At 51.7% G+C, this 116,229-nt stretch overlaps 5 protein-coding genes across 10 annotated transcripts; 2 read left to right on the forward strand and 3 right to left on the reverse strand.

Moving 5' to 3' along the window:
* The first annotated feature begins 3,262 nt into the window (after window positions 1-3,262).
* On the forward strand, window positions 3,263-78,065 carry AXIN1 (axin 1). 3 transcript variants are annotated; one of them, XM_030001918.2, is made up of 10 exons: window positions 3,263-3,486; window positions 5,706-6,677; window positions 44,937-45,077; window positions 51,970-52,066; window positions 59,906-60,043; window positions 65,525-66,078; window positions 68,532-68,708; window positions 69,915-70,160; window positions 75,214-75,384; window positions 76,186-78,065. In XM_030001918.2, exons 2-10 carry the CDS (start codon window positions 5,800-5,802, stop codon window positions 76,310-76,312), a joined length of 2,529 nt encoding a protein of 842 aa, XP_029857778.1. In that variant the 5' UTR covers window positions 3,263-3,486; window positions 5,706-5,799; the 3' UTR covers window positions 76,313-78,065. The 3 variants fall into 3 exon arrangements, with proteins under 3 accessions (XP_029857778.1, XP_029857779.1, XP_040976148.1); XM_030001919.2 differs by having other exon boundaries at window positions 75,217-75,384; XM_041120214.1 differs by lacking the exon at window positions 3,263-3,486 and adding an exon at window positions 4,873-5,110.
* Window positions 78,066-78,848: 783 nt separating this feature from the next.
* Window positions 78,849-82,302, reverse strand: PDIA2 (protein disulfide isomerase family A member 2). Its single transcript, XM_030001917.2, has 11 exons — window positions 82,068-82,302; window positions 81,407-81,613; window positions 80,971-81,104; window positions 80,754-80,891; window positions 80,560-80,676; window positions 80,361-80,486; window positions 80,078-80,272; window positions 79,597-79,717; window positions 79,269-79,450; window positions 79,091-79,177; window positions 78,849-78,929 (listed from the first exon to the last, which is right to left on the reverse strand). The coding sequence occupies exons 1-11, from the start codon at window positions 82,300-82,302 to the stop codon at window positions 78,849-78,851; spliced, it is 1,623 nt and encodes a 540-aa protein (XP_029857777.1).
* A 265-nt stretch (window positions 82,303-82,567) lies between these two features.
* On the reverse strand, window positions 82,568-86,832 carry ARHGDIG (Rho GDP dissociation inhibitor gamma). Its single transcript, XM_030002389.1, has 6 exons — window positions 86,481-86,832; window positions 85,101-85,283; window positions 84,022-84,105; window positions 83,866-83,942; window positions 83,218-83,281; window positions 82,568-83,128 (listed from the first exon to the last, which is right to left on the reverse strand). The coding sequence occupies exons 1-6, from the start codon at window positions 86,551-86,553 to the stop codon at window positions 82,929-82,931; spliced, it is 681 nt and encodes a 226-aa protein (XP_029858249.1). The 5' UTR covers window positions 86,554-86,832; the 3' UTR covers window positions 82,568-82,928.
* A 626-nt stretch (window positions 86,833-87,458) lies between these two features.
* Window positions 87,459-92,809, forward strand: RGS11 (regulator of G protein signaling 11). Of its 2 annotated transcripts, none has more exons than XM_030002442.1 (17): window positions 87,459-87,576; window positions 88,316-88,412; window positions 88,759-88,809; window positions 88,896-89,002; window positions 89,115-89,166; window positions 89,244-89,302; window positions 89,469-89,545; window positions 89,663-89,744; window positions 89,902-89,970; window positions 90,659-90,688; window positions 90,772-90,833; window positions 91,072-91,185; window positions 91,299-91,414; window positions 91,823-91,910; window positions 92,012-92,150; window positions 92,215-92,297; window positions 92,369-92,809. In XM_030002442.1, exons 1-17 carry the CDS (start codon window positions 87,517-87,519, stop codon window positions 92,493-92,495), a joined length of 1,413 nt encoding a protein of 470 aa, XP_029858302.1. In that variant the 5' UTR covers window positions 87,459-87,516; the 3' UTR covers window positions 92,496-92,809. The 2 variants fall into 2 exon arrangements, with proteins under 2 accessions (XP_029858302.1, XP_029858303.1); XM_030002443.1 differs by having other exon boundaries at window positions 90,665-90,688.
* A 1,353-nt stretch (window positions 92,810-94,162) lies between these two features.
* On the reverse strand, window positions 94,163-115,465 carry FAM234A (family with sequence similarity 234 member A). 3 transcript variants are annotated; one of them, XM_041120055.1, is made up of 13 exons: window positions 112,200-113,677; window positions 109,108-109,421; window positions 108,726-109,034; window positions 107,522-107,638; window positions 107,127-107,315; window positions 102,991-103,121; window positions 100,460-100,589; window positions 99,879-100,017; window positions 99,450-99,590; window positions 98,961-99,039; window positions 98,385-98,537; window positions 97,402-97,504; window positions 94,163-97,256 (listed from the first exon to the last, which is right to left on the reverse strand). In XM_041120055.1, exons 3-13 carry the CDS (start codon window positions 108,988-108,990, stop codon window positions 97,045-97,047), a joined length of 1,659 nt encoding a protein of 552 aa, XP_040975989.1. In that variant the 5' UTR covers window positions 108,991-109,034; window positions 109,108-109,421; window positions 112,200-113,677; the 3' UTR covers window positions 94,163-97,044. The 3 variants fall into 3 exon arrangements, with proteins under 3 accessions (XP_040975989.1, XP_029858349.1, XP_029858350.1); XM_030002489.2 differs by lacking the exons at window positions 109,108-109,421; window positions 112,200-113,677 and adding an exon at window positions 115,365-115,465; XM_030002490.2 differs by lacking the exon at window positions 109,108-109,421.
* Window positions 115,466-116,229: the final 764 nt, after the last annotated feature.

Raw genomic sequence — 116,229 nt, forward strand, 5'->3', positions numbered from 1 at the left:
AGCATCCTAGGCTTGCACAGGGACTGGCCTCAGCTGCAGGCTGACAGCAGGTCTGCACCAAAACACCACTGCCATCCCGGCTGTGGCATTTTTGGGGAGGTATAAGGCAGGGCCATGCTACCAACTGATGAAGAAGGGAGAAATGATCTTGTTTGGTTCATTGTTGAACCAAAGGTCTTTGTTGAAAGACCTTGCAGGCTGATTCCTCCCCCGCATAGCCAGGGATGCTCGGTTTGGTTTTTCACCTGTTTGATGTCCCCAGGTAAATCTGGAAGTAGCTGATGTTGGCCCCTACCAAAGCGCAGGGGCTGGGCTCCTCGGCATGGGTGAGCTGAGGTGTAAAAGGCAGGGAGGGGGCTCCAGAGGGAGCTCATGGCTCTCCCAGTCCCACTCAGCCCTGCTAGAGGACCAGAAAATGGCGAGGCACCGGGACGGCTTGGCATCAGCCTGCGGGGAATTCGCCTCTTCCAGCCTACAAAGGGGCAGCTGCCTGGCTGCCTTTGCTGGAGCAGGGCAGCGCTGGCTCCGCTTTCTCAGGGCTCGAGGACAGAGCATGCACCCAGCGATCCTGCACTGCTGGAAGGGACCTGCTGGCTGGGCTGGAGCCCTCCGTGCCTTCCCAGTGTGGCAGGAGCTGTGGGTAGGATGGGTGCTGGCTCCTTACCCCAGGCTGTGTCCCCTGAGCCGGTGGAATGTGGCCAGGAGCTGGTGGGTGCAAGAGAAGCCCCCAGCACTTCTCTCACTGCCCCAGGTCCAGCCCGGTCCCAAGGAGCAGAAAGCAGCCCCGGGGCACGCCAAGCCCCGGCACTTCAGCCATCTGCATCCTGGTGCACCCAAAGTCCTCACACCCACCCCCTCAGTCCTCTCCTTACCACGGCGAAATCTGGCTCCAGTTTCTCATGCAAACTCGGTTCAGGGCATGAAATCTTGCTGGGCCTTTCTCTGGGAGATGAAAAGCTCTCTAATACCTGATCGTCTCTCAGCTATGAAGTTGTTTAAGCACTATAATCAAGGCATCTCTGGGGCTCCTTTGAACTAGCTAAGGAGGCTGCGGTTCTCAGGCATCCCCCTGCAAAGCAGGGGTCAGTTTTAACACTCCTCCACCTTCTGTCTAATTTTTGACATTTTTTTTTTACATGTTTGACCTTTCTGAAACAGATGCTGGAGCCCCTTCTGCTATAGCTCCCAGCCCCGTCCTAGGCAGGACATCCCCCGTGGGGAGCCTGCTGCTCCTGCCCTGTCCCTCCTGCCTCTTAAACTCCCCCCCCCGCCCCGAGTCCATCCTTGTCAGAGCGCAGGTTTCCAGCAGAAGGGCCCTGTGCTCATCGGAGGGATCCTTTCGCAGCTGCTCACATTCAACCACGTTTTATTTGCCCGGGACTCAGCTTATGGAGTTTTTTACAGCTGTCTTGACCTCGTCCGTGTCTCCTGCCCCTCTCATTTTGCTGGCCCCAGCATTTTTCTCAGCAGGGCTTTTTAATCTATTTCTAGACCATTGATGGAAATGCTGAATAGCATTGGGCTTCCCATCCAAGCCCGGACACCCACTGAGAGCGCTCCCATTCTGCAGGGATTCCCCATTGATGGCTGTCGGTTTGCCAGCTCCCAGTCCCTTTAAGGTGTCTCTCTTGATGTTGTATTGTGCTAATTTTTAATCAGAATACTATATGGATTAAGTCACATGCCTGAACAGAGTCCAGCTCTATTATTTCTATGCCATAACCTTTATCAGCCAAACTTGTAATCTCTTCAAAGGATGACATCAGAGTTTGACAAGAGCTATTTTCCAGAAACTAGGCTGATTGCATTAATTATATTCCCATCCTTTAATTCTTTACCAGCTGAATCCCACATCAGCTTTTCCATTATTATGCCCGAGATCAGTATTGCTCTGCTACATGTAAATCAGCCCCCAGCATCGTTCACATGAAAGAGCGTAAGGAGCCACACCGTCCTGCCGGGCTCTGCACCGGGGCAGGAAGGGGAGCACCGCTGCTCAGGGTGGACTTCTGCGCATTTCAGAATGCTGGAGAAAAATGCTGTATGTTTCCAAAAGTGTTCCCTAAATGCATGGAAACAGGCACGCACAATAGAGTAATTGCATCAAAACCCAGGAACCGTTCCGATCAGAAATCTTTCTGAGTAGTTTCTGATTTTTGGAGGACTGCCTTGTGGCTTGTTTGCACGTTCAGCTTTTGGGACGGTACATAGGGGTCTGCCTGGCTCAGTCCCAGGGCTCTGAGTATGTCATCGCTTTCCAGGGAAGAAGCAGGCTTCGCATTTCCCCATCGCGCTACTCTTGTTCGATCTCTGCATCTGGTAATCCCCTTCTTCTTCCCGCAATGTCCGCCGTCACTCTGGGACAGCACTGCAGCCTCGGTGCAGGGGTACCCTGCCTGGCCAGAAGCTCCCCATAACCAACCATCTCGGGGTAACACACGCTGCCAACCGCCTTTCGCGGGAGTCTCCATGTTGTTTGACCCACTTCAGTCCATACAGTGCCACCTCTTGGCGAGTCCCCTTATTTCTCCCTGCCGCAGAATTGCCCTGCTCAGAGAAGCAGGGCACGCAAGCCGCAGTCTCTAAACCAGCTCTAGTTGTTCGTGGAGGCGAGGGCCGCCGGTGGAGCCGCCACCGTGCTCCTCCATCCCCAGGCCCACTGGAGCGTGGTCCCTCCCGGGCAGAGCTTGGCTGAAGACGTCGCCGTTTGACCCCGGACAGAGCAGTAGAGGCCCGTGGCGGCTTTGCGGGCGGCTGCCTTTTCCCTGCCGAGCCGAGCCAGCTCCTCCACCAGGCCTTGGAGGTCTCTGAAGCGGGACCCTCTCCCGGGCCGTCCCCTGCCCTGGATGCTGGGAGAAGCTCTACAGGCTCCTCTTGCCCACAGCGAGACGGAGCCCTGGAGCTGCTCGGCCCTCGAGCGAGGCGCTAGCCCGGCTGGGGCTCCGCTGGGGCCCCCAGCGCCGTGCGCGGGGCCCTCGGCCATGTGCCCGGGGCTCCCCGGGGCTCGAGGCCTCCTCGGGCGGGGACCTCCGTGCGCCTCCCCGCCGGCCTAGCAGCGAGCGCGGCGGGGGGGGGGGGCCGGGGCCGCAGAGCTCCCCTGCCCGCCCGCCCGGCCGCCGCCGGTCCCGGGCCCCCGTGTGCCCCCGGCGCCGCCTCCCCCGGGCCGGGCCGGGCCCGCTCCGCCCCCGCGGCCGGCTGCCGGTTCGCGGGCTGCCGGTCCCGCAGTACCGTCCGGGGGCGCGGGGGGCGCGGCTGAGCCGCTCTCCCCGGCGCTGGGAGGCAGCGGCGCAGGCGGAGCGGAGCGGTGCGGGGCTCGCTGCTGCTCTCTCCCTGTCGCCGCCACAAGCCAGCGGCCGCGGCCATGGGCGTCCCGGGCCGCCCGCTTTGTGCCGCCGCCGCCCCGCCGCCGCCGCCCGCCTCCCCGGGCCGCCGCTGCTGAGCCGCATGGGCCGGGCCCCGCGCCGCCGCCGCTGCTGCTCCGTGCGGGTGAGTGAGCGAGCGAGCGAGCGAGCGAGCGGGGAGGCGGCCCCGAGCCCAGGCCCTGCGCCGAGGCCGCGCCGGAGGCCGCCGCCGGGCGGGAGGCGCGGGGCCGCGCCGGGCGCCGCCGAGCCGGCGCTAGGCCGCCCTGGGCGCGGGGGGGGCGGGGCCTCTTCCGCGGGCACGGCCGGGCCGCGCCGCCGAGGCGAGCGGGGCCGGGCGGCGGCTCGGCGGCGGGCGTAGGGTGGGCGGCCCGCCCCCTGTGGTCGCCTCCTCCCGAAGTTGCCCGCGCGGGCCCCGCTCGCGCCCTTCATCGCCGGGCCGCCCGCTTAGCCTTCCCGGCCCGCTCCTCCCGCGCGACTTGGGCTGCCCCCCCCGGGCGCTTCCTCTGCCCGCCGTGAGGCCGGGGGCGGGGAGGTGGGGGTCCCCCCCCACCCTGCGGGGAGAGAGGCGGCCGGGCGCCGGCGTCCCTCGGTCGGGCGCCTCGGTCGTCCCCGCCGGCTCCGGCCGGTGCTCGCCCGCTCTCGGCGGGCGCCCCGCGGGGCTCCCCCCCGGCCGGGGCGAGGAGCGAGCGCCGCCTCGCCGCAACAATGACCGACATGGCTGTGGGGCCGCTGCCCCGGGGGCCGAGGGGGGCTGCCCCGGGGGGTCTCCAGCGCCCGGGCAGGGTTGACCGGGCACCTTCGCCGGGGAGACGGGTGCGCGTCCAGCCCTCGCGTCCGTACCCGGGGTGAAAACGACCTAAAACCGCAGCACGGTGCGAAGAAACAGCCCCGTTCGGCGGTGCCAGGGCAGCGGCTGCGTGCTCGGGGCGGCTCGGAGCGGGTGTGAGGGCGCGGCACTGGTTCTGCGGTGCGGGGCCCCGCCGTGCTCGCCGGCCGCTCCCGGTCTCGCTGGAGCTATTCCGCGACGAGCGGGTGGGCTGCGAGGGACAGGCACGGCGTAGGCATAGGTATAAGCGGTTCTTGGTTCGGCTGGAGAGAGGGAGCGAATGGGGGGGAAAAAACGGCAAAGCATCCCAAAGGTGCGTTCGTTGCGGTGGGGTGAGCTTTGAGAGGGAGGCCGAGCTAAAACGTGTCTTTCCCGGTGTGTTTTCACATGCAGTTGAGTTAATCCAGTGCATGGAGTAATTCGTCAGGCAGCTGGTGCTCTGCAGTACTCGGGGCTTCGAGGCTGATGCTGTGCTGTGAAACAAGACTTTTGCTACTGTCTTTACATGATGAAGTTATCTTATCAAGCAGCAGAAGTAGCAACCCGGGGATTTGGCCTTCTCTGTCTTCCCCTCCTTCCCCACACCTCTCATCCTCCATATTGACTTGTTGCTCTTTAAAAATGTTGTTCTTGATCAGATTTCCTTCTCAGGGTGGTTTTCTCATCTTCCTTTGATGACCTGAAATTTTCCCAGGCTCGTAGCATGTGATGTTGTTAGCATAAATGAACCTTTTCTCAATGGCCTGTGTACAAAAAACGGTGCCAGAACTGAGCTCCTGTGCTAACATGCCCATCTGAAGCAAGAATGCAGTCCAGATGCCCAAAATATCGGGGTCAACGATACATCTGGATTCCCCTAGAGCTAGACGAGGCGACACAGTGTATTTCTGAAACGCAGAGATTTGTGAGGAATGTGGCGCTGGTATGTCACTTGAGCGTACAAAAGCCACCTGTGTTTGATTAAGGTGCAGTCTTGCTTTCAGGACTAACTGGATATTCTTTCAAAATATTTTTCACAAGCCTTAAATTCCTGTTTGGGGATGAGAATTTCCTAGATCAGTAGCCAGATAAAAACATGCTGCCTTAGTATGACCTGGTACGTGTGCTGTCCAGGTAGGCTGTGCAGAGGAGTTCATGGCAGTGCAGAAGATGGCATGTGTCCTGTGGCACCGTGTGGTACCTAAGTGTAGATCCCTCGGGTGAGGGCACTGCCAGATCCCAGGGTCCTGTGAAACCACCAGGGTTGGGAAATTGGCCGCTTTTTTAGTGTAGCACCAGCCGTATCAGCGATGCCGAATGCTGGATGTCAAGTTTTAGGATATTGTGTAACTGTCATTTTTAGAGGGTACCTGGTTTGAGCCAGTTCTGTGCTCTCTGAAGTTGCCGAGAGGTTTGCCATTGATTCCGCTGAAAAAGATACATTAATACAGTAGTGGTGCAGAGCAAAATTAGTGGTTTGTAATCTTAGAGTGTTTATTTACAGTGATACTCGCTTATTTTTTTCTCATCTGTTTCAGCCAAACAAACTTGTTTACCCAGGAGCTACAAATATTGGTGATTTGAGACTTGAGCTCATTCCCCACTGTTCCTGCGCAAGCAAGGACCAGAAAAATGAATATCCAGGGGAAAGGCTTCCCCTTGGACCTCGGAGGAAGCTTCACCGAAGATGCTCCAAGGCCACCGGTTCCTGGTGAGGAGGGGGAACTCGTGTCCACAGATCCAAGGCCAGTTAGCCACGGTTTCTACTCCAGTAAAAGTGATGTGGTTAGAAATGAGACGTCCACAGCAACGCCGAGGCGTTCCGATTTGGATTTGGGGTACGAGCCTGAGGGGAGTGCTTCGCCAACTCCACCCTACCTGAAGTGGGCAGAGTCGCTGCACTCCTTGCTGGATGATCAAGACGGCATCAACCTCTTCAGGACTTTCCTGAAACAGGAGGACTGCGCAGATCTGCTGGACTTTTGGTTTGCCTGCAGCGGCTTCAGGAAGCTGGAACCATGCACATCTAACGAGGAAAAAAGACTCAAGCTGGCAAAAGCCATTTACAAAAAATACATCCTTGACAACAACGGCATTGTGTCCCGGCAGATCAAACCGGCCACAAAAAGCTTCATCAAAGACTGCGTCATGAAACTGCAGATTGACCCCGACATGTTTGACCAGGCCCAAACGGAGATTCAGTGCATGATAGAAGACAATACCTACCCTTTGTTCCTTAAGTCGGATATTTATTTGGAATACACGAGGACAGGTGGGGAAAGTCCAAAAATTTATAGCGATCCAAGCTCAGGGTCCGGGACAGGTAAAGGGCTACCCGGTTATCTGCCAACTCTGAACGAGGACGAGGAGTGGAAGTGTGACCAAGAGGCCGAGCCCGAGGCCAGCAGGGACTCAGCACCTTCCAGCAGGCTCACGCAGAAGCTGCTTCTGGAGACGGCCACCCAGCGCGCTGCCTCGGCTCGGCGCTACAGCGAGGGGAGGGAGTTCAGGTAGGTGAGCGCCGGGGCAGCATCCCTTCTGCGGCGTGCCTCCGAGGAACGGACTGGGGAGACGCTGAGGGCGCAGGGGTGATGGGAAGCCTTGGAGGACCTTGGGTGGCGGGGAGCTTCCGCATCGGTACGGGATGGCGTTATGCGGGTGCTTTGGAGGAGTGCAAAGCTTTACTTGAAAGTAGTCGCGGGTTATTTTAAGGGTGTCTTTGGTCATTCCTGTCTGGTTGCCCCAAATCATCCCTGCAGCATGTTCCTCACCTGGGGAAACTGCTGCTAGATGTGGTCTGGAGGCAGGTAGGGCTTGGTGGGCAGTGCAGAGCCATGGACAGTCCTTTTGCACGCACAGGCAGTTGAGCAAGCTGCGGTTTCAGGTTGGCTGTAGCTCACACCAGCAGAAGGTCAGCGTTCAGTTACTGTAACGCAGGCAAGTACAGCTCGTCGTAAAAGTCCTCTGTGTAAATGTATGAGGAAATTGTGATGAGCCACAAGTAGAAGCTGCAGGAAGCTTGCAGGAGATACCATCACCTGCTTATATGAGAGGAATGGGGTTCACAGTGCTCCCTGGTAGTGGTACTGCTTTGCACACAAGATTCCCAGCACTGAATTCTAGTAGTGTCAAAGTCAGAATCACTGAATCCAGTTAAAACCATTCCCTGCTGTAGCTTTTCCCTTCAGCAAAGTAATTGCTGGTTTTTTTTAACTGGAGGAGTTGCAGAGTTTTGCAGCCTGTTTTTTTTCTGGGTCCCCCACCCACTTCCAGCCAACATGGATTTTGAAACTTGCTGAGAGCTCAGTTAAAATTCCAGACAATTAACTTAGCAGGGAGCTCTCTGGGATCAATAAGCGTGTGTGTGTCTAACCCTTGCTGAATCAACAGAACCCGGCCAGAACACATTCCTACTTTTTTTTTTTTTTTTAAATAAAATCTCCTTGTTTTAAGACCTGCTTAGGCTAAAATCTGACGCTTTGTGAAGATTACGAAATGAAGTAGCTGAACTGTCCTCTTCAAAGCCGCCTGCCTTATGAAAAGCATTTCTGTATTTAATCTCCCTCGGCCATCCCTTTAGGCTGGCAGCTGGATACGCATCCCGCCCCACACAAGGTCTCGGCGCCTTTCAGCTGGCGAAATGTTTTCGGTTTGATTCTTGTTTCCTTATAGATTTTGAGGAGGGGATGTTGCATGTGAAAGTCTTGGAAAAAAAAGAAGGGGAATTCATGCGGACTCCTGCTGTTTTAATCAGGAGTCAGAAAAAAATATCCCAGGGTCTCAGGACTTTCCCATGGAGTTAATAAAAACCTTGAATGTTTCTTGAAGTGCATTTTCACTGAGCGGTCAGGTACTCGCCATAAGCGAAGGATTAGAAAAGTCTACTATTTAAGTATCTTTTTATTTAAGCAATAACGGCTTTAAGATTGAAAATAACTTATTTGAGGTTCAGCTGTGTTTGGTTTCCTTACTAGAGCAGGTAGCAAAAACCCGCATGCAACACTGCGCTTCTCAGCTCCAGCTTCAGAAAAAAATGCACTTTACCCGTTATCTGAATATATCTGTGCCAGATTTTAAAATGGTTTAAGAAATGTGGTGTGCAATAGAAGCGTTTTGGAGTAGAGTTCCTCGGTCTTGGGCATTTTCATACCAGATTGGAACAACAGGAAATAAATCTTTACCTGGGGGATGGAGGTCAGAAAAAATGCATTGCTATTAATTTGTAGTGTCCAACAGCCTGTCATTGTGGCTACTGACGTTCCATTGACCTGTGGGGTAGGGAGGCATGGAAACATTTACCATTCTTACCAGAGCAGGAGTCATTTCTCAGCCTGGAATAACTGAAGATAAGTGATTTATTTTGTTTTTTAAATGTTGGTATGTCAGCTCTAGTAGCGTCCAGAGCATCGCCACGGAGGATGCTGCCGAAGTGCGTAATCTCTGCGGTTTTTATTCTAAAAAATCTGCTGAGATACTAATTTATGAGGTGATTGTTCCTCTTTGTGCAAGACCTTGTGGTTGAATTAACTTAATTCCTGGATGTTGTATAGCAATAGTTGTCTTGAATAAGCTGGGCTTTAAGCTGTAGCATCTTTATCCTGCAGATTTTTTTGTTCATTGACTTTCTCACCTGAGTAACTATACTGGAAGCTGGTGGGGCTGCTTGCAGCAAGAAGCGATAGCTGCGTGCAGCATTTGAAAGACTGGGTCCCAGTTTATTTTGAAAATTTCCACAAACCTTTTTTTTTTTTGCGTATGTGTGGAAGAATTTCTTTTTTCTGTTGTTGAGGGAATGTTGAAATAAGCTGTTTTGCATTATATCTGAGGGCCTGTTTAATCTTCCCAAGATTGAACATCTATTCCTTGACTTCCATGGAAACCCTAACTAAAGAGGAGTCTGAGCAAATGCAATAGAAGTATTTCTCTGTTAGCAAATGAGCATCTTGAATCAGCTCCAAATTTTTTGCAGCAGAAAGTTCATAAATCTTGATGCCGTAGCTCTGCTCTCGGCCGAGCAAACAAAAAATTCCTCAAACGGCAGAAGACAACCCGTTATTAGTGTTGGATATTTTGAAGGTGTGCAAATGTGCATGTGTATTTGAGAATATCCTGAAGCCAAAAGCATCACCGTTACCCACTGTGTTTTTGTATGCATAGGAAAAGGCCAATAGTCATTATAGTTAGGCTCCTGCAAATTAATTGGACATTGGTTATGGATCAGTGAACTTCAAAGAGGGTAACCCCCGAAGATCTCGGGCATTAACTTGCAGCTTCCGAAAGTGACACTAACGTGGTTGTGAGGGTGGCTAAATCGTTCATTAACCTTCTTCTGACACACTGGGACAGCGTTCCTCGGATCTGAAGAGCAGAAATTAAACCTGTGCCTGAGAACTGCCCTGCAGCCTGGTTTTTGAGCACTCCAGGAAAACACCCACATCTTAAAAAGTTGGAAATTTGGTGTTTGGTGGTGAAAGGTTGCAGTCGTCTCTTCTGTCAGGGTGGGTTTCTTCTGCTGTCTCGTTAGCTCTGTGTTGGAAGGGGCTCCGCTCCCACTCCCAAAGCGTTGGAGAGCAGTGCTCACAGCTGTTGCCTTTACTTTCTTCCTGTGGTGGGAAGTGAGAAGAGCATATGGTGTTACCTGCGAGCAGCTCTGCCTTCGTCTCTTCTGAAAGCCAAGCAAACTGGGAGATTTGGGTTAGTTCTGCCAATTGTTTTGGGTTTTGACCCGTGTCACGAAGCGCACAGTGTGTTGAAAAGGAAACCTGGATGATGGTGATGAGAGGACACATGGTGGTGGGTGAAATCTCCAGTTGTTGGCTATTGAGGAGTGTTGTGGTGGAACTGCTAGGCGCGGATGGAGAAATTTCTCAACGGGGGCTTTGATATACACATAGGTTGGTTTGTTTTAAAGGAAGCTGGCTACACAATCCAAGCTTTAATTTCCACAGTGCTGAGCTGACTAATCTCATGGCGTTTCACGGGTGTTGGTGGCTCAGGTGAAAGGGATGGGTGATGTGGTTCTCCACCAGGGCTGGTAGAAATCAACAGGAGAGTCCTTATGCTTGTGCCCACGTACTGGCAGCCTCTCTGGACACGCGTGAGGGCAGCTCTCCCCAAAATATACAGCCAGCACTTCTTCATAACCGGGTGTGCAGAGAAAGCAAGTGGAGAAAAGCTGAAGGAGCTTTAGAGGGATGTGACAATCTCTGGTCTGAGACAAGGCAATGATGAACTGTAACATGGAGAGGAACGGTGTAGGCTGGTTCAGGGAAGATGAAGGATCTCTCTGTGGCTTAGGCAGCAGAAATGGTCCAGTGATCAGAAGCTGGGCCTGCATCAGGAAGAAGCTGAAATTTAGCTGGCAGACCTAATTTTGAGTTTGCTGCTTTGTTCATAATATTAAATTGCACACTTCTGACTCAAGACTGTGTGGTGAAGGAATTGGTGTTAATTGTACTGAACGGGTGGAAAACTGGGGGTGCAAAATCACAAACACTGATGCAGGAGCAGTCTGTGTTTAGAAAGTTTAAGGCATGTGTTACTGTCTTATTGTTTGACTGCAGAGGCAGCATGTGCATCTTGGAGTTAGGCTATTGGAGCTTCATGAGAGCTTGTTTGCTGGAAAAAAGCAGTTACTGAATGTTATACCCATACGTAAAGGCGGAAAGAAAAGTTTTGGACACTTAGCTTGAATTAAAATTGCTAGGCCCACAACATCACTTGTAATCAGTACAACCCTGTTTGGAGTCTGGGTAGAGCAGTGGCTATTTCCAATTTTAAAGAAAATAAGTTATAGAAGAATAGTTTTGGTTCTGCATTGTTCTTGAGAGAAGTTAGTGAGTCTAACAGGGAGGTGGGGTCTGATGCTAATAGTGCTAAGTGGTAATTTACTGACTGGAGCGCTGTAAGATATACAAGACAAAGACTGATGGTGTTTTTGCACAGAAGTTATGCCAGCTTTTTTAAATACATTGTTAAGCTGATGAAACTTCTACGTGGAAATGCTTACATTAACAGTGTAAAGTATTTATACTGGCAGTTGCCAGGTTTTAAAATGGATTTTATTTGAAAAAGAATACCTTTTGTGCCCATAGCTTTGCCTCTACACAAATCAAGATGAAGAAGTGGTGTATTTGTTGTTTGGTTATGGATCAATGCTTTGGCTTCTTTTTAAAGACAAGTAGTTAAGCTTTTAGCACTCTCTTTTGATAAATGGATAGCTTTTTCTCCCCTCCTCCAGCAAACAGCTACCTTATTTTGTTGTGATTGAGTTTTATTTGGGTTACAGAATCTTTTCTCTTAGAAGCATGAAAGGGGAGTTATATCCCCCTCTTTCTGGTGCTGGGGAGTTTCAGGTTGGACATGACAGAAGAAAAATCTTCATGAGGAGTGGGATGCAGCCCAGGAACAGGTCACCAGATGGGAAGGGATCTCCATCCTTGGAGGGCTTCATGGCTGGGTGAGACAGAGCCATGGCCCATCTGGTCCAGTGTTGGCAATGGTCCTATTTTGATGTGCACTTACACTGATGGTGCAAATCATGAAATACTGTGTTTTGAGAACCAGGTTGGTTTCGGTTCTGAAACCCAGAAAGAATTGGATGCTAAAAGGCTGAATGGGAGCTGAACTGATCCCAGGATGCTGAGAAGTGCACCCAGGAGGTAGCCCATGGGGCGGGTACACCTTGGTTTTGATCTGCCGTTCAATTTGGCTTTATGTTTTAAGAGTTTCTTTGTTGTTGCTATAATGGACTAATCCCTTGAATAATTAGTTACCATTGGACATTTTAAAAATGACTGCCTCTTGGATGTTTTCCTTTAATAGTCTGTTAGGTCCTGGATTTATTAACTATAGAGACAGACTGTGAAATCCTGTTACGCCAAGCTTTCTTGGTGGAAAAGGGACTGAGAAGAGTGTGGGGGTCCTGGGCAAACACACGCTGGCCTCGTGTTAGGGTAGAGCTGTTGACTTCCCCACCTTCCCAAGCCGTGCAAAGAAGTCCTCCCTGTCCGCAGGGCTGGGTCACTGGCTGCCGGAGCACGCTGTGGTCGTGGGTCATCCCTAGGTTTGGGGCTTCAGAAGGTGCTCCAAGAAGTTACAGCGCTGTGGCTGCATGGTGCAAGGCCAGTCATGCAGTCGCTGTGCATTTAAAATAAATCATGGACCTGGTTTTATTAGAATGGTGGAAAAATCTGGTTTCAGAAACGGCTGTATGTGTAGTGCAGAAAATTGCTGTTTGAAAAACCCTCATAACAGAGGTGCTGATATCCTAAATCAGTTCCTGGAAATATCATTGGATTATTAGGCTCATCCTTAAATCCATTAAGCAAATTACAGTTAATCAGTCAAATAAAAGAAGAAAGATCTTTTGCAAGGCCCTGTCTTTTGAGCCACATGCAGAAGCTGTAGTAATATTTTAATTTTCCGTCTGTCAGTGAATGTATTCAATTGCTTCGCTTCCTTATGTGGAGGATTTGAAATTAGAAACTGAGGTTAATTATCTGCATTAAATGAAATATGTGAAGACCACAAAAGCAAAAACCTTCACAATTTGGTATGGTCTGTTAAGCTAGGCAGGCTGTTTCAGAAGGAGAGGGGTTATTTTTCCCTGGTTTTGTTCTGATTGAAGGGTTTTAGTCACAGTAATTGAAATGATTAAAAAGTCAAATTGCTGGTGAATATAATTCTGAGCATCTTTCTGAAAAGATTTGACACTTGGTTGAGAGCAGGGGTTTGCTCCGCCTGTTCTCACCGGGCAGCGTGGAGCAGCTGGTGTTGTGCCGTCCCCGCATGGGTGAGGCCGGTTGTCCGTGGTGCCTTGTTATCAACCTCTTCCATGGCAATGGGATGTAATAGCTCTGCTGCTAGGATAGTGGAGGTGATTTGGAAGTGGAACAATACTGGAGAAGAGCTACGCTTTTGAGCATACCAGATATAAAACGGGTCCAACGCCATCCATCCTAATGTGGGTAATTAGCTAATTACTGCCTGCTTCACTTGGAAGCGCAGCTTTGGACTCTGCAAAGAAGGCGACACTCTTGGAAATACACAATCTCACAGTGGTCAGCTGTTTTGGGATCGATTTGTTTGTTAAAAGGCTCATTTTTTTCCTACTGCTGCAGTACGCACGTGGCTCAGGTGTGAGCTGCTCCGGGGGCTGCAGTGCCCATCTCTGCTTGTCGGGGGCAAAGCTGCCCGTTTGCTGGTGCAGCCCTGAATACCCGGCTCTAGGCACTTCAGGAAAGGTCTGACTCTTTTGGAGACACGCATCTTCTCGCTCCCCTCTGCCATGTGCCAGAACGAGCTGCTTTGCCTGAAGTCACGCTCAGGAATTAAACTGTAGCAGGTCACGCTTGTGTCTAAAAGCAAAACCATCGTGACTCACAGCCCTGGTCCGGGTTCTTCACTGTTGTAAGGCAGTGATGAAGTTAAGTAGAACCGTTGCAGTTTTAAGTCAGATTATCCAAATTCTATAAAACCCACATGGAAATTGGATTTTACCTTTGAAGATTCCAGAGTATACTTTTGTGGTAGGACCTGGAATTTTTTGGTCCTGTGGCCCCCACAATACAACCTGTCCTTGAAGTACCAGCTTTTAGAAGGTCTTTAGCTGATCTAAATAGCTAATAGATTAATAGCTTTCATCTATCCTGATGAAAAACAGCGGAGGGAGGGAAAACTATAGCTAGAGGAAAAAAACTCTTTGATATACCCCAGTGAGACCTACTGGTCTCACCAGCACCTCATGTTAGTCCCTGAACCTACCTCCAGAGCTAATGACAAGAAGCTACTAGATTTTGTTCTTCCTTTGGCCTTCTAACCCCCACGTATTCCTTGTCCTGTTGTAGACTGGAGAGTCTCAGTCCTCTCCCTCTCTCCATTTTCATTTTCCTTTTTTCTGGAGGTTTAGGGTTTTGTTATTTATCTCCAGTGTGTGTTCAGAAAAATGCTGGTGCTGGAAGGAGGAGAGCAGTAGGAGTGGGGAGGTAGGATTGCCTTTTTTCCAGCAGCCCATATTTAGAGTGGGTTAGCTCTGCTGGAAAACCGTGCCTTTAGTGTTCAACAGATTTACCCTTTACAATCATAAATTTTGGTCTTTTTCCTGGCTGGCAGTCAGCATCTTGGACTGGGCAAGATTTATCTGGAAGAGGAGCTTCCTTGTTGTGCCATTGCTGCCAGCCTGCTCCAGGCGGTTGCTTTGGGACCTCCCGCCAGTGCATGTATACATGTGGGGTCGGTCCTTTGGTAGCTGAGGACCAATCCAGGCTTTCACAAGCAAAGTACAAATCAGAGCCAAGTTGCAGGAGAGCGCCTGGGAATTACAGGTGGGATCCAGGGGGAGAGGTACGGGGACTCTATATCCAGCTGTAGCTACTGGGTTTGATTAACTTTGTCCTGGCTCTGCCCCACGGAAGTAAGAGCTGTAAAACCATTTGGCACCAGACATGCAAATGAGAGCTGGGATGAAGCGACTGTTTCCCTCGAGGATCCCAAAAGAGGAATCAACAAATAGAAATTATTCTATTAGCAGGGGCAAAGTTCACAGGTTAACCATCATGTCAAATCAATGAAATACAGCCTTGATCTCCTGCACAAGGGCTTTATTGTGTATAAATAAAAGTGCCTGAGCAAAGACAGCAAGTTCTTGCACTGTAACATTTGCAGCATGCTGAAGAAAGGGAAGCTCTGTACAGAGTGCAGCATGAAATGCCTCCCTCAGACATCGGCTTCATTCCTGCTTCAAAAGATTGTAAAACATGACCTTGGAACCTTCTTGCTCTCCTTATGGCCCTACCCAGATTGGATTTCCACAGGGCATGTATTTTTTTATTTTTTTAATAAAAAGTTGGGGTCTTTGGCTAAGAAGCCTTGTCTTTGTACTTTTAATTCAGTCCATGTGACTGTCATAACATTTATTTCTTAGGAAATGAAAAATGTTCCTTCTTGAGCAAAGCCACAAAAGAAAGCTGTTGGGTGTGCTGGCAACCTCAGGTGTGTGCAGCATGTGTCTTCTGCCGATCTGCTAGCGCTGGATGAAGACCATCACCCCAAGTCCTTTGTTGCTTGGTCCGTGGCTCTGCCAGGAAAAGAAACAGCAGAAGCTGCCATCTTTGTTGTGGAAGTACTTATATTTAATGTGTCTTTGAACATCTGCACGTTCAGGGAAACTTTGTTTTCCTCTCTTGGGAAAACCTACTTTGAAAAGGCTTGCTTGACCCTCTTTTCAAGATGGACCAATGTTGGCAAAAATAGATGAGCTTGAAACGAGATGGAAATGGGCAGCAAGGGATGTGTAGAAGTTGTCACTGCAGCACAGGATTTGTCACGTTGTAAAATGGCACTGTGGTTTTCCCCTCCAGATACATGCAGTAAAGCTTGTGACCCAGGGGTGATTTGAGTGCTGCTGGCTGGGGAAATTAGCCCAACTGTAGGCATTTGAGAAGACAGAGCATCCTGCTGTCCCCAGGCGATGGTTTTGGGTCTTCCCCAGAAGAGGCTGGAGGAGCCTGCTAAAACTGATCCATAAACCTTCCTCCTGAAGAGAGGAGGCTTTCCAAATGGGCATGGGAAAAACTTTCCTTTGGTAATCCTGGAGATAACAGGTCACGCAGCTTCAGCCAGTGATTCTTGCACAATAACTTGTGGTCAGGTTGAAGTGTCTATTTTAGAAAGGCATCCAAGTGATGGGAGGTCATGCAGCATTTTTGTTATCTCTTCCTGTGGTTAGTTACTCTCACTGTTCCCAGTGTGTTCCTTATTGCTTGCTTCAGTTTTTTCCAGCTTCAGTGTCTAGCTGCTGGGTTTTCGTGTGTCTTTGCTCACTTTAGAGGCTCCAAATACCTTTGCATGTTTGAAAAAAAAGAAACCCCACTGAATGGGTGTGAATGTTCTCCTTAAGTGGCAGCAACTTTGTTATAGAAGGCCCTTTAGTTTTATTAGACTTTTCAACCCTCCGGTCGACTGTTTAACAAGCTGTAGCTTGTCGTGGTTGACAAACCTTCACTCTGGTCTCAGACCTAACCTACCAGTTTAAAAGGCAGTATTCTTTTGTGTGCAGGTTTCTGGGTGGGGACCATCGGGCTTCTAAGGGAAATTAACTTGTGGCCTCTCTTTCCCCCTCCCACCTCAAATGAATTATGTTTTGTGTTAACTGTTCTGTCACTTCCAAAGGCCAAAAGGAAATGTCAGCCTATGCTTTAGGTTTTCTGCTACCTGAGGTACTCTGCTACACACTAAGAGTGCAAGTAGGTGGGAATATGTAATTGTATTAAAAACAAAACCGCTGCACAATCACTGTCAGCAACTGAAGATAAAATATAGAAAGTTTTTTTTTAATGATTCATCCATAATTATTTAAAAACATGTTGAATTTATTCTTAAGCTTTGGAGGAGAATTCTTGCAAGGCTGGCGTTTGCTGTTCGTGATGTTTATACACCTGAGTAAATGCCTGTCTCAGCAGTTTGTCGGTGTTGAGTACTCCAGATCTAAATCCCTTCAAAGGTAAACCCAGCACACCTTTGTCTCTGCTGGCCTTTCCGTCTCCAGAGTTTTCACTGGTGAGGTGGAACCAGTTGTAGCAGTGGCTGGCACTAGCATAGGCAGGGTGCTGAGGCTCGCACCATTTTAATAACTGTTTCATGCAGATTTGCTCTCTGTAGGTTTAGTTTAGGTGGCAAAGGCTGTAGCAGCTGGATGACACAAATACCCTGATGGGACTGGTGGAGAGGTGGTTGGGGAGCAGCTTTGTGTGCCCACGGCTTGGCTGTCGTGGCTGTGGGCTCTATCTGCTCTCCTCTTTTTACGTCCCTCCAGCAGTTTCTGGTGCATGTATTGTTGTGGTCCAGGGAAGAAGGGAGGTTCCTTTGGATGGTCCCTCTCAGATGCAGCAGGCTGGCCACGTCTGATTTTAGGGGTGTTGGAGGGTATGGTGCTTTCCCTCGTGGCATGTCATTGCAGGTGCTGGTGCTTCCTGCCCAACTGGGCAAAACTCAGTATTTTTATTTTCAAATCTGCAGTATTCAGGAGAAGGTAACCTGCGCTGAGAGGGGCATTTTTCACATGCTTCTCTCTCTGTGATTGCCAAGAAGTTGGAAATGCACTACACTGAACTGGCTGAAAATTGTTTGGGGTTGTTGTTGTTTTTATGCTAACATAGCACTCTGCCCGACTCACCGGCCCAGATAAGCATCCGCGCAGGGCAGGGCTCTTGCCCACGTGGCCGGGAGGGCAGCTGGCACTGCAGCGGGTGTCACTGCCGTGCAACCAACGCCTTGCAGTTTCATCAGGTTCAGGGTGCGTTTTTCCTCCAGCAAGAGGCACGGCACCGCGCGGACGCCTGCTGCAGCCTGCACTGCCTTTCACATTGCTCCATTGCAGCAGAGCAGGGAGAGGAGGGGAAGGATCTCCAAGACTGATATCTCAAGTTGTGTCTCTGATCCAGACATTAGCAGGGTGCCCTCAGTCCCTGGGACAGTTCACCAGTCAAGCTCCACTGCTCCATCACGCTGCTTGGCTCTAAGAGATGAACAAATTTGAGGAAGGCAGAAACTCCAGTGCTTGTTCTAGCCCCTCTCCTGCTGAGCCCCGCTGCCTGCAGCTGCAGCTTTAGTCAAGAGCTCAGGGAGGCTCTTCTGATCCTGCAGCAGGCTTGGCAGAAAAGTCAGCTGGCCCCATGTTGATCTGTTTTCCTTTCTTGATGCAGTGCTGGAGCTCCTCTCCTTGAGAGCTGACTCTCCCATGCAAATAGCATTGACTTAGGCATGCTCAGCCTGGGAGAGGTGGCTTGTTGGAGCTGTAGTGAGTGAGCTGATATCCCACTGATTTTATAGTGAAGATGCTGGCCTTGCAGTCCTCCAGTGCCTGCCCACAGCTCTTCCACATGCTCAGGAGGGTAGATGCATCCTACAGCTCACTCGATCTGCCTCCCCAGTGGTAGGATACGCTTGAGAGGCAGCAGTTGCTTGGACTCAGCAAGGTCATCTGGGTTTTGGTCCCTGATGGTGACGCCCTGAGTCAGCTCTGCATGGATTGCTCTCTTTCTCACCTCCTGTAGGTTCTTCTGTCTGGAGCCATCAACCACATTGCCAGCAGTCAAGCTACGAGCAACCCTTTTTCTTTGTTAATTGCCGCCTGTGGCTTGGCACCAGCAATGTCAGAAACCCTCCCAGGTAGCCCATCTTGGGCTGTGGACTTGGGTGTAGTGTGTTGCCTCGGGTGGTACGGAGTAGCATAATCCTCTCACTTCCCAGCTTTGGAAATCATCCTGGAAGCCTCAGCTGAAGAAAGAGGGTGGGACTGGAGCCAAACCTCTTGTTCCAGACGGGACAGTAGTGGCAGGAACACCTGTTGTCCACAAAGGTGTTGCCAAGCCACAGAAGGCAATTAGCAGGGAAGAAAAATGCGCTTCCTTTAAAATTTGAATTTTAAAAATAGTTTTTCTTTTTAAATTGAATGTACACACATTGATATGCCAAGTAGGCAAAATCAGGATTATAAGAGCAAGCATCTGAAATTATCTAACTTGTGTAGTTAGCAACTTAATAAAAGGTGGGTTTGTCAAACAGGATTATATTCAGTCCTGAGCAATAGCTGAGCGTGAACAGGATTTATAACATCGGGTTACTCTGCCTTTGGCACGGAGGACAAGTAAAACAGTCCTGGAGTATGGTAGAGAGGTCTCTTTCTAACCATATTGTTACCAATGCAGTTATGGTGGAGGCAGAGTTTGAAAATAAATTTTTCCTCCTTTTTAGGGTCACCTGTTAGTGTTGCAGATCTAAACTTTGTATTAAACAGTCAGCGCTTTCGGGCCTTAAAAAGTTTTTCATGAGCTCTCCTTTTCATGCAGGCGACCCTTCTGCACCAAGTTCCCCTCCCCAGCTGACGCTGCAGCCATGGTTTGTATTTGCACTAGGCTGCTGGATTTCACCTTTACTTTGTGCCCAGTGCATCAGTTCCCTCTGTGTTACCATATTTTGAGCATGAATTTGGAAAGAGGTTTTGAGTGGTGGGGACCTCAGGGACGGGAAATCCTTCTCAGGTGCTGGGGTGAGCGTGGAGGTGGGGAGCATCAGAGCAGCAGTGCGGTAGCAGGGAAGGAGGGGAGAGCAGTGGGGAAGTATTGCCTGCAGTCTGCGACCTGCAGCGATCCAGGCTTAAGGAGGTGGAATAGAGAAGAGGGTAGATGGTGTGGCCCCACCACACACATGGGTTGGCTGGGGACCTGCTGACTGTGCGAGCTGTCAGAAGCTGTTTGAGGTCAGAGTGCCCTCCGAGTCCTGGATGAGTGCCTTATTAGCGCTTTACTATTCGTCCTATCTCCTGCTTCCCATATGCACATAATAGGTGTGCATCACTTCTTGGAGAGAAGTGTGTTAAAGCTTGTCCCAGGCTCTTTCAAGCATGTTGTTGGCTTTCCTTGTGTTAATCCTTCCTCCTTGCTCTTCCTGTGGTCCCTATGATGCAAGATCAGAAAAGGCTGTTTCAGTATCTCACCGCAGCTGATTGTGATTTTACCTCTCTCACCAGATTTCTTAAAATACTCATGCTCTCAGTAAGTACATCAGCCATGGCCACCTTACCTGGTATTGACAGTAGTCCCGCTGCAAGCTGGAGGTTGGACTACTCTGCTCCTCCAGAGGTCCCTTCCAACCAATACCTCTGTGATTTTAGTCCTTAATTAACTGCCAAGCAGATCCTCCTCTGTCACATGCATGTCTAAAGGACTTCATCAGCTTTTATGCAACATTGAGCCCTACAGAAATCATATGCTCATACAGTTGAGGTAATGGCACTAACAGCTGGACTGGTGGCTGGGAGACAGGGAGCCATCACTGCAAAGAATTGTGAAATGCAATATGGGAGCCCTGCTCTGAGGTAAAAGTGCAGTTCCATCAACCCAAGCCACATCAACAAGTAAAAGCAATTTTTTTTTTCCCCCAAAAAAGATGCATCGAAAGTGAGGGATGAAACTGCTATACTATAACAGCCATCACTAGATCGTATCCTTGTCTGTCTCTCCTCCTCTGCTCCTCTAGGGGTGGTGTTTTTAAATCTCCCATCTAAAAGGTTAAGCTTTGAAAATGAGAAAGGTAGTTTCTTTTCCTCTCAATCATTTAATGATTTTTAATTTGCTGTTTGATCCTGGTTCTCATGTGTTGACTGCGTGGGAGCTACAGCATTGGGTTACAAATAAAGCAGGTGACTGTTCCTTTAAAAACTATAAGGCTTAAATCAAATTATGCAGTATTAAAATTGAGCATATTTTTCAAACAACAGAAATAGAAGGAATTGATTTTTTGTTGTTGTTCTTTAGACTTGGTATGCACATTATGATCCTCCCTTTTTTTAAATATCTGATCTAAAATCTGTTCTCCTCAAAGTGAATTTCTCTTTGCAGTGTGGTGACCAGGGGTCCTGCATCTCGCCTCCGAGGCTAGTGAAGGTGGGAATGGGCAATGCACTATTTTTAGAAATCAGCAGTGATACATTCCAGGAACTCCTGCAGTATTTTTCAGAACTGAGTTTGAAAGTTTTAAGCACAGATAGGGAAATATGTCATCTGTGTAAATTGCTCTAAATTACCTGCAATTTGCTGGGAGTTGCCATTTCTAAGTGCTTATTGCAGTTCTAGATATTTGAGGAAGCTTTTGATTATCCTGAGCTTGTAAAATGTAATTGGCTATTTCTTAATTGTTGTCCTCTGTGAAGTATAATTACCTGTAATGTAGACCTTTTTATTTGTCAATGCCGCAAACAGGAAATCAAGAGTGTCTGATTGAGATAAGTTTGGAGACTCCACCATGACTTGCAATTGCATCAGGTACCTTCTTTGTACTGGGACTGGTCTCTCCTGTAAAGTCCTGGAAGCCTTCAAAGGACCTAGAAACCTTAAATACTGTCTTTATGTTTTGTTGTGCAGAAGTCTGGCTTGTACTTTCCTAAAACACTCTTCAGACAGCTACCGTCTTCTTAACAAGGTAGTGGCATCTCTTTATTCTGACGTATTGCATGAAGTTTCAGGAGGAATAGGCTGAATTGGAATTAATTGCTTAAATGCAGTTAATCAGAAGATGTGGTAGAGCTTGCTGACGTTCATGAATACCATAGAGAAGTCAGTTAATTAAAGCTTTATAGCCTGAAGGAAGCCAATAGAGAATCCCAGTTCTCATTGGTGTGCGATGGTACCTGGATGTAGAGCAGACAGAGAGAAGGGCCATACTGAACTTGGATCTACTGCAGACTAAAAGCATGTCTTACCCCCGTCCGACATGTCTGCACAGGGATTTGGTCCTCATGTCCCATTTGCTGCTGCTGCTCAGCTGCCCTTAACCCAACCGTACTAGCATTCCCCTAAGACCAGGGCATGTGTGGGAATGCAGATCTGGGATGCTGGGGTGACTTGGTTGTGGGGTATGTCGCATGGCCAAGGTCTACCTGTAAACTTGTGTTTCCCCAGGTTCGTGTCATGCTCACTCATGCTGAAGCTTTCATTGTCGTCGTCTTCCCAAGCTGCATCTGTCCTTGGTGGGGCATTAAACATTATTACTTAATTGAACTTAGACGTTACTGGGAAATTCTTTGTTGTAGTTCTGGGTGGTTTTCATGTTTTACAGCAGCAATAGAAGTGTCAGGCTGGGTACGTTCACTCCTCCTTCATCTCCACCCAAGTTTGACAGCGTTGAGCCCAAGTGCAGCTCTGGGGAGTGGTGCAGGAAGATGTAACGTAGATCGATGTGGCCCGTCTGGGGTTTTACATTTGGCGTAAGGGGGTGGAGAGATCTACAGGGAAAATGAAAAGCCCTCTCATTGACCTCTGCAGCGCTAGGAGATGCTGTGCCAAGGCAGGCTGGTTTATGAATGGCTCTGCTTCCATACCTGGGGGTTTCCAGAACTTTTGTGTATGTGTGTTTTCCTTAACATGCAGTCTGTAAGTTTCAATATCCTCCTCACTGTGCCTTTGGAGCATGAATTAGAAGCAAGAGCTGCTTGAGTGTCCTCCGGGAGCTCCTGGATGATTCTGCCACCCGAAAGCAGCAGTGCAAGCTTCCTTTGGAGGAACCTCCTAAAAACAAAACCTTAAAATAAAAACCCTCTTCTTGCTAAACTAACTCTCCACAAACATAGAATTATTTAGTTTTATTTTTGCTCTTTTGATGGAGAACCAGTGCCGAACAATTCTCAGGGAAAGCTGTGAGTCAGCTCGCCCAACAGTGACTCTATTGATAGATGGAAGGAGTGGCACTGAAGTCTGTCTAGTCATTGTTGGTGCTTGGCTGGAGTGCCGGGGGCTCCAAGGGCAGGCTCAAACACCTCTCGCCAGCCTTGGGAGATCAAACGCTATGAGTCAGGCCGCAGAAAATCATGATAGGGCCCAAATTAATTAAATCTTTTTTTTTTTTTTTTTTTTTTAAACCCTGTTTTGAGAGCGGGAAGGAAAGGACATGCACGCAGCAGGGTGTGTGGGATCCGCCAGCTCATGTGTCGTTGCAAGTTGACTTTTCTTGTGCCTCCCAAGCTGCTCCAGTGGAAACTCTGCCTAGTGCCTGCTCTGCTCCAGAGCGATGGACCTGCCAACTTTCTCCTCTCTTGATATCCTCTCACTTCTCACCTTTCTGTGTAAGGACATGAGGCAGAGCTGGAAAATAAACACATAGCACTGACACACCACTCTTACATATCCCTTCTTCTGGTTATTTTTCAATTAAAAATGCATAGAAGCCAGAAAACATTTCAAGAGGGGCTTCATTCTAATTTTTATGTAATTTTGATCGAGGTGGGAGAGGCAGGAGATGGCCAGAAACACGGCTGTGCTGCAGACGTACCAACAGCTTTCACCTGGGTTTTCCCGTCTCCTTTTTCCAAGGCATGGCTTGCTGTCAAAGGTGCGGAACCACATCCTTGAAGCCCACACCTTCCAGCAGAGCTTTGTCTATAAACCAAACCTTAAAGGTCATGGGTGTGAAGGACCATATCCTATTAATGCACCAAGCTCTTCATGCCAGCACCGATATCCCGTGCCATACCTTGGGTTGGTGCCGTCCCCTGGGCAAGAGAAGGTTGCAATGGGCACCAAAGGCCTCGAACTTCACTTTGGTCTATTAAATGCAAGTGCCACACACTTTGATACCTCAGGCCATGCCACCCCAAGCTTTCTTCAGGTGCTCTGAACATGCGGTGTTCACCTCCCATCTCACCAGGCACCAGGAGCCAGCCAATTTTCAGCATAACGCACGATCTCAACTATTTTATTGCTTAATTTAGGCCATAAAGTCCCTTTGATGTGTTGTGTAATGCAACGTTCATTCTGAAAAAGTGGGTGGAGTAGCTTTATGGTATTATAAAAATAAATAAAATGCCTGGCAGGATTTTGAAACCACATGGTCATTCCTCCTCTCTCCACAGATAAGTTGATTGTTGAGAGAGAAATCTTGCTTAATATCTAACTTTGGGTGATTTATTTCTCCAGAGTCCTTTCATCTCCAGCATGTATTGGGTTATCTGTGACTTCTAATCTGATTGTTTTAAGTGTGATCAAAGAAACCAAGAGAATGCACTTTATTTTCCCACTGTATGAACAGAATGCTGTTTGTACAGTGCATTACATCACCTGTTCCTGCTGCTCCTGAGTCCTGCACCAAATGGCTGTGGTATAAATAGAAAACAGAATGGACTTGTAGGGGGTGATGAAATTTGTTCCACTTGCCGAGTAAAACAGAGTTAACTCAACGAATGCTTTCTTCACGCCCAACTCTACCTCAGCACACAACAACACGGGCTGAAAATGCTTGAAATAACTTACTCGTGTGGGGTATCGAGCCGGCATTCAGCAGCCTCAAGGAGCCGCGCTGAAAACCCGCGGGAGATGACAGGCAGGGAGATTGCCGTCGTTGAAATTGCTGGGATTCTTTCCAGGCTATGCAGAGAAGGAGTTTGCTTTGCTTCCGCATCGTTGTGTTGTTCTAGCTGTGATGGTCCGCAGGCAGGGTCTGTGGGGAGAGGTGGTCGCTCTCCTTGCCTAGGCTTGGTGCTGCAGGATCCCTGCACGCGTGGAGGGCTTTGCCATCCCAAAGAAACCCCTCTGTCGAAAGCAGCTTGCTTTTGGAAGGTCTGGAGGAGGTGGACCACAGGGACCCACCTGGCTGTTGCTGCAGGATGCAAACTCTGCATTTCTGGGGGACAAGTGCCGAGGAGAGGCTCTGATTCATGGTGGAGGCCTAGGAGGTGCCTCTGAAGATGGGCCTGGGAGCTGCATTTCTCTGCTTGATCCTAAAAATCACGCGTTCAAGAAAAGTTGTTTATTTTCTGACATGCCTTAATGCTTCACCACCACATGACCTCAGCGCTTCGTGGAGGACGGCTGTCCTTCTTTCTGCAGCTTTGCCATGTCTCCCCCCCGCTAACCTCTCCTGGCCTCTTCGGGGGCACTGAGCAGCATTTTCACTCCAATTATCTAATTGATTAACGTATTTAACTTGGAACATTTGTTCTCAGCCTGTATTTGACTTTCAGTTTCTTGCTTCTCTTGCAGGCCAGGAGGGTAATCTGAGGGCCTGAAATCTTGCTTGCTAGCTATTCCAAGCTGTAGCTGTTGGCCTTAAAAAAAAAAAAAAAAAATTCCTCCCTCCTTCCTGACCTTGCCTTGACACACCTACAGGCCCTCATGAAAATCCCACCCTGGGTAAATAGCTCACATTTTTATTCAGAGGAGAACCACCATGCGCCAAAGGGTCAGGGAAAATCATTTGGGAGATAAGTGGTGTTTTTATCTTAAGCAATTAGTCCTTAGTGTTGGGGTTTTTTTTTAAATTTTCTAATTGGCTTGGAAGTTGTTCTTGTGCAGCATGTGGTCGCTGTAGGAATACTAAACTTGCAAAAATGGCTAAAACTTGTCTCCCGCATCCTGTCCCTGCCGCCCCACTCTCTCGCTGGGAAGCAGAAAGCCACCAGCATTTCTGACGTGCCATTCCAGCAGGATGAGCTTAGGGCCGCTATCTCCCCCATCAGCCTCCGGGTAGTGATCATCTGATACGCATAAAGGTTTTGCCCATCCATCATTAAGCTGCTGGTGATTTTCTCTGTCTGTAGTCCCCAGGTTGAAGGAGCAGGAAGGAAGCAGCAAGCGGGAAGAGGACTGAAGCATGGAGATTTCCCTTCCGATGTTGTCACGACGTGGGTTAGGGTTGGGCTGTGCATGGCTTCGGCAGTGCTGACTGCTCAGGCACGGCTGGGTCTCCTCCGTGCTGCAGCCATCACCCTGTGCGATGGGGAATTGTTTTCTCTGAGCAAACTGAGCCGCTCTGCAATTTCCTTCCAGTGAATTATAGGAAAATGAGTTTGTCCTTCTCCCTTGAAAGCTGTGCAGCACCAACATGGGATTGACTAGATCTTTCAGTTTCCCTGTGGGGTGCTGAGCAGCAGGAACAACTGTGCGGTTACCTGGCCTTGTCCTACCCACAGGTCTGCTGCTGCCGGCCAAAGCGGCAATGCCAAGCTCACTCTCTGGAGACTCGCCGGCAGCGGCACATTGCTCGCCTCAAGGTCACATTGCAAAGGTTGCCATAGCCAAAACACTTGTCATTTATTGTTTGCACAGCGGTGGTCTTTGGAGGCACCCGCTCACTCGGCTGTGGGGGGGAAACTTTACAATTTGCATGAGGACAGGGCATTTTCCAGCCCTGGAGGAATGCTATCTTCCTTAGTGACGTTTCAGCTTCCTTTTGGCATGGCTGGATGGTGGGCAGGAGCATCCATCTGCAGTGGCTGGGAAGCTCCTCTGTCTCTGAGCCTTTGTGGGGGAAAGGGACTGAATTCTGGGGTGCGGACTGATGAAGTGATGAGCTGAGCTTGCCTTATGGCTGTTTTATTGCTACTATTGCAGATCCTAGAGGTGTCCAGTTGGACTCTGCGAGTTGATAGACACAGACCAGCACTGAAACAAACTGCATCTGCTTGAATTCACCGGTTGGGATATGAGGATTTAATCTGTGTAGTCCTCCTCTGGCAACAGAAATCTATATTTCAATGTGATACACTACTAGTTTTTTTTTCCCCCAGCTGTCTTATGTCACTTCAAAAGCATTCAGAGGTGTGAATTACAGCTGATGTAATTAATTTGTGTTTGTGGGCCTGGCCCCCTGCAGTCTAGGTGGTGTGTTGGGCTGGCAGTTAAGAAGAACAAAAATCTAATCTTGGAGAAGATTAGGAATTCTTTGACAAAGGTTAAGCCAGGGCGCTGCTGCCTTATCATTTGTACTGGTGTCCTGTGGCAAATCTGTAATTTAAGCCATAAACAGTAGGCAGGCTGTTCCTCATGCTAGCTTTAAAGCAGCAGCATCTCTGCTCACCTACCTGATTGTTTTGCAAAGCAAAGTCTTAAAAATGGTTAGGCATAAAACAAGACCGAGGCAACTCTAGACCCCAAAGTCACTGCAGGGGTGCCCATTGTAACGACATTCAGAGCCAGAGCCTGCTGTGTGACTTTTGAAGTCTCTCCTTCCCAAGCCCATCTCCTCTGTCCCCTGTCTATTCTGCTCATCTATTCTCATCCCTCCCACCCTGGGGTGAGTGAGCAGCATAAATACTGTGCATAGACCGGGTGCTGCAAGGAGAGCTGGAGGTGAAACAGGCAGGGAGGCAGACAGACCAGCAGGCAGCTCCGAAAGGGGAAAGCCAGCCTTGCCTTTCCTGTGAGCTGCCTTGGCGTGCTGAGCCCCAGCCCGGTTGCAGCAGGATTTAGTCCCAGCACACTTCCAGCCAGCATGTCATGGCAAGCTTCCCTAAGCAGCAGTTTCCACTTTTCCTCTTTGGTGTCTATTGTTTTGTTATTTGGGGAACTGGAATCCATGATCAAATTTGAAACATGGTTAGCATTAGTCTCTGACGCAACAGGGGTTTTTTTTCCTTTCGGATTGGTCTGAGCCTGAGCACATCTTCCCCTGGACAACTTCAGGGGTCCACAGCTCTCCTGTGACCCACACGCTTGGGCAGTGAGGCAGCGTTGTGTTCAGTGCTGAAAGACCATCCCATTTAGTCTCAGCAGAGCTGCAGAGTGCTGGCTTGGGCTAAATCGGGCAAATACTCACTTGATTGCAAGTGAGTTTCCAAAAGGGGGAGGCTGGCTGAGTGCTGATGGTTTAGATTTACTCATTTAATGAACAGCATCAGGAATAGGTTACGTTCTCAATTATTTTGATTTTAATCTAATGTGTTAATAACGTGAGGGTCTTCAGATGAAAATGTATTTCCAAGTTGCTTTAAGTATTTGCTAGCGTAGTAAGTTGAAGACATATGTGAAAGAAAGGGCCATCTGATGAACTGCTATTGTTCTCTTAATTCAACCCACCCCATTTGGGCCACTCTGCATGAATGGCTTTGTGTTTGCTAATAAAATCATGCTATGTTCCCTGCAACACATGTTCTGCATGTCCCAGCTAGTCAGCAGCAGTAAAACCTTATTTTATAGGTTTATAATGTTACCTTCTCAACTGTAGCTTCTTTTAGAGGCAGCAGTACTTCCAGGGTTGGCCTTGGCACGCTTGAGCACACAGGGGTGGCTTTGAGAGCTGCCATAACCCTGTGTTTCTGGCACATCTTTCTCCTTTCCCTTGGTACCTTGGGCTCTTGCTCTCTGCATGGCTTGTCAGCGAGCATGTGTACCTCCTCACCTAAAGGATACTGTGTTAGCACTTTGACCGTTGGAAGAGAAATAGAAGTGTGCTCCTTGGACGGCATCCTCTGCCTTCTCCCCAAAATGTTTGGATGAGCCTGAGTTGCTTCTTGGGCTGGCTCGGGGAGGGTCCCAGACTGGCTGCAGGCTCCACAGCCCTTTTATCTGCTGGGCTTTGGAGACCCAAAGAGGTTGTGGGAAGAGCTCTGCTGTTGCATGAGCCCAGGAGAGCTGCAACCAGCATGACAGTTTCTTTGGGTAGTCCCTAAGATAGAGGGATGAAAAGCAACCTTCTGCCTTAGCACAGCATCTCAGAGGGGATTGCTCTTAGCAGTTGGCTGGCAGTGGTCCTCCAGGAGCCATGTCCAAGCTGGGGGAGGGAATTAGTATGCATAGCAGTTGCTCCCTTTCCTTGGCACATTGTTTTTTAAGGGCTGTAGGGTGGAGGGGATTAGACCAAGTTCTTAGGGGAGGAGAATAGCCAGCAGGGGATGGCTGGTCATTTTTGTTCCTTTTGTGGCACAAACAATCTCTCCCTTACTACTCATAGGGGCTCATGAGCCTTTATGATGTTTATTAGGCTGAAAGATTTGGAGACCTCTAGTCTAGATAGCTCTCCAACTGAGAAGGGGAATTTAGGCACTTGTGATAGTGTGGCCAAAGAAATTACAATAAATATTTGGGAGATTTTAGTGTTTGGCATTTGTCAAGAATGGTTTAGCAGAATGAAATCTTTAGTGGAAAGGATGGAAGTCCAGCTGAAATGACAAAGATGTGCCTGGGCTGGTGTTGGCACATCTTCCACACTTCAGGGATTGGAAGGAATTGTGTAATAGCAGCATAATGATCTGCAGAATTGGCTCATTTAAACTTCAGCTGCTTTTGTTTAGGAGATGGACTTAAAATCTGAAACTGGGTCAAAATCTTTTCTTGCTCTAGAACTAAAAGTTCCACACGTTTCAGACTTTTGTTTGAAGAGCCCTCTTTCTTATCACTGTTCAACCAGCCCTTCTGGGCTGAATTTCAGCCAGGCAGGTGACCTTGGCCTGCTAGTTCTTATCACTTGGGAAAGTGGCGTTGATCAGGATCAGAAAAGATTTTATAGGGTCTGATGGTCACCAACACATCCTCTCCTGCTGATCGAATCATGGTCTTTGGTCCTCTTTAGGACTGATGGAAGCATCTCTCTAAGACGAGCAGCTGAGCAGGCACTGTGCTGGGGGTGTATTCACTCTTCTGGATTCTTACCACATTTTCAGTGAAGGTTAGCGTCAGAATTTTATCACTTCGTGAAGTTGCCCTAAACTACCAGGGAGACAGAATTTTTCCTCAGCAATGGAGTTCTTCCAAAAAATTAAGCCCAAGTTTTTGTGAGCAGTATCCTGAGAGCTGTTGCAGCCCCGTATCTCCTCTGCTTGCAGCAGAGAATAAAATCCCCAAAAGGTTTTTTGGGTGCAACTTCATTTCCAACAGTAAATGAAGATTCTTCTTCCTGATTGCAGGTGCAGCTGCTCACAGACATGCATGGCCTCCTGATCTCCTGGGATTGGCCCCAGTCAAGGAAATGTGCAGATGCTTCTTTGTCCCAACCTGTTCCCTACCTTTTCCCAGGGAATACACCCTGGGGGGAGATTTGCAAGGTTAGTGTCGGGAAATAGGTGCTTGGGAAAGCCCTGTTTCTTGCTACTGGAGAAAGCAGCCTGATTAATTATTCTGATTGCTTGTCTGGACTGAGGTAGACTTCCAGTGGTGAGACTGAGAGAAGCTGTGAGGTTGAAGATTTGGAGGTCAGAAATTACGGCCCTTCGGCAGGCAATCCCACCAGGCAGTCAACCTGCTGCCCGCAGGCAAGTAACAAAGTGATCCTGCACGTGGAGGGTCTCCGTAAGTCGCCAACAGTGGAATTCATAAATTCATTTATTATTTGCTTAAAGCTGCACAACAATTGCATGTCTGCAGCATACATAGACATCTGTTACCGTCTTGAGCAGAGAAGATGATGCCATTGAGCAGTTGCTGTGTTAGCAACATGCACGTGCAAAACAGAAGAGTCTCCCTTTGCTCGCTTAACTCACAGAGTGAATTTTACATCATACTGTGGGTATACACATAGTCCAGAAAGATCAGTCCTAGAATAAGAACCGCTGGCAAATATTCTCTCTTCCTGGGATGTGACAAGGTACCAGCAGCAAAAGTTGGCAGCCAAGTCTCTCTGCTGTTGTGTCGTCTCATGCAAGAGTCTCACAACTGCAGATGCAAATGTGCAGGCTCAGACGTCGGTGTCACAAGCTCCTGCATGTTTTGATTAATTCATCTACAGTTTTCACACACAGGTTCGGGGATGGCTGCTTTCATCAACTTTGCGATCAAAATGTATGCCAAGGATATTATGACTCACGTTACAGACTTGCTTGTAGTTTTGCAGGGGGGGGGTTAATAGCGATTTTAAAATATCACTCATTTACTATATAGGCGGAGCTGGCAGCAATGGCTGTAGTCATGGTTGCCTAACATTTCCCATTATATAAAACTTTGTTGTAGTTGCTCATATCTTTATCAGACTGTATTGTTTGGTATTCTTCCACACTGAGATTCTGCCTAAGGCTGAATTATTTTGGCAAATTTTAGCAAAAACAGAGGGGGAGGAAATTACATTGTTTTGCTCATGTCAGAGTCTTACAATTTACTTTTCATTGATAACCTTCCAGCTTTCCTGCTTTGAAGCAGGGGTGTATCGTTTGGCAAGCAGGTTGCTGGAGGTGGGAGGGGCGCTGGCAGCTTGAACATACCTTTTGCTGTCCATGTGAGAATCCATCCAATTTGATTAAATTATAAGCTTGTGACAATTGCACGAGCTCTATAGTAGACGGTTTAAAAATTTGGCAGCCAGTGTATCTGAAAAGTGTGTTTGATGATGCTCATAGCTAAGACTTCACAGACTGGAAAGTGCGACTCCTGTTACTGATGATGATGATGATTCTGGAGTCTCCCACACTCATTGTTAGGTGAACCGGCTCTTTTCTCGCATCCTCCAGGAAAGGTACTCAGCAAAAAAAAAGGCATTTTCAGCAGTGATAGAGATGAGGTGAGGAAGGTGAGATCCTCCAGCGGTGAGCAGGTGATGTTGGGAGCTAGCAAGAGACGAGGCTGTACAGGGTGTTGAAACTGGAAAGGGGTTTTCCAATGCTTCCCGGAGTTTTCGGGTGCTGTAGCTGAAGCTGCCTGTTTAGCCTTAGTTCAAGCCTATTATGCAGAAGGAAGATACTGCTGAACCACTCATCTCAGCCAGTTTTGACAAGGGGGTGAAATTCCCCTTTGTGCAAATGAATGGCAGGTTAGAGGAGAGAAATCCTGTTCACCTCTGAGGGGGAGGGCTGTGAGCTGACCCTAACTGTATGATTGAACCCGTATAGCTGAACAGGGGAGAGAGGGGCTGGGGATGTTTGCCCCATGTAGACATGGGATGGTGTAAGTCTGATGCATGGTGCTATCACATGGCGTTTTGTAACTTTCTCTGCTCTTGTAGCTACTTAGCTACTTGTCGATGTGTGATCATAGACTTTTTCTTTAGGCCTCTTGCTTGTTCAGTGCATGGGATGGCTAGTGCCGGAGGAACTAACAGAGAAGGTAGGAAGGAGAGTGTACAGGGCACCTGCATTACCTCTTCCATCATTGAAAGGCCTTGCAGTGGAAGAGGCAGAAGATGCAAGCAGAAAAACATGGGTGCTTCTGTGCTGGTTTCTGCCAGAGACGTCCTGTAAGACAGCTCTTCTCCCTGGGAGAGAGTCATCGTGCATGCCTTAGCTTTCTGTGTGCAACTTAAGAGCCAGATCAGACTTACCGATGTGCTGAGCATGCATCAAGGCAGAAGTCTTACAAAAATGCTGAGTGTTAGGCCCAGAGCATTTCAAATTGAGCATCCACATTTTGAGAAAATTTTGACAATTTCAACATTGCAGTTGGCTTTTGGTACATAAGAGGATAACAGCTTTTCCTTCCTCCAGAATAGTAGCACAAATAAATACAAATAAATAAATGTGAAAATTGCTGTAGAAGAATCTCCAACAAAGTGAGTAATGCTGCATTCAGCATGAGATTTGGGTGATGTAAAAGTACAAAGAGGGGGAAAATAAGGATATCAATCCATTTATCCTGTGCTCTGAGCAGATGAAGTTCTGCAGAAGTCACGCAGATGGGCTCCAGTGTTTCACAGCTCTTGTGCTCCGTGCCCTCCCAGAAAACAGCCTTTTCCTTCATCCGCAGTATTCCATTTCTAATTATGGCAGCTGGGATGATTGCAGCACGTGGCAGTGGGTCAGACTAGCCGTGGTGCTCTGCTCCGGGCTCCACTTGCTATAGAAGAAGAAAATGGTAGCAGCAACACATTGTGTCAACCGGAGGTGATTTGAGGCCCATCCACTGCCAGTCAACATGCTGAATTAAACCAGGTCTCAGCACTGGGTCTCTTCCCAAGTGTGACTTTTGCAATGGGCCTGTGCTGACTTCAGTGTCTGGGAAGGTGTCAGCTGGAGCTGGAGCATTTAAGTAAGATCTCTTCTCCATGTAGGTTTTCTGCAGAGATCTGGCCACAGCCTCGTTGTTATTCAGAGCACTTAAAAGTCTCTCCACACCTCCCCGTTTTCACTAATTATCGCAGTGTCTTTGGGGCCTCCCTCCCCTGTTGAGTTTGGTTGGGTGTCAGCAAATACCTTGTACTCAACTTCTGGAGTGAGTAAAAAGAGATCAACGGAAACAGAGTTTGATCACCTAGCCGTCTGTCTTTAAGAAACTGAGGTTAAAAAAAAATACAGTTGTCTTTTATCTGAACAGTGGCTAATTTATTTCGAAAAAAAAGCACATTGCTTGCATTGTCACTTATTTTTCCTAAATGGAACCATCAACTGGTTTTAATTGTATAAAGATATGTAGGAATGGAACAAGAGTTCAAACAGCTCTTTTACAGCACTTTAAATGGACATGGTACTTCATATATATCCCCACAATAATGCATACCAGATGAAAAGATACTGCGGAATTTGTGTAATAAAGGTAAAAGCCCATATATCTGCCTGTTCTAATGAATGAGAATCAAAACAGAAGAATTCAATAAGGCAAAAATAACAACAAACCCCAGCACAGTTCTTGAAGTTGAGTTTCACTTGCTGTAAAATGCACCGAGAAAAACAAGCACAGGACTTCCCTGAGCAGTGGCCAAACATGGTAATGGGATGGACTGCATATATAAGCCTCCCGATGGCTGCCCTAACGCTCTCGTGGTACAGTTAAAGGCATTTCATCTCCTCTCTGGTCTGGAGTTTACCTGGACCTTCTGGTATTGCAGTGTCCCAGGAGCTTCCTTGTGAGCTTCTGTGCAATTTGTCTGTAAGCAACTATTTTTTTAATGTTTTTTTTTTTCCTTCCTTGCCTCCTTTAGCTGTTTTTCACTACATTTTAATATCCATTTAAATGAGGTGAACTGGTTCTTGCACCTTGAACTATTTAGTGAATACCTCTGGAGATGTTGTCACCTTCAGGGGCAGAGCATGCCCAGTGGGGTCCTTCTAGTTATGGTCAAGGTATACGCAGTGAATAGACATTGCTAACCAACCTGCGCTGGCTGGCTTCGGATGCTGATCTCCATCTTTCTCACTGCTGAATTCTTTGCTCTTGGTTTGCCAGTCAGCCACCGAATTTAGATCAGTTTGTAAAAGTACAGCCACAAGAAATGAGAAACTGAATCCACTGATTTCATTCATCATTTTTAAATATGACTTTGTGTGACCTCAATGCAGCGATTGATGGTTTGGCTTCCAGGCCTGGCTGGAGATGCAAGGTTCAGTGACTGTCCAAAAACTAGGACTGTGAAAGAAGACTTCATTCTGCACCACCTAAGGAGAAGTTACTTCAGTCCTCATTTAAAAGGAAGTCTGTCTGTAGCATCTTCACCAAACTAACTTCCCTCTGTATTCCTGTTTTCTGGGGACAGCAGCAAGTTATTTGCTGCGAGTCTGCTAAACTCTTAAAAGAAGAAAAAAAAAATTATCTCTAGAAAAGGAAAGATCCTTTTTAACAGCACCTGTCTCCTTTAGAGACACTTTCTGTGTTGTTCATTCCTTGTGGTTGTTGTTATTACAGTTCTTCTGGGGATTTGTCATTGCTGTCAACCTCTAATGGACCTTGTCAGAAGGATAGCATGACTCAGTCTGCCCTCATCTTGCCCAAACCAATGTGTTATATTGGCCAGGTCAGTTTGAGCTGAGAAGGGAATGTCAGATTACAAGCTCCCAATAGAGACTAGGAGACCGAATTAGGATTTATACACTTGTTGTGATGCTGACATCTCTTCAGAGCTGAGCTGTAAATGATAGAGCAAGTTTAAAAGCTTTTTGCGGCTTGCCAGTATTTTGTTGTTGATACAGCCTGACGTTTGTTAACATGATCCAACAAGTATCATTTAATGACCCTATTTGGGGAGCTTGCGAGACTCCAGAGGACTGCTAGAGAAGCTCTGTTTCATGGTGCTGTACTTCTGAGACCTACTTATCTGTCATGGTTCCAGTCAACTGATGCTTATGAACTCCTGCTTATTATAAAGTACTGATTGGAGGCAGAAGTCTTTGGGGGGGATATCTTCTTTTCTGTCCTGATTTAATGGTATCTTGACTTTAAACTTAAATGTGTTCCCTAGATAGAAGTGAAGTTAAATAAGGCTTTGCAGGAATTTTTAATGCGGAGGTATGAAACATCTTTGTGAAGGCCTTATGCTCGACTGCATTGTTTTTTCATGTGCTGCCAATATCTGATCCCACTTCTTGACCTTTAATATACACTGAGAGAGAAGATTAGGATGTTTCTAATCAGCTGAATCTCCCCTCTGGGAGCATTATTAAATCCTGACTCTCAGCTTTATCTCTGCCAGGTCTTGCCAGCCCTCTGTGTTTTTGGTGTTGTTACCAGCTGAGGTCGGAGTTCGGTCACCTCAAAGGTTCTTGTTCAATTGGGGGAGTTTCTTGGATCCTTTCTGTAGTAGTTAAGACACCAATGAGCGACTCTGCTTGGAGGCAGATCTCTTCGTTTCGTGTGCGTTGGTGAGCCAGACCTTATTCAGTGAAATGAAGAAGGGGGGGGGGGGGGGTGCAGGATTATTATCCTGGCTAATCCTACCCACCTCATCATTAGTAGGGCTTTGTCAAAGGCCTTTGGGAACAAACCTGGGTGGTTTTGAGGCGCTAAGTCAGGTGCCTCATAGATGTTCAAAATATTACATCAACTGGTTTCTTCTACCACCCAATTTTGTAATTTCATTAAAATACCAAGTTTGTTGGCAATAAATTGGTAATGAGTATTGAGTTTCATGCCGTTGTTTCAATAAGGATTTAAATGAGGCTAGCAAGTCTGCGGTCATGCGGCTCAGCTTACATTACGTGGCCCAGTGATACAAGCAAATAGTTTAATGTCAAAGCTGCAACTAGCCTTTGTAAAATGGAGCCCCCTTGAGTTGCATATCTTCCCCTTTCATTTCAGCTATCACCAACACCACTGTTGTGATTTAAGGATCCAGAAATTTATCCCTGAAAGCAATCCAGACAACAAATTGCAGTGCTGGGATTTATGCCCTCCTGAAGAGCTTCGGTGATCTAAGGAAGGACTGAGCCCAGGCAGTCTTATTTGCCCTTTGATTCCAGTGGCTCCCATTCCCCAGTATGGTCCATGTCCCTTCCCCGTCCCATGGTGTCAAACACTCCAGAGGTTCCATAGGTATGTAGGAAGGAGGGGGATGGTATGGAGTCATTGGCCAAAGCTAGATGCTTTGTTCCCATCCAAAAACTTACTCATCCTACAGGCCCTGGTCTTAAGTTACTGAGCTTGCAGAGAAATCTGCTCGTAATTTCTTTCTTGCAAGCCCTTTCTTGCTGAGCAGAAATTTTGGCAAAGGAGAGTCGAGGCACTGGAGAATCCCCAGTTCTGCCTGGTTATACCAGGCCTTCTCAGATCTTTCCTTGGAACGAGCAGGCAAGAGGAAATACTTTCCATTTCAGAGAAGCGTGGACAAACAACGTTGCTTCAGATGGAGAAGAAAAGCGGCAGACGAAGTTAGAGCGCTGAATCCTGCTAGCCAAAAGCATGCTCTTGCCTTTATTCAATCATTCCTGGAACACAGTGTTCTTATTGTATTCCTCCTCACCCCGCTCAGCGCCTCTCCTCGGGCTCAGGACTCGAAGATACCCCGACCACAATGCTGGCAGGTTTGGGGAAGTTAAAAAAAGCATCAGATGCATCTCGGAAATGGACCCTCTCCCTCTCCTGACATTAGGTAAACGTGTTTTCTGAAAACCTGGATCCCGTTACAAAGGTTCCCGCTGTCTGGAAAACAAAGTACTCGCTTGCCTGGTTTAGTCATTAAGTAAATTTGTGGTTTGGTTGAGACGAAAAATAATGAAGAAAAGCTGTTGAAATCCCAGGATTAATTTGATAGTTTGCAGGCAGTGGTGTTTTCAAGTGGAGCTGCTGCCTTCTTTAGCTTATGAGCAGACCCAGGTATAAACCTGGGCTGCCATTTCTCCCCGTGCCTCAAAGGCAGGCATTTGGAAGTAATTTGTTTCACGAAGGCCCTCGCCACGGAGGCGAGGGGGATGCTCTGGGCTGGAAGCCGTGTTGCGTGGGTGTCTGCACGGCCGGCCGGTGGCTGGAAGGCTGGGAGATGCTTTCGGCTGCTTACTTCATCTGTGGAGGGAGCAGCATCCTGGGCTGCAGGCAGGGTGGGAGGAAGGCACGGACGGTCACTTGCTTGGCATGACGTGGAAAGCTCTGAACGGTTGGGGGGTTTGCTGATATTTTTATATCTGCGACATGATAGTTGTATTGCCCCTTCTGGGAAGAACCATTTCCCCTGCGACTCCTTTACATCTCCCAGCTGCCTTGCCTGCCTTCCCAGGGAAGGGAGACTGTGGGGCAAAGGCAGAGGAGCCCGTGCAGAGACCCCTGTAGCTCTTTGCAGAGTGTTTCCCCTCTCCACTGGCCCCAATTTTCTTGGGAGAATCACCTGGGAAAGCAGAGAGCTGGGAGCTGGCACTGCTGCATGGTATCTGAAATGGCTACTGTGTGTGTTCATCCACTTAAGCACATATATATATAAAATCACTTGCCGTATTAAACATAGATGTCATTTCAGTCTGAGAAGCCAATTAGCAGAACGGAAAGGTCTTGCCTATCAGCCTGTTGGTGAATTTTCCCCAGCTCTCAGTTTAAGCAGGGGGAAGGAGACTGCATTATCAGCCTCTGTGCCTCTCTCCATGCTAGCAAGACCTGTGGCCAAGGGAGAGCACGTTTGGAGGGTCAGAGAGTGGAGGGGGGGGGTGAGGACTCAGGTCCCACTCATTTCAGGGGGATTTGCTGTGGGCCGTTCTCACCCAAACCCTTGGGCAGCTGGAGCACACCGGGAACGTGCTGGGACCATGGCATCCCCTGTCTGGTGATAGGAACCCGAGCTCCTGGGCATGCTGCAAGGATCATGTAGACAGGCCCTGTGATTTGAAAAGATTTGTATTTATTTTAATGCACATCGTGACCTTAAAGCACATCGGTGCTTCTGTTCTGACATTCCTCCTTGTGCATGTGATCCTGGGCAGGACCTCTCTGTTCTGGGTGTCAGGAGGATTTGGTCCTTGGGGCCAAGGTCCTCTCACTGCGTTTGGGATGCATTTTGATGTCAGTCACAAATTTAGTTATTAAGGCAACTTTTTCTGGCAATGTGTATGGATGTTCAGCACATCCCTGTACGAGCTCAATAAAATATTAAAAATAATTCTCCTATGTTGTATTGTCTGACAGAGGCCATGACATGGAGGGAGGTGTGCCTTATGGGTGGGAGCAATGTACCCTCGATATCCAAAATGCACACAGGAGATTTTGGGTTTGCCCCAGTTTTGTAGCTTCGTAAGTCACTACAGAGGCTTTTGAATGACTGACGGAGCCAGGCTGCTCCAAAGCAGTAAGGCTCTTGTTCAATCACAATTAATGCAGTCAAATATCCTGCATATTTTACAGAAAATGTCCATATTTAATGTCAGTGGCTAAGGATTCATATTAATCATGTCATCATTCAAAAAAACAAACAAAAACCCCCTATGTTATGGTATAATTTCAGACCAATATGTTGAAATGAATCTAAGCAGATACCTGTTATTGTTAGATATGGAACAAAATGTTCTGCGACGTTCACTTTATTTCAGGAAGATGATCCAAGTGTCCTGTTAATTGATGTGCAGGCATTGTGTTGCCCATATTTTCTCTTATTTTAATTCATTTCTTGTGCATTGAGCCATTAAATAAATGAGGGGTTTGGTCTTATTCTAGGAAAGATGTGCACTGTTTTTAGGAGGGACTTGACTTTGTTGTGTGTCAAAATCGGGTTTTTACGGTTTTGATTTTAAATCTGTGACTAGTGGACAAGATACAGTATTACACTGGGGTGGTGAATGAGCACAGCCTTGCCTCTGTTGGGAAGGAGGAGCTGGGAGGGCTGATTTGTAGATGCAGAGTCAGATGAAATCTTGAGGGACTCGTTCTGCAGTTTCCTTGGAACACAGTGGTTGCATCCTGTTGTCTGAAGGCGGTTAGGGTGGCGATAGGGCAATACAGCCACAATATTTAGCCTATCTAGTCTTTATTTGCCTCCTAAAGCAAACCATTTATTTCCTGTATTTCAGCTTCCTTCCTAGATTCTGACAAATTCTAAACCACTTTTCTCAACCACCTTGCTGTATCCTTGATCTAAATTATTGGTTTCAATTAACGCATCTTCTGTACGTTAGTCCTGCCTGAGAAATAGTGTGTCCTTGGTAAATGCAGAGGAGTGAGAAATTGGAAACTCAGACTGGTAGATCTTGGATTTAGCTTTTGTAACTGTACTTTAATACTTCACAATAATTACTGAAGCTCACCATAAAATAATCTCCATGTAGTCCTAAAATGGAATTGAATGCTTTAGAATAAAAGAGAAGAAGAGCCCTTATCTGTACTTTTAGTTACGTTTTTATTTATTTCCCTTCTTCCTCCAGCGTGGGAGGATGAATAAGCACGGAAGAAGATACAGATTTGCAAAGGCAAGGAGTGCTAAAGAGCGTCGTTTTTTTTATCAGCTTTTAAAAGCCAGACTGTAATCATAAATTCCCTGATAGCTGGAGCATGCAGAAGTCGTCTTTAAGCCTACAAGTGACAGGCTGCTGTTGCTTTTCAAACTTCAGATTTCATTTTTTTGTAAGACACAACTTTGATCTGGTTCCTTTGTAATGCTCTGCAGAGCGCCGGGGCTGCTGCGCTCGCCGGCTGCAGGGCTGGAAGTGAACTTTCTTGGCAAGAGCCATCTGGAGACCTCAAAGAACAGATTAACTTGTCCAGAATTGATGTGATCTTTGAAGAAGCTGCCCTTGCCTAGAACACATGTGATTATCTTGACATTGGCAGTGATAAAGTTAAGATGCACAGCAGTATCTGAGTACCTGGAGTAATTGGGAAGTGCAGCAACCCCGAGGATCTGCAATCAAATTATCAGCTAAATCCCCAATTTTAACCTCTTGAGCAGACTTGGCATCTTTAGTGCAGGTTAAATCCAGTCAGGAGTAAAGGTTTCAGCTTTGCATCTTCATGGACGTTTTGTTCTTATCTCCAAGAATTGGTGATGATGTATTGGGGGATGCTGTGAATGCTTTAGGACATTTCTAATAGTATTATACCCAGTATGGTGCAACTTTTGTGATGGGTGTTGGTACCATGGATTGGAAACAGAGACTTTTCTGTTCAGGTGGTAGATTAATGTAATCTTGTAAGTCAGACTTCTTGGTGGATGCTGTTCTAATCCCTTGTTAAAGGTGACCCTGCTGCTGGGACACTCTTGTCAGCACATGCTATTTAAATATGCTGAAGGGATTTGCTTTGGCTCGTACATCATAAGCTAACATGTGCACCTTTTAATTTGATTGACTGGTTGTGATAATGAAATGTGGTATTGCATGAAGGATGTGACAGTCACCCGCTTGTTGGTAGGTGTATGTATGGGAAGTAAGAGAGCTCTGCTTGTGTCTGGCCAGCCAGAGACTCAGCGAGCTGTCATTTTGGAAGCTTTTTTTTTTTTTTCTTGGATGGAAGTACATAACTTTTTAAATGGAAAAATTAATTTTTTCACACTGAATAAATAGGACATGTGAAAATAATGAGCTGCAAGGATGTCTCAGCATTAGACTGCTTCCTCCCAATCACAAAGGCAAAATGACCAGAGACAGCAAATAAGAGTAGTGCTTAGTGCTGGTTTCCTCCTGCAAATGTAGTTCTGGAAATAGTCATCTTCAAAAACACAGTCCTGTAAAAGTTTGAACTGAGTTGTCAGAAGTTGGTGTGAAAAAGCAGGGTGGGAGCACAGAGACTCAGTAACTAGGTCTTGTTGAGTTGCAGCCCTGGTCTGTGGTCTCCGGGCACCATCCCTCAGCTCAAACACCACCCACCGAAAGAGGAAAGGTGGAATCATGTCCTGCCGCGAGGTTCCTCGCTGCTGTGCAGGAGGGAGGGTATCGCAGCTGCTCGACCTGCCATCAGCTGTGGTGAGAGATCTTGAGTTTCTGCAGAGCCCCTTTTGGGGTGTCCTTCTCTGGGACTTGCCAACATCCCCACATCTCCTGCAGCTCAGCTTTCCAAGGCAACTCATGCAGTTTGGGTCATTATTAGCTGCCTCATGGCTCAAGCTGTCTAGAAAATGGGATATCTCCCATGTCATAAAAATTCAGTGCTAGAGCTGGAGGAGATGGTAGCAATGAAAACTGATGAATCTGATGAGCTTCCCTGTTAGACTGGGAGCTGCTCCAGCTACACTGGAACTCCTAGCAGACTTAGGAAGACCATGTCTCTCAGACCTGCAAATAGAGCATTGTGCAACCTATTCCCTCCAGTGAAAATTTAAATTCTACAGAAATCAGTTGCCTAGAGGCCTTTCATCTCCAAGGAAGTTTCCTTCTTGTCTTAGTTTCCCACCCCCCGCCCCGGGCTTGATGAAGCACATCAATGAAGGAGGGACGTAACTGTTGAGAACTGAAGGGAGTGCCATGTGGATTTGGCTTCGTAAGCACGATCTGTGAGATCTTGCTCCCACTGTGGATGCTGAAGGTGATGCAGTTCTTCCCCAGAGCATGCCAGCCCTACGTTTTTCGCATAGAGCAAGGAGTAGCATGTTTGGCAAAAACTGGGGACTTTGCATCTTTGATTTAAAATTGAAATAGCCATCAGGTGAAGCTGTGTGAAGGAGACTGGGGATCCCAGGCTGGAAGGAAAAGGGTGCCCTTAGGGAGTTGTGATGCAGTGGGAACTCCAGCTAGGGCAAGAGGACTGAAGAGGACCTCATCTCTCTTCTCACTTACATTGAAGCTCCAAGATCTGACCATGCTAATGTTCAAAGTGCTGTGTGCTGATCTTGGTTGGAGGAGTGGAAGATTTGGGGATGGGATGCAGCCAAGACAACATGCAAAATAAATTCTGAACAGGTAGAAGGAAGCCCTAAGGAGATGCTTGCTGCTTTTCTGCAACAGTTTTGGCCCTTGTCAGCATTACCAGAATTTACAGTGATCAGTGGAGGGCTTTATGCAAAGAAAAGGCAGCTGGTCAGGTTGACTTACTTGGGTCGCTCTGATCTGTATTATAATTGTTCCCTATGTGATTATTTTGAGGGTTGAGCAACTGAGAGCTGCAGAAGAGACGTGCAGCTTTATTTCTGCGATGTGTGAAATGTTTTGTGTTCATTTCAAAAACGTTCATTGCTCTTTTTGTCTAAAAAAATAAAATAAAATTCCAGAAGTCTGCAGGAATTGTTGTGAAGTCTTAACTTTAAATGCTCACCTTTCTTTTTATCACCCTTATCAGCACGTAGAGCTTGGTATGTGAGGTTTTTAGCTGACATTTCAAATCGCTCCGAGTGTGCCTGTATCCCTTTTAAAGCAGCCTCCCCTCCCAGATCAGAAGTGACCAGGTTTTTTTGTTAGACTCCATGTTCCTTTAATGTTTTCCTCCTAATAGATGTTGAAAGTGTTCTTCAGAGGCACGGCACAGAACATTCAAATAGTGATACGAGCCAGCTGAAGAGAGTTGTCAGGGAGAGGGAACATTAGGAGAAGGATTGAATACAGATGGATTCCTCAAAAGTAATGTAACCTGTTATGATTGCTTTGAAATCCTATACCCTTTCCCTCTACTTACGCTTACTGAAAGTTTACATTTGCATTGATGTATTAGAGGCAGAGCTAAAATGGAAGTAATCCCTGTTGTATACATGCTTAAGTGTGTAATTTTAGCTAAATACAACAGTTGTGACCAAACTCTTTCCTGCATCCTCAGTGGGAAGCCCACAGCCATGGAGTGCTGCAGGAGAGCCTCTCCATCCTGACTCCTCCGCAGGGGCCAGGGACCACCCAGCATCCATCTGCTCGCTCTCGGTTCCTTCAGCCGTCTCAGATCCATACCCAACAAACTCTTCAGATGCTCTCTGCTGCTGTGTCTTTGTATCAGCAGACACAAAGGAGAAATTGATTGATCTGTGCATTTTATTCTATATATCATAGTGCTTGCTTAATATACTGCTAGAATAATCCATGCCTCTTCCAGAGTGTCCTGGCAGAAGGTCCACTAGAAGTTGGTGCTATATTTTAATTGGGTTATCCAAAAAGCATCCTCTCTTTGCCTGCAGGGAAGGCCTGAGCTATCCATCATTCCTGCCTCAATTTAAGAGGTTGTATCAGCCTCCATCACGCAACTGTCATATCGGATTTGACAGGAGCGTTGCACTGCACAGTGCTCCTTTAATGTTCAGAACTGACCATTATGCAAGGGGAGAACTGGTGAAGGGGGGCGGGTAAGGTTTTCACTTATTATACCTTGCTTTTTAGGGTGAACTTGTTCAATTTATTTCCAGCCTTAAATATTTGCCCTAGAAAGCTGTTCTGAAATCCGATAGAATATAGAAATAAGGTTGCTCCAGTGCACGTTTACAGTGACAGAGAGAAAGTTTGTGCGCTAGATGTCCGTGGTGACTCGCCATCCCAAGGGGCCCGTAAGCATTTGTATCCAACTGACTCTACTGCACCTGAGCATGGAGAAACCTCACAAGGCTCCCTTTTCCTCAAACAGTCGTGAAAAACCTCAGCTCACTCAGTTTCGAATGCTCTTTGCACCACTCTGCAACTATACTGAGCTTCGACATCCAAGGAGAAATAGCTTGCAGTTTTTGTTGGTTTGTGGCAAGCAAAATATTAGTTTTCTCTTTGTGATAATAGGAGAGTAATTTGTTTCTAACTGACCCCATAATGGACCTAAACCAATATGATTTTTCTTAGTGACCAGTGAACATCTACAACCCCTTGTATTACAAGGAAAATTGGTTCTGTGTCTAGGAGCAGAACGGCAGGGTGAGTAGGAGCTACATGAGCAGTGTGTTAGCTGAAGGCTATAGCCCTGTTGAATTCAGGTTTTAAAATACTTCGGTAATGCTTCCATCCTTGTACACTGAGTACCATATTATACATAAATCATTCTGAAAACCTCCACCTTAAATGGGTTGTCTGCTAGTCCTGGTTCATATAGTGGCTGTCCTGCACTTACACTCCATACAAATATGCAGAAACTGCCAACTTTTCCCTTTGATGGTGTCTTCTTCGCATCCAGTCCTTCCATCTGTGCATTTCTCATGGGTTTCCTTGTCTTATCTAAATGTAAACTCATCAGGGCAGGGACTGTTTTCTGTTGTCTGTAGGACTTTGACCACTGCAGTACAGCCAGAAAAGCTTTTCACAACGGAACAGGGAAGCACAAATTGCATGATGTGTCCTCCTTGCAGGTGTTTGCTCAAGGTCCATTGCAAGCCACATCAACTAGGCACCAGTTACTGAGTTACTAAATAAAAGATCATGCTGATGAGCTTCGTGATCTGAATTAAAACAGGACTCTGATTTTCGGAGCTGGTTACAGAGCTTGAAAAACCCAGGAATTCTTCAACTTCAAGATATCTTACAAATGCTGCTCTTCATGCAGAGAGGTAGGCAGAGAGAGCGGGGGATTAAATGATGCTGTGCTGGTGCGTTGGTGTGAACCTTTCAGCTTGTTCTTCCTTCTGGCAAATTGCAAAATGACTTGCAGGATGCCTGCATGGCCTGACTGTCCTGCAGTGTAGCAGAGCTGGAGGCACGTTGGCAGCAGTAGCTTTTCTATGCCAGTGGCAGAGTTGGCATGAAGGAGCTCTTGCCTGCTTGTTTCACAGGCTGCTTCACCGTTAATGCAGGTCTCCTCATGAGCAAGGAACTCGCTTCCCAAGTTAGCTCACGCAGGCGGTCTCTCTTCCTGTAATTTTGTTGAAGAGAAGGAGGTTGGCCTACTTGCACGTGTACTTGAATAACCTGTCTGCAGGACAAGGCATGTGGTTGTGTACAAACTAGCCTCCATAGATCCCTGAACAGATTGTCCGTTGGAAAAGCCGGTGTGATTAGATGGTCCTTCCTGGTGGAATTTGCAAGTGTTTGATGTACCCAAGTGTGACATTTGAGGTCGGCTTTAGGTAGTGCGTTGTAAGCAACAGCGATTTCTTGCTTTAACTCCCTCCCTTGGCAAACATGTTGGAGTAAAGAGGGATGTAAAAGCAAGTATAGAATGGGTGAGCCGTGCTACACATCCCTTACCATTGGAAGAGTAGAAGCTTGTTTTGACTAAGAAAAATGCTGTCTTATTATCTACGTATTGGTTTTAGATGTCCTGCCTTGCTCATAGAATGACAATGCTAAGCAGTTAGCCCGTGGACACCATAAATCCTGATGGGAACTGGACTTCTTCCATATAGTCTTGTTCCCTCCCTTCTTCATCTCTAACAGTATCATCTTCATTACTCCATGAATTCCCGTTTCCTTCCAGTTATGAGTCAAATTGTTCATGGTTCTATCAGTGCAGCTTAGTATGAACACAGCTTATTCTGTAGCCCGTCACCGATGCTGGGGCTCCTGGCAGAGTCCTTCTGCCTAGTGATGCAGAGTATGGTCAAGGTTGTGTCCTAATTTGACTCTCTCATTTTTCTTGCAGGCATGGGTCATGGAGAGAGCCTGTTAACCCTTACTATGTCAACACGGGCTACGCTTTGGCACCAGCGACCAGTGCCAACGACAGTGAGCAGCAGAGCATGTCCAGTGATGCCGATACGATGTCACTGACAGACAGCAGCGTGTAAGTAACTCCGATCTCGGGTGGGACAGTAAGTGAGACAACAGCATGTTTGTTTCTTTAGCGGTGGTGCTGCTGTTGTGTTGGTCTGGGGGAGGCTTTGCCACAGCTGGTGTTGGGGGGAATATTTGACTAGACCAAGTTCATGATCACTCTTGCTTTCTTTTCAAGCGGGGTTGTTTTGTCACTGTGCAGGCTACTCAGCCTTACTGGTCTTGGGAACGTTTGCAACATAAAATATTTTGAGTGAACTAAAATAAATCATGCTCGGTCAGAGTTCCTGCAGTGTTTCTTGCCAGATGCAAGAAGCATTGGAAATGTTGGATGGCTTTGTAGTAAGTGATTTGAGATATAGTATCTTCTGAATGTCAGCCAGACCTTTCTACTTACCTGGGTACTTCTCCTCTTGAGTTTTTTTCTGCCAAACTGTGCTCAGTCTGCACTTGCTCTTCAGTAGGATTGGTGACTGACCAGTTCTAGTTTATGTCTGGTGGCCACTGCACTTTAACACAACTTGTACCGATAAGACCCCACCAAATCTTTTCTGCTTTTTTCTAGTTCTGACCCTCATGATAGCACCCTGTATCTCACCCATGAGATACCTTCCTTAAAGATGGTCTAAAAAGGGAGAAAAAAAAAAAAGGGGTTATGAGATTTTGTTGTGACTGCATCTCTGTGATGGTAAAAAAGGATTTGGAGGAAAATATTCAATGTTTGGTCTGTTTTTTAGTAGTGCAAATGCAAAGTGTCTTTCTGTAGAGCAGAAACCCTTTGATTCTTCAAGCGAAAGATGACAGGTTTACAGAATTAGGAGAGGGTTTTATTAACGGCAGTGCTGTAAACACAAAGTCCTCCAAGAGGCTCGTTTAGTGTCACTGTGAATGTCAGGAGCTGTCAGACCTTGTTGGAGAAACTTTCCAGCCTGTGTCACGGGTGTTGTTAATGGGTGGTGCATGAATGCGTGACATGTAGGGGGGCTTCTGTGTCTGCTGTGGTGGCTCTATGCGAGCTGGTAGCATGCTTGTCTCTGGCTCCATGGAGGCTTGGAGCGGTTCAGGGGCAGCTATTGAGTCCCCTCTGCTCCCTGGCACCAGCTCCTTACACCTTATTCATGTCATGTTGCAAAATGGAGGAGGCAGACCTTGGCCAAAGGGGCACGGGGGGCAGAGGATGCCCCTGGGACAGAAAGCTGTAGAGGACCACTAATTAAAGGCTCCGTTTGATAAAATTCTAGCTGCTTTGCCACATCCTTCTGCGATTCTTCATATTCATCAGTTTATATGGAGCAGTACTCTGAAGCTAGCAGGGGTCATGTAACTTCTTGTTATCAGGAGAGACAGATTTAAGAACTCTTCAAAATTAATTAGCTTTTAGCACTTCCTTTTTCACTGGTCCAGCAGGCTCACGGGGTTGCACTGATGGTTATACCTGCAATAAGTTGTGATCATTTATGCCAGAGTTCTTCACCCTCCTAATTTTTATTGCAGTAGCCATAATTTATTTCTTTCACAGGCAGAATAATTTCTGTTTGACCATCCTATGCATTCTTTTTTCTTTGCTCCTTTTTCCTTTAGGCATTTTATCCCTCCTATGCCCACCATAGGCTGCTTCTAGGACTTTAATTACCACTGATATGTGTGCTGCCTTCTGCTAATAACTAACCCAGTCTCAGTGGTTCATTTTAAGTAAGTTTCAAAAATCACAAGGGTGAACCTGTGATCTTTCTTTCTGTACATTTTAAACTGGATGCATGCAGATTGATCCCCAAATTGGGATTCTGGACATGCAGCCTTGACCTTTGGCTTACAAAGAATCTGTCTGTTTTCAGCACTTGCTCTTCATTACATGCTTTAGAACTCCAGTACCAGGTTTTGTTCGTTTTTTACATGGCATTGCTGAACCTATCTGCCTCCTGAGTTTCAAAGGAATTTTTGCAGAATTGCTCAAGGCAGCAAAAATGAAGAACAACCAGACGCAAGTTAAAGAAGGGACTCCTGCTGCTTGACAAGACTTGCATGTCTCGGTGCTTTGAATTTAGGCCTCCTCTGAGGAAAATGGCAATAAAAGCCTCGTTTGCTGATGAGCAAGGTTCTTCCCTGTGTGTGCTGTTTACATACAGCAGTCAAGCTCAATAATGAAGAAACGTGGTTTCTGCTCCAAGGCAGCACATGAACGGGGTATGATCCCAAGGCAGAAACCTCCGTGACCCTCCATCAGAGGAGAATGTCTCCAGACAATCAGGATGCAAACGTCAGCTAATTGAGGAGTGCTAATAAACCGGGAAAGAAGGCGGGTGCACAGAGAGCATGGCTTGATGCAAGGCGTGCTCTTGCAGTGTTGGCCAACTCAAGTTGGTGGAGAAGGCAGACACGCTGAGCGGTTGCTTGTACTCCGATGTATGGCAGTTGTCACCAGCTCCCTTCCAAGCTTTGATATTGTATTGATCATGGCAAAGTGGGTTTTGGATTTGGCTGCGTGCACAGCCCAGCTATGCAAAGCCGTTAGCAAGGACCTGGGCGATGCTCTGGCCGTCTGGCCTCCTGAGCTGGGGTGAAAGGAGGCAGGCACAGGCTTTTCAGGAGTGCCCAGCTCACCGAAGTGTTTTTAAAAGTCATTTATGTGGTACCAGCTACAAGCACCCTTGCCTAAAAGACAAACTTTCAACAGGATGTCTTTGCAAGCAGTGGTAAATACTATTGTAATGGGTTGAATTTATATAACGAATATGTTATCAGTCCCTGTTGTTCGAGGAGTTTGCTTTTTGAGTGGCTTAAAAAACATTGCTCTTAAATGCCTGCGCTCCGCTGATTATTTTTCAGTCTTCCTGTGTCATAGGAATTCCTCTGCCCTTGTAGGCAAAACAGCTCCAGTCCTCTCTGCTGAAACCTGTTTTTATAATCGGCATGGCAGCTGTGTTGTTTTAGCTGGTTTGTGTGGCGGCAAGGTCTGGAGAGGACACGGTGAAAGGCTCCGGCGAGCGCTGGCCCAGCAAGCCTGCCATGGCCACAGGTGGGACTGAGTCGCTCACCGCTGGTGTTCGGTGGTGGGTCAGTGGTAGGTCGGGGCTTTGGGGCTCTGCCTCCCGCCCTGGGCTGCTCGGAGCCTGCTCCAGGCTTGCAGCAGCATTTACAGTGCAGTCCTGAACTGCTCTTGCTGTCTTGAATAACCTCCGCATATGGATAGCATCTTTCCGAAGTGGAGGAGACAGCCTCTGGGTGGGAGGGGTTGTCACAACAGAGATGCTCAAGGGAAATTAAGGCAAATCTGGGTAGGAAGGCAACAGGCAGAAGCTGAAATGCGTTAAATTGCCATGTAATGTTCTAATTCAGATGCAGAAACGCCTTAGGTCCATATCTTTCTTCTCTTTATTTCTGCAAGAGCTTACATGGGTAAACAAGAATAATCTCTCCTCTTTAGCACAGTGTTGTGGTCCAACTAAACAACAATACTCCTTCCTCTGGATCTTATCAAGTGTCTGGTTTATCTTGGTTGGGAGACAGCTTCACCTTACCCCAGGCGCTTGGGAAGCCCTCAGTGCAGGGTGGGCTTGCCCGGAGGGATGCTCATTCTTCCCCAGTTCCAGTCAAACCTGCTCCACAGTAAGGATGGCCATTCCCTGGAGTAAAGGGATTTAGGACAGTGGTTACTCCTTCAAAAAAACGTGAGGCTTAAATATTATTCCTCGGATGACTGGCCTTTGGCCAAAATGCCTGGCGATTTTCCCATCGTGCTTCTTAATGTGAGAAAGGTCTTTTGGTGACAGTGGTGCTTTGATAAGAGTAATTGCTAGAAAATATCAGTTTTGCTGTGGATTTGTTTCCTGTCTTCCCTATGGCCAGTGATCCAGAATGACCTTGAGTTCTGCTATATTTAAACAAGTTTAACAGCTTTTTAATTTAAAAGATCCCAAATGGTGATTTCTGGCTTGTTAGGGTTAATAGTTGGATTTGGAGGTTGTCTACAGAGAAGCAAAGACAGCCCTTGTTAGAAGAGTCCAGCTGCAGAGCCACAGCGAAGCCTCCCCGCTCACCAGAGGCTCTTGCAGGTTGATTCAGAGAGGAGAGGAAGCTGCCGTGTTTCCCCAATAGCAAACCAATTGCATTATCATTAAATAAACAATAGAAATACTCTTGCCCCCCAACCCCCTTGCATTTCAGCACAAAGCTTTCTGGTGCTAAAGAAAATCACGTGATGAAACAGTTTGGGAAAACAGTTTGGGAAAGTTTTATTTGAAAAGTAGATGTGCTCTAAAAAAGTTTTGATTTTTTATATATATATATATATATATATATATATATTATTTCTCTATCTGTTGAAAATATCTCAAAGCAAGCTACCTGACAAAAGGAAAACAAAAGTACGGTATTGGTTTTCCTTGCTTTCCCCCCATCTATTGAATAAGGTTTTGTTGGGATAAAATTAAAGTGCTTATCTTTGAATTTGCTTCCTCTGGTTGAGTTGGCACAGTACATTGAACGAAGGAATGTTCCAAGTTCAGAGGTGGCATTGGGGAATCTAGTTAAAATGACATCAAAGGCAGCACAGCGGGGCTGAACATGTGTTTGAAGCCGGATAGATTAGAGGCCATTATCAGCCTTTCGCTACTGTGCTGGGAACAAAAGTCGCTCTTTCCGCTGGGACTGCTGCTGGGGAGAATTAAAAAAAAAGAGAGAGAAAGAAAGAAAAATTGCACCTTCTAATATAATACTGCTTTTCCCGCGAACGGCCGTGCGGCTTTAGCGTGCGAGTTGTGTTCTGGCGCCTGGGTTTTGTGCAGCTGAAATGTTGTCTATTGATGCCAACCAGCGATGGCTAAAATAATCCCTCAGATTTTTTTTTTTCCCTGTAAAAATTGCCAGTTGTTTTGTTGCCATCCAGTCCCAAAAAAATCACGTCGTGATGCAATGAAACTCCTTAACCGTTGTGACTCTTAAGTTATTTTTCAAATGGAGGTTCGTCATTAAAGAAAATGAAGCCACCTAATGAAAGCTATCATAATCGCCTGTCGGTATAGCAACGCTTGGGGAAATTGCTCTGCTCCCATAACGTGTCACTGCTGGGCGCAGCAGAGGTGATGCTCCCAGACGTGCTCTTCCTCCTCCCGCATTACCTGCAGCCACTAGCCAGAGCTGTAATTAGCCTGGCTAATTTTCTGTTCTCTCATTTGTCTTCCTACTAAAAAGCACTTGTCATTAATCATGGGTTTTATTTTATTTTAATGGTGTTTAATTTTGAATGCCTGGGTTACTGCATGAAACTGCATTCTTCTGATGTAATTTGGTGGCGATTCTGCCTGCACCCAGATTTCCAGGGAGCCAGCAGGGCAGCAGGCATGATGGAAACGGGAGAGCTGATGGTGACCATCCTTGCACAGGCTGGTGCTTGTAACTCGGGAGGTTTGCAGGCAAAACACGGCAGTAAATTGTGTTTGCCTTGCCAAATGGCATCTCGACTTTAAAAATCTGCTGGTTAAACTGTTTGGTCTATGTTCTCGAGAAGCAGCTGTGCTTGGCAATTGGGGAGGGGGGTAGGTGCTAAGTACATTTTGCTTGTGCAAACATCTTGTTGTGAGATGTGTTGGGACTGGCTCGTTTGCACTGCTCAGAGTGGTGTGGGGTTGAAAGGAGACAGTGCGTGTGCATGGAAGTTATTTGGTACTTCGGACAAACCAAATCCCTCCATTCATTTCCACCCGTTTCTGTGGCATTGCACAGCCTTCCCAAGCGGTTACTTTTACTGAATCAGGGAAATGTGTAAAATAAAAAAGGGAAGCTCCAAATTGCCAAGCTCCAGGCTGGCATTTGTTTTTGCATTCATTGATTTTTCTCAAAATAACGCAGTGTCACCAGGAGATGGGCCCGTGTCCTGATCTTGTAACTTGGGCTCCGCTTCACTCGCATTCTCCTCGTCCCTGGGTGTAAGCAGGGTGGTCGCAATGGTGAGAACGAAAATGCGTTTCCTTTCTTCTCCTGAAGTCATACTCGGCCCGTGGTGCTTTGCCGTTAGGGGTGGTTAGCAAAGCCTGGTGCTTCTGACCCCCCTGACACCCGGTCACTGGGACCCACGTGCACCCAGGCCTCCATCTTTGCAGAAGGGCTGCGTGCGGCTTGGCAGAGCAGCTCTGCCCCGTCCCCCAGCTCGCGGCAGAGCCACAGACCCGGCTCCCAGTCTGTCAGGATCAAGGATCGTTGCCACCGCTGTCTCCTCCCTCTGCGGAGACCGCAGTCAACAGCTTTTTTAGGAAGGGCACAAACCTGAGCAGAGCTGGCTCGCTTGGGTGTTGCTGCCCATGGCTTCCCTCCCTAATCTTGTCCGGCCTCCTCTGGCGAGAGGGCTAGGTAACTCCAGTATCAAGCCCATGACTTCTGACCGAGCTAGAGATCGTCTTAAGAGCAGCAGAGCCTACCCTTTGCTTTGATAAGCCATTTGAGAAGTTGTCACGCTCTCTTAAAAATATATACCTTGTTCCCTGACTGAGTTCGCCTTGGTGTAGATGCTCACTGAGCTCCCACTCCTCCCCCTCCTAGCCTGCCCTGTGGTTTACTGTGTACATTACAGGCTCTTTTATAGAAAGCAACCAACTATAAAAGGTACCAGGATGTGGTCCAAGTCCTTCTCCCTGCCCTCTGCCTAGGGCAGCGGTCGCAGGAGCCCTGCCTCGCTCTGCTCCTGGCAGATGCCATGTAAGTCCCTCTGGCACTAGAGCATTGCTGGTGTGGGGACCTGGGCGAGCATCATTCCCCACACGGGTTCTGTGCATGCCACGGGCATGCAAAGCCTTTCTCAAACGTAAAGGGGTTTCCTACCTGCCACTCTGCAGTGGTAAGGCTTAAACGAACGTCGTGTATCAGAGAAAGGCACTAAAGCAGGGCATGTTGTTGTTTTATTCCGGCAGAGATGGGATCCCACCATACAGACTCCGCAAGCAGCATCGCAGAGAGATGCAAGAAAGTGCCAAAGCAAATGGACGTGTGCCACTACCTCACATTCCTGTAAGTAGCACTATCTCCTTCCCCAGAGGTAAATATGCAAAATATGTGAGATCTCTAGCGTACAGTTGCTCTGCTTGCTTAAGTTTAACCCCCCCTTAGCGCTGTATTCATTTGGGGATGTTTTAAGACAGAAATCCATGTGCTAAGAAAGGGCTTGGTAGCCTTCTGCCAAACTCATTATCCAGGGCTGCCCAAAACACGTATTTTTTCTTAACTGTTCAGTCAGTAGCCAGTTGTCTCTCGCGGATGAGAATGGAAGCTCTGGCTAGCATCTACCTGCAAGCAGGTTACGTGCCCTCAGGTGAGCTGGAGGTGTTTGTGGAAGGTGTAGGAGGCCATTGGATAGGAAGGCTGATGTAGCTCTCAGCCAAGGTCAGCTGGGGAGAAATGCAACTGTCCCGAGCGGTATTTCTGCACTGGGCAGCCAAAGGGAGCTGTAACCTGTTCTCAAGGACTCGGCAAAGCCTGCCTGGGGATACGAGGCAGGAGAGCAAAGACGGTGCAGGCATAAGTATTTCATTTGTCTGATACTGTCTCCCTGGTTGCTCCAGGTGAGCAAACAGCTTTTGGAAGATGAGCATAACTGCTAGGGATCTGCAGCACCATCTGCAGCTCTGCTTATTATTATTTTCTTCTTGTGAGAAGTTACAGGTGACATTTAATATCTAGCAGGGAATAAAGGTACTTCTTTCCCCTTTGGACAGCTGGACTCCAGCACAAATCAAACGGGGAGAAAAAAAGCCTCCATCTGCTTTTTCCAGAAGTGCCTTCAAACTTGACGCAGCTGTTCTCATCCTGCCTGCTCAAAGCAGCACAATACCAGCAGAAATACACCCTTGTTTTAATCTGATTTAAAAAAAAACCAAAAAAAACCCCACAACCCCACCACTCTTTGTTTTGCCTTTTAAATTAGATTATTTTCCTTAGATTTAAGAGGGTCTCCTGTGCTTTGATCACTGGGTTGACAATAAAAGCCCTGGCTGCGGACGCTCACTAGCCATCCTTGCTCAGTCACCTCTCTTTTCACACAGTTGCTTTCACAGTGTGGTCGCTGTTGAAAAGGCTGGCTGGGTGCCTTTTTATTTCACTTGATGCCGATTTTACTGTAAGCATGGCTTTGTTAGAGTTGAAGTTTGAAAGCTTGGCCTTTATTTTTTGTTGTTGTTGTTGCTGTTCCCCAACAGTGGGAACTACTGAGTGAATATTCTCTGACTTCAAAGCTTGTCAGTGGCTTTACCTTTTGGATAAAAATAATAGTGGCTTTCTGTTGATCGTGTGCACTGGCAATGCCTCAATGAACTGCAGGTTATAAACTCAGAGTATGGAGCATTAAATATGTATAGTGAGCTCTGCTTTAACGAACTTCCATCTGCCAAACATTTCTTTTGTTGAACTGAATAAGTGTCATTCCAGCAGCAGTTCCTTGCAGGCTAATTAGTTTTACTTAGCATTAAATTTTATCGACCTTTTTGGAACCCAGTTAAAAAGGGGGGGGGGGCAGGGGGCGGGAACAAGGTTTAAATTGGCCACCTGCTGCTTATAAATTTTTATATTATCCTACTTATCTACACAGTCTTTTAGAATTACATATTCCTCTTAAACTACACACAGACGCTTCACAAGGATTTTTCTGTGAAACATCCGCTGTTCCCATTAGGTTCTGCACTGTAATTTAAGTCCCAGGGAAAAAGGCATCTTGACGCATATTTATATGGGAGCAGGGGACTGAGAAGTCGAGTTAGTTCTAGTCTTTCTCCAGGGAATAAAAGTTTAGTTCAGACACTCTGGCACCTCCTGCCAGCCAATTACTGACACAGAATTGGCATCGACTTCAGAGAGGCACTGCTCTGCCCTCACTTATCAATCAGCCAAGAAAGGAGAAGGTAATTAGACAATATGTTTTGACAACACCAGTGTGAAATGTTATAAAGTTAGTCTTTTAAAATCACCTCTAACTGCACGCTTACTGAATTAAACGTCCCCAATTAGCAAGGAGCCATGCAAATGTTTCTTCAAGTGTTGCTTTCCAAAGCCGGTGGTTAGGGCTATCTCGCAGCCGGAGGCTAAAGCAGTCTCCATCAGCCGCCTGGACCTGGTCGTTAGCACGCTTCTCAATGTGTAGCAATGACTAAATGGCAACCTTTGAGTGAAGGTCTTTATGAACTCATATCTAACCAGTGTAGCCAGAGTCCTTACTGATAGTGCTTGCAGAATGCATGGCATGTTTTCCTAGTGATAGTAGAGAACCTCCTACTTCCGAAAAGTCATTTCAGAAGTCCTTTAGAGACCTTACCATTCCCTTACAAATGAGTTATGGGGCTATTATGCAAAATTCTGAAAGAACTTACATTGCTTTTAATAGCAGCACTTTTACTTAGGTCCAGAAGCTATGAACTGTAGTGATTAGAAGTCCATAGGAGTTTCCCCACTAGTTCCAGCAGCCACGCTGCCTGCAAATAATGAAGGCATGTGCTGGTTATGTAGGATGCACTGCTATGCAGCAGGAGATCTTGGTGTGTGGCTGGCTGTGTTCTGCATCGTCCACACTTAGAAACTTACAATGCTTTAAGTTTGGAAAAGTTGTGTTTTGTGAAATGGCGCTCTGCCCAGGAATGCAGTGGGTGAAGGTCTCTAGCAAGCAACAAGACCTTTGTTTTGTGCCTCTGGCAGGAACCCATTACATGGCGAGTGAGTGTTGCTTTTCATGTGGTTTTCCATCTCTCTCTTGGTTTCGAGCAGAGTCTTGAAGCACCAAGGCAGGAAGGAGCAAGCAAGTTCCCAAAGGAAGGGTGAAAGCCCAGTGAATGCAGGGCCGTACCTGTGCTATTGCACTGTATTTACCCCACCTCTGGCATTCATCTGTTCCCAGGAGAAGATAGGAGATGTTCCCTTTTCCCAGCAAATTCAGAAAAATCCAACCTCAAGCATTAAGACTTGATACTCCTTTGTTTGTTTGTTTGTTTAACTGCATAAAGAAGCCATTTTGTGATGTTCTTGCTGTAGCTCAATCATTGGGTGGGAGCTTTCCTGTCCTGCCCCACAGTCAAGCTGCACAGTGGCTTCCGTAGTGTTCTGGAGTGGAACAGAAGATTTTGAGTGACCACTCTGCTATGCTGTACAAGTGAGGAGTGTACAGGAGGAGCCCTAGTCTTGTACTGCCTGGATATCTACAGCTAAATGAGCTTTCTGCTCCTGCGAGTTGGGAACATGTTCAGAATTCCCATCAGCTGTTTTATGCCATTTTCCTCAAACGCCTTACAGCAGTGAGACTCTTTCCTAATCCCTCAATGCTGCTAAAGTGGATGCTGAAATCCAGCTATCCGTGAGCTCTGCCACAAGTGTTTCTGGTATGGAAACACCATTTATCCTTTAAAAATGTGTGTCAGAAGAATGCATTAATCTGGGAAATGTGGAGTTCAGAAGTTCTTTTCTCTTGGCTTCTCTAGTCTGCTGTCTTCCTTTCATTTCCAAGACTGACTTGTGATCTGACATCAGCCATTCAGGCATCATGGAGGCATCAAACCTGTAGAAGAGGGAGATTTACCAGCAAAGAATTCTTTGGTCCAGTCGGATCTGTCAGAAATGGTTCAGCCCAACCCGTGGATCGCTGGGGCTGGTTGGAGACCTCTGCCCAATGATAACATTGGAAAACTTCCTGTTTCATCTCAGAGCAGCTGAGATTTATTCTTCCCAAGGGGAACCTGCAAGCCGCAGTGAGATTCTTCCCTTTCAGCCTTTTCACATATAGATCATAGTAAAACCACACATTTAGAATGCTGGTGCGTTCTGATGTGCAACTTCATCCTCAAACTTCAGGGAAGGTGAAATCCATCAAAACACAAGACCTGCATCTGCCTCATGGAGCAAAATCCATGCAACTCCCACTCCATCAGCTCCAAGAAAAGAAGAAGACGTGCTAAGTGGAAGAACCAGGTGCTAAGTGGAATTACTGGAGAGCTTGTGCATCTCGCATGTTCTTAGCAGGCTGCTTCTTCCCAAAGGTACCAGAGCTTCAGACACTTCACATGTCAAGGACAATGTCCTGGTGATAGGTACCCCAAGAAATCCTTCCTCACAGCTGTCACTAGGAAAGATTACTCCATCCAGACCAGCTCAAGCAATTTCTTTCTTGCCAACCCATCTGGCATTCAGCCTCCCATCTGTTGACCTCTGCAACCTCCCCAGCTCAGCATGGTTTGGTTCTGGACAGACCCATCTGAACTAGTGGCATTAAATAGAAGCAGGTAGATAATTAAATAAAGCAATAAATAAAACAGTTCTTTAAAATGAAGTGCTTCCTTTCTGAATTGTTGACCCAGAAAATGTCCAGAGATCTCATTCTGATCCGTACTGGAGGGCTGGATCCTCCCAAACCAGTCAGCTCTCAGAGAGTGCTGCACCCTTTACTTGGAACAAAAGCATTGGGAGCCCTTCTAATTTCAGAACAATAAACAGCTTATTTAGAACTCCCTTGGCAGGGCTCTGTATGCCCACGGGAAGCCGGGGGGCAGGTTCAAAATCCCAAAGCCCTGAAGGATCCTCCTCCAGGCACAGGCACAGCCTAGCTGGTTTTTGATGGAGCATGTCTCCCTTCCGAAGTCAGGCCCATCATTTGATAAAAGTTTCAAACACTTTTTTGTCTTAAGCCTTTTGAACCAGGTCAATGCAGTCCATGTTTGCTGTCCAGGGAGATAGAGCGAGCCCTCAGCAGTTATCAGTATTGCTTCAGCACAGGGAATTTGCATTCATTATTCTGCAATATTGTTAGTTTTGGGGAAGTCTCTGTAGCTCATCCTTTGGGATAGGAATAAAGTCAGACAATGTTCAGAGCATCATCCTGCTTGCCAACTTTCCGTGAGTCACCATTACAGGTACCCACCAGGACAACGCAGGGCGCATACAACTGGTATCCGTGGGGTGAAGTGAGGTTTATTTTAGTTGCATTGAACTTGGATGATCAGGGAGACCCTTGCAGAGATGGCTTCACAGAGGGGACTGCATCTTCCACCCTTGAACGGGCTGCTCAGGACCTGCAGGCTGTTGTGCTGAATGGAGAGCTCCAAGGATGGGTCAGGGGTTTTGCAGATGCAGTGGTTTATCAGAGAGAGAGGAAAATGAGTTCATCTTAAAGATTCTTGAGTTCGATTACTTTCATTTCTGTAGTCGAGCTTCAGTCACCTCCAGACTTTGAGAGACTGTGGATAAACATGCTGAAGTATTAGTTGTAAAAGACCAATATTATCTTATCTCGAGTTCCCTGGTTACAGCAGTGACCCTGAATGTCTTTAGATCCTCACCAGAGATGGAGCTGTGGTCCTTAAGCATTGCTGGGCCTGGAGGGAACCACCTTATTGTAACAGGACTCAAACATGCAGGTTAGCAAACTTCAGCCTTTGCACCCACTGCTGCTGGGGGCTCGGGAGAGACTTTGGTTTGGGATGATGCATTGCATCAAAGGCTATGAAAATAAAGGTAGATTCTTTCCCAGTTCTGCTTTTCTATGGCAGCCGATGGCGGTAGCTGCAATGGGGAGACCAGAGACTGTAACTGCTGAGTGCTGAGCTGCCTCTCATTAGGCTCATTAAGTTTCTAACGGAGAAGGGCTTGGTGCTGCCATCATATAAACAACCGCAGGGAGAGTTGGCATGTCTGAGGTGGCAGGAGGGAGTGAACACATCATCCAGCGGGTTGTGACTTGTCAGGTGAGAGAGAGATTTCCCTCCTCAGGAATCGCTGGCGTTGCCTCACGGGATGGATGGTGGTGGTCATGGGTTTGGGGTTTCTGATGAAAGCAGACTCCCTTAGCCAGAAGTGCTCCCCCAGGCTATGCGGGGGGAATGTGGAAAAATCACTTGGATCCTAGAAGCTCCCCAGGGAGTAACAGAGCAGGGACTAGCTCTGCCACATCTTCCCCCGTGACGGAGCACGTCTGGGGCCCATTTCTGGACAATACAAGGTCCAGGCGCTGGGACGAAGTATGCCACTTTGGCCCTTTTGCGAATATTTCAAGACTAAATGTAATTTTTGTTGATGAAAATCTTTTTCTGCAGTGTTTCTTTTTAATACAGGCCATTGATTTGCAGGGCTGGAGGTCCTGGTGGCAGCAAAGACTTTGTCATCCCAAAGTGGGAGCCACCTGGTAGCTCACACGTGTTATGCCTTCTCCAGCTGCTGCATCCCTGGATGAAGGGGATGATTGTTTGGGGCTGTTCGCAGCTCGGATGGGTCAGTCCTGCCTGGGACAGCTTCAGGTGAAGCTGTTGGTCTGCTTGTCACAGAAAGCGAATGCTAGAGCAGGCAGTCCTTTTGCCTGCAAAGCCGCATTGTGTCCGCAGATGTCTCCAGGAACACTGCAGCCCAGCACCATCCCGCGCGGAAGAGAAGGCGATGGCAGTGAGCACTGGAATTGAGGTTTGCTGGCAGGGTTGGCTGGGTCTTGCTCTCGGCGAACAAAACACACAATGCTTTAACTGAGACCTCTGCAACCCAACTTGGGTGTCATAAAAGATGTCTTCAGCTTCTCAGTGCCATCAGTAGGATACTTACTGCCTTTATTTTTCTTCCCTTGCCTTCCACTCGGCAGCTGGCAGAGAGAAAAACCAATATGATTTGCATACTTTTGTCAGGTTTTGAGGCAAAGCATTATTTTAGTCTTCCACATTGATCTTTCGGCTGGTCTGGGATAAATTCAGGTGGTCTCTCATCCTCCCTTAAAGATTTCAAGCTTGATGTCTGCTTCTGGTGCTGCATTTGTTCTTTTGCTATGAATTATCTCACGTCTTCACATTTAATTTTATCTCTGGTCCTACAGAGTGTATATTTCTCTCATACTGGTATTGAAATACTTGAATGCAGGTTTTTATACTGTTGAATTTCCCATATATTTTTCCTCCAAATTAAATTTTTATCTCTGCTGTGTCATTTTATTTTTTCTACTATTTAACAAAATAATGCAGAAGGGATAAAAATAAGGGGAAAAATACAGCAGCTGTCAGCTTCATACTTCACTACACAAACTTCTTATCCCAGAGCTCAGGAATTTAGGGACAAGGTAACTCAGCATAAGGAACCAAGAATGCCCTTGAACTCCCATAAATACTCATTTGTTCACCCAGGGCAAACAGAAGAGTGGTATCTCTGCACTTGTAAGGTTGCTGTATTGATAAAGCAGGCCGGGGATAGTTGCACAGCTCTGAAGAGCCAAGATGCAATCCTGCAGGATCCTCTAGTAAGAGAGGATGCTTTGAGGGAACTGTGGCCTTTTGTGGCTGTGCTGGGTTGTAACAAGATGGAGGGAAGTAAGATGTCTTGGAGGTGACAGGATTTCCAATCCTTTCTGTGGCTGTGGGCTAGATTTGCAGAGATTGACCGGCATACGCTGATCCACCCGGGATAAGCTGAATATGTGTGCATAAGAGTCCTCCTTTCTATCAAGGTGAAGAGATCACTACTGTAAGCACGATTTTTGAGAGGTCTGTCTGTACATCCATTTCCCACCCTTTGAGACCAGGATATTCCTGCTGACTGTGTGTGCATTGGTAGGAGAGCAAGCATATCCATCCCAAAGCGGAGTTTGGTGCTGAAAGAGCTTGTTGAATTGTGGCTCCAGAAAACTTTCCCTTATGTGGGGTTGTGTGCGGAGCTGGTGCCAGACAGAGAGCTCGTGGTGGTGGCTCAGCTTCCAGCCCACTGGTCCTAGGCTGCACCTCTGCATCTGCCAGCCTGTCCTCTCTCAACTCCCCACCAGAACAACTGGCATTTCCAATTATCAAAGCCTCCAAAATGAACGTGTGATTTTTCATGCATCTTTTGCTAACCCCTGGTGTGTTTCTCCTCCAGCGTACGTACCGAATGCCAAAGGATATCCACGTTGAACCAGAGAAGTTTGCTGCAGAACTGATCAATCGTTTGGAGGAAGTACAAAAGGAACGTGAAGCGGAGGAGAAATTAGAGGAGCGCCTTAAACGCGTTCGAGCGGTTAGTAACCTCCTTGCCTCCTCTACCAGCCTGGGAGTCTGTCTGCATACTGTATACCACAGGGAGCTTTCAGCTGCTTTGGAAACAACTGGGATGACCACTTTCCTGCTCCAACACCCATGGTCATCACTTGCACAGGGCTCCTGGAGGCTGCCGTTGCCCCAGGAGCTTCCACAGTGCTGTTCCCCGGTCCATGCAGGGCTCTCTGAGCTCCAGCATTCCCTCCCTGCTGTAAGATACCAGCTATGGCACAGCAGTGCCCACTTCTGCCACCGCTTAGGGGCTGTGGATGCTCTCCATCTTCTTCTTTGGCACCCTCACTCTCCTGACTTTGTGAGCAATCCCTTCCATGCGAGGATGAAGACTATGTAACAGGGGTTTGCCTTCCCCTGTGGGGTTTTGTGTGATCCCTATTTCCCCAAAAATGGTAACCAGATGGCAGGTAACGTTATGCTTGGAGGTGTTTGTGTCTGCTATCGGGCCGTTTCTACCACAACAAAAAGGGTTCTGCCCATCAGTGCCTAGCACATCCCTAGAAAATTTGGAACTGATGGGGTGTAGCATCCAAAAACCCTCTCCTGGGCAGAGAAACGCAGACTCCACATGGGTGGCTGGTGAAACCCAGCCCATGGCACTGCCTGCTGTGAGCCCTGGTAGCGGTGGGGCCCTTCAGAGCTTGAGGACTTGGTACATGAACCAAGGGAAGCGTGCAAGGTCTTTAGCTCCACAGCAAGCTCCAAAAGGGAGAGAATGAGATACTGGTCATGTAGTATTACCTGTGTGAGACACCCTGTTCAGGAGTATTCACACCATATCTTTTCTTCTGAGAAACTGCATGTCATGGGTACCTGTACATCTTGTGCTGGGGATACAGGAGAATTTTCAGAGGACACCGCGGTGTTACTGAACATCACCAATGTCAGTATAACTACAGCCCTGTGTGTAGAAATTGTGGGTCTCTGCAGTTAATAGCTGCCGTGACCCTGAGGCAAAGGCTCTGTGCTTAGTAACCCACAGCTCTCCCTTAAAGCAGAAGTGTTGGTGCGTGTCTTGGCTAGCTCTGTGCTTTCAGAGAAGCTGAGCCTCTGGGGCTCCAGGGCAGACTCTCCAGCCCCATTAGAGTATTTTTAGATGTTCATCTAGTAGCTCTTTAAACAGAAAAGAGCTGTAGGTTGTAGTATTCGCTTTAAATCACATCTGCATTTCAAATGCAGAGAAGTGAGGAAGGCAAAAGGGTCTGTAAGGTTCCCTCCAGCTCCAAGTGTTGTCCAGCAAACTCCCTGCACCTCTGCATCCAGCCAGAAAAGGCCAGCGAGGTGCTATTGTGTGATTAAGTTCCTGTTCTTCTGGAATTGCTCTGTTTTCCTGTCTGGTACCTGTTGCTTTCTAGACAAAGCCAATGTAACTGGCAGCATTTTCTGCTAACACAGTCCTAGAGTACTCTTCTTCCTCCTCCTCCTCCTCCTCCTCCCCCTCCCATAGCTCCGTTGCAGCCCCCACCTTTACCAGACTACATTATCCCAACCCTCTGCCTCCTTGAAGAAGCTGCCAGTAGCAATACCATAAAATCAGCAAATACCTATGTGCCAGAGAATAAATTTAAGTCTGTTTAAACACATTTTTGTGTGACTTAATCTATTTTTAAGCCCAGGACTCCCACTAATGCTATATATTAAACCTCGTTGCTGTCTCCAGAATGTATTTCATTGACTGGCTGGCATCTGGCATTAGCCATTCAGGAAAAACTCAGAGTAAGCAATTGCAGCTTTTTTAGGTCAGCACTTAAGGTGCAGGAGCTGCTGGTATCAGCAAGAGGAGAGCTTGAATCCTGATAGATCACAGGGCGTTTTTCTATGACCTGAACACCAGGACTACAGGGTAACCTCTTACCAGGTCTTCATGGTCCACTGAACAGCAGCACAGGGAAAACCACAAGTGTTAGTCACACTAGGCAGTTATCTGCTTAGCAGAGAAGCTGGAAATATTTTGCAAAAGCTAAGAAAAAAGAATTTTTCTCCTCCATGCTGAGCTGCCTGCGGGTTCTCTTTCAAAGTCACATCATGCAGTAACATCGAGAAGAAGCATCTGATTTAAAGCCAAATGCCTTTTACTGAAAAGACTGTAAGATTTCTGTTTTTCAAAAAAACCCAAACTCTGAATTCATTAATTATTCTGAGCAACGTGGGAGAGGACTAGAGAATATGCACGTTTCCTTATTACTTTTTGAGCCAATTCAGCATCATGTCCACGCATGGAAGCTGCAGTATCGTATCATACAGATCTGTATCGTATCATGCAGATCACTCTGTCTTTGTCTGAACTGAGCGAACTGAAAATAAGCCAGGAGAAGCAAAGCCAGTGCTGACATTCTTACTATTTGAATATAAACCATTGCCTAACTAGAGAGGGAAATCATTTGCATGATGATCGAAAAAGCACTCGTGGTTAGATGAGCTATTTTGCCCTACCGACCAGTAGCAGCCTGATGGGTGGGACTGGGAGAAGGCAGAGGAGGAGGTCTGCAGCAAGGTATTCCTTGCCCATAGCTCATCAGTGCAGATCTCAGCCTCCTAATTCAAAGGGAAGGGCACCCCTGACCTTGCTGGAGAGCAAAAATAGCTCAGCAGACAGTCAGCAAAGTTGAAGTCTGCATCTCTCTAACTGCCGCTGCCTTTGGGAGTGGATGGAAGAGGTTTCTGACAATATTATGTCAACAAAGCACCATCTAGTGGTTATGGCACCCGGGGCTTGCCCGCCTGCCGAGAGGCTGTGCATGCCACCAAGCTTTGCCCAGCTCACCGCGTCGAGATGCCGAAAGACGGCTCTGGAGCCCACACCACCCCTGTGTCCAGGAAACCTGAGCTTGTGGAGGAGGCTGCTCCCCAGAGCCGCGGGTTTCTTTGGTGTAAAATGCTGCAGGTATTGCTTCTTGCCTATGCCTCCTTGGCAGCGTTGTTGTCTTGTCTTCCCTTTCTTCTGCCTGTGCCAGCCACGGGCAGGACGAGGGTGCTCGGTGGGCAGAGGGGCTGCAGGTTAGGCAGCAGGCTTGTGCAGCTGGGCGCAGGCAGGTTTGGGTGGGTTGGAACGCTGCTGCTGCATTGCCAGGCATAGACTGCGGTCGGATAACTCAGGCAAGGAGCACCTTGCAATGCACCAGTGCATGCGGCGGAGCCAAGGCTAGACTCTGCTGTATCCAAAGTCCTGCATTACAATCCCAGCTTGGGCTGCCCCTACCTCATGCTGTACGTTGATTTTTTTCCCTGCAGACTAAGCACGGTGAAAAGATTCAGCAGAATTGGTAATCTGCAGCCTTGACTCAAACCTTTGGCCTCTGTCCTGCTCGAAGAGAGAGGACAGCTTGGGATAGGCACCCCAATTCCTTCATTAGCTGCTATTTTCTCACTGTTGGGGCTTTCCTACCCGATGCAAGGCTGAGACCAGTGCTGGGGGGTGGGAAGCCAGCTGCCCCAGGGCTTGCCTGCACACCACCCACCCCAGCAGCACTTGCTCCTGCCTGAGGACCTGCTCAGGGTCCAGATCTCCTGCTCAGTGACACAGATGAGCTGAGCCAAGGCAAACCGAGAGCAAGCCAATGCATCCCTCTCCATCCCTTAGGCCACCCTGATCTCAGTCTCAGAGCAAAGCAAAGTACCAGGTCCCAGTTATTGGCAAAATGGAGTTCCAAGCAGCCAGATGATTTCCCAGATCCCAAGTTCCTGCTTGGCTGGACCACCCTGCGTTGTCAGTCCCATGCCACCCTGCTCTGGTGTGACAGCACAGCTGGAGCTCTGGGCTCTAAGCAGAAGGGATGCACTGCCATTCCTCAGGGATCTGCGCCAGGATCAAATCTTGCCCTGCACATTAATTGGTATTTAAACCTAAGAGTTTTCCAGAAAGTGGGTACCAGCCCTAAAAGCCACCCAAGCGCTGAGCACATCTTTGGGTTTTCATAAACTGCTAATAAATGCTTACCCCAGTGGTAGGGATTTAGTCAGCACATGCTTCATCTTTTCTTTTCCCTGAGCTAGGTGCCCAGGGACAGCAGTTGGCAGGCTGCAGCGTTGTGGCTGTAGATGAAAGGTGCCTCTGATGTTCTTCAAAGCAATTTGTTAGAAAGTGGTGTGTCCCCTCCAGACGTGGGCATCATGTCACACCCCCAGGCTTGCAGCATCCATGCCTTTGGCATTTTCAAAGCCTGGCATTGTCCCCTGTTCAGGTTTGAACCCCCAGGTGTGACACTGGGAGGAAGTCTGTTATTTGCTTTCTTGCTCTGTGGTTGGCAGCTGAGACTTTGAAGTTGGTTAGCAAGTGATGGATGATGACATCTGACAGGCAAAGCTGATGGGAGTCAGTGTTTTCTAGCAGATGCATTTATCTGGCAGGGCAGAGATACCCTGTGCTGCAACTGATCTCTTTACTGTGCCAAAGGAGGAAAACAGAGCGGGATTAAAGGACTCACTGGAATCCTGCTTATGTAATTAAAAAAAATAGGAATCCTGACTTCCAATAAAGAAACTTCATAAGTATCTGAGTTTATGTTGGAGCGTAAAGTAGTTTGTCAGCATCAAAATTGTGGCTGTCAGCATGGGGGAGTTTTATCCTTCCTGGCAAGGACTTAAGAGTCACTAACAGCGTGTCCTAGACCGTTGTGAGCTACTAGAACAAGCAGTTAGTTCCAACCCCTTTCTTTATCTGCATGAAGTGTTTCACACCAGCCTTAGCATGCCCGGGAGAAATCAGTGTTTGGTTTTTCAAAACTATTCATGCTGCTGTTGACCTTCAGTTGCTCCCTCCTGTTACAAGCCTGCTGTTTGCTTTGCCTGGTGAACTAGTCATTCGGGTGAGAAACCCCCCTGGTCTTGCCTGACTCGAGAACTGTTTTGCGGCATATTCTGTGCCTTCAGCCTTTATCTGATGAGCTTTGAAGCAATGCCTTACCAAAGGCTCATAGCAAGTTGCAGGTACGGTGCGGTAAGTTGTGTTTCCGCTGCTGATTGTTACAGAACCACCTCCAAGGGACTTGGGGAACTTTTTAGTAAGGTTCTGCCCGCTCATACGTCCAATTGAGTTGTTACACTTAGCAGAAAAAGCCGCATCTGTAAATCCTGGTTGTGATGTGTGGGCTGTGTGTCAGAGGTTGCCTCAGTCTCTTTGGGAGACCCTTGCTAATGGTGGCTCAAACGACAGGAACAGAGACCTGAGCAGCTCTGCTCGGTGACAGCAAGGTGACAGCCACAAGCTGGGACTGACAGGATCAGGTTGAGCATTAGGAAGTTTTCTGCAGGCAGGTGGTGCAGTCTGGGACAGGTCTCCAGAGCGGCGGTAGATCTCCATCTTGAAGGTTTTCAAGATCTGGCTGGACAAAGCCAGGCCTGACCCCTTCAGGGGTTGGCAGCAGTCCTGCTGCAAGCAGGAGGTGGGTCTAGGGACCCCTTCCACCAGCACCCTGTCATTCTCTGATTGTCCTCTTGTTTCTTGCAGGAAGAAGAAGGTGAGGATGCAGATATCTCTTCTGGTCCCTCGGTCATTAGCCACAAGATGCCTTCTGCCCAAGCCTTTCATCACTTCGCTCCTCGTTACTCTGAGATGGGCTGTGCTGGGATGCAGATGAGAGATGCCCATGAAGAAAACCCTGAAAGCATCCTTGATGAACATGTACAGCGTGTAATGAAAACACCAGGCTGCCAGTCTCCAGGACCTGGCCGCCACTCTCCTAAGCCACGGTCCCCGGAAAGTGGCCACTTAGGAAAGCTGTCAGGGACACTAGGAACAATTCCTCCAGGGCATGGCAAGCACGCAACAAAATCAGGAATGAAACTGGATGCAGCTAACTTATACCACCATAAACACATCTACCACCACATCCATCACCACAGTGTGATGAAACCAAAAGAGCAGATTGAGGCCGAGGCCACGCAGCGAGTGCAGAACAGCTTTGCTTGGAATGTAGATTCACATAACTATGCAACAAAGTCACGAAACTACACTGAAAACTTGGGCATGGCCCCTGTCCCCATGGACTCTTTAGGCTACAGGTGAGTCAAGGCAACACCCAACGGGAGTTCCCAGAGCCATGGCTTCTCTAGAAAGCTCTTTCATAAATGGGCTGTAGCATGCTGGTGAAACAGGGTGGTTGAACCACGTTTTCTCGTGAAAACCTGTGCTGGGACATGGTTTAAGGGCCTCCCACTGCTCTTCCTCTTCAGAAATTGGTATGTCCCCCCATAACCCTTATAGACGCCTTTTCACCTCTGTGGTCTGGTGCTGAAAGACACCCTCTAAGCAGGATTTTTAATGGCCTTGGTTATAAAGTAGTTTTTCTGCTCCTTAAAGCAGTGGAGGTGCTTAGAAATTGCAGATGCTGGTCTACTTCCCTGTGCATCGGGAGTTGCTAAGTATAGGGCTGTGCCTCGGGGTCTGGGTAACAGAAACCAGTCTCCTAAGGTATTTATGAGAGGACGAAAAAGCCCTCCTTATTGCGAAGGCTAGCTCATTCACCAGAAGGGCTCCTTTCTCTTCCTAACAAAGCGATGGATGCTGCGATGCTGGCGTGGCATCCTGTCCCAAGGAGAGGTTCTCTGGGGCAGGGGACCCTCTGCCCAGGAAAGACATGTTGCTGCCCTACGGTCTTTTGTCCATCTTCCTGTGGCCATTTGAATTCCTCTGTCCCCTCTGTGCTGAGGAGAGAGGGTGAAGATCCTTCTCTGCTGTAGGTTTTGCTAGTCCTGTTACTGGATGACTGCAAAGGTAAGAGCAAAGCTTGGGGCTTCCCAGGATAAGGGATGGCCATGGAGCAGCCACAGGGGAGACCTGTGCTCACCTTGAGCTTGGCTGGCTCCCCAAGGCTGTGGTTTTGGGGTGATGCTTTGCAGTGTACCAGGGGTGGGATATTTAGTGAAGGCAGGCAGCTGCGTCTGCAGCGGGCAGGACCAGCTTTCCGAGGTGGCAGGAGGGAGGCAGAGCGCAGAGACAGCTGAAGCTAGCTGCTCTCCAGGGAGGGAGAAGCAGTTAAATCTGCCCTGTTTCTGTGGGGAAGGGATTGTTGCTTCAACAGAGCATCAGGCCACAGCATGCTCAGGCCATGCTGGATCAACCCAAAGCCCCATCTAGACACAGGACTTCTCTCTAGCACCGACTACAGCACATATTCAAGGGGATTGTAAGAGGGCACATTCAAAGCTGTCCTTCCTCTGGCACAAAATCCCAGGTCCTGACAGTCCCCAGGTTAGGAGCTTCACAAGACAAGAGTTTGCATCCAAACAGTCTTGTTTGGCAGCCAGCAGTCTCTAGCAGTGGCTTGTCTGGCTCTTTGTTGAACCCAGCTGGGCTGCTGTCCCCCCAGGCCCCCACGGCAGTGTCTGCAGGGTGATTACAACCTGTGGAAAAAGGCTTCTTTCTCTTTGCACTGAATCTGCTGCTGGAGAACTTCATTTGATATCCGCTAGTCCTCATGTGGGGAGAAGCAAAGAAGTTGTCAGTTTGCCCTCCCTTTGTAGATCCCTCTCCAAGTTTTTTCCCCAGAAAATCAGCAAAGCTGTCTGAGGGCCTGTTACTCCTCTATGGTGTTAAGGTTATTTTTCCTATGTGTGTTAGTGAGCATGCAGAAGCAGAAGTAGGGAGGTCCTGTGGACTAAAGCAGGTGGGTGATTAGGACGGTGGGGTTCCAATGAAATTACAGGCTGTGGCAACGACGGGCCAGCACGGGTGAATTCTGTGTGGCCTTGTGAGCATGGGGCTGCCCGGCTGGGCACACGGGCATGCATGTGGGCAAGGAGCGGTGGGGTTTCTGCAGGAGCCTTCACTGCAGCCACAAGCGCAGCCAGAGTGTCAGTTACTGGCTGGTGTCCATCTGGCTATAGTGTTTGAGGTGGCTGTGCTTCCCAGTGCACGAGAGCCTGAAGAAGGCAGCCCCCCCCAGCCAGGATGTGATCTTCCACCATGATGTGAAGCCTCGGTTCAGGTTGGGGTGAGAAGCGAATGTTGGGTATGGCAAATCAGCAGTCTTGGGGTATCAGTGAATCTGGGGGTGATGGGTAGGGCTCAGGTTTCGAGCAGTGGTCTGACATGGAGAGGCAGCAGAATCCAGTCCATCGGATTGCAGCACCAAGATGAGCCTCCTGCTCTGAGCAAAGAGACAGGGGTCTAACACGACGCTTCGTGTGGCAGATCTGCTGGGCTTTTTGCCACGTTGCTGTGGCTCATTCCCCCAGAGGAGAAGCTCCCTTTCCCTGCAGGTGGCTGGATGGAGGACCCTGCTGTGCCTAGGTCTGGCCGGTCTTGCTCTTAGCCTCAACTGCGGCACGGTTGGTTTGAGCTATGGTAGAGCCAGGGGTCTGTGGAAGGCAGCCAGGGCCGCGTCTGCACTGCAGGCAGCACCAGACCCCGGCAGGGCTGAACATGTCTGGAGGTAGACATGTCCATCCTCTGCCGCGCTCTGCCGTTGTGTGGCTTAGGCAAAGCGCTAATGTCTCAAGCTTTGTTCTTGCAGTGGGAAAGCAAGTCTGCTCTCAAAAAGAAATGTTAAGAAGACCGATTCAGGGAAAAGTGATGGTGCCAACTATGAGATGCCAGGATCTCCTGAAGACGTGGAGAGAAACCAGAAGATCCTTCAGTGGATCATAGAAGGAGAGAAAGAGATCAGCAGGCATAAGAAAACAAACCATGGGTAAGGGCTGGCAGAGTGAGGGGTCTTCACACTGTTGTATTGCAACTCCTGCACAAGGCTGTCCAGCGGTCTGCCTTGTTCCTGGAGACCTTGGGAAGACAAGAATTCACCAGGCACAAGCATTTAGACCCTTTGGAGGCTGAGGATGCTCAGAGGCTCTAAGGGCTGGTTTTTCTGAGAGATGACTTGTGGCCATGAGGGGAGGTTGCAGCCCCAGGGGAATCTCACAAATTGCCACTATGGTTCCAAGGTGGATAACGTGGCATGCAGTAGGTAGTATTTTTCCTTTAAGCATTTGCTGTATGTAAATGCCTGTTACTCCTGCAAGGTGCTGATAGAAACGTAGGACCTACTGCACTTTAGCCATTGGTCCTGAGTAAGCAGTTTAGCACAGCTCAGGGTTGTCAGTCATTTTGGCTTGCTGGGAGCATCCTCTGGGATGGCCTCACCTGCCTAGAGTGGAGCCAGGGACATGGCTGTCTCAGGAATCTCGCTGCAGTCAAACAGATCTCCTGTGGGCACTGATCCTTAACCACAGTGTGGTCAGTCTGGCAAAAAACAGTGCTTGCTGGGTGTTGACAAGAGAGATCTAGGGTCTCATTCCCTCTGACACAGCTGCACTGGTGGCTGAGTGCTGAGACTGCTGGTGGTTTCTTCTCTTGCTTGACGGTAGATGCCAGGGTGGGTTGCACTGCAGGCAGCTGGGGCCAAGTGCCAGGGCCATGGGCAGTGCCAGGCCACCATGAAGTCAGGCAGCAGGTTCTGCCACTGGAGCTGGGGAAGGATGAGCACATCCCGGCAACATCCCTTTCCCTGGAGATGCCAACCAGTGGCTCATGGAGACGCTCCCAAGCTGGGAACATTGGCAACACGTGGGAGACCATCTTCTGAGGCGATGTCATAAATGGTGGAGCTGCCTTTTGCTGGTTTTATTTTTATGTATTGTGCACTTGATGAGAGCCCTTAAATGGAGCAGTGGGCTTTGTGTCAAGGTTGGGTTGCTCGCCCTGATGTCTCAGGGCTTGCTGTCTTGAAATCTTCTCTAGAGGTGGATGGTGCTCCCCTCTCCCTCAGAAGCCACGCTGTAAGGAGCTTCCCAGTGGTGCCCATGGTCAGCTGCAGGAGCAGTAGGTCCATCTAGGAGTGACTGTGTGCCTGTGCAAAGCGGCTCGGTGGTCCATGTAAAACATTTGTGTTTGTGTGTAGCTCTTCAGGTGCCAAGAAGCAGCTGTCCCATGATATGGTCCGACCCCTCTCCATTGAGCGACCTGTTGCGGTGCATCCATGGGTCAGTGCCCAGCTCCGAAACGTCGTCCAGCCTTCTCACCCCTTCATCCAAGATCCTACCATGCCGCCCAATCCAGCCCCCAACCCTCTCACCCAGCTGGAAGAAGCTCGCAGGAGGTTGGAGGAGGAGGAAAAAAGGGCTGGAAAACTCCCCCTTAAACAAAGGTACAGAAATAGGGTCTGATTGTGCGTGGGAGGGAAGGGGGAGACTGTTCTGAAGGTGGGCAGCTGGGGGAGATATCCATGTCCTCTGCTCTGGTCTCCAGCTCCCAGCACCAACTGGGTGGAGGCACGTGCAGGGAGGTCAGAGAAATCTGCCTCAGTCCCTCTGACGTGGTGGTGCAAATGCCAAAACCCACCTTGAGGGCCTGGGCTTGTGGTTTGTGGATGAAGAGGCTGGAAATGCTCCTGGCAGGGTGGGAAGGGACTGCTGAAAGCTTGAGGAGGAGCTGGGCAGGGGAAGCATGTCTAGAAGGCGCATGGTACAGGAGAGCTCTCTTCCCCCGGTACTTGCTGACTCTCCACTCATTCACACTCGCATGATGATTTCAAAGGTTGATGCAGGAGAATTCAGCAGGATGCAGCAGAATTAAGTGCAGAAGAAGAATATGTATTTGCTCTTTATCTACATCTCCCACAGGCTTCTGGCAAAGGCTGCTCGTGGCATCTGGATGAGAGCACTGCACTGTAGTCCTGCTGCAGCAGCATTGACTCGCTGCATGGCCGTATCCAAGTCACTGCATCTTTTTGTGACTCAGCTTAATGCCTGTTGCAGAGCTAATTCTCCTGCTCCTGTGTTATCTTTCAGGGAACATTATTTGCAAGGCACATGGAGCTCTCAGATGAAATGCATTTTGGAAGGGCTAGATAATTACTGTTAACAGCTAAAAGCACTTTGTCCATTAAAAACCTTTCACAACTTTATAGCTGTCTTCTGAAAACTTGAAACTTCGCAGTCTGACTCTTAGAAACACAAATGTAATTTAAAAAAGAAGCTCTTTTAATTGCCACGCTCCAATTATTTTTGCTTGCAGTGACCATGCAGCAGACTTCTGTGTATTTATGTCAGAGCATTGATTGAAAGCCAGGTAATTAGAGGGCTCTCCCAAGTCAGGTTAAGCCAAGTTTATTTGATCTACCTTTCAGTCAGTGTAATTGGATAGGGTTTATTAGTAGAGTCATTTATAGTTGTAATAAATTCATGCACCTTGCCCAGAAATGTCTAGGTGCAGATGCACACTCTGGAAACACTGGCCTGGGCTATACGCATATGCAGTTAATACTGTAATAATAATTTGGCATGTATTGTAAGCGTAGCCTTTGTAGGAACCCCGTGGCATTGTGGTAAATGCCGTGCAGACCAGCGGGAGGACAGCCTGAGCAGTCCCAGTGCTGGGCTGCTCTGCTTACACTGCCTCTCCATGAGGTCTGGCTCTTCTCCCAGTGATGCAGGGATCCCCCTGACCTGCCCCATGTGTGGAAAAACCAGGGAGGCATGTTCACCAGCAGGGAACTGCTCATGAAAAGCAAATGTGCCCGTGTTCAGTAGCAGGCAAGAATGGATGCGGCGCTCCCCAAGGGAGCCAAAGATTTCTGAATGTTGAAATCTGTCTGCTGGATTTTGGCAGGATTGGGTGCTCCAGCTGAAGCACGCCTGAGCTAGCAGCTTTTTACAGAGCTCCTGCTATGGTTAGCACAGGAGCCTGCCTGAAAATAGACCCCACAGCTCTTTTGAGAGCAAAGGAGAAACGGAGAGGGGAGCTCACATGAAAACATCATTTATTTCAGTCAGGCGCTTTGAAGAGCCCTGGGAAACTGGAGCCAGTGTCCCAGGTTTGTCGGCAGCCTTGGGGCAGCACACTGCCGCTGGCAGGAGAGGTGGAGGTGAGCCCGGAGGTGTCCTTGAGGCACTGGCTTGAGCTGGCTGCGGGAGGAGAGTGCACCGTGCCAGCTTTGTACGGCCAAGCTGACCTTGCCGGCACAGTTATCCGGCTCACCAGCCGCTCTCCTCCCGCACAGCCCTCGCCAGCAGTGGCCCTTCCCAACTAACTGCCTGCTGCCCTGGATGGGGGTGCCAGCAGCCCCGCTCCCACCCCAGCACTGCCCTGCTAGAAATAAAGGAGGTGCCTGCAGTGCCTGTACTGGGAATCATAAATGTTCTTCCAGAAATCACACTTCTATTGCAGAAAAAGCCTTTCTCTCCCTATTCTGCAGCATTTGAGGGGACATTGATCTCCGAGATATCTACCTGGCTGCTGCTAGAAAGCAATGCAGGATTAAGTGTCCAGTACTGAATGACCTGCAGATCCAGTATGCCCAGCATTGGTGTCCCAGTGACCATCAGGTTTCTTCCATGTACAGCTAGGCTTTGAGCCATTTTCTGTAGCTCAATGTCACAGTTCACTTACGTTTGCAGCTGGATGAAGTAATTAGTACCAGCTCTTCAGAGAAAAGATTTTTGCAAGCAGTGAGAACGTTAGCATGATCTCAGTTTGGAATTAATTGGGTTGGGCCAAGCCTGGAAGAGGAGCAGAGCTGGCAGCTGGGACATCTCCCAAGGTAACGTCTGCTGGGTGCATTTCAGGCTTTCCAGGGCTGAGTTGGAGCGAGCTGGGCACCTCACCTCTGCATCGCAGTGAGGTTGGATTGGTGCTGTAACCCAGACTTAGTTTCCCTGTCATGGCACTACTGGGTTATACGGCTAAGAAATCAGGACTGAGATGCAGATGCAGTAAGTCAGATGAGTGCTGCTGTTTCCTTACTGAATCACATTCTGTGCTTGCAACAAATGCAGCAAAGGGAGGTGGTCCCAGAAGGGGCAGGGTGGTGGTACCTGGCTGTGTTTCTGGCTCACGCTGCCACCCGGGAGATGGGTGCAGGTGGAAGCTTTAATGAGTCAGGGCTCAGAGACGGTCTGGTGGCCTGTTTGGGTAAGCTGCGGTCTCAGGAGATCTCTTGGCGATGACAAAAGCGGAGACAGTTGTGTTGTTTCATTCTCCTGAGAGGAGCTCTTGGAAAATTACATTTTCAGTGATTCCATATTCATCAGCTCTGCTTCAGCCTGCTAGAGATCGGTGGCTGCGGTTTGGGATGTGTGTGTATTCTGTTCCCGGCCAGCCGGTCCCGCTGCACGGCCTTGTTCAGTCCCAGGAGCTTAGGGGCACCACAGCCATCCACCCTTGCTTTGATTTATGGCAAAAGTAGGGGCATCCAAAGCCATGGGGATTGGTTTCAACTCTAGCTCTGTGAAGCAGTGCAGAGTTTCTGCTTTTGGGCATCATTTCGGGCATCATTTTGGGCATCATTTTACGGCACACCTCTGCTCTGGGAAGAGGTGAGCGCTGGAGCCAGGCTGAGCACGTTCCAAAATGGCCTTTCAGGGGTGAATTACACAGCAGGAGGAGGATGAGGAGGAATGAGGCTCCCAGCCACCCGCATGGTCCCCCTCTTGCTTCTACTATGGCAGAGCTTGGGGGTGTCGTTTCCATCTCCCAAGGTGAAGGAGAGCAGCAGCCCTGGGGGAAGCGGCTTCGCTGCCTGCGCAGGGCGCATGGCTGTGTCCCCAGGTCCCCAGGCACACAGCAGCTCTCTCTTAGTCATGACTTGTTTCCAGTAGGATTAAGAGAAGCTTAGGGACTTTGAGGTTTTCCAAACCCCTTCAATTAACTTCTGGCTCGCAGGGTTCACAGAATTTGTCTGAATTTATGACCCATTTTTCCTTTAAATGCCTCTTTTTTTTTTTTTTTCCAAGGATGACTCAATTCCTTAATGTTTTTCTAGCTAAAGGGCATCCTGTGCTTTGATATGGGAATGGGAGAGGCTCCGAGAGCTCTGCTGGCACCAGGAGTGGACCCTTGCCTCTCAGGAGGCTGCATCTTCTCCAAAGGTCTTCCAGGCAGAGCAGGCACCAGGAAGGTTGTTCAGTTGAACTTTAGACCTCTCATGCCTTTAGAAAGAGGTGAAAAGATCGCGTCTGGTCTTGGTTTGCAGTGCCGATGTTTACGTGGGCATGCCATTAAAAAGGTGCTCTGCCCGCAAGCCAATGTTTAAAGGTTAGGGTCAGAGTCATTTCCAAAACTGCGATTACCTCATGTGCTTGGCAAATTCTGGTTTTTATAGCAACTTTCCAGTCATGTAAATACAAAATCATCTTTTTTATCCAGCGTGCTTTTAAAATAATTTTTTAAAGCTGCCAAATTTGTTTTATGTGACTTTGAAAGAGAAGGGTGCCTCTGGCTTAGACCACGCATGCCAAGTTACCAATTTGTGTAGGCTGCTCCAATGTTTGTGCAGCATTTACGGCACTGGAGATGAAAGGCTCTACAGAAGGGCAGAGTACCCTGCTTTTTATTATTGCTACTTTTGTCTGCTTCTGAAAATGGGGTTAGGACTGGGCTGACGCTTTCAGTCTAGCGATGGCACCACGTAGCAGAACCCCAGTGTGTGGGCTGGAAGCAGAGACCAGACCAACATCCTGAGAGTCAGGAAAACACAGGAGATTTAAAGTCACTGAGGTTTTGGGGATGGCGGCTGCCTTGCCGCTCTGCGCGGATGGGACGGGCAGCAAAGCCTCCAAGGACACGTCGCGCTGGGAGCTCCATCTCCTCCGACCTCCATCTACGCTGGGAGAGGTGCTCAGGGGAGCCGCGGGGAGCAGGAGCAGTCCTGTCTGCACAGCCCGGCAGATGTAGGTCAGCGGAAAGCCGTCCTGAGCTATTTTGTCCACAGCAGCAATAATCCCGAGTAGTCTGAGCGGTGTTTGTGTTACCGTCCCCAGGCGTGCATCCAGCCCTGCGTGCTCGGTGCGCACCAGGAGCGTGCTGATGGTGACCTGGGTCTGCTGCCATGGGCCTGGGATGTTCTGCCTTGCCTGGAGCTTACCAATGACTCCTCAAGTCAGCGGTGCTGTGGGAAGGGCCATCCCCTCTCAAAGCCCGGGGACAGGTTTCTTCAGCACCAAGGGGCTAAGCTAGAACCTGCGCCCTCCTTGTAGCTGCGGGCTGGCCCCATCCAGCCTTTCCAAGTGCCTTTTGCTCTTTCACCGGTCTCAGCATGTGGCTGCGTGCCAAGAGAGCTGGTGGTCAGAGCAAAGGATGCTCCTGAGGGCCCTGGGTGTTAATTCGGGAGGTCCATCCAGGCTCTGCAGATACGGGCTGTCGGGCCTGCCCATGCTGGCAGGTGGGCTGATACTCAGCAGGTCGCTTGTATTTTTGCACAGCAGGTTGAAGCCCCAGAAGAGACCAGGCAGCGGCACGTCCCAGCCGTGTGAGAACATCGTGGTCGCTTACTACTTCTGCGGAGAGCCAATCCCTTACCGCACCCTTGTCAAAGGGCGCGTGGTAACGCTGGGACAGTTCAAGGAGCTGCTGACCAAGAAAGGGAACTACAGGTAAGGGCATCTCCCCGCGTGCGGTATGGTGCCAGCAGACTGTCAGTGACCCCTGGCAGATGCCGCTGCCAGGACGCAGTGGTGTTGCCCCCACCAAGGCAAAGGAGCGTGATGGAGGTAGGTCAGGGGCTCCTGGAGGTCCCAACAGCCTTCCAGGGGGGCTCTTGCGAGGCATGCTGCACTGGCGATGTGGCAGTAGAGCCATAGCTGTTGAAGAGGTTACAGGGATGGGGCAGGTTGGGTTTTGTACCAGAAATGTCCTGCATCACAGTTTGCACCTTCAGCAGAAGCTGCTGAGCTGCCTGCAGGGTACTGTGAGGTCCTGGGCTAGTGAGGAGCAGCAGCAGCCGGTGCTCAGTCATGCTGTGAGGAGCCCTCCAATTTCCAGAGCCATTTCAGCTCCTCACAACCTTTCCACCAGTGAGGACAGGGAGTTCGGGTCCTGTCGGACTCCCAAAGTAGCCAGGCATGGGGTGTGTAGCTCTCCAAGTTCCCCCTTCGAAGTAGCAGCTGCCATGGCAAAGCCTGTACGGGCACCTCCAGCCACTACTTTTGGAAAAGCTCTGAATGGGCTTGGGTTCAGGGCTGGAGCTCCTAAACGTGCCAGCACGGATCCTGACCACTCTTTTTGCTCACTGGGTGAGGGCAGGGGAAAAAGTGTGGCCGCAGTTGCTTCCACATGCACCATGAGCTCAGGGGCTTGGAAGGGCTGTACCTGCGTTTGGGGACTGCGGTGCCCCCATGACCATTCACCTGCTTTTTTTTTTTTTCCTTTCTGCCCCCATGTTTTGGGTTTTTCAGGTATTACTTTAAGAAAGTGAGTGACGAGTTCGACTGTGGTGTGGTCTTCGAGGAGGTGCGGGAGGATGACACCATCCTGCCCATCTTCGAAGAGAAGATCATCGGGAAGGTGGAAAAGATCGACTAAGCTCCAGGGCTGCCGAGGTGTGAGGACAGGACTGTGAAAGACTCTGGGACCGGAGGAGAGGGCCTGGGGCAGATGCTGGCAGTGCTACTGCCGCAGGTGCCGGGCGAGCCCAGGGCAGAGGGTGGCAGCCTGCTCCGGCACGGACCTGGGCAAGCTCCGGGTTGCCGGTGGACATCGTTTCACCTCGCGAACCTGCCAGTGGGAGCCCGGGCTCCCCTCTCCATACCGAATATAAGTGTAATGTAGCATTGTACAGTGCATTAGAAAGTGTAATATGACCTTGTTTACTAAAGCTGCATATTTTTGATATATTGTAATAAAAGGAAAATATTTCCAATGTCACAGTGCTCTTATGTAAATGTAAAACATACAGGTACTGCAGAACTCGCCCAAAGTGTACAGCCATCCGTCAGACTCCGTCTGCTCCTCGCTTTCACAGCACCCTGCCCCGGCCCCCAGTCGTGGATGGCTTCGGAGCGCTGCCGGGGCAGAACCGCTCTCCCCCCGCCGGCGTGGAAGGGGTGACCCCGCTCCGGAGGGGCTGTGGTCCCAGCTCACCTCAGAAGATTATTGAGCCATTTGGAACGAGTCGGGGTCTCGCCTCCCTGGCAGTCTCAGCTGCTGGACATGGTAGGATGGGTTTTTTTCCTCCCGAGCTTTCTTGCGACCGAGTAAATCCCCGAGGGGTAGAAGGGTCAGAGCCAGCTCTCGGGGCTGGGGGCTTCCCACAGTGCAAGGACTGGCTCGGAGCCGGGGCAGCAGGCTGGGTGCTGGCATCCCACAGCCCCGCGTGCTCATCCCCCCACCCCATGTGCCCCTGGAGAAGGGTTCGCTTCCCAGGAGGGTGCTGCGGGTCCGCAGAGGGCTGGCACCCATGTGCCTGGTGCAGACGTGCCCAGGCCCCTGGTGCCAAGCTCTGGCTTAGGTCAGGGGACTCTTTTTAGGAGAAACATAATAGAGCAGGGAACTGATTAGACACTAAAACTGAGGACAAGAAATGTCTTTTTAGGAGTCCTGCGTCCTTTGTTGGATTCTGTGTCTCAGGGGAGGCAGCACGAGGGCACTGCAGCCTGCTGCCAAGAGCAAGGGGGGTGTTGATGCCAGTCTGTGGGGCTTGTGTAGGGCCAGGTCGCCCAGCGGGGCAGCCGGGGTCTCCTGGGCTTACTCGGATGCAAGAAAGCTGGGGGCTGCGCGGGTGCTCCCACCACCCTGCCCTCCGCTCTGCCCGTCCCCTAGCCCGGGCCCTACCCTGCTCCAGCACGGCTGCAGGTCTGTGCCGGCTCCTCTGGAGTCCAGCCCTCGCCTGCCCGCAGAAACCAGGGCAGCCCCCAAAGCCAAGGGGCTCAGCGCTCACCCTGCCCTGCTCGCAGCAGTTGGAGCTGCCGGGGACCCTGGGGCACCGCGCCAGAATGCGACTCACCCTGTTTTATATGTCACCGAGTGCCTTTAAAACATGGTTCTGTGACTTGCCTATACACTACGTGAAGTCCAGCAAAAATCCGCAATCGTTTTCAGCCCGGGAACAACGTTACGAGCGGTTTTCCTCCCTGTTTTTTTAAGTTCTGATGGTGTTGTGTCTGGTGAGGTTGTTAACATGCCCGGGATTTCCGTCTCCCCCTTTTTTTCTCAGGGGGTCCCCTGTAAATATGTACAGCGGCCGCACAGCCCCGGCGACGTCTCCTCTGCATTCTCATGTGCTGACTTGTACAATGATCTTTTCAAAGGTACTTGGATAAAATGAAATAAAACCCCACGTCCCACCGCCTGCTGCTTTCTTCCTTCCCCGCGGAGCAGGCACCCGGGCCCCCAGCAGCCGGCTGCAGGATGGGGCAGGTCAGGCAAAGGGCCTGGGCACATGGTGGGGCTGGGGCAGCTGCGGGCTGCCTGGGGGGGTGGCCGGGCAGGTCCTGGCCCCAGGCGACCAACATGTTGGCCCTGGAGGAATCGCCCAGGGTCTGGGAGCAGCAGGCCCAGGGCAGAGGGGACGGTGCCAGGGTTTGGAGGGGATGCTGGGGGGGTCCTAGAGGCTGCGAGCCAGGCTTAAGAGGAGCATGTGGAGCCCCGTGTTGGGCTCTTCTTGCCTTCCCTGGCTGTGAGAGCAGCTCCTGGTGCTCCCCTGGGGCTGGTACACGACGGTGGAGCCCTGGGGTGGGAGGGCTGCCTGTGAGCCACGAGGGAGAGACCCTGGCCGGTCCCCCCCCGTCACCTGCACCCCGGCAGCCCGGCACGAGGTCCAGCCCAGCCCCAGGGCCGTGTCCTCCACAGCCTTGGCCACCCCGTGTCATCACAGGGCTGCCACGACGAGCGCTGCGGCGCACGCGGGGCCGTGCTGGCTCAGCACCCCCTTCCACGGGGGCCCAGGGCCAAGCTGCCGTGCGGTAGTGGGGGCTCTGCCCATCGTCAGCCCTGCTCCGTCCCCAGGACATGTGGGTGCTCCCCAAGACGTGCACCCCGCGGTGCTGTGGAGCCACAGACACAGACCAGAGCCCGCATCGTTTCCAGGTCGTTTATAGCACGCACCCGAGCGGGATAGGGCTCACAGCTCATCCCGGGATTCGGCCGTCCCAAGCGGACTGGGCTCCTCCGTGCCCGTGCTGTTCTCAGGGGTCTTGGGCACCTGGAGAAGGCAGCGGTGAGGCATAGACAGACACACAGCCCCTGCCTGTCCCTGTCCCTATCCTGCAGAATCCGTCCCCCTGCCCAGCAGAGGCTGGGGGCCACCCCGGGGTGGGTGGGGGTCCCTGGCCTTCGGGGGGGTGGATGGGGGACCACACTCACCACAGGCGGCTCCTCGGGCAGCGTTCCCCCATTTTCCAGGAACTTGGAGAAGGTCTCCACGTCTCGGGCGCTTTTGTACTCGACCATCTGGAGCCACGGGATGGAAGGGGGACGAGGGGTCACCCCATCCTCTGGGTGCTGGCAGAGCCAGGGTGGCCCCACGAATGCCCCCAGCTACCTTTCTGCCCGGCCCCGCGGGGAAGTATTGCAGGGTGGGGAAGCCTTTGATGGTGATGTTCTCCAGCTCGTTGGCCATGGCGTCCAACTCGGCGATGACGATGTCCTCGTGGTCCTTGTAGCGCTCACCCAGCTCCTCCCAGGCAGCTGCCATCGCCTGGCAGTGGGAGCACCACGGTGCGTCTACGGGATGGGCGCAGTGCGGGGGGATGAGCCGGGGGGCCAGGGGTCCGGGTGCGGCATCCCCCAGGTGAGAAGTTGGTGACGGGGCCGGGGGCCGAGCCCCATGGCAGAGCTCGGGAAGGGCCGCGGGCGGCCCTGGCACTTACAGAACTTGACGAAGACGTTCTTGGTCTCATCAAACGCCACCTGCTCGAAGGTCTTCCCCACCAGAACTTTAACGGGCCGCGTGTCCCAGTCTTCGGGAGGCTCCGCGCTCATCAGGTGGGGCTGTGGGGACAGCCAGGATGGCCACAGCCTGGGCTGAGCAGTGCCAGGGCCCCATAGGGCACAGTGCGGGCCAGGGCAGGGGGCCCTCAGTGTGCAGCCAGGGGTGCTCCTGTGCTGCCTTTTGGACAACCTCTGCCCCTCTGCCACCATCCCAGCTCTGTGCATCTCCACATCTATGGCCTTCTGCCTCCTTTCCCGTAACAATCCCCCAAATCCTCAGGCCTGGCAGCACGAGCATCAGCAAGCAGGTGGGTGGTGTTCACCACACAACTGCCATCATTAGGCTTCAGAGTTAACAGCCCACTGCTCACCACAGGGAAGCATCCTTGGTACTCGCTGACATGGTGCCACATCCCTCACCTTCACCTTGCCGTCCAGCACTGCTTGGACAAAGGTGCGTATGGCTGTGTCCGAGAAAGTGTCCTGGTCCATCCGGTATTTGCGGTTGTTCTCCATCTTGACTAAGCGCAGGGTGGGGGCGTCGGCGGGTGTCAGGCCAAAGAAGGGCAGGACGTCAGCGCCATACCCGGTCACATCCACCACCACGAAGAGCACCTGGGCAGGAGACGGTGACACTGAGGCTGGGGTCCCCCACAGACACCCCCCCCACACACACACATCCCCACAGTGGGACCTCCTTCACCTTGCCTCGGAAGGTGCCAGCGGCCACCCGGAAGGCATCCCGCAGCGTCAGCTGCGCTGGTGATGACTTGTTGAGGAAGAGCAGCATGTGGTGGGGGATCTTGGCACTGAAGATCTGGTCGGAGGTCTGAAGAGGAGGAGGAGGGTGAGGGGGGGTGGGCCATGGCCCTTGTGGGGACGGGGACGGGGACGGGCCGTACCTCGTTGGTGAATTCCATCACCAGCTCCAGGCTGTGGACGCGAAGCAGCTGGGTGAGCTCGGCTGTGTCCAGCCCCCGCGCCGGGTCCACGGGGAAGTCTGTCCGTCCCTCATCGAACTGCCAGGGTGGGGGCCCATGAGGGCTGGGTGGGGGCCCACGATGACCCCCCCCCCAACCCCCTGCCGCACCCTTACCTTCTTGAAGAGGCAGACGGTGTCAGCCGACAGCCCGTATGCCTGGAAGAGCTCCGCCGCCTCGGCCACACCAAATGGCACATCCACCATCTCGCCAGCCACCTCGTAAAATGCCTGGGCTGCCTCGCCCCCCAGGTCCTGCGCAGCCACCCCATGAGCGGCCACGGCCACGGTCACGGCCACGGCCCCGACCTGGCCCCCCCCCGCCCCAGCCCACCTTGAAGAAGCCGACGACCACCGAGTCCTGGGAGCCGATGAAGGCGGCGGCAGCGGCGGCGTCCTGCAGCAGCGTGGCACTGGGGCCGGCCCGACGCCGCATCCAGCGCACGATGCCCTTGGCATCCATTTGGCCTGCCACGCGGAGCGGGGCCCCCACCGTCACCCTGGCCCCCCCCCAGCGGGCTGCCGCCCCCCCCCCCCCCCCCATTGCACCCCAACCACATGCCATCAGCCCCCACCTACCACCACCCCGTGCACCATCGCCACACCGTCACCCGCCCACCATCACCGCCCTGCAACACCCCCCCCCCCCCCCATCAGGACATCGCCAGCCTTCTCACCATCACCCCCGCCACCCGTCCTTGCGCCCCAGCACCCATCGTGGCATCGCCCACGACGGGAGCCACGGCCGTCACGCCGTGCCGCAGCCCTACCGGTGTAGGCGAGGGGGCGGGTGCGGTTGCCATCGCGGAAGAGCTTGAGCGTGGGGTAGGAGGTGATGCCAAACTCAGCGGCCAGGGCTGCCTGTGCCGTGGCATCCACCTTGCCCAGCCGTGCCAGGCTAGACTCGTTCCTCAGCGCGGCAGCCGCCTGGGCGAAGGCGGGTGCCAGCCGCTGGCAGTGCCCACACCACGGCGCGTCTGTGGGCAGGGGACAGCGTTGGCGGTAGGGACGGCCCTGGGACACCTTTGGGGTGTCCCCGGTCCCCAGGGTGGGCTCGGTGTAACGGCTGCGTGAGGTTGTCGGGCTCCAGCTCGTGCCCCTGCCCACGTCCCCCTGCGCCAGGGCCCGTGTCCCACAGCCCCACCGTGTGTCCCGCACCCCCGCAACACGTCCCCCCCACCCCGTGCCTCTGCTCGTGTCCCTGTGCCCATCCCGTGCCCCATACCCCTGCCCCTCTGACCCACAGCTTTGCCCCTTCTCCACACCGACCCCCCCCCCCCCCCCCCCCAATCCTGGGACCCATTCTCATACGTCTGCTTCTGCCCACACCCGCGCCCCTGGCCTGCACCCCCTGCCCCGTGCCCCTGCCAACACCCCCCCCCCCCCCCAAGCCCCTGCCCACACCCCCGCCCGCGGGGGGGGGGCACTTACAGAACTCCACCAGCAGCAGCCGGTGCTCGCTCAGGGCACGGGCGAAGTTGCGCTCGTGGAGCACCAGGACGCCGTCCTCCTCCTCGAGCTCATCCGAGAGCAATTCTCCTTCTTCCTTCTCCTCCTCCTCCACCACCACCTCCCCATCCTCCTCCTCCTCGCCCCCCAACGCCGGGCCCAGCCAGGCCAGCGACAGCACCAGCAGCCAAACCAGCCGGGCCCCGCAGCCCCGCATGGTGCCAAAGCCGGTGCCCGGGGTGGGGGGGGGAGAGGACGCAGATAAGGGCCCCGGGGCGGGTGGTGCCAGTCCCCTGGGGCTCGTGTCCCTCCGCTACTGGCTGCCCAGCACCGCCGATAAGGCGCTGGGACCAGGTGGGTGTTTTCCAGCCGCCTGTCCCCACAGCAGGATCTGGCCCTGCCAGCAGGACGGGGACAGGCATATGGATGGGGAGGGGGGGGGGGGGGGGCAGGCAGAGGCGATGAGGGCACAGACACACCAGTAAGAGACCAGTCTGTAGGGTTTAATGGCGATGGAAGAGCACAGCCTGCAACTGGGCGGGTAGCTGGGCACGGTGCCGCCACGGCAGGGTCACGGCCCCGGCCCCAGCAATGGGGATGCCATGAGGACCGGGCGGGCGTCGGTATTTAAAAAAAAACAGCAATTAAAAATAACTTTGGTTGCGAAGACCACGACTGCAGGTGCCCGCTCGCTAAGGGACCCGACCCCCCCCCCCCCCCCCCCCCCAACCCTTCACACGACCGGGGCAAGCGCGGTGGTGCCGGCGAGGGGTCCCCCAGGATGGCAGGCACCGCGTCCCCAAGCTGGCAGGTGGGGGGGAGCCGGGGTGCGGATGGGGGGGGTCAGTCCTCCCAGGCCTTCTTTATGCAGAGGCCCCACTCCCAGGAGAGATGCTCCATCTTGTCATCGTCGGTGACGAGGGAGCGGACGCGGTAGGAGCCCCGTGCCAGCCAGCCCCGCGGAGCCTCCTCCGCCGGCGTCACCACCTCGTACTCCTCGGCCCGCGGCGCATAGCTGCCCACCATGAAGACGTCGCGGTCCACTGGGCAAGAAGGGGAGAGGAGGGATGGGTGAGCGGGGCCAGGGTGGCGCACACCCCCACGCCCCCTCCAGCCCCCCGAGCCCACTCACCGGGCCGGCCCCGGCGGTAGGTGAGGTGCAGGCACCGCAGCCCACAGACGATCTCCCTGTTCACCTGCGGGCAGAAGGCAGGGGCACCATGGGCGCTGCCCTACGGCATGGTGCCCCCCACCACCGCCCTGGGGACCCCTGGTCTTGGGGGGGGGGGTCACCTACCCATCCTGACACCCCTCTCCCCCCCCCCCCCCCAGGATCCAGCCTCTTGGTCAGGATTGGGCATTGAGCAGCATCAAGGGTGGCAGGGACCCCGGGGTGGCAGGGACCCCCAAGAGGGACAGGGACCCTGAGATGGCAGGGACACCCCCACACCCCCCAGGAGGGGCAGGGACATTCAGGGACCCCTGGGAAAGGCAGGGACCCAACGTGGCTGGGACCTCTGAGAGAAGTAGGGACCCTGGGGTGGCAGGCACCCCGGTGTGTCAGTGATGTTGGGGGCAGCAAGTATTCCCAGGGTGGGCAGGGACCCCAGGGGCGAGGGGCAGATGCCCCAAGGCAGCAGGGACTCCGGGTGGCAGGGACCCTGGGGCAGCAGAGACCCACGGGTGGCAGCAGGAACCCCATGGGACAGGGACCTCAGGGCGCAAGGGCGGCAGGGCTGTGCCCAGCCAGCAGGCACAGGGCGCCACACGCCCGCCTCACCTTGAAGGACACCTTGACCCTGTAGTCCACCCCCTCCTTCAGCACAAAGGCCCGGCCCCGCAGCACCTCCAGGTCTCCTGCGCGGGGAGATGGCCCATCAGCTCAGCACCCCTTCCTCCTCCTCCTCCTCCCCCCATGGGTGCTCCCACTGCTCACCTGTGAGGTCCATGGTGATGGGCCCCGGCGCCTGCTCGCACATCAGCGTGAGCCTCGTCACCTGCACGTTGGGCACGCTGGCATCTAGGGACAAGCGGCAGGGCGCAGACCTTACCCACCCGTGCCCACCCCACCACCACCAGCGCCTCCATCCCAGCGCAGCTGGGGGGCTGCCCACGCCCCCTGCAACGGCACGAAGGGCCACGGTGTCCGTGGTGGGGGTGTTAGGAGTCAGCGAGTGCTGGGCAGGGCGCAGGAGACCGGGGGCATCTCAGGCCAGCCCCAACATTGGCATCAACGCTTTTGGGGTAAGACCACGTTTAAAGAAGTGCCCAGTCACGGGTATCTCCCGGGGTGCGATGCTCCCTGGCTTGGGAGCGGGCCAAGGGTGGGGGTGGGAGGCAGCACATGCAGGCAAAGGCGTCCCTTGAGGCGGGCACTGGTCTAATTCACCCCGACAGCCCAACCCGCACCCCATCAGCAGTTGCATTCTACCAGACCACTTGCACCCCATCAGCCTGCACACACACCATCGTGCACCCCGCTGGCTTGCACGCACCTCACCGACTTGCACACACACATCCCCCCCCCCCCCAGCTGTCATGCACCCATCACCCAGCACACCAGGGTGCTGGGCCCGTGGAGCACCCAGCCTGGCCCAGGCCCCGCAGACACAGAGGGCAGCCCCGGGCTCGGGTGGATGCCATGGGGAGCGGGGAGGGGGGCATTGTCTGGGCACCGACAGCTGTGCCACCCGGGCCCCGCAGCTGCTCGCTTGTCTCTGTCATCCCAATGAATTTCCCGGTCCCTTGTAACCGTTCCTATGGAAACTGCGGTGGTGATCCCGTAACCAAGGCAACCGGGGTCCCCGGGCAGCCGTTACCCCGTCGGCAGGGGGATGCTGAGGTCTCCGCAGGCGGGGGGCACAGGCAGCACCCACAAGGTGATGCCAGCCGGGACGCGCCCTCCCTGATGGGGATGCCCCATGGGTGCTGGGGAATGCCTGAGCTCCCTGCGTCTGCTGAGGCTGCATCACCGCGCTGGGGTGCCCAGCCCCGGCAGGCAGCCCCCTGCCTTACCCACGGCGGCAGGGATGGCACCCAGCAGCGCCTGCTTGTACTTCCGCAGGCTCTCGTCCCCCGGGTCCAGCTCCTGGATCTCCCGCAGGCTCTTCTTCTCCGGCGTCTTGTACGCCAGGGCCACGTCGGCATCCTCCTCCTCCTCCAGCGACAGCGTCACCCCCTCCTTGTCAGCCATGATGTCTGCGGGGGACAGGCAGTGGCAGTCCTGCCGCCCTGGGGACACCCCGGGGGGACACCCCCCGACATGCAGGCACTGGTGGGCGGTGGGTGGCCGAGCTGGGACACGCCACGAATGGATGTGGGCAAACCCCCCACGGGGCAGCCGAGTTGTCCCCCTGCTTGGGGCCGTGGGGATGCCACCAGGCTCTCTGTCCCCGGGGCCCAGTGGCACAGGTGAGACCCGAGGTGTTGCTGCCGGCTGCATTTCCACACGGTCACGGAGCAAGACAAGACGTGGTGTGCACGGTCCGGGGGGTGTCTGCAGCCTGCCGTGGCCCGCAGGTGCCCCTCGTGCCCTGTCACCCGGAGGGGTCCTTGTCACCGCCCCGCGGCCCCCTCCAACCCCGCTGGGCAGCCCCCGGCCCCACCTCCCACCCCGAACCCAAACCACCGGTGGCAGCAAGGAAAAAATAACAGCTCTGGGGCAAACGGAGGCTCCGGTGGGTGCCAGGCTGCCGGGGGGGGCACAAAGGCAGGTGACGTCCCCACGGCCCCTGCCTCTGCCCTGCCCCCCCGCCCTTCTGCCTGCGGGCCCTGGGCTCCCCAAAGGCCCTGGAAACCCCATCCCCGGGGACACACGCTGGGGACACAGCCTGGGGCAGGGGCCACCTCGCTCAGCCCCCGGGCCGCAGGGCCAGCCGTGCGGGTCCCCGGGGGCAGCGGCGGCGACCGGGCCACGGAGCGGTGCCCCCGCCGCACCTCCGGACCCCCAGCAAAGGCCCCCTGCCCCCCCCCCCCGGCTGTCACGGCAGCGTGCGGCACCCGGCCACGCTGGCTCCCAGCCCAGGGATGCGGCCGCCCAAGGGCTCGCCCAGCCCCGCACGGGTGGCAGGACACGGCGGGTGGCGCCGGGTGCCGCAGGCCGGGCCGCGAGGTGGCGGGGGCGGGGACGGGGGGGGGGCGCTCCCCGCCCCTGCGGGATGCTCCGGTCCCCCGGGGCCTGGCGGGGGATGCTCGCTCGGGAACGCACCGGGTGCCCGGGGTGACGCTCACCTGTTGGGGACCCCGGGGCGACGCTCCACCGGCCCGGAGCGATGCCCACCCCGGGGCCGGCAGGCGATGCCCGCCCCCGGGGCACGCCCGGGCGATGCCCCCCCCCCCGCCGCCGCCGCCGCCGCCGCCGCCTCCCGGCCCCGGCCCCGGCCCGCCGCCGCTCACCTCGGTAGCACAGCGCCAGCCAGAGCAGCTCCAGCAGCTGCCCGCCGGCCTCGCACACGTCCAGGCCGAGCATGGCCGGGCCGGGCCGGGCCGGGCGCCCCCGGGGCCGGGCGGGGCGGCCGCTGCCGGGGCCCGGGGCGCGGCTCTCGCCGGTATCGCCGGTTGCCGCCGGGGCCCGCGGCCGCGCTCCTCCCGCCCGCTGCCGCCGCGTTCGCCGGTGCCGGCTGCTCCCGCCGCGCTCCCCCGGGCGCTCCCCGCTGCGCTCCCCCGGCGCTGCCCGGCGGGGCGGCGGCGGCGGCGGCGGCGGCGGCGGCTCCCGCAGACGCGGCGGCTCCGCTGCCCGCCCCCGCCCGCCCCCGCCCCTCGGCGCCGGGCGGCTCCAGCCCCGCCGCTCATGGGCGGCGAGACTGCAGTGAGCTCATCCGCCGTGCGCGCCCGCGCAGCGCCCGCCCGCGCTGCCCGCTCCCTGCCCGCGCTCTGCCGGCGCCCTGCCCGCACCCGGCAAAGCGGCCGCTCCGCCCCGCCCGCACCCCGCGGGCGGCCCGCCGGACCCTCGATGCGCTCGCTGCCCGCGCTTCACCCCGCGCTGCCCACACCCTGCCCGTGCCCTGCCCACACCCTGCCCGCACAGCCCTTCCGACAGCCACGGTGGTTCGTTCCCCCCCCCCCCGCCCGCCCCACGCCCGCCTGCACCCGGCAGCCCACCGGGTCAGCCAGGGCACGTACCCCCGGGGGCCCGGGACCAGCCCTGCGCTGCCCCGACCCGGCCGGGGCGGGAGGGGGGGGGGCGGTGTGGGGTGGGGAGGGGAGGGGGCCGGGCCCTGGGGACCGGCGGGCAGGACGAGGGCTGGTCCCCGCTACCGGGGCCGGGGCTCGGGGGCGCCCGTACCGGGGTGCCCGTCGGGGCGGCCGGCGCAGACGGCGGCAGCCGCCGGGGGGGGGGGGGCGTGGGGGAGGGTGGGGGGCGCGGGGCGGGGCCGGGGGCGGGGCAGGGCGGGGCAGGGCGGAGCGGCGCGGCGCGGGGCGCGCACCCGCGATGACCATCGGCGGCCCCCGCGGCCGGCACCCCCGCCTCCAGATGCCCTGTCTGCGCAAGGTGAGCCGGCACCGGCCCGGGCACCGGCACCGGCACCGGCCCCACGGGGAGCGGGCACCGCGCCGGGACCGGGCGGCGGGCATCCGGCACCGCGCCGGGCACCGCAGGCGGCACGGGCGGCGGGCACCGCGGGGACCGGGCGCTGAGCGCCCTGGGGACGGGGTGCCGAGGGCACCTGGCGCTCGGACTGTGGGGACTGGGCACCGCGGGGACCGGGCGCTGGGACCGTGGGGACCGGGCACCGGCACTGCACTGGGCAATGCGGGCGTCGGGGACCGGGCACCGCCGGCGGCACGGGCGTCGGGGTCGCCGGGGCCGGGTACCAGCACCACCCAGCGTACCGCGGGACAGCGGGCATCACCCCGGCCCCGGCACCGCCACGGGGCACCGGGCACCGCCCCACGCGGGGACACCCTGCCCGCCGGCCCGGGGTGCTGCCGCAGCCCCGGCAGAGCTTGCTCCCCAAAACCGGGGCTCCCCGGCCCAGCGATGCCCGGAGGACGGGTGCCCGCACCTCCGGCGTCGCACGCTCGCCCGGCTGCTGGGCGTCCCAGGTCTGGCTGCGGGGTGCCAGGCTGTCCCCGCTCCAGGCACGGGGTGCCCAGGTCCGGCTGCGGGCTGCCAGGCTGTCCCCGAGCTGGGCACAGGGTGCCCCGGGTCAGGGCGGGGGGAGCCAGGCTGTGCCCAGGCCCGGTGCCCCCGGCCGGGGGGTTGAGCGTGGCAGGCACTTGCCCGGCAGATGGAGCGCATGATCGTCAGCATGCAGGACCCCGACATGGGCATCAAGATGAGGAACCAACGCTTGCTCATCACCGTCATCCCCCACGCCATGACAGGTGGGTCCCCGTGGCCGGGCGCCCCGCGAGGCGCGCGGGGTGGGGGAGGCGTGCCGGCGCTCCCCGGGTGGCCCCGGTGCTGCACCCAGCACCCAGCCCTGCGCCGCTCGCCTCCCCGCACCCACGGGTGCTCAGCGCTGCAGCTGGGATCAATTATGCATCGGCTGAGCGGGGCGGGCGCTCGCCGGGGCGGGCGGCCCAGCATGTCCTTGGCAGGGCCCCCGTCACCCTGCGTGAACCCCCTCGGCACCCGCTGTGCCGTGCTAGGGTGCCTCAGCCCGGGAACCTCCCCGTGCCCGGTCTGGGGGACCCCATCGCACCCCGCTAATGCCGCCTCGGTCCCCAGGGAACGACATCGTGGAGTGGCTTATCCAGAAGTACGGCATCTCCGAGGAGGGTGAGTGCCCCGGCACGGGTGGCCGGCACCGTGGGGGCGACCGGGACTGCCGAGCCACCGTGCAGCCCCCGATTCCGCTCCTCCAGAGTCGCTGCACCTCGGCAACCTCATCGTGAAGCACGGCTACATCTACCCCCTCAAAGACCCCCGCAGCCTGGTGCTGCGGGCGGACGAGTCACCCTACCGCTTCCAGGTGCGGCCCCACTGGCGGTGTGGGCACTGCCGCAGCCTCGGGGCTCCCCCGGCTCGGCACCACGGCACCCCACAGCGTCCACCTCAGCCTCTTCCCCCTCCCGACCCTGCAGACCCCCTATTTCTGGACCAGCACCAAGTGGCCAGCCACGGAGCTGGACTACGGTAGGTGCCACTGTGCCGCCGGCACGGGCTGCAGCCCCTTCCCGGCCCCCCCTGAGGTGCCGCCGCTCCTCTTGCAGCCATTTACCTGGCCAAGAAGAACATCCGCAGGCAGGGTGACCTGATCGAGCACGAGAAGGTGAGCGGTGCCCTCCTCACACCTGTGGTGAGCTGCGGGAGGTCTCAGCTCACCCAGGAGCAGGGGCTCACCCGCGGGGCAGCGCCAGCTCTCCCTGTGCTGGAGCGGGGATGGGACCCAGAGCCAGGCGAGGGGCCGGGTGTCACGCCATGCCTACCCGCCACAGGACAACTACAACCTCCTGCACAAGCGGATCAACCACACGTGGGACTTCGTGGTGATGCAGGCGCGAGAGCAGCTTCGGTGAGTGCAGGCATGGCCCAGCACCGCTGCACCCTGGGGAGCCGCCGGGGATGGAGCACCCTTGGGTGCCGGGGCAGGCAGGGTGCCAGCGCCTCCCCGCTGCCTTTGCACGGGCAGGGCGGCCAAGCAGCGGCGGAAGGGCGACCGCATCGTCATTGACTGCCAGGAGCAGGCGTACTGGCTCGTCAACCGGCCCCCGGTGAGGATGGGCTGGAGGGGGCGAGGGGTGCCGGGCTGGTGGGTGCAGCCCTGGGCAGCTCCCCGGCACCAGGCACGGCCCCGGCCCCGGGGAGCGGGGCTGGGGAGCGCGGGGGGGGTCCCCGCCAGTCCCCCCCGGCACGATGCTCTCGTTGCAGCCGGGAGCCCCCAACGTGCTGGAGCAGGGCCCTGAGCGCAGGAACTGCCACACCACTCGCGTCCAGCTGGTGAGTGGGGGGGGGGGGGGGGGGGGGGGGGGGGGGCACCCCCGGGGCTGCCGGCGGACACCGGGCACAGCCACCCGCGTGTGCCGAGCTGCCCCGGTGGGTGCCTGGCCACCCCTCCCCCTCAGGCGGTGCCTATATTTTGGCGGGGCGGGGAGCCCCATCTCTGCTAACATCTATGTGTCCAGCTTGTCCCCCCGCCCTGGCTGAACCAGGGGGGGTCCGTGTGTTCGCCCGTGCACCTACCACCCCTCTGTGCCAGCACCCCTAATCCCCATGGAGCAGCCGCGCTGCCGGGAGCCCTGGCACCCCGGGGTGCCCGCAGCCACCGCTGGGCCCTTCCCTGTGTCGTGGCCCCACTAACACTGCCCCAGTCGCCCCCCCCACCCCAGCCTGTCCTCACTAACCACCCACTTTCTCTTCTCTGCGCCGTGTGCCGTGTCCTGTGCCCACGTAAGTGTCACTAACCCAGGGCCAGTGCCACGCTGGGGCGGAGGGGGGGGGGGATGCCGGGATTCATCCTATGAGGGGTGTGGGGATGAGGCTGGAGACCACAGGGATGGCCGTGGGATGCCGGGACAAGGATGGGGGCTGGATGCCTGGGTCCTTGCCCAAGGTGGCGATGGCAGGGCTGGCGGGCACAATGTCCCAGCCCACTATGCCCTCACCCAGCCCTGCATATCTCTTGCAGACCAAGAACATGGATTACTACAAGCGGGAGGTGAGTGGAGCGAGGGGCGGGGGTGGCTCCTGGGGACACGGGCTGCCGGGCACCCCTGACATCTCCCCTGCGCCTGGCCCCAGATCGAGTACTGCAGGAAGGCCATGGCCAGGACCAGGGTGAAGTCCTCCATCTGCCTCGAGGGGTGAGTGACCGGCAGCTGCCCCGGCTGCGGGCAGGGTCCCCGTTGGGGTGACAGGAGCACCCACATTCCTGCGGACAGCTGCCGGCACCACGGTGCCTGCGCTGCCATCACCCTTGGTGGGGAGCGGAGCCGAGGCTCCACGGTCATCTCAGAGCCCAAGCACGGCCCCGCGGTGGCTGGGGCCGGTGGCAACGGTGGGACGGTGGTCCTGGCCGCCTCCAGCCGCTGCCCCTGGCAGGTACATCAAGTTCAATGAGCAGTACATGCCCCACGACCCCATCATGTCCGGCTGCCTGCCCAGCAACCCCTGGATCACAGACGACACCACGTACTGGGCCATGAATGCCCCCACGTAAGCGCCCTCGGGGGGGGGCTGCCAGCCCCTGTTCCCCCCTCCACGCCAATACACGGGGTGCAAGGGGGGGGATGGGGCCATGCCTGCCCCGACGCCGGTGTCGCCCGCAGGGTGCAGACCCCCACGAAGCTGCGTGTGGAGCGCTGGGGCTTCAACTTCAGCGAGCTCCTCACCGACCCCCTGGGCCGGGCGCAGCTCCTCGACTTCCTCAAGAAGGAGTTTAGCGGTGAGCAGCCGCAGCCCTGCACCCCCTCACCCATTGCCCTGTCCCAGCAACCCCAAACCCATCATCCCATCTCGGCACTCCCAGACTCACCAACCTGTCCCAGCACCCCCAGACCCACCACCATATCCCAGTACCACTTAATCCACTGCCCCATCCCAGCAACACCAAACCCACTGCCCCACCCTGGCATCCCCAAACCCACCACCACATCCCGACACCCCTTGACCAACCTGTCCTGGCAGCCCCTGACCCACCACCACGTCCCAGTATCCCTGAACCCACCACCCCACGCTGCAGCAGCTGGCTCCATACCAGGGGGTTTGGCCCCACAGTTGGCTGGGCGGCGAGCCCAGCAGCGATGGCCAGGGGACGATGTCCCCATCCCCAATGCCATGTCCCCCTCCTCAGCTGAGAACCTGAGCTTCTGGGAGGCGTGTGAGGAGCTGCGCTATGGGGAGCAGTCCCGCATCGCCGAGATCGTGGACTCCATCTACCAGTGAGTGCCAGCGGGGTGAGGGTTTGGGGGGAGGCCAGGCCATCATGGTGCGAACGTCCTGCCGCGGGGCCGGGTGCTCGCCTCCGGCTGCGACTCCCCAGGCAGTTCCTGGCTCCCGGGGCCACGCGCTGGGTGAACATTGACAGCAAGACCATGGAGCGGACGCTGGAGGGCATCAAGACGCCCCACCGCTACGTGATGGACGATGCCCAGATGCACATCTACATGCTGATGAAGAAGGTGGGTGAGGGCAGGGCTGGGCAGGGCAGGGTTGGGCGGGAGCCTGACACCTCTGCTCTCCCAGGACTCCTACCCACGGTTCCTCAAGTCGGAGCTCTACAGGAACCTCCTGGCCGAGGCCGTCATCCCCCCGGAGACCAAGAAGCGGTGAGGGCAGGGGCCGGCCCCCCGTGGTCCTGGGCTGGTCCCCACCAGCGCTGACCCCTCTCTGCCCACAGGGTCTTCCCCTTCATGCGCAAGCAGCGGCACTCCAGCCCCAGCCCGGCCCTGCTCCTGCCCGCGGGCGATGCCGAGGAGAGGAGCAGGGGTCCCGCGGCTGCCCCCGTCCCCGAGGAGGAGAGCTGAGGGGCCCCGGTCCCCCTCCAACGTCGGAGCCCCCTGGCCCAGCACCCTCCGGCTCGGCCGCAGCCCCCCGCCCAGCACACCCCAGCCCCGCCGCAGGACCCTGCCGGCAGTAGCACTGAAGGAGAGAAGCCATACGCCCCCCCCACCCCGGCAACCCCCCCCCCAGGGCCAGGCTGGCCCCGCTGCAGCCCCCACTCACAGCCCTGCACCCCCTTCTCCCTCAGGGAGCCCGCACCCAGCCGGCCTGGTGCGGGATTACCCCCTCCTCATGCCCCCCACCCCGGGCACAAGACAATAAAGCCCCCATGGGGAAACGCTGTGGCTCCCATGGTTTTCGGTGAGGGGTGACCAGGGAGGCGGTTGCACGGTGGGGGGTGCACATGGTGGTGGCCGCCGCTCTGGGCTGGATCGTGTCCTGTCCCCCCCCTGGGCTGACAGCAACCCCCTCCCCTGCCTGCAGCACCCAGCGAGGGTGCAGATCCCAGGCGGGGGGGACACACACACGACCAGGCACGTGTGCCCATGGCACAGCCACGACCCACAGCTCTGCTTGCTCTGAGGGGCAAAGCCAGACCCCGCCGGCAGCCCCAGCTGCCCTCCTGCCGTGGCTGAGCTGGCGCTCAGGGCACTCGGTCACCCTGCTGCCACGGGTACGCCCATGTACAGCCCCCAGGGAGGACAAAAAGGCCTTTCGAGCAGGGCCAGAGGTGCCACGGGTCAGCAAACCCGGGCTGCAAGGGCCCCGCGGGCTGGCAGTGGCACGCAAGGAGCAGGGCTGGCAGCTGAGCCACTCTGCCTGCCCGCGGCCCGTTAATCTGAGCAGAGGCCAAGGATCTCACGGCAGGATTATTCTCTTCGCGGGAGCCAAGCCCCAGCTGTGGGGGATTAACGCTGGTGGTTATATAAAGGAGAGGGGGGCTGGTACCCGCCAGTGCTCAGCCTCGGACCCCAGCCCACCACCCCGCACGCACCCAGGGACCCGCAGAGCGGAGCACGCTGGGGACGTCCCCAGCCCACAACGGACTAAGCAGTGCCAGCCTGCACCCTGGCTAACAAACAGCGTGGATGCTTGGGATGCTCAGGACTGCGGCATCCTTCCCTGCCACGGAGCTCGGGACTCCCGGCACGGAGCAGGGGCTATTTCTCAGCTCAGTGCTGGGGCAAACAGAGAGGCCTTGGGGCAGAGGAAGCTGCAGGAGCTTCGGTCACAGGATGGAGCTTGGGACCTCGGCGCTGGCAGCCACCAGGCAGCGACAGATGGTCCCACGCTCCAGGAGACAGCGCCTGCCACGCTGCTCCCTCCGGCTTGATCCAAATCCAAGCCCCGGCATGAGATTTTCATGCTGATGGACTGCAGCAGGAATCTGGGGTGTAAAACCAGGTCAGGGAGCCCCAGGCGGGGGGCAGGGACGGGCTGGCCCAGCTTGGTTATCTAACTCCAGCCTCCCTCCACATGCTCCATTCTCCCGGTCCATCACCTGGTCCATCACCTGCCTGCAGCGGGACAGGGCAGAGCTATGGCCAGCTCAGCCATCAAAGCATCACCAAGACACCTGGATCCCTCCCAAAAAGGGGGGTTTCTGCCTTCGGGAAGTCACACAAAGGGCTGCCAGAAAAATCCCCAAGTCTTGCATAACCTCAGCTGCAACAACAAAAGCATGGCACCATTTACAAACAATGCAAAAGAGGATTTATTGAAACCATTCCGGTTAGACCAAGTCCTATAGGGCACAATTTGCAATAAGTTAAAGAACCAAACCAAACAGTCTTAGTGTTAAAAAACACACTAATACGTAACACAGTGATATATGCCATCATCACCCATCTGAGTTATTGAATCAAGGCACAAAGTCATTCATTAAATACTGCAAAAAAACAATTACACAAGGAAGTAAGCTGGAAAAAGGACTTGTTTTGTTAAGAAGGTGCTGGTTTGGCACTGATGCATTTAATTGAGCTGCCACAGGGAAATCTGCGTTTCCAAAGTATCTGGAAACATTAATGTACAACTTAAAGCCAGAAAAGCCCCCCAAAGCCAAAAATCCAGCTCTCCTGAAGGAACATTCAGTGTGCCTACGGGAAAGGTCAGGTCTGGGTAGGGATTGGAGGAGGGAGAGTGCCGAGACCGTGTGACTGCGGTGAGAGTACAGCCCAGGCAGCTTGCTCCCTGCCCGGGGAATTTCAGTGGGATGCAATCCGCATCCAGCACTCAGGTCAGACCAGCACGCAAGCCTGGGGCTCCCACTGCCCAGCTCCCACAGCCATGCTCCCATCTCTGCCCCAGCCGACTGAAGGGCAGGCTGAATCCAGCCCTCGCAACTTGGGTTCTGCAGCGCTGGCGCAGCCTGTGATCCCTGCAATGCTGCAACGCTGGCACGGGGGCTTGCAGGGCTGCTAGGCTTCAGGTCTTTACCGTGCTGAGCAAAGAGGTGACTTAAGCTAGGGGAAGGGGACACAGCAGGGGAGCCTCCCTGCACCCCCAGACTTCCTCAGAAAACAGTTTGGAAAGAGAGGAAGAGAGGGGGAAGCCAACCATTTTGAGTTCAGAGTGCATCAGGGGTTGTGGAATGCTCTTCTGGGAGTACTCCCAGCTTCTTGCACAGCCCAGATGCCCCAGGACTGGACTCCGCCACCAGTGCACCTCTGCAGAGGCCAGCAGCACTCATCCTACGTGGCTCCCTTGGCTGCCCGAGCTACTGGTCACAGGGCAGAGGGTGCCAGGGCACCCTTTAGGCAACTACCAGGCCAGCTGGAAGCAGGAGGTTAGCGTCCAGGCAGACCACTGATCCTGCAGTTCATTTTGCTGCAAGGCTGGGAGAGCTGAGGCTGTGGGCATGAGCCTGGGTGACACCAGCTGCCTGAGCCAGCAGCTGCCCTGCAGCAGGTTAAAGCTCAGCGGTTGCCACAAGAGCAGAACTGATGCCCAACCCTACACAACCCGACATTAAGTTTCTCATCCTACAGTATTTTTACACACACCCCAATCTGAGACTAGGCAAGGGAGGGAGGCACTAGCCAACCCCCAGCCCCAGCACTGCGAAACTTGAGAGAGGTTATTTTTAGGGTGTGTGTTTAATGTCCACCTTCCTCTCACCAGTCAGATGGATGCCCAGCAGTGTAGGGACAGGGCTCATACCTCAGTGCGGCTGGTGGGGGGACCGCAGCTTTCAGGACTAAGCAGCAAATTCAAACCATTTTCCAGGCTTTGCACCTCACTTCTACAGTCCACACTGGTGCCCGCCAAGGAACAGGGCAGAGCAAACACACCACGCTACAGAAGTCTCCAGGGGAGACATCATCTTCGGACAGCAACCTGTCCCATTCCCTCGCGCTACCAGGCTGGACAGAGAGAACAGCACCTGAAGATCCTCACCCAGCATCACTTCAATTCCAAGTGCAGGGAGGCAGCCCAAAGCTCTCTCTGGAGCTGTGCTGCAAAAAGAGCTTGCGTTGTTTCCCCACGTGGCTCATGCCTGTCTTACAGCCTGCCCACCTCCTGGCAGAGGGGACAGTGCTTGGAGAAGGCTCCTCAGCAGCTACGAGGCTGAAGGAGTATTTGCAGGGCAGCTGGCATTGCCACTCGGGTACAGGGCTCCCCAGAACGGCAAGCCCAGCTCCCAGGATTGGTTAAAGTGCAATTCTACTCTGAAAAAATGTCCTAGATCCTCTGGCACCTCAAAACCAGCAGGACAGGTGGTGTCTGTACGGGCAGGGACCAGCCAGCCTGGGCTCAGGGTGGATTTCTTATCTCCTATAATCAGACTGGGGGCAGGGAGGAACATTGATGCATAAATCAGGTGGGAGACCAGCTCCCTTTCTGTCACCAATGCTGCACAGCCTGGCTGGAAAGGAAGCAGCAGAGGAGACAGAAACAGGTAGGCTCCTGACTGCAGAGTAGGGCACATGGAGCTGTTCTTAGGAGAAAAGGTCATTTTCTAAGTACAATGACACTTTAACCTGCGCTCTGCTGGCCCAGGTAACACCTAGCCACATCATCAGCCACGGCTGGGGTCTATCACGACACACACCCCACGACTACTGAAGCAGGGGCCCAAATCCAGGAGAGGGCAATTGCAAATCAACCTGCAGCCAAGCAGCTCTCCCACAGCCAGGAGAGCTGACTCAGAAAGGAAATCTAACACCACACATCAAAGCTCCACTTCTCACACAAGCACCCAAGAAATAATGAATTCCGGCATCCCCAGCAAGCTCGTGTTTTCCTCCCGACACAGGCTGAGTCAGCACAGTTCTGCGGGCACAGAAGGATCAAGGGGAAAGCCCTCTTCTCCGAGCTGACGACACTTCAGTGGTGGCCAAGCACTGAAGTCCCATCAGCTCTGAGGACAGATGCACTCGCAGCTGCCCCCACAGCCTGGGCATCCCCAGACACTGGGGGTGCTTCCCCGCCAGCCACACTTTGGTTTGCGGATCGAGAAAGGTAGCTTCCCATTTGAATCCGTGATCTGGGTTTGCGAAGAGCACGGCTGCAGAGAAGAGGCAGCTTGGAGACATCTGGCCCAGGGCAGACTCTCCCCCTCCCTCAGCAAGCTCACACTCGGCTGTGGAATCGCATCCTGTAGAGGCGGTCCCGGACATACTGCTCGCTGTCCACAGCCACCTGGCTCAGCCAGATCACCCTGCTCTCGGAGACATCCTCCTTCAGCTTACGCTTCATCAGAGACACTGACCCTGGCTCCTCACTGGGTTGAGGTCCCCTCAACAGCACGTAGCAGGCATGACGGCTCCGCTCAAACAGTGTGGCTGTAACGCAGAGCAGAGGGAAAAGCCCGGCCTAAGGTGGCTGTGTTCAGACTGGCCACCAGACCCAACACAGACTCCAGGAGGTACCAGAAAGCCAGTGTCCTCCTGCACCTCCTTGTTGGAGGGCTGGAAGGAGAGGACTTACCATTGAATGCAATTATTTGGTCTGTGCTATTGCGGAGCTCCAACAGGACATTAGTGTAGGAAGGATGGAAAAGATACAGCTTCTGGAGAGGAGCTCTGGATCTCTGCAACCAACAGGACACTATCAGGACATGGACCCATACGTTATCCCAGAGACAACGCCAGCACCAGGCTCAGCTCGACAGAATACATCCAGTCAGATACTTGTCCATGTCAGCCCAACTCATCCTGTCTGATGCCACTAGTACTAGCGTTGGGATTTTGCTTACTGCTTGGTCCTCTCTCCCCCCACCCCAAGCTTCCTGCAAATAGCAGACCTGTCTGCTACAGGCAGGAGACAGATTTTTGCCTTAGGGCTGGTAGAGTTAGCGAGGAAAGCACAGGAAGCTCAGCTGGTGCTCAGGCATTCTCCAAGACACAACCTGTCACTTACACTGCCAGCCACTGCCCCAGAGGGCTCTGTTACGCAGCTGAGCTGTGCATCGAGGCTGCCAGAGACTGCCTTGGCGCAGAGAGAGGATATTCACATGGCCATGGGAGATCACCGTGTGCAGTACCGCTGCGGGAGGCTCCCGGCCAAACAGCAGCAACTTCAGAGGTACCAAGCCAGCAGCCTCTCGCCTCACCAACAGTACCACACCAAGGCAGGGCTCTGGACAGTCCAGTGACTTTGCTCATAGAGCCACTAAGTCCCTTTTCTCTACGTAACCAGGCTGACGACAACAAAAGCTGCTGGTGTCACCACCAGCTGCTAGCAGTGATACCACTATGGACATTGTGAGGACCCAGTAGAGACCAGACCACTTACAGAGGTCTGCCTGCTTCTAGCAGACCAGACTGGTCAGAGACCCCACACCCAGTACAGGAAGCTGCAGTGTTAGTGGCACAGACAAATGCGAATGTGAACACTGGGAGAAGGGGATAGTTTCACCTAATTCTGGCCCAAAGTCCGGAGAACAGCAACCATTCAGCAACACTACTCACCGTTTCATTTCCTGGCACCTGGTATTCACCCCAGATGAGGAAGGTGGAGCGGTGATCAGCAGTAGAAAGTGTGGCTGGCCCAGGGCTCTCTGCTCTCATGTTCAGCTTCAGGTCCCACTGGACTGCTCCAGATCCACTCTCAACAATCATAACCTAGCAGGGAAGAAAGAAAAGGAACTCATACCAAAGAGCTCTAACAAGCCATGAGAGAGAAGTCAAGTCAGCTGTCTGTACCCCACACCGTCTATGGGAACAAGTATCTGACTCATGGGAAGATGAGGAAATACTTGAAGCTGAGCATCACAGAGCTGTGAGACCTGGGTCGGGCCACGTTAAAGTCACAAGTTTTGCAGCTATTTCAAGCGGTTCAAAGCTCTGTCATTGAAGCTTCTTGCTGAGAAGAGAATTAAAGTGCCTGAGCCAGCTTCAATAACCTGTTGAAAGAGATCCTTTCCCAGCCTAAAGCTTCCTCAAATCAGCCAGAGGGAGCACAACCCACCAGCTGTCCTCGACTCAATGCCTGCTAAAGCTGTGACATGCAGAGAAAAGGGAAGTTAAAAGGAAGAGATTTCAAACCTTCTTCCTGTTGGGTCCAATTTCACTCTCAAGGACAATACCAAGAACATCGGGTTTGTAGTAACCAAGCAGCGGCTCACTAAGGGAGAGAAAGAGAAGGGACAGATCACAACCCACCCTGATGGCATAGGCATGGGCTGTTCTTTCAGAGCAGCCTCTATCCTCCCTCAACTCCCCTGGTAAGAGACTTGACTGCCACGATGTTAGGTTAGCCTGGTACCACTCCCAACTCTGAGCCCAGTCCTAGGACAACCATATCACAGCAGGCACAGAATGAAGAATCAAAGCTTTGGGCTCCTCCACTTTGAAGCAGCACCTGACATTTGCTAGCAGAGGACACACAACACAATAAGCATGATCCAGATATGACCACAGAGCAGGGTCCTGTGTTTCAAATAAATAAATAATTTTAAAAAATAGTGCCTGCCAGGACACTGCTGTTGCTGGGAACCTGGAAATGCCACATCCAGCCCACATCGGTAACACTACCTCACAACACGGGAGACGTTGAGGGTCCACAAAGTCTGAAGATTTTGTGCATTGATTAGCGTAGCCATCTCTGAGTTTACAACCAAGATGTTCTCCCGTGATCGCCCAGGAATTTTTGCCAGGTAACGAATGTCTCCAAAGCTGACAAAGGACAGAGAAATGATTAAGCTTTCTAGACTGTGGATGGTTTTATTGCAGGGTTTTGGTTTTTTCCCTGCACAGCAAATGCGAATATGAAATCCCAGCCTGCTTTCCCTCCTTTCCCGTGAAACCTTGACCAGGCCATCAACACCAGCCCTCTCTCTGAGCTTTGGATGTGCTCCTAGTCCAAAAGCCATGTAGCCAGGAAAGAACAAACCCACACCAGGCCATCCTGTCAGGAACACCAGTACCCTCCACTCCACCAGCAACCAAGACGTAATCTCACACCTGAGAAGGGATAAGCGGTGCGTGGTGTGGTCAATGTTCTTCTCCCACTGAGGATCTTGCTCAAGGCTGGGAAGCTTAATTTCCATCCCAGTTGCTGCACTGTAGAGATCTTTCAGGGAGTATGCATAGAGAGAGTTTTCTGTGAAAAAAAAAAAGCAAGAATGAGGGAGATAAATTATCCTGCCCTTGCTCTGAACTCTACAATTTTCTAGATCTGGCAGGTCAACTGTATTTTTAGGGTTTGCATCATAGAATTGTAGTGGCATTATGAGACTCAAGCCTGCTTTTGAATGCTTTTAACATCTTTATCTCTTCATAATCCAAGTGTTCCACAGTAATCATTTGCTATAAATGACTACTTAAACCTTACATTCTCAACATTTTTCAAATAAAATTACTACAGTACGTAGCAAACCCTAGTTTAAGCAGAAGCCCCCCCTTCTCTTGGCCTTGAATAGCTCTTTCGCTAGGTATGACATAGCTTATAAGAATGCAAAACACTCTTTCAGACAACTGTTTAGTAATCGTGATTTCACAGTTATCATCACTCTTTCAGACTGAATTCACAAACAGAACTGTACCTGTATAGAAGAGGAAGTAGTAGGAAGAGTCCACGTTCAGCCTGATATAGCGAGCTTTCCCATCCACGTTCAGGCTTCTAGTGGAGCCGATCTGTTTGCCATTTTTTCCTGAATGGATGAAGGTCTTAATCTACACAGCAAAGGGATTAAAAAAAAAAAAAAGAAGGTTAAAGCTGCATCGCACTGTTACTGCTCCAACTCGAGTGTTTTCCAATGCTTTTGAGCAGCTGGTACTGAACAGCAGCTGAATGGGAACAGCATAGGCTCGGATGAAAAGTCTCTCCCTGGTTTTGGAGGTGTGGGCACGAGTTAGATGATCCCTCTGCTGTGAATACTTTTGCAAGTTTGAAAACCACTTCCAGCACAGCCACTTGCCCCGAGATTTTACTACCTCTGCCAACCACCTTCCCTGCAGGCTGGGACTGCTGAAGAGCAAGCTCCAGCTCTGCTAAGAACAGAAAAGATCGATTCAAGCCTACTGAGCAGTGACAACGATAGAGAGGACCTAAAGGCAGAAAAAAAGCAGCATATGGACACAGGGGAAACTTGGCTTCACACGGTAGCTCTGCTAAATATTTGAAGAGCCCTAATCTACTCCTCCTAAGGCTGACATGAGTCCAAGGGGATGAAAGAGCTGACAGGTTTCTTTATATTTTTTGTGCAGGGTAACAGAATCCACTAAAAACATTTCACCCAGGAGAATAAAGGATAAAATCAGGATCAGATTCAAATGTCTGGGCAACAGTCATGGTCTGGGGAGAGAAATGCACACTAGGGAAAAGAGAAACATCAGACCGAGCGAAACAGCATCCATCAGAGATGCTGAGTCAGGCAGGAACCTTTCCCTCTTCCTTGAGAGGGAGGGACTGGGAAAGAAAAGGAAATCTGCTGCTCTCGAAGTTAATCCGGAGAGTCTGGCAGGTGAATAAGGGATAGAGTTTGCTGGGGAGAATGAAGAACACAGCTGGAGAGGGAGAGCAAAGCATCCACCAGCTAGTCCCAGCCTCCTGCACTGGGAGGAGACATATACCAGCTCTTGTAGATCAGCTTCACCTTTACTCGCAAGCACTGGTTCAGCAGCTGCCCCGGGACAGTAACAGCCAAAGGTAGTCATACAGCGAGTGAGAATACATACCACCTTATTCACTGCATTGCTTAATACTTCTGTGTGCTGCTACAGGCGATGTATCCTGAAAAACACCATATTTTCCCAGGTGTATTTGTGTTGAAGCTTGCAGCAGGTAGGGGTCAATAAGACTCTCAGAAAAAGCTGTCATCTAAACCCCCTGCACACAGACCCTTCCCCACTGACTGCTCAAAGCTCTGCCATTTCAGGAAACAGCAGTATAATGTAACGTTCAACTTCAGCCCTTGTTAGCAACAAAGCTCATTTACTTAAGTTCTGAATTTCCCTTCCGACGAGACTGCCTTTTTCTAAGCCGCAGAGCTCCACCCAAGGTCCCTACGTTTTGCGTGATTCTCAAAAAAGAATGTACTTTTACTTAAGTTGACAGAGTGCTTGCCAAGTCCAGAGGGAGGAAGGGATTTCATACCAAGATAGCTAGAGAGGTTAAATGGAAAACAAATCAAAAGGCAGTCCTGCAGAAGAGAGACTACATTCAAACATTTCTTGGCCGCCTAAGATTTAAAAAAAAAAAAAGTCTTGAGATAACTGGGATAGCAAAAGCAAGGAGGACAGAAAACAGAAAAGAAATGTAGCAGTTGGAAAGGATAGAATTTCTGATGACTCTGGCAACAACAATGCTTTGGACAGCAAAACCCTATTTGCTTCTGGAGGACTCTGGTATGAGGACACGGGGCTCCCACTGCTCCCATCAGACTTACAGGGAACCATAACTTTTGTATGCTTTAAACAGGACAGACCGCGCATGCAGATGATGCTGTACAACTCAATCATGGATGCAGATGTTTTAGTATAAAAACACTTACAGCTACATGACCTTCCCCCTCTAAGAAATGGGAAAAGCAATATTGGAATGGAGATAACACAACTAGCAGTTATTTCACTAAATGAACCCAAGTCAGAATTAACCAGTGCAGTGACACTAGGAAGAGAGTCATGCAAAGCAGACCACAGGCAGCAATATGAAAGGTATCAGAAAAGGGCAGCGGTGGTACAAAAGTGCTGGCTGTCAGTCGTGTTTTGATCTAAGAGGCAAACCTGTCATGGTTTGTTCACTTCCACTTCTCTGAGCTGAGTCCCAGAAAACTGCAAGCTCATCTAGCCTAGGCTCACTCCAAACACAGCTCAGGAACGCGCAGTGAGGAGCGCAGACTGAAAAGGGGGAGGGATTTCTGACTGGCTTTTTTCTTTTTTTTTTTTAAACCATAAAACACTTGCATTGATTTGGGAGTACATCTCTGCAGGGTGGGAAAGAACCTACCTCAAACCCACAGATATCAGAGGCCTCTGGACACTTTCTCTTAGACCACAAGATCGAAATAAATAGCATTCCTGCCATCCCCTGTGGTCCAGCCACTGGGTTTATCATAGCTTCAGAGTGACATACCTTATCTCCTGTAGCAATAAAGATTATCAGGTCCTGAAGTCCATCACTATCCACATCTGGAATCACCGACACGGGAGTCAGCACAGTATAATTAGCTCCAAAGTCACTGGACTGTCTCCACCGAACTTCCCCTAGAAGACAATTATTGGGAAACATTCACTAAAATGCACTTTAGGTTGAAAGGCTTTTAACGCCCCTGCTCCTCGAGGTACTTTGCAGTAGCCAGCCATTTACAGCCCATCAGCACCGCAAACCAGCCACATTTATGCTCATCATGGGGTACTTTGCTGCATTTCTGCATTTCAAATGAGTCCCAGCATCCATCCACAATTTCAACTTATACTGGAAAGTAATTCTAGCTGTCTGCACCAATGCACCCAAACGTTCTAGGCACAAATCAATTCACAGGGCACAAAGGACAGCTTGTTTTTCTTGCACCTTAGGTTAACAAGCTTCCCAGCATGTTCATGGCACGGAGGATCCTTTTTTGTGATCTAAAATCTTGCTGCTGTGTACTTAAATCTGCGCAGACATTTTAAGACCATAAAAGAGCTAAATTCTGATCACAGTGTTGCAGCTACTCCGGACAAAACCTTTTATGCTGCAACGTGCCTCCTGCAGATGTTCCTGCAGATGTTCCACGCTGACATGACCAGCCACAACTCAGTTCACATCCCACCTCTCCCTTGTCCAAAAAACATGCACAGCACGTTCAAACTTGTTTGTAAATAGAGGTAGCAGAGTGTTGGTTTTTAAAAAATGGTGTTTGTGTTGTGGGGGAGTTTCTCTTCAGCAGCTCCAGGCCACTTGGGTGACTTTACTCCATACACTCTGCCCAGGGCTGCTGGCCACTTCCCAGTCACTGCCCAGTGGAATGTGCAGTGGAATTCGGGGTGGGGAGTTGGGGGGGAGACCGGTGGGGGTTTTTCTTTTTAAGGAAGACTTAAGTGACTAACTAGGTGCTCAGAAGGGAAATGCTTACCCTCCCCTTTAAACAGTATCACAGACAGCAATTATCGTTTCAGGAATGCAAAGTAATCATCTGTTCTTTGTCAGGAAGGCAGTTGCACTGAAGGTCAAGGAATTACTTACTACCTGACCCCGTCTGCAATAATTTAAGGCAGGCTGTATTTCCAGTAGGATTCCTTCAAAGCTTTTACTGAAACACTGAAAAAAAATACTTGGATTTGTTACTATGACAACAGATGTGAAGTAGAAGAGTGCCCCTAGGAAATCATGGGAAGGCAAAGAATTTTACCCCCGAAGAAAGCAAGCAGGCAAAGGAAGGAGAGAACTTAAGTTTTAAATAACTATTTCCTGGCTTCAGCACAGACCAAAGCTAAAACAGTAAGACCAGGCTGATGAAATTCGCATTTCAGTGCATAAGGGTCTATTCTTTGCTGCTTAGACAGTAGATATAGTTTTGGATGAAGCATCTTACTCTCTTGAAAGAGCAGTCTGACTTAAGAGAAACAGGTAACAGTGAGACGGATTCAACACAAAGGACTTGAGAAGCTTTCATGCTCTAACACAACTCCCAAAGAGCACGAACTGTGAATCCAGACCCATCCTGCTCCATCAACAGGAGATGGGACTATCCTGTCCAACGTCTAGAGTGCTACGGTGCTTCCTCAGAGCCCGAGGTCACAGCAGAAGCATGGCAACAAAAGCCAAACTGGAAATTAGACAAGTGCCTAGACAGCAAATCTAACCTGGGTGAAAAGGGTTTTTTTTCGGTCCAGAAGGAATAATAAAATTAGGACTTAGATGAGTGACTTCAGCTCTCACTTCAAGCAGCCGGAGAGGACACAAAGCAGGATTGCTTGCTTCAGGCTGGATGAGGTCCAGACACACAGCCAAAGACTGCTCTGCCAGTCTGCAGCTCACAAGCTATCTGAGCTAAAGGCAGGTCTTCTCTACCGAGCAGTGTTAGACCCCTCTCCCATGCCGTTGCCCACTTGTTTACCAAACAGCTGTAAGCTTCTGGCATCCACCGTACAGTGGATGTGAAGAAATATCCCCTTTTGGTTTTTCTGAACCTATCACTTGATAAAAGAACCATGGAGCAATGAAGAATTGCAACAGGAAATCATCATTCCCTGTTCTACTTATCACTCATAATTTTATAGACTAATTTCTCCCCGTTGCACATTCTCCAGGCTGGAGTACTGGTTTATTTAGTGATTTCTGGCACAGAAACAATTTCAAACATCTTATCATCATGGTCCCCTTTCTGCCATATCCCTTAGGAGACCAGAACTGCTCACAGGGCTCACAATGCAGGCTACTGGAGGATAAGGTGAAGAGAGAAGGTGTAACAAAGCACTTAGTCCTGTCCTCTTCCTTGAGACTCTGCTTCTGGCCCTGGCAGAGATGGAATATGCAGCTACACAGACTTTTGCTTTGACCTGGAACAGCTAATCTTAAGCTCTTGCGTCCCAGTTTGCTTGTAAGACAAACATGCAGGAATGTGATATGTCCCACACAAACAGAAGCATGCAATCCTACACTTTCCTTCTTGTTTGCTCAGGTCACTTATTCTGGCAATGAAGAAAACAAGACTTAACACAACTCAAATTGATAGAAAAGCACTAACTTTATCAGCATTTAAAGATCAAAACCGTATCAGACATTTTCAGATGATAATCTGCCTACCCCTCTTTCAATCTTCCTACAGGCAGAGGCTAGGCAGCCTGAAAGCCCTGGAATCTCACCAATCCTCCATGAGGATGAATCATTAACAACTAAAGACTGTTGTGACTACTGTTTTTAGCACAATGTGATGTAAGTCAGACTTTGCCACTTTAAATACATTTAGCCTATTTAAATACATTTTATTCTGATCTGCCCTCCTAACCCCCAGTAAAAGTCAACTATGCTAAGAAGCCCCTTTTAACCTACTTAATCACAAAAGGGTATCAAATACGTCAACTTCTGGGTCATTCACTTTTCTGTCTGAAGGAATTTTTCATCTCTTGCTTTTAATTTTATCTATGGAATGTTTTCTTACCGTGTTGTTGCTGTGACCTGTGGCTTAGCCTGGTTCTGTCTCTCCATGCTTGTGCTATTTCTTTACGGCGGTCTTTAGCTATATGCCTTTGGCTCGGCAGTCACCATTCTACACTTGACCTAAAAGCAACTACTTAATTAATAGTCTATAAATAACCTGTGCTAAAGCCTATTGATGAGGGAAATAGTGCTAAGATACCTCAGTCGGTACAGAAGCTTTCCAGCTCTTTGTGTGTCTACACTTCCATCTACACTGGAAATCAAAAACTACACTACATTTTGCTCAGATTCCTTAGAGCTATACCTCTTGCTATTTATCTCTCCCAAACTTTGGAAAATAGGGTGTGAGGGGTTCAATACCAGATACAGAGGATGAGATCCTAGGCATGTTTCCAAGGCAGAACATGCATTGTTTAGAACCTTTGAAACAGTGACCCCCAAAACGGAAATGTATTTCAGGCTTCATCAGCAAGGAAAGTTCAAGGTGTAGTAGGTGGTCAGTGCCCTGTTCCTAGAGAAGAACAGGCACTCTTTATCCTCACCCTGTGTTAAGCAAGATGATGATGAATTTCTCCCATCTATAGGTTCAGAAATGAAGAAGGTTTTCCAGAGAAACCAGGCAAAATCCTGGACTACTGAAACAGACTGGTGAGTACTTATCCTGAGTGCTCTCCCTGATGACTTTAAAATCATAAATCCTTAGAACTCCCACTCCTCTTGCCACTGCAGGTACTCCTAGCACTCACATGCAAATGACTGAGAAATATTGCAGGTGCAGGTTTGTGTCCAACCCCTGAGAGTATAAAGTAACATTCACACCTAGTGACTGCTTCTCCTGTTTCAACAGCTGTTGAAACGCTGGTCTTATAATACAGCGGCTGGCACAAATCACCACAACAGAGTCCAGCCTTTGGAACAGAGAGGCTGAGAGAACAGGCACTTCTCAATGGCCCAGCGAACAGCTCTGGCAAGGTTTTCAAGATAATAAATACCCTGCACCCATTGTTCATGTACCAGCAAGTCATGTCACGCTGACGTCCCCAGCCTCCGAGGTCTGAAGGTCACCAGGTGAGGAAAGCAAGTAGCACTGTCCCCTGTACGGCAGCAGTACTCTGCTCCCCACTCACCTGTCCGCAGGTCAACTGCGGTAAGAGACACCGGCTTCCCCACGACCAGGCAACCCTGGGCCTCAGCTGCCCCGAGCTGCTTGATGCCACACTCCATCCACTCAACTTCCTCGGCAGCAGGCCTCTCCCAGAGCGCTCTGCCGTTTGTGCCAGACACAGCAGCAACGAAGGCACACGGAGAAGGCAGACCTGAAGAGAAGAGATGTCAGAGGGAGTGCTACCGACACCTACCTTTGCTGCTCTGCACTACCCAAGAGCTGGCACTCACCCCGTTCCTCTTCCCACCCAGCTAACCTGGTTTTCTCTCCCAGACTCACAGCAGCGTCACTAATTAGAACTACAAGAGAGACAACAGCCCTTTTAGTACAAGGTTTTCTGTTTCTGAATCACGCTACCTTCATCCGAACAGGTTCTGTTGAAGCTGCTGCTGCCATTGCTAGCTTTGAAAGCAAAGATGACATCTTGTACTTTGTCTTCGTTCGCATCTTCTATAGCGAGGAACTGGTAGGCCACTGTAAAAAAGACCACACGCCAGGCGCTGGTGAGGATTGCCTCAACCAACAGCAGAGCTAGCTGCAGCAAAACACAAATTCCTAGAGACCTACTCGCTGCCTCCATCTCTGACAGTGTAACATGAAGACAAATTGGCTTTTGTATTAAAAAAAGCCATCTACATGAGTACCAAGGACTGGAAGTTAGTGCCAAAGGATTTTTTAAATCTGTTATTCCCCAGATGATTTGTCTTTTTTTAAAGCCAAGCAGCCAGAATTTGAACTATGTTAAACAAACAACAACTCTGGTCTTGGTGTGGGGTTGCTATTCCCGAAATAAAAAAAAAAAAAACAACAACAAAACCCATGAAACCCAGCCCCAGATATTCCATCTTTCTCACCCTCAGCTAAAAGCTGCCTTCTTCAGCTCAGAGTAGCAGAACTTGGGATTTCTGCATTAACACACAAAGCTCAGTCCCCACTGGTGACCACTATCTCTGCGTTTACAGCATAACTAGCACACACCCACTGCACATAAGATTAAAGAAAAGCTTTCACAGAAGCAAATGCTGAGCCACCAGGGAGCAGTACCCCGGCTAAAGAGCTGACTTAAAGCAACTATAAATTTGTGCAATTTATAAAAAAAAACAAGATGCAATTCTTCTTCTCCCCTTCCTGTTAGCCATGGAGAAAAGTTAGAAAGTCATACCAACAGAGAGAGAATGCCTAATTGTCCCCAAACCTCAGCACAGACTTCAAGGAAATATTTTACAGACCAAACTTCAACAAAGATTTATTCCCAGATACCCCTACCCGTTTTTTTTTTGGGTTTTTTTTTTCCAAATGAGGCCAGCCTGCTACCTTGTTAGAGCTTCAGAGCAGCATCTAATTTCTCCATTAGATCCTGTAAACACCTCCTGGAAGGCCACTCCAATTATGACAGGCCACTGCTTATCCAGGTCAGGTATTCACAGCTTTCACTCCCAAGAGCAGCATCCCTGCAGACCTGGCTCCAGATTGTGCTTAGGTAGAGGTCCACAATTCAAATTCGTGGCACATAAAGGAAAAGGACTGTTGGTAAATATTTATTCTGCTACAGCAAGCTCACCTGCATTGTCATAGTTTCGGAACCATGTTCTTTCTGAAACTGGCCTCTCTGGGCAAGGAATGATAAATGAGAAAGCAAACACAATTATCAGACACAGAAATAATGAGATGAAGAAGGCGGCAGTGCGCCACCGTGACAGCCGTGAAAGTCGCGATGACTGCTTGCTGACAATTCTTCTCTCCACAGAGTTTTCATGGTTCTCTTGAGCTTTTACGTCCTCAGTCTTCAGAGGGTGGATCTCAGCTTCCGAGTCTTTGTTATCCATTGCAGCTCATTCATCGGTATTCAGACGCCCTTCTCCCCCTTCACCTGCAACGGAAAGAGCAGTTAAAACAGATTTTGGAATATATCCAAAAAACCCATCAAAATATTCTCTTACTACCTGATATTCACGCTGGAAACATTTAATGGGAGGTGGTCAAATCAGTGTTTTGTCACAGAGCTGGATACAAAGCGCCGTTGGTACCACAACTCTCCCACATGGAGCAACAGGGAGAGACCATGGGATGCAGGAACAGCACTATTTCTTCTTCAGAGGAGGAAATCAGCTCTACTAGACCCAGACAAAGAAGGCTACAGTGTCTATGCAGAATGGACTGACTGGTCTGTAGGTCCCACTCATGAAAAACACGACAAAAGCTCCTTTTGCTGCAAAGACTTCTTGCCGCCTCCCGTGCATGTCAGTCTGACTCCTGGCTGGAGAGGTGAAAGGAAACACTCGTGACCTTTATATCCCAACATAAGGCTGTTCCCTACTGTAATGAGCACTTGAGCTTCCCCAGGAGAGCAAGAGAGAACAAACACCAGCATCTTCTGTATAGCAACAAACCAAAGCTATTCAACGCCTTCTCAGATGAGAAACTACTTGATAAGTTTAGCAACTCAGCCTTGCAGAAGGCAAGAGAATGATCACTTCCCTCCCCAGAGGAAAAAGACGGCATGAGTTGAGACTAAAATCAGGCAAATTTGATTTAATCAGAATGGAAGAAGAGCTAACAACCGCTATTTTAGTTTCTCCTGCTTTAAATCATAATCTCAAGCTACAGCTACAGTAACAGAGGGGTTCTGTGCTAATTTGTTATAAAAAGGGGAAAAAAGAAAAAGCCCTAGTTGGTTACAGAAGCGTGTAACTCATTACCCACAATAACAATAAAAATCAATGTCATATACAGTTTCTCTGATTGTTCCTTAAAAAAATAGCGAAAGGGAAGAAATAAAGAATAATACATTTCAGTAGCCTTGGAAAAAGCTGCATGACAGTGTTATAAAAAGTTATATCAGAGCAAATAAACATGACAACTGAGCCAATTTTCCATGACTGTGCCCCAGCAGTCACATGCCTGGATTGTCCACTGGAGCAATTTACTTCCCCAGCAGAAAATAGCTTAAACTCAGCATCAGCACACAACGCAGAGAGCTTCGGCTTTCAACTCCAACAACAACAGGGCTTGTTACGTCTCACGTTTCATGCCCAAGTTCATTTACAGGTTGAAAGAAACACAAGATGAGAGTCACCCTCGGGAGGCCAGCCTCCTTCAGGCAGCTGTGGATCAACGGGTGGTCTCACCTCCCCGGGTTGTCCCTGTCCCACCGCAGGGAAGAACTGCAGAGGCCTCTTCTCTTCTGTCACATAGGTCTGTCCCCCCTCACAGATGGGACAGACCTACGGCAAGGCAGGGGTTGAGCGCATGAGGCAAGCAGGACAGCCTGGCACGCTGCTGTCAATCCCCTAGCTAACCTCAGCGACTGCTGGACTTATAAGGCTGGAGTTATGAAGCACTTACTCCAAGCCAAGCACTCTGGTATTTATTCTATGACAGCACATCGAGTACAAGATCTCGCTCCAGACAATTTAATTCAAGCTGCACAATACCATGCAAATGCAGTTAAATCAATAATGTAGAAGTTGTATCTTATTCCAAAGATCTTACTCCAAAGACCTCATCTACCCTTCTCATCAGTCTGCCCGCAACAACAGAGACACCCTCACGAGGCTGGCTGTTTCCAGACCAACCGCAGGCACCTGACAAGGGTAGGAAGGCTCCACATGGAAAGGGGAAGAAAAGAAAGAGTCATGCATTCAGCCTTCCCCCCGACCTGGCCATCACGCTGGCAAGCGGAGCACCACTCTGTTACGGAAGCCAGCCAAGCACCAGACCGTCAGCAGGTTCAAGGTACAAGGCTCCAGGCACAGGCTGAGCAAATGATTTACCAGAGCAGAGCAATCACCACCGCAGCGCTGGGGGACAGCAGCAGGAATGGGTTACGCGACCTCCCTTGCGATGAGGCAGATGGCTTGTGCATCTCTGGCATGCCTGTCTCCAGCAGCAGGGAGAGGTGGATCTTCTCGGATGCTGTGGTAACCAGTGTCCATGGCACGGGCTGCGACAGGGCTCCAGCACAACCCCACCAGTCTCTCCAGCGGAGCCCTCCACAGCCCCCCAGTACAGAGCCAGGAAACCGCCAGGGCACGGCCAAATGCTTCCGGCACCTATGAGACTTCCCGAGAAGAACCAAAACCAGGCTTCTCCCCACTTAGTCCAAAAGGGACACCATCCTAACGCTGTATGGAAGGCGTATTTTTATGACTCACTATAAATCACACCATTGTCATCTAGACTGGGATGAGAACAATAAAAAAAGTGGTAATTATCCTGACAGCCCCAGCAATTCCCCTTCTTTTGCAGCAATGACCCTAGGAGCCACCGATGACAAAGAGCCCTCAATGCCTTTAAAGCAATTCTTTCTCTTTTCTTTCAGGGTTTGAATAATGCCCTTTGCACCCCTGCCAGAGCAGAGGCGGTGCCAGAACAACGACCACAAAGGTCAATGGCAAAGACTCAAACAATGCAGGAAATCCCATGGCCCACAGTTGCCAAAGTACGTGCTGGCAGAGCTCTGAACGACAAAGAAGTCTGGTAATCAGTTTAATTGAAGACAAGCAGAAAACGATAGTGTGCATTTCAGATGATTTTACTGTCCTCTAGCAGCCGGCATTTTGTCTCCTGCTGGTAGAGGACACAAAACAATTCACCGGAAAGTTTAACGCATCCAGGCACCTTGCAAGGAAATAGGCAGCGACAGGATCCTGTGCTGCTGCATTATTAACACACACTGCATGCACTAGATCTCATAGCTAGCACCAGCTCTCTGCCTGGGGATGGGAGGCCTCACCAGGAGAAAACATGGGAGAAAGACTTCATAGAAAAGGAAATAATTAGAAACCACATGCGACAGACCCGAACTGAAGCCATACAGCTCACAGAGTGCTGCAGTACAGCCAGGATCTGCATCTCGTACGAATTCCATTTGCTGGTGTGCGCACTTCCATCGCTCCCCAAGCTTTAAAGGCCACTTACCCCAAGCAATGGGATGAGCTAGGAGCAGTCCCGGATCAAAGCCAAGGAGGAATGAATACCCTTTCCCATCCCACAGTAACAATGCTGCGCTCAGGACAAACACAGCTTTACTCACCTTCATGGGGGACTGACTTTCCTCTTCTCCTGAAGCTACAGCGCAGATTTACAGATCTGATCTGAATCAAACCAGTGAAACTTGCGCAGCAAGCGGTTAGTGCCAAGCCACAGTTAAATGCAAGAGACAAACTATCATTACCAGTCAGCTAGAACTGCCCGACAACCACAGAGAACTGCATACAGTCAGACGTATGAAGACTGGCGACAGAAGCCAGTTAAGTGTCAGTGCGATGGAAGGTTTAACTCATTTTCCAGCCATAAAATACCAAACCATAGCATTTGTAATCTCATCAGGCACCAGTTCTTCCTGGAAACTTTCTAGAAATGTATCATAACTTAGATTTGATGTTCAACATGTTTATATCTTTCATAGAATGATGAAATCAGATTCTGACTGGCCATTTTAGGAACCCAAACATAGCATTGGGCTGTTTTGGTTCTTGTTTGTTTGTTTGTTTGAAGCACCTTACAGGTTTCCTTCCTGTCAGCCAGAAATTGTTGAAGCCCCAAGCTGCAATCAATAATGACAAAACAGCTTCCAAGTTTTGCTCTGAATAAGATGCAATGTTCCCTTCATGGCTGCCTTCCACGAGCAGACTGTTCAGTTTTGATCCCATGTACAGTGCGGCACTGCAGCAAACTTGCCGGGCAGTCACCTGCTGCAACACTAAGACATTATTGGGTCATTTTTTCCCTTTTCTGCAGTCCCGCTTACATCAGGGTCCAGCCAAGAGGAAATAACGCATAAGATTTCCCCCTAAATGAGGAGATTTTCCTTTCCAAATACACTCAGACTGCACTCTGTACACAAGCTTATTGTTTTGCGGGGTCATCTGCAGCTCATAACTCTTTCTTGATATAAGGCTGCAGCCACGGGCTGGCAAGAACTGCCTCAAGGAGACCATCCCCTTCTGACACCGGGGTACCTCCGCTCCTGCTCGTGTCCCTATGATGTTGGTAAGGACACAGTTTGTAACCCAGATCACACCAAAGATAACACAGGTACCCAGCTCAGAGAAATATCCGCATTCTGCTGCTACAGCTGTCCTTTCCCTTCCCTTCCCCTCCCCCTTGCTATTTTGCCTCTGTTAACACAGATCTCTTCAAAACATCAGGTTCTTCTTAAATGACACTTAACCCTCTGGTGCAGACACATCACGTGCCACAGAGCATTCACAGCAAGAGAATTACAACTCCTCCAGAGCGCAACCAAATGTCACTTTAGAATGTGACACATTTGTCATTTGTAGGAGAAAAGTCCTCTTTCCCAGGGCAGTTTTCACTACAGCCAGGAGTTCAAGTAGGGAAACTCGATCTGTTTAGCAAAGAGCAAGACACGATCCAGTACTTTTTCCAAGACAGTAATGGGAAAAGCAAAACCCTAAGATGAAGAGCAGCATTAAAGCGGCAAAACTGTGTGGATCTGATTACAGGTTAGGCCAGTAATAACAACCGAGCAGCAGAAACACGTGCCATTTATCATCCCAGAACTTACAAGCTTCGCAGGATCAAAGCCAGACTGTTGCAGATCCCTTGCGTCAACCCCAAGAGCAGTAGTTAGCGAGTTGTTTGAATCGCTCCCGTCAGAGACATCCCCACCTCATCCACAGGGCTCCCCTGCTTGCGTCAGAAGCACAGCGGCTTCTCCGCACTGCCAGAGATTTAACACGCTAGGGGCTTTGGAGAGATCTCGGTGCATGAAAACCCTTTAGAAGCAGCTGTGGTCAGTTCATGTAGGTTTATTAAAAGACAAAGAGAAAGCACATTTTTTAAGTGGAGCACTTGTTCCACAGGTCACAAACTCCGTGCTGCCCGCTGGGTCCTTGCTGCACAGCCTAGAGAGGTTTATGGCAGCATGAAGCAACAGCCTTCCTCCAGCCGCTGCTGTCCTTATCAACTATCTCCAAGAGAAACCTCTTTTTTCCTTCCCCCAAAATGGAATTTTTCTTTTCCCCTCTTGCACATGTACACGGAGGAAAGCTCATTCACAGGCCGTTCCACTTGCACAACCAACACCCAGCCTTGCAGAGCCTCTCAGCTTCCAGTCTCCACAGGCAGCCACACAAACAGGGCCCAATTCTGCTCCGGCACTGGGGAGGGCTGGTTCCAGTTGCACGGAGCCATCTCCCCCTGCAGGGCAGGCTGCCCCTGCAGTTAAGAGGTTTTTGCTTTCCAAAATAAGGAAAAAAAGGTGGAAATGGGATAGATTGGAATTTAACACACTAAAGCATTCTTCTTTCTGCAAGAAATGCTCTAATTCATGCCTGCAGACTAGGCTTGTGGCCTGCTGAGGAAAAGAGAAACATGAATTTGAACCCTCTCCAGGAAGAGCGCTGAAGGCTGCGTGCTGAGCTCTGTAGAGGTGAGGGGTTTCTTGTGTTTCTATTTGATTGAAATGCAGGCCCGCAGCAGCAAGTGCTGTGTAAGCGTCTCCCCAGGACTCGTACACAGCCTGCCAACCACGCAGGATAAACTAGCTCAGATCAAACGGCGGATTACAGCAACAAGCTACCTCGGCAGAGTCCGTGGCTTTTACAAAAGGGATTAAATTCTCTCCCAGGCTTCTCGATATGGTTTTGGGCAACTTCTTGCGCGACCCCTTCCGATCGCAGGGAAGGCACCGGGGCTGGGTCAAGCGCGTCGAAGAGCCGCGGCGTTTCGCAACGCCGCTCCCCAGCCCGGCTCAGGCTGCAGGCCAGGGCACAGGCGGCCCGGGACCAACCCCGCCGCTCGCCCCCGCGGCCCAGCAGCAGCCGGCCCACCGGCTTCACCGAGCCCCTCGCTTCCTCCGAGCTCCCGCTCCGGCACCGCGCGGTTCCCGCCGGCGGAGCGGCTGGTGCTCGGCGGCTCCGGCTGCTCCACCCCGCGCCCGCCCTGCCGGAGCCGGCGGCAGGGCCCGGGCAGCGGGGACGCTTCGGGACCCGGCTCCGTTCCCCGACAGGCACCCCCGCAGTGCCGGAGGAAAGCCCAGGTTCTCGGGGCGCAGCGGGAGGCCGCACACCCGCGGGGGCGGACAGAAGCCCGCCTTGCCCCCGCGGCCCGGGGCGGCTCGCTGCGGCCCCCGCCCCCGGCCCAGCCCGGCCTCCCCCCGCCGCCGCGGGAGGTCTCGCCGGGGGCCGGGCGGCACCGGCAGTGACCGACTCCCGCCGCGCTCCCCACTCACCCCGCCACCGCCGTCACTTCCGCCTCCGTTCCCCGCCGCCTCCCGGCGGAAGCGACGCCGCGACGCAGGTGACCGGCTTCCGCCCCGCCCGGAGCCGCGCCTGCGCAGTGGGGCGGGCGGCGCGTCCCGGTAGCGGTGGCGACGGCGCGGGCGGAGAACCCGCAAGAACAAGGCCGGGCAGCAGTGGGAGCCACAAACACAGATCTTTAATGCGATCAGACCGCGAGAGAACAGCACAGTCACGTACAGGCATCCCGAGAGCGCGCCCGCCGCCCCCCGGGCCCGCCCCGCCGCCCCCCCGGGCCCCGCTCTCCCTCACCCGACACGGAGGTTACAAAAACAATACGTGAAACCGCGGAATTAGTTGTAAAAACGGACAGGGAAGGGGGTCGCATGCACTAAGGACTAACACCGAGGGGGCGCCGGGAGGGCCGCAGGGAAACCGAAACCGTTAAGCAGCTTATCGGAGCCTCGATGGGGAGAAAGGCCCGCCGGACCCTCCCCCGCCACCGGACACACGGCCTTAAAACAGCATTTACAGACACCTTCCTGCTGCCGCCGCCGCCCGGAACCGTTAGGAGCGAGCCGTCTTTAATTAAAGATACCCGCCTCGCCGAGCTAACGAGCAGTGGCCAGGCTCTCGCCCAGCTCGGTGGGCGGCGAGGGCTGTACTCACACAATTCTCACAAAATACCGATCCTCGGGGTCTCGACTGTGGCTGGCACAGCAAGGCGGCCTTCCTCCCCTAGTGTAAAATAAACCTAGTTACAAATAAGCTAGTTACAATATGCAAATTTCTCCCACACGTGTTAGGACACGGCTGGTGCCTCAGTCCCAGGAGAAGCGGTGTGCACCGACACGGGCG

Source organism: Aquila chrysaetos, chromosome 25 (assembly GCF_900496995.4).
Source record: "Aquila chrysaetos chrysaetos chromosome 25, bAquChr1.4, whole genome shotgun sequence".
Classification (NCBI taxonomy): domain Eukaryota; kingdom Metazoa; phylum Chordata; class Aves; order Accipitriformes; family Accipitridae; genus Aquila; species Aquila chrysaetos.

Excerpts from the sequence above, each read along its gene's own strand:
- PDIA2 (XM_030001917.2), bottom strand. The coding sequence starts at position 82,302 with ATGCGGGGCTGCGGGGCCCGGCTGGTTTGGCTGCTGGTGCTGTCGCTG. Across the intron at positions 80,892-80,970 it reads TGGTCGTCGGCTTCTTCAAG|GACCTGGGGGGCGAGGCAGC; the intron begins GTGGGCTGGGGC and ends GTGGCTGCGCAG. Across the intron at positions 79,451-79,596 it reads GAACGTCTTCGTCAAGTTCT|ACGCACCGTGGTGCTCCCAC; the intron begins GTAAGTGCCAGG and ends CCCATCCCGTAG.
- FAM234A (XM_030002489.2), bottom strand. The coding sequence starts at position 108,990 with ATGGATAACAAAGACTCGGAAGCTGAGATCCACCCTCTGAAGACTGAG. Across the intron at positions 107,316-107,521 it reads CAGAACCTGTTCGGATGAAG|GTCTGCCTTCTCCGTGTGCC; the intron begins GTAGCGTGATTC and ends TCTTCTCTTCAG. Across the intron at positions 98,538-98,960 it reads TTGGACCCAACAGGAAGAAG|GTTATGATTGTTGAGAGTGG; the intron begins GTTTGAAATCTC and ends CTTCCCTGCTAG.
- RGS11 (XM_030002442.1), top strand. The coding sequence starts at position 87,517 with ATGACCATCGGCGGCCCCCGCGGCCGGCACCCCCGCCTCCAGATGCCC. Across the intron at positions 87,577-88,315 it reads AGATGCCCTGTCTGCGCAAG|ATGGAGCGCATGATCGTCAG; the intron begins GTGAGCCGGCAC and ends CTTGCCCGGCAG. Across the intron at positions 89,003-89,114 it reads AGTCACCCTACCGCTTCCAG|ACCCCCTATTTCTGGACCAG; the intron begins GTGCGGCCCCAC and ends CCGACCCTGCAG.
- AXIN1 (XM_030001918.2), top strand. The coding sequence starts at position 5,800 with ATGAATATCCAGGGGAAAGGCTTCCCCTTGGACCTCGGAGGAAGCTTC. Across the intron at positions 52,067-59,905 it reads TGCCACTACCTCACATTCCT|CGTACGTACCGAATGCCAAA; the intron begins GTAAGTAGCACT and ends TTTCTCCTCCAG. Across the intron at positions 66,079-68,531 it reads ATGGACTCTTTAGGCTACAG|TGGGAAAGCAAGTCTGCTCT; the intron begins GTGAGTCAAGGC and ends TTGTTCTTGCAG.
- ARHGDIG (XM_030002389.1), bottom strand. The coding sequence starts at position 86,553 with ATGCTCGGCCTGGACGTGTGCGAGGCCGGCGGGCAGCTGCTGGAGCTG. Across the intron at positions 83,943-84,021 it reads CATCACCATGGACCTCACAG|GAGACCTGGAGGTGCTGCGG; the intron begins GTGAGCAGTGGG and ends CTCCCCGCGCAG. Across the intron at positions 83,282-83,865 it reads GGGTCAAGGTGTCCTTCAAG|GTGAACAGGGAGATCGTCTG; the intron begins GTGAGGCGGGCG and ends TTCTGCCCGCAG.